The 121,896-nt window shown below is 39.7% G+C and overlaps 2 protein-coding genes across 3 annotated transcripts; both read left to right on the forward strand.

Annotated features, from left to right (window-relative positions):
- Window positions 1-60,811: 60,811 nt before the first annotated feature.
- On the forward strand, window positions 60,812-90,339 carry LOC133663894 (calcium-binding protein 39). 2 transcript variants are annotated; one of them, XM_062068617.1, is made up of 9 exons: window positions 60,812-60,890; window positions 72,366-72,520; window positions 72,600-72,764; window positions 79,825-79,943; window positions 80,526-80,694; window positions 82,348-82,407; window positions 83,363-83,428; window positions 83,612-83,755; window positions 88,623-90,339. In XM_062068617.1, the coding sequence occupies exons 2-9, from the start codon at window positions 72,407-72,409 to the stop codon at window positions 88,809-88,811; spliced, it is 1,026 nt and encodes a 341-aa protein (XP_061924601.1). In that variant the 5' UTR covers window positions 60,812-60,890; window positions 72,366-72,406; the 3' UTR covers window positions 88,812-90,339. The 2 variants fall into 2 exon arrangements, with proteins under 2 accessions (XP_061924601.1, XP_061924600.1); XM_062068616.1 differs by lacking the exon at window positions 60,812-60,890 and adding an exon at window positions 63,133-63,360 and having other exon boundaries at window positions 88,623-90,338.
- An 8,532-nt stretch (window positions 90,340-98,871) lies between these two features.
- Window positions 98,872-120,684, forward strand: LOC133663895 (integral membrane protein 2C-like). Its single transcript, XM_062068618.1, has 6 exons — window positions 98,872-99,109; window positions 112,694-112,837; window positions 112,944-113,132; window positions 117,112-117,222; window positions 119,592-119,742; window positions 119,840-120,684. The coding sequence occupies exons 1-6, from the start codon at window positions 99,017-99,019 to the stop codon at window positions 119,929-119,931; spliced, it is 780 nt and encodes a 259-aa protein (XP_061924602.1). The 5' UTR covers window positions 98,872-99,016; the 3' UTR covers window positions 119,932-120,684.
- The last annotated feature ends 1,212 nt before the right edge of the window (window positions 120,685-121,896 follow it).

Below are 121,896 nucleotides of genomic sequence, written 5' to 3' on the forward strand. Positions count from 1 at the left end.
CCTATCGTTCACAATCATTATGAATGACATGACGACGGATGTAATTTTTTATGCATTCTAACTAGGAAATAAACGTAAATAAAAGTCTGCTTACAATGGAGCCAATGGGAAGCCCACTATTCCGCCCATAAAACCCAATAAAAAAAACATCCAAATAGCACCAACAATACTCCATTTCCATTTCGTGACTTGAATATTAACCAAGTATTGGTGATATTGTTACTATAAGCGCTGACGCAGTCAAACTATTTATAGCGGCGGCGTGATCATGAGCTTGTGTCATTGTTGACATGATCGACTGATGAGCTGCTTTCTCATTTCCATAAATCATGCCTCTCACCTGCATAGTAGAAGGATGAGGATGTAATCTGACAAGTTGGTACAATTTAGACCAGGAAAAGACAAGAACGACACAAAAAGACGCTTGGTTCCACTCCTTTTCTTTGTGAGGATTATGACTCATTCTTCATTTAAATGGGAATATATGAACATCCTAACAGTCGGCATCCTAATGACAGCAGACATTATACAGTAAGTGATGTTTTATTATGTTTGTTGTCTCTCATAAAGTCTACAGTGAGTAATAATCAGTTATGTTGTTGAAAAAAAAGTGAACGTTGTGATGCGTTTTTTAATTAATGCGCGGCGTATGCTTAAATGGGTTGGTAAATGGGTTATACTTGTATAGCGCTTTTCTACCTTCAAGGTACTCAAAGTGCTTTGACACTATTTCCATATTCACCCATTAACACACACATATACACTATGCCATGCAAGGCGCTAACCACGACCCATCAGGAGCAAGGGTGAAGTGTCTTGCTCAAGGACACGATGGACATGACTAGGTTGGTAGAAGCTCGGGATCGAACCAGGAACCCTCAGGTTGCTGGCACAGCCACTCTTCCAACTGCGCCACGCCGTCCCCACTTAAAATTATCGAAATACGTAAATATTAAATGTTATTATAAAGTGCCTGTTACTACATTACATATATACTTACAGCATGTATATAAAACCTTAATGGAGGTGTTTGGATGTTTATTTAAGGGCTTCACAGGCAGAATGGAGCAGCTCCCCTTAAATGCATAAAAAAAATACATCCATCGTCATTTCTTTATTAATGATTGCGAACGATAGGCAAAATTCCCCCAAAAAGTGCAGTTTCCCTTTCACCTGCACGAAAACTTACCAAATGTTCCAAGTGCGTCAGGTCTGGCAAAATATTTTATATTTTGGTCTTCACAAACATGCAATTTCTAAATGGACTCTTTGGCGCACCCTTGAAAATGTTAAAAAAAAATGAGCCCTTGTCACCAGATTCACATACTGTCACAAAAATCGCTGGAGACCTCTTTCATGACGGGACATCCATTAAAGTCCCAAGAACCCATCTTTAAAAAGTCTTGGTTTCTGTCAGCCATTTTTAGGCCAAATACTGGGGTCGTACTCTAGCGAACGTACTCCTCGGGACTTTGAACAAATGAGCCATGGTTAAAATGACAGATACTAGAAAGATGGGCGAGGCTAAATGGCGAAGGAATTTTGCCTACGCCTTAGGATGGACGTGGAGCATGGCGCCAAACTTTGATCTAATAGTTTCTCACACAACTTTCAACATTTATAACTCGGCTCCACAAAAAAAGATCTTGATCACAATTGGTACAAATGATGAAGATGACACCCTGAAGTGCCAGATGGATCAGGACTTGCGTCTCGACATCACCAATTAAACCGTCGTTACTTCACTTTAAATGATCAGATCTCTTTCCGAACTCTTATAAGGCTTTACAGTTTTGGTCTGATCATGACGAGACGTCGATATCATTTGTGCCCCCTTGTGGTGGAAAATTATGACAGTCTTTAACTTCCTTCCACGTGTGATAGATAATCTTACTAAAATTGTTGATGGTGGATCTCAGCGTTGGGAATTTGCATGGGGGTGCGAGGGCCTGGTTGCTTTGTAACTAGAGACGTCCGATAATGGCTTTTTTGCTGGTATCCGGTATTCCGATATTGTCCAACTCTTAATTACCGATTCCGATATCAACCGATACCGATATATACAGTCGTGGAATTAACACATTGTTATGCCTAATTTTGTTGTGATGCCCCGCTGGATGCATTAAACAATGTAACAAGGTTTTCCAAAATAAATCAACTCAAGTTATGGAAAAAAATGCCAACATGGCACTGCCATATTTATTATTGAAGTCACAAAGTGCATTATTTTTTTTAACATGCCTCAAAACAGCAGCTTGTAATTTGGGACATGCTCTCCTTGAGAGAGCATGAGGAGGTTGAGGTGGGCGGGGTTGGGGGTGGGGGGTTGAGGTGAGGGGTGTATATTGTAGCGTCCCGGAAGAGTTAGTGCTGCAAGGGGTTCTGGGTATTTGTTCTGTTGTGTTGATGTTGTGTTACGGTGCGGATGTTCTCCCAAAATGTGTTTGTCATTCTTGTTTGGCGTGGGTTCACAGTGTGGCGCATGTTTGTAACAGTGTTAAAGTTGTTTATACGGGCACCGTCAGTGTGACCTGTATGGCTGTTGACCAAGTATGCATTGCATTCACTTGTGTGTGTGAAAAGCCGTAGATATTATGTGATTGGGCCGCCACGCAAAGGCAGTACCTTTAAGGTTTATTGGCGCTCTGTACTTCTCCCTACGTCCGTGTACCACTCCGCACAGCGGCGTTTTAAAAAGCCATAAATTTTGCTTTTTGATACCGATCATTTCCGATATTACATTTTAAAGCATTTATCGGCCGATAATATCTGCAGTCCGATATTATCGGACATCTCTATTTGTAACCCATGTTGTTTTCTGATTTTTTTTTTTTTTTATCATACATTTTTTAAGATATTGAACAACCTATATACAAACCCTATTAAAGGGGTTTGCAACCTTCCGCAGCTGCCGAGAGGGTGCCAACTTAACACACGCACACACATTATGTCATGTTTTTATCAGCTGACGATAGCGAATGGTGAATGTACAGTGGGACCTCAACTTACGAGTCTGTGATGGAGCTCTTAACTCAAAGCACTTGTATCTGAAATCAACGTCTTCCAATGAAATTGATCATTTGTTTTTGCCCTCCAAAAGAAGCACAATTTTAACATGTAACATGTGTTTTAATTGTATGAAAACAATTGAATGTGCCACTATCATTTGTTTTTGCCCTCCAAAGAAAGCACAATTTTAACATGTAACATGCGTTTTAATTGTATGAAAACAATTGAATGTGCCACTAACAACTACGGTAGTTTTATGAAGTAATGCCATACAGCATTTACTTCGAACAGTGACTTCTAAGATATCTCCGTCCAGCTGCTGTGCCGTCAAACACACCATCAGCAGCTTTTGTATATATTCATGGATAAATGTCCATTGTTTAGATATTATTATATTATTATTAGACTCATTCTGCTTCAGTATAGTGCAGACTAGCAGAAAGACGCTCAATTTGCTTTGGTGCTATACGCTCGGCCATGTTTATGATGATTAATTTTTTTTAATTCAATGAATATCATTTTCTTCTCTCCTTCACACTCACTTTCGTTCTTTCTATGGTTGGAAAACAAAGTTATGTCGATAGCTACAAGTTAGTGCTAGCGAGTAAGACCAGATGTTTTGGTCGGATCTTACTGAGTTCACTGTGACGTTTGCTACGCCAACTAATGACGGGGATGCTTGTAACTAAAATTTTTGCTTGCAACTTAGAGCATAACAATTAGCCCAGAGACACCTCTTACCTCAAAACACTCTTAAGTGTAGGTACCACTGTATATTTTGTCATAGCAACCACATGACTGCAAATTGTTAATTTTCTGGGACTGCTTTTGTTTATGTGCGTGTGCTCCCTGTGTGTACCTGTGGACGAGACAGCGGTGAGTGATAAGCCTGAAAACCAATTTTATTCCATATGATTAAACATTAAAAAATAATTAATTGAGTATTTATTTAGTAATTAAACAAATAAAAACATTAAAAATAAATAAATAAATATATACAGTATATCTATATATATATATATATATATATATATATATATATATATATATATATATATATATATATATATATATATATATATATATATATATATATATATATATATATATATATATATATATATATATATATATATATACATACACACACTATATTGCCAAAAGTATTTGCCCACCTGCCTTTACTCACATATGAACTTGGATACCAAACTTTTTGGTATCCTGGAACATTCAAAGTTCCTTTCACTGGAACTAAGGGGCCAAGCCCAACTCCTGAAAAAACAACCCCACACCATAATTCCTCCTCCACCAAATTTTACACTCGGCACAATGCAGTCCGAAATGTACCGTTCTCCTGGCAACCTCCAAACCCAGACTCGTCCGTCAGATTGCCAGATAGAAAAGCGTGATTCATCACTCCAGAGAAGGCGTCTCCACTGCTCTAGAGTCCAGTGGCAACGTGCTTTACACCAATGCATCCCAGGCTTTGCATTGGACTTGGTGATGTATGGGTTAGATGCAGCTGCTCGGCCATGCAAACCCATTCCATAAAGCTCTCTGCGTACTGTACGTGGGCTAATCGGAAGGTCACATTAAGTTTGAAGCTCTGTAGCAACTGACTTTGCAGAAAGTCTTTGCACTATGCGCTTCAGCATCCGCTGACCCCTCTCTGTCAGTTTACGTGGCCTACCACTTGGTGGCTGACTTGCTGTTGTTCCCAAACTCTCCACTTTTCTTATAATAAAGTTGACTTTGGAATATTTAGGAGCAAGGAAATTTCACGACTGTATTTGTTGCACAAGTGGCATCCAATGACAGTTCCACGCCGGAAATCACTGAGCGCGGCCCATTCTTTCACAAATGTTTGTAGAAACAGTCTCCATGCCTAAGTGCTTGATTTTATACACCAGGCCAAGTGATTAGGACTAATATCAGCCTGCCAATATTATCGGCCGATAAATGCTTTAAAATGTAATATCGGAAATTATCGGTATCGTTTTTTTAATTATCGGTATCGTTTGTTTTTTGTTTTTTTTAATTAAATCAACATAAAAAACACAAGCCATACTTACAATTAGTACACCAACCCAAAAAACCTCCCTCCCTCATTTACACTCATTCACACTCATTCACACAAAAGGGTTGTTTCTTTATTTTATTAATATTCTGGTTCCTACATTATATATCAATATATATCAATAGTCTGCAAGGGATACAGTCCGTAAGCACACATGATTGTGCGTGCTGCTGGTCCACTAATAGTACTAACCTTTAACAGTTAATTTTACTCATTTTCATTAATTACTAGTTTCTATGTAACTGTTTTTATATTGTTTTACTTTCTTTTTTATTCAAGAAAATGTTTTTAATTTATTTATCTCATTTTATTGTTTTTTTTTTTTTAAAAAAGGACCTTATCTTCACCATACCTGGTTGTCCAAATTAGGCATAATAATGTGTTAATTCCACGACTGTATATATCGGTATCGGTTGATATCGGTATCGGTTGATATCCGTATCGGTAATTAAGAGTTGGACAATTTTGGAATATTGGCAAAAAGCCATTATCGGACATCCCTAATTAGGACACCTGATTCTCATCATTTTAATGAGTGGCCAAATACTTTTAGCAAATTAGTGTATATAGTAACTGCATTTTTGCTTATTTTTTCTAATTTATTTCTTTAAATAATGAACAAGCTATCTACAAACCCTATTAAAAGTCAACTATAACTTTGACTATTCAACAAGACAAACAATAAACTTTATTGATTTAACTATTACATTTTTTATTCCTACTGTACTTGTAAAAAACATTGTAAACTTGTTTAGGCCTCCATGTGAAATACGTGTCGTGAACACATGATCATAATTGCGGAGACAATGAGATGAAGGGGTAGTACTGAATAAGCTATGCTTCTTCCTACTCCTTTTCAGGCAGTTTAAATTGTGCAATAGCTGAGGTGTCTAATTTTTTGGAGCTAAATTATGTGACTTAAATGACAAAACCTTACACCATTGTAAACTACAAGTACGTGATTGTGCATACAAATTGAGAGTTTTGACGCTTTTTATGTGAGCATCTTTCCATTTCCATGCACTTTTTCCACCCGACCGTTCTTCCCCCTTGCTGGCTTTTGTGTCCGTGCCTCAGCAGATTGAGGCGCCTGTTGGGCGGATGTAAGGCGATGCCTTCAGTTGGCAGCTGCTGCTGGCCCCTCGACCCAAACACAATTAGCCGGGGGAATTAAGGGCCCTTATCCAAAGAAAGCGACAGGTGTTGGCCTGGGCCTGCTGCACGATGAGTTTCTTCTCCCTCTTATTTGTTGACTTGCGCCCAACAATATTCCCACCTTGTCTGCTGCTGCTGCTGCAATGCAAGTCGACAACATTTGCTTGTTTTGCCTTTTACTTTCTAAGTCAGTGGGGACCAAAGTCTGGCCCGGGGGCAGGTTGGGGCTGCAGCTAATTTTTTGTTAGCCCACAAAAAAAAAAAAAATGTGTCCTGCATTGAACCATTATAAAGGCTGATGAAAAACCCTAAATAAAAAGTCAGTAGAAACATAGCTGTAAAAAATGTATATAGATTTAATAATAATTGCAATAAAATTGTAAGTTAAAAAAAAACAAAAAACAGTAGTCAACTATCTTTGATTATAATGACGTTTAATTCAGAAATGAGGCCAGTTTTTAAATGTAATTAAATATATTCATTACATTATTACATTTTAGATCACAAGAACTTGGAAATAAAAATATATTTAATATATTAAAATTTGGCCCAAAAAAAAAAAAATGGCTGGTAGCAGTGCTGTGATAAAAAAAATATTTTATAATTTGTGGTAATTTCATCAATTTGTAGATTCGGGAAAAAAAAGTAATTTCTTGTCCAGATTTTATTTCACTTCATCCCCCAAAAAGTGTTGTTATTAATGTTGTGCAATACATTGTTATGCAAATTGTCATCAGTTGTGCATGTGTGAGGAAACAAGCGCATCAAATTCACTACTGTACCCTTTTACGCGCGTCATCCCACAAGACGTCCTTTTTTTTTTTTTACTGCTACAAATGAAGGATGCGTCTCAGACCTTTGAAGTGAAATAGCTTTGGCACCTCACCCCCCTCCAGATCTCAGCTCCATGTCTTTAATGGTGCGGACTGGGAGCAGCTGTCCCGACCAGCCTTTGTTGGAGGGCTGGATGAGGGACCAGGCATCCCCCTCTGTCTGTCTCCTGCCGCCTGGCTGCATGACGGGGGCCACTCATAACGACCACAATGGAGGAGAATGGGCCATATGTACATCTTTGGAACACATTGAGAACACAGTCATGTTAGTATGGGGACCCCATAGTCACACTAACACAGTGACTGCAGTTTGAACAAAACATCTTAAATATATACCTAAACATACCCAAAGGGAAAAATCAATGGCGTTATTGTGAAATAATGTGTTGCTGTTCCTTTTATTACCGTTATAACTATTCCTAAAAGAGCCGTCAGGCTGTTCAACATGCCTGTAAACAAAACCCAGACTTTCAGTGTGGTGTTTGTTTACAAATATAATAATATATTTGTAACTGTTGATAAGTATTGTTGTATTTTGTTATGTTACAGCCTTATTCCAAAATGGAAAAAAAATGTTTTGTCCTCAAAATTCTACACACAATTCCCCATAATTACAATGTGAACCTGTTTGAAGCTCAAAAGTGAGCTCAGAGGCATCCTGTTTCAACTGAACATCCTTGAAATGTTCCTACAGCTTAATTAGAGTCCACCTGTGGTAAATTCAGTTGGTTGGACATGGTTTGGAAAGGTACACAACTGTCTATATACACGTCCTAGGCACACAGCCAATATATCAGAGGAAAGGCTTTGGACAATTCCGTAAATGTCCTTGAGAGGCCCAGCCAGAACCCAGACTTGAATCTGATTGAGGTAGATCTGAAAATGGCTGTGCACAGATGCTTCCCATCCAACCTGACGGAGCTTGAGAGGTGCCTCAAAGAAAACTATCCAAAGATAGGTGGGCCTAGCTTGTGGCGTTGCATTCAAAAAGACTTGAGGCTGTAATTACCGCAAAAAGTGCAACAAAAAAGTATTGAGCAAAGGCTTTAAATACTAATGTACATGCAATCTCCTCTTTTTTCATTTTTTTTTTTTTATAAATTGGAAAACATTTAGAAAAAAAAACATTCGCATTGTCATTATGGGGTATTGTGTGTAGAATTTTGAGGACAAAAATGAATTTATTCAGCTTTGGAACAAGGCTGTAACATAACAAAATGTGGAAAAAGTGAAGCGCTGTGAATACTTTCCGAATGCAGTGTATCTTAAACACACGGTGTAAATAAAGTATCAGTAATGATGGAGAAAGGGTAGCATTAAACAAGATCAGCTTCTTCTTACTCCTTTTTCAGACATGTTGAATTGTCCAATGTGATGTTCTTTATTGTAACTTTGTTAATCATGCCAGACGTGTCTCTGTCATTCCTCAATTTATTTTCTATGTACTGCTTATAGTGCAGGGTCACAGTGACCTGGAGCCTATCCCAGCTGGCTCCACGTGACAGGTGGACTAAACACTCAACGGTGTTTCTGTGGGGACACAAACCCACGACTGCTGACTGTGAGGCGGACATGTTAACCACAACACCATATTGAGCCGAAAGAGTCAACATTTGCAAAAATTCATAAGTAAACGGATGTTCTAATGATTCACAGGTGTCAAACTGAAGGCCTGGTGGCCAGATCTGGCCCGCCACATCATTTTATGTGGCCCGCCTCGTCACTTTATGGGTTCCGCCACGTTATTTTATGGGATCTGCAGGATCATTTTATTTGATTTGCCACTTTATTTTAAGTGCCGTGCAACATATTTTTTTAGTGGTCTGCCACATTATTATATGTGGTCCATATGTAGTCTACCACATTATTATATGTGGTCTGCCACTTTATTTTATGTGGTCTGCCACAATATTATATTCGGTCTGCCACATTATTATATGTAGTCTGCCAGAGTATTATATATGGTCTGCCACAATATTATATGTGGTCTTCCACATTATTATATGTGGTCTGCCACATTATTATATGTAGTCTGCCACATTATTATATATGGTCTGCCACAATATTATATGTGGTCTGCCACAATATTACATGTGGTCTGCCACTTTATTATATGTGGTCTGCCACTTTATTATATGTGGTCTGCCACGTTATTATATGTGGTTGGCCACATTATGTGGTCTGCCACATTATTATGTGGTCTGCCACATTTTTATATGTGGTCTGCCACATTATTATATGTGGTCTGCTACTTTATTATATGTGGTCTGCCACATTATTATATGTGGTCTGCCACATGATTATATGTGTCTACCATGTTATTATATGTGGTCTGCCACCTTATTATATGTGTCTACCATGTTATTATATGTGGTCTGCCACCTTATTATATGTGGTCCGCCACTTTATTGTATGTGGTCTGCCACAATATTATGTGTGGTCTGCCACATTATCATATGTGGTCTGCCACCTTATTATATGTGTCTGCGACGTTACTATATGTGGTCTGCCACTTTATTATATGTGGTCTGCCACGTTATTATATGTGGTCTGCCACATTATTATATGTGGTCCGCCTCTTTATTAAATGTGGTCCGCCACATTATTATATGTGGTCTGCCACATTATTATATGTGGTCTAACACATTATTATATGTGGTCTGCTACTTTATTATATGTGGTCTGCCACATTATTATATGTGGTCTGCCACTTTATTTTATGTGGTCTGCCACAATATTATATTCGGTCTGCCACATTATTATATGTAGTCTGCCAGAGTATTATATATGGTCTGCCACAATATTATATGTGGTCTTCCACATTATTATATGTGGTCTGCCACATTATTATATGTAGTCTGCCACATTATTATATATGGTCTGCCACAATATTATATGTGGTCTGCCACAATATTATATGTGGTCTGCCACTTTATTATATGTGGTCTGCCACTTTATTATATGTGGTCTGCCACGTTATTATATGTGGTTGGCCACATTATGTGGTCTGCCACATTATTATGTGGTCTGCCACATTTTTATATGTGGTCTGCCACATTATTATATGTGGTCTGCTACTTTATTATATGTGGTCTGCCACATTATTATATGTGGTCTGCCACATGATTATATGTGTCTACCATGTTATTATATGTGGTCTGCCACCTTATTATATGTGTCTACCATGTTATTATATGTGGTCTGCCACCTTATTATATGTGGTCCGCCACTTTATTGTATGTGGTCTGCCACAATATTATGTGTGGTCTGCCACATTATCATATGTGGTCTGCCACCTTATTATATGTGTCTGCGACGTTACTATATGTGGTCTGCCACTTTATTATATGTGGTCTGCCACGTTATTATATGTGGTCTGCCACATTATTATATGTGGTCCGCCTCTTTATTAAATGTGGTCCGCCACATTATTATATGTGGTCTGCCACATTATTATATGTGGTCTGCCACATTATTATATGTGGTCTGCTACTTTATTATATGTGGTCTGCCACATTATTATATGTGGTCTGCCACGTTATTATATGTGGTTTGCCACATGATTATATGTGTCTACCATGTTATTATATATGGTCTGCCACCTTATTATATGTGGTCCGCCACTTTATTGTATGTGGTCTGCCACAATATTATATGTGGTCTGCCACATTATCATATGTGGTCTGCCACCTTATTATATGTGTCTGCGACGTTACTATATGTGGTCTGCCACTTTATTATATGTGGTCTGCCACATTATTATATGTGGTCTGCCACATTATTATATGTGGTCCGCCTCTTTATTAAATGTGGTCCGCCACATTATTATATGTGGTCTGCCACATTATTATATGTGGTCTGCCACATTATTATATGTGGTCTGCTACTTTATTATATGTGGTCTACCACATTATTATATGTGGTCTGCTACTTTATTATATGTGGTCTGCCACATTATTATATGTGGTCTGCCACGTTATTATATGTGGTCTGCCACATGATTATATGTGTCTACCATGTTATTATATGTGGTCTGCCACCTTATTATGTGTGTCTACCATGTTATTATATGTGGTCTGCCACCTTATTATATGTGGTCCGCCACTTTATTGTATGTGGTCTGCCACAATATTATATGTGGTCTGCCACGTGATCATATGTGGTCTGCCACCTTATTATATGTGTCTGCGACGTTACTATATGTGGTCTGCCACTTTATTATATGTGGTCTGCCACGTTATTATATGTGGTCTGCCACATTATTATATGTGGTCCGCCTCTTTATTAAATGTGGTCCGCCACATTATTATATGTGGTCTGCCACATTATTATATGTGGTCTGCCACATTATTATATGTGGTCTGCTACTTTATTATATGTGGTCTGCCACATTATTATATGTGGTCTGCCACGTTATTATATGTGGTTTGCCACATGATTATATGTGTCTACCATGTTATTATATGTGGTCTGCCACCTTATTATATGTGGTCCGCCACTTTATTGTATGTGGTCTGCCACAATATTATATGTGGTCTGCCACATTATCATATGTGGTCTGCCACCTTATTATATGTGTCTGCGACGTTACTATATGTGGTCTGCCACTTTATTATATGTGGTCTGCCACATTATTATATGTGGTCTGCCACATTATTATATGTGGTCCGCCTCTTTATTAAATGTGGTCCGCCACATTATTATATGTGGTCTGCCACATTATTATATGTGGTCTGCCACATTATTATATGTGGTCTGCTACTTTATTATATGTGGTCTACCACATTATTATATGTGGTCTGCTACTTTATTATATGTGGTCTGCCACATTATTATATGTGTCTGCCACATTATTATATGTGGTCTGCCACGTTATTATATGTGGTCTGCCACATGATTATATGTGTCTACCATGTTATTATATGTGGTCTGCCACCTTATTATGTGTGTCTACCATGTTATTATATGTGGTCTGCCACCTTATTATATGTGGTCCGCCACTTTATTGTATGTGGTCTGCCACAATATTATATGTGGTCTGCCACGTTATCATATGTGGTCTGCCACCTTATTATATGTGTCTGCGACGTTACTATATGTGGTCTGCCACTTTATTATATGTGGTCTGCCACGTTATTATATGTGGTCTGCCACATTATTATATGTGGTCCGCCTCTTTATTAAATGTGGTCCGCCACATTATTATATGTGGTCTGCCACATTATTATATGTGGTCTGCCACATTATTATATGTGGTCTGCTACTTTATTATATGTGGTCTGCCACATTATTATATGTGGTCTGCCACGTTATTATATGTGGTTTGCCACATGATTATATGTGTCTACCATGTTATTATATGTGGTCTGCCACCTTATTATATGTGGTCCGCCACTTTATTGTATGTGGTCTGCCACAATATTATATGTGGTCTGCCACATTATCATATGTGGTCTGCCACCTTATTATATGTGTCTGCGACGTTACTATATGTGGTCTGCCACTTTATTATATGTGGTCTGCCACATTATTATATGTGGTCTGCCACATTATTATATGTGGTCCGCCTCTTTATTAAATGTGGTCCGCCACATTATTATATGTGGTCTGCCACATTATTATATGTGGTCTGCCACATTATTATATGTGGTCTGCTACTTTATTATATGTGGTCTACCACATTATTATATGTGGTCTGCTACTTTATTATATGTGGTCTGCCACATTATTATATGTGGTCTGCCACGTTATTATATGTGGTCTGCCACATGATTATATGTGTCTACCATGTTATTATATGTGGTCTGCCACCTTATTATGTGTGTCTACCATGTTATTATATGTGGTCTGCCACCTTATTATATGTGGTCCGCCACTTTATTGTATGTGGTCTGCCACAATATTATATGTGGTCTGCCACGTTATCATATGTGGTCTGCCACCTTATTATATGTGTCTGCGACGTTACTAAATGTGGTCTGCCACTTTATTATATGTGGTCTGCCACATTATTATATGTGTCTGCCACGTTATTATATGTGGTCTGCCACATTATTATATGTGGTCTGCCACATTATTATATGTGGTCCGCCTCTTTATTAAATGTGGTCCGCCACAATATTATATGTGGTCTGCCACATTATCATATGTGGTCTGCCACCTTATTATATGTGTCTGCGACGTTACTATATGTGGTCTGCCACTTTATTATATGTGGTCTGCCACATTATTATATGTGGTCTGCCACATTATTATATGTGGTCCGCCTCTTTATTAAATGTGGTCCGCCACATTATTATATGTGGTCTGCCACATTATTATATGTGGTCTGCCACATTATTATATGTGGTCTGCCACGTTATTATATGTGGTCTGCCACATTATTATATGTGGTCTGCTACTTTATTATATGTGGTCTACCACATTATTATATGTGGTCTGCTACTTTATTATATGTGGTCTGCCACATTATTATATGTGGTCTGCCACGTTATTATATGTGGTCTGCCACATGATTATATGTGTCTACCATGTTATTATATGTGGTCTGCCACCTTATTATGTGTGTCTACCATGTTATTATATGTGGTCTGCCACCTTATTATATGTGGTCCGCCACTTTATTGTATGTGGTCTGCCACAATATTATATGTGGTCTGCCACGTTATCATATGTGGTCTGCCACCTTATTATATGTGTCTGCGACGTTACTAAATGTGGTCTGCCACTTTATTATATGTGGTCTGCCACATTATTATATGTGTCTGCCACGTTATTATATGTGGTCTGCCACATTATTATATGTGGTCTGCCACATTATTATATGTGGTCTGCCTCTTTATTAAATGTGGTCCGCCACAATATTATATGTTGTCTGCCACATTATTATATGTGGTCTGCCACGTTATTATATGTGGTCTACCACATTATTATATGTGGTCCGCCACATTATTATATGTGGTCCGCCACATTATTATATGTGGTCTGCCACGTTATTATATGTGGTCTGCTACTTTATTATATGTGGTCTGCCACGTTATTATATGTGGTCTACCACATTATTATATGTGGTCCGCCACATTATTATATGTGGTCTGCTACTTTATTATATGTGGTCTGCCACATTATTATATGTGGTCTGCCACATTATTATATGTGGTCTACCACATGATTATATGTGTCTACCATATTATATGTGGTCCGCCACTTTATTGTATGTGGTCTGCCACATTATCAAATGTGGTCTGCCACTTTATTATATGTGGTCCGCCACGTTATTATATGTGGTCTGCCACATTATTATATGTGGTCTGCCACATAATTATATGTGGTCCGCCATGTTACCATATGTGGTCCGCCACTTTATTATATGTGGTCTGCCACATTATTATATGTGGTCTGCCACATGATTATATGTGGTTGGCCACATTATTATGTGGTTGGCCACATTATTATGTGGTCTGCCACAATGTTATATGTGGTCTGCCACATTATTATATGTGGTCTGCCACATAATTATATGTGGTCTGCCACATTATTATATGTGGTCTGCCACATGATTATATGTGGTTGGCCACATTATTATGTGGTTGGCCACATTATTATGTGGTCTGCCACAATGTTATATGTGGTCTGCCACATTATTATATGTGGTCCGCCACATTATTATATGTGGTCTGCTACTTTATTATATGTGGTCTGCCACATTATTATATGTGGTCTGCCACATTATTATATGTGGTCTACCACATGATTATATGTGTCTACCATATTATATGTGGTCCGCCACTTTATTGTATGTGGTCTGCCACATTATCAAATGTGGTCTGCCACTTTATTATATGTGGTCCGCCACGTTATTATATGTGGTCTGCCACATTATTATATGTGGTCTGCCACATAATTATATGTGGTCCGCCATGTTACTATATGTGGTCCGCCACTTTATTATATGTGGTCTGCCACATTATTATATGTGGTCTGCCACATGATTATATGTGGTTGGCCACATTATTATGTGGTTGGCCACATTATTATGTGGTCTGCCACAATGTTATATGTGGTCTGCCACATTATTATATGTGGTCTGCCACATAATTATATGTGGTCTGCCACATTATTATATGTGGTCTGCCACATGATTATATGTGGTTGGCCACATTATTATGTGGTTGGCCACATTATTATGTGGTCTGCCACAATGTTATATGTGGTCTGCCACATTATTATATGTCTTCTGCCACATTATTATATGTGGTCTGCTACTTTATTATATGTGGTCTACCACATTATTATATGTGGTCTGCTACTTTATTATATGTGGTCTGCCACATTATTATATGTGGTCTGCCACGTTATTATATGTGGTCTGCCACATGATTATATGTGTCTACCATGTTATTATATGTGGTCTGCCACCTTATTATGTGTGTCTACCATGTTATTATATGTGGTCTGCCACCTTATTATATGTGGTCCGCCACTTTATTGTATGTGGTCTGCCACAATATTATATGTGGTCTGCCACGTTATCATATGTGGTCTGCCACCTTATATGTGTCTGCGACGTTACTAAATGTGGTCTGCCACTTTATTATATGTGGTCTGCCACATTATTATATGTGTCTGCCACGTTATTATATGTGGTCTGCCACATTATTATATGTGGTCTGCCACATTATTATATGTGGTCCGCCTCTTTATTAAATGTGGTCCGCCACAATATTATATGTTGTCTGCCACATTATTATATGTGGTCTGCCACATTATTATATGTGGTCTGCTACTTTATTATATGTGGTCTGCCACATTATTATATGTGGTCTGCCACGTTATTATATGTGGTTTGCCACATGATTATATGTGTCTACCATGTTATTATATGTGGTCTGCCACCTTATTATATGTGGTCCGCCACTTTATTGTATGTGGTCTGCCACAATATTATATGTGGTCTGCCACATTATCATATGTGGTCCGCCACCTTATTATATGTGTCTGCGACGTTACTATATGTGGTCTGCCACTTTATTATATGTGGTCTGCCACATTATTATATGTGGTCTGCCACATTATTATATGTGGTCCGCCTCTTTATTAAATGTGGTCCGCCACATTATTATATGTGGTCTGCCACATTATTATATGTGGTCTGCCACATTATTATATGTGGTCTGCTACTTTATTATATGTGGTCTACCACATTATTATATGTGGTCTGCTACTTCATTATATGTGGTCTGCCACATTATTATATGTGGTCTGCCACGTTATTATATGTGGTCTGCCACATGATTATATGTGTCTACCATGTTATTATATGTGGTCTGCCACCTTATTATGTGTGTCTACCATGTTATTATATGTGGTCCGCCACATTATTACATGTGGTCTGCTACTTTATTATATGTGGTCTGCCACATTATTATATGTGGTCTGCCACATTATTATATGTGGTCTGCCACATGATTATATGTGTCTACCATATTATATGTGGTCCGCCACTTTATTGTATGTGGTCTGCCACAATATTATATGTGGTCTGCCACGTTATCAAATGTGGTCTGCCACTTTATTATATGTGGTCCGCCACGTTATTATATGTGGTCTGCCACGTTATTATATGTGGTCTGCCACATAATTATATGTGGTCCGCCATGTTACTATATGTGGTCCGCCACTTTATTATATGTGGTCTGCCACATTATTATATGTGGTCTGCCACATGATTATATGTGGTTGGCCACATTATTATGTGGTTGGCCACATTATTATGTGGTCTGCCACAATGTTATATGTGGTCTGCCACATTATTATATGTGGTCTGCCACATAATTATATGTGGTCCGCCACATTATTATATGTGGTCCACCACATTATTATATGTGGTCCGCCACTTTATTAAATGTGGTCCGCCACTTTATTAAATGTGGTCCGCCACTTTATTATATGTGGTCCGCCACTTTATTGTATGTGGTCTGCCACGTTATTATATGTGGTCTGCCACATTATTATATGTGGTCGGCCACATGATTATATGTGTCTACCATGTTATTATATGTGGTCTGCCACCTTATTATATGTGGTCCGCCACTTTATTGTATGTGGTCTGCCACGTTATTATATGTGTCTGCCACATGATTATATGTGGTCGGCCACATGATTATATGTGTCTACCATGTTATTATATGTGTCTACCATGTTATTATATGTGGTCTGCCACCTTATTATATGTGGTCCGCCACTTTATTGTATGTGGTCTGCCACAATATTATATGTGGTCTGCCACCTTATTATATGTGTCTGCGACGTTACTATATGTGGTCTGCCACGTTATTATATGTGGTCTGCCACGTTATTATATGTGGTCTGCCACGTTATTATATGTGGTCTGCCACGTTATTATATGTGGTCTGCCACGTTATTATATGTGGTCTGCCACAATATTATATGTGGTCTGCCACAATATTATATGTGGTCTGCCACAATATTATATGTGGTCTGCCACAATATTATATGTGGTCTGCCACAATATTATATGTGGTCTGCCACCTTATTATATGTGTCTGCCACCTTATTATATGTGTCTGCGACGTTACTATATGTGGTCTGCCACTTTATTATATGTGGTCTGCCACGTTATTATATGTGTCTGTGTTATGTCGTACTGGGGAAGGAGACGGCACGACAACAAGATATCAAGCTCAATAGGTTTTATTGTGTGCTTGATGAGTGAATGGAGTGTGTATGCTACTATATGTGTTTGCATGACCAAACTATGTGAGTGAATTTCACCATATAAATACCGTAAGGGGTGTTGAGGTGCGTGTGGAATGAAAAGCATCCAAGTCCAAAGGGAATGATCCAAAAGGGTGTCCAAGGTCCAAGCGGGGTCGTTGCAGGAGGGCGAAATCCAGAAGTCCAAAACAGGGTCAAGGATCGGGGAGAGCAAGCAGAGTCCAGGAGGGAAATATGGCAGCGGAGGGATACAGCGAGGCTGGGACACGTGTACTGTGGGGAGGAACGAAAGACAACACTGGGATCAGGAAATGAGGCACAAGGAAAAAGGCAAAAGAGCGACAGCTGGAGGGAAGTCAGATACGTGAGGCTTACTGCGAGCAGAGCGACGTTCCGACGACGAGGAGTCAGCGTCGGGGCTCTTTATACTGTCGTCTCTCATCAAAGCCAGGTGCGTTGTTTGTAGAGTGTCTCCAGCTGTGGCGGAGTGTGGGCGCGGTCTGCGTGATGAGCGCAGGGGCGTGTCTGATGCTCACAGCGGAGCCTCTGAGCGCTCCAGTAGCAGAGGGAAGCAAGGAGCGCGGGTGTGCCGTAACAGTGCCCCCCCCCTTATGCGAGGCCCCCGACGAGCGCCGAAGGGCTCCAGGGTTGGCCTGATAGAATTCCTTAAGAAGACCGGGGTCAGCAAGGTAGGAAGCAGGGACCCAAGACCTATCCTCAGGTCCATAACCCTCCCAATCTACCAAATAAACTAACCCCCTCCCCTGCCTACGGACCCCGAGGATTTCCTTAACTGTCCAAACAGGATCACCATTGTCCAAAATTCTAGGAGGGGGAGGGATGGGGTCAGGGGAGGAGAGTGGAGAACTAGAAACAGGCTCTATCTGGGAAACATGGACTACTGGGTGACGTTTAACTGAAGGTGGCAAAGATAATCTGACTGCAACAGGGTTGATGATAGCCTCCATAGTGAAGGGTCCTTCAAAGCGGGGTGCGAGTTTACGTGATGGTACCTGTAGATGAAGGTCCTTGGTATGTAGTAGTACTTGTTGGCCTGGAGAGTAAACGGGGGCTGGAATGCATCTCTGGTTGGCACTGTTGCACATTCTTTCGGAAGATCTAAGCAGAGAAGCACGGGCTGCTTTCCAGACCTGGTGACACTTCTTGATATGTTTGCGAGAGGAAGACAGACGCTTCAATCTCCTGTTGGGGAAACATAGGGGGCTGGTAACCAAGGGAACACTCAAATGGCGATAACCCATTAGCTGAACTCTTCATGGAGTTATATGCAAATTCGACTCATGGCAGGAACTTGCTCCATGAGGATGGTTGGCGAGTGGAAATGCAGCGCAACATGGTCTCCACACTCTGGTTAGCCCTCTCTGCCTGACCATTACTCTGCGGATGATAACCAGAAGTGAGGCTGACCGTGGCCCCAATTCCCTTGCAGAAGGCCTGCCACACCCTGGATGTGAACTGGGGGCCACGGTCCGAGACAATATCCACCGGGATACCATGTTGTTTAACAATGTGGGTGGTAAAAAGGTCAGCAGTTTCAGATGAAGATGGAAGTTTGGGAAGGGGAACAAAATGTGCAGCTTTGGAAAATCGGTCAATAAAGGTGAGTATGGCGGTATTACCTTGGGACGGAGGAAAACCAGTGATGAAATCCATAGAAATGTGAGACCATGGGCGACTGGGGACGGGGAGAGGACACAGCAGTCCTGCCGGCGGTCTGTGGGATGGTTTATTTCTAGCACAAGTACTGCATGCGGCGATAAACTCACGGGTATCCTTAGCCATGGATGGCCACCAGAACCGCCGGCGGATGAAGGAAAGAGTGCGTTGGAATCCCGGATGACAGGAAAAGACACTGGAATGCCCCCACTCCAAAACTTGAGGACGTAGTTCGCGATGGACGAATAGTCTGTTGGGAGGTCCGCCTCCTGGTCCCTCACTCAATGAGTCTTGGACAAGACCCTCCACTTTCCAAGTGACCATGCCGATAATCCTGGAGGGAGGAAGAATGGTTTCTTCTGGAGTACTATCAGTGGTTTCTTCCGAGAACTGGCGAGAGAGTGCATCAGCTTTGGTGTTACAGGATCCTGGTCTGAAAGAGAACATAATTGAAGCGACCAAAAAATTGAGACCAACGGGCCTGCCGATCATTTAGTCTTTTGGCTGATCGGACATGAAGAAGGTTTCGGTGATCAGTGAGAACTTGAAATTGATGTTCAGCCCCTTCCAACCAATGTCTCCACTCCTTTAATGCCTCGTAGACAGCAAGTAACTCCCGGTTACCAGCATCATAATTACGCTCAGCAGAGGATAAAAGTCTAGAAAAAAATGCACAAGGATGGATCTTGCTGTCCAGTTTGGAGCGTTGCGAAAGAACTGCCCCAACTCCGGAATCAGATGCATCAACCTCAACAATGAAGGGGCAGTCTTGATCCGGATACACAAGGATGGGTGCAGAGACGAAGCTCCTCTTCAGGCACCAGAATGCCATACCTGCTTCACGGTTCCACTGAAAAGGTCTGTTGGTTGATGTAAGTGCATGAAGGGGTGCGGCCAACTTACTGAAATCCTTGATAAATCTTCTGTAAAATCCAGCAAATCCCAGAAAACGACGTAATTCGGTACGAGAAGAGGGTTGAGGCCATTCCACCACCGCCGTCACTTTCTTTGGATCAGCCTTGATGTGTCCCTTTTCAATGACAAAGCCGAGAAAATCAACTGACGAGGAATGAAACTCACATTTTTCAGCCTTGACAAATAGGCGGTTCTCCAGTAATCGTTGAAGGACGAGACGGACGTGGTGCTGGTGTTCCTGAGGGTCTTTGGAAAAAATTAGTATGTCATCCAGGTAGACTACAACAAATCGATCAATCATATCCCTAAGAATGTCATTAACAAGGGCCTAAAAAACAGCAGGAGCATTGGTCAGTCCAAAAGGCATAACCCTATATTCAAAATGACCCAGGTGAGTATTAAATGCTGTCTTCCACTCATCTCCCTCCCTGATGCGGACCAGATGATACGCATTGCGAAGATCTAACTTGGAGAAGATGGTGGCAGGGGTGAGAGGTTCAAATGATGAATTAAGCAGAGGTAGAGGATACTTGTTCTTGATGGTGATACCGTTAAGTTGACGGTAGTCGAGGTGCGTGTGGAATGAAAAGCATCCAAGTCCAAAGGGAATGATCCAAAAGGGTGTCCAAGGTCCAAGCGGGGTCGTTGCAGGAGGGCGAAATCCAGAAGTCCAAAACAAGGTCAAGGATCGGGGAGAGCAAGCAGAGTCCAGGAGGGAAATATGGCAGCGGAGGGATACAGCGAGGCTGGGACACGTGTACTGTGGGGAGGAACGAAAGACAACACTGGGATCAGGAAATGAGGCACAAGGAAAAAGGCAAAAGAGCGAGAGCTGGAGGGAAGTCAGATACGTGAGGCTTACTGCGAGCAGAGCGACGTTCCGACGACGAGGAGTCAGCGTCGGGGCTCTTTATACTGTCGTCCCTCATCAAAGCCAGGTGCGTTGTTAGTAGAGTGTCTCCAGCTGTGGCGGAGTGTGGGCGCGGTCTGCGTGATGAGCGCGGGGGCGTGTCTGATGCTCACAGCGGAGCCTCTGAGCGCTCCAGTAGCAGAGGGAAGCAAGGAGCGCGCGTGTGCCGTAACAGTCTGCCACGTTACTATATGTGGTCTGCCACGTTATTATATGTGGTCTGCCACAGTATTATATGTGGTCTGCCACATTATTATATGTGGTCCGCCTCTTTATTCAATGTGGTCCGCCACATTATTATATGTGGTCTGCCACATTATTATATGTGGTCTGCCACATTATTATATGTGGTCTGCCACATTATTATATGTGGTCTGCCACATTATTATATGTGGTCTGCCACAGTATTATATGTGGTCCGCCTCTTTATTAAATGTGGTCCGCCACATTATTATATGTGGTCTGCCACATTATTATATGTGGTCTGCCACAGTATTATATGTGGTCCGCCTCTTTATTAAATGTGGTCCGCCACATTATTATATGTGGTCTGCCACATTATTATATGTGGTCTGCTACTTTATTATATGTGGTCTGCCACGTTATTATATGTGGTCTGCCACATGATTATATGTGGTCTGCCACATTATTATATGTGGTCTGCTACTTTATTATATGTGGTCTGCCACGTTATTATATGTGGTCTGCCACATTATTATATGTGGTCCGCCACAATATTATATGTGGTCCGCCACATTATTATATGTGGTCTGCCATGTTATTATATGTGGTCTGCTACTTTATTATATGTGGTCTGCCACATTATTATATGTGGTCTGCCACGTTATTATATGTGGTCCGCCACTTTATTGTATGTGGTCTGCCACAATATTATATGTGGTCTGCCACGTTATCATATGTGGTCTGCCACCTTATTATATGTGTCTGCCACGTTACTATATGTGGTCTGCCACCTTATTATATGTGGTCCGCCACTTTATTATATGTGGTCTGCCACATTATTATATGTGTCTGCCACGTTATTATATGTGGTCTGCCACATTATTATATGTGGTCCGCCACTTTATTAAATGTGGTCCGCCACATTATTATATGTGGTCTGCCACGTTATTATATGTGGTCTGCCACATTATTATATGTGGTCTGCCACGTTATTATATGTGGTCTGCCACATTATTATATGTGGTCCGCCACTTTATTAAATGTGGTCCGCCACATTATTATATGTGGTCTGCCACATTATTATATGTGGTCTGCCACATTATTATATGTGGTCTGCTACTATATTATATGTGGTCTGCCACATTATTATATGTGGTCCGCCACATTATTATATGTGGTCCGCCACATTATTATATGTGGTCTGCCACGTTATTATGTGGTCTGCCACATTATTATATGTGGTCTGCTACTTTATTATATGTGGTCTGGTTTTCCCATAATCTTATTTTTGTCGCCACTTTATTCTAAATGGGCCGCATTATCATTTTAAGTGGTCCACCACATTATTTTAAGCTATCCACCACTTCATTTACAGTACGTGGTCTGCCCTAATATTTTAATTGGCCTGCCACATAATTTTAGTTTAGGTGGTCCGCAACGTCATTTTATATGGTTATACATCCTTCAGGTGGTCAGCCACATCATTTTATAAGGTTTGCCATATCGTTTACATGGCCCACCGCATCTCTTTACTGGGTCCAACATATCAATTAATGTAACCCGCCACGTCATTTTTGTGGTCTGCCACAATATTTTATGCGGTCTGCCAGATCATTTGATTTTATTTGCCACTTTATTTTAAGTGCCTCGCAGCATGGTCTGTCACATCATTTTGTGTGGTCCCCTACATTATTTTAAGCCACCCGCCACTTCATTTACAGTATGTGGTCTGCCACATCATTTTAGTGGTCCGCCACATACATTTTTGTGGTCTGCCACATCATTTTATTTGCTTTGCCATATTATAATATGTGGTCAGCCACATCATTTGATTTGATTCGCCACCTTATTTCAAGTGGAACGCTATATCATTGTGTGGTTCGCCACTTTATTTGAAGTGGCCTGCCATGTCATTTTATATAGTCAGCCACATCATTTTATGTGGTACACCACATTATTTTAACCTATCCACCATGTCATTTATGTGGTCTGCTCGGTAGTTGTATGTGGTCCACCACATCATTTGGGTCATTGGTGTCCAAAGTACGGCCCTGGGGGCCATTTGCGGCCTGCAGCGAATATTTTAACGGCCCACCGCACATTCTCGAAATACCGTTAAAAAAAAGAACAAATAACTAATACAAATACAAGTAACGGGAAAAAGTTTAAATGTTGATGCTAAAAACTAGGGATGCACAATGTATTTTTCTTTTAAAGTCAATACCGATAACTTCCTGCTTCTCAGGAATGATACCTATAGCCTATTACCTTATTTATATGTATTTTTTAATGCAGTTGGTATATTAATAAGTACCGTATTTTTCGGACTACAAGGCGCACTTAAAATCCTTTCATTGTCTCAAAAAAACGACAGTGCGCCTTATAACCCGGTGCGTCTAATGTTCGGCATAATTCTGGTTGTGCTTACTGACCTTGAAGCAATTTTATTTGGTACATGGTGTAATGATAAGTGAGACCAATAGATGGCAGTCATACATAAGAGTTATGTGTAGACTGCAATATGATGGCAGTAAACAACATCAAAACTTTAAATGTTCCATTGAAAATATAGAATATTACACACAGCGCTCAAAAATCTGTCAAAATGTTTTTAGTACGACTTTGGTAAGCTATGAAGCCGCACCGCTTGATGGATTGTCGGCGCATTAAACATACGGCGCATCCTGAAGAGACGCTCAGAAAGCTACTAGTTAAAAAGTTAAAGTACCAATGATTGTCACACACACACAATAGGTGTGGCAAAATTATTCTCTGCATTTGACCCATCACCCTTGATCACTCCCTGGAAAATGGTCTGTAGAAACATAATCTATGCAACACTTACACCAAAGAACCACAATTACATGTTATGTGGACCACAAGATAGTGTTTAAAAATTAAAAATAAATCATAATATGACCATACTTGCCAACCCTCCCGATTTTCCCGGGAGACTCCCGAATTTCAGTGCCCTTCCCGAAAATCTCCCGGGGCAACCATTCTCCCGAATTTCTCCCGATTTCCACCCGGACAACAATATTGGGGGCGTGCCTTAAAGGCACTGCCTTTAGCATCCGCTTTTCCTCCATACAAACAGCGTGTCGGCCCAGTCACATACTATATGCGGCTATTACACACACATAAGTGAATGCAAGGCATACTTGATCAACAGCCATACAGGTCACACTGAGGGTAGCCGTATAAACAACTTTAACACTGTTACAAATATGCGCCACACTGTGAACCCACACCAAACAAGAATGACAAACATCCGCACCGTAACACAACATAAACACAACAGAACAAATACCCAGAACCCCTTGCAGCACTAACTCTTCCGGGATGCTACAATATACACCCCCCACTACCACCAAACCCCCCCCACCTCAATCCCTCAATATGACCCCTTTATTGCGTCTTATAATCCGGTGCGCATTTTCTATGAAAAAATACCTGAATAGACCCGCTCATCGGCAGTGCGCCTTTTAATCCGGTGCGCCCTATGGTCCGAAAAATACGGTATTAAAAAAAGGGCATAAAGGCATGACCTAAGGATAAAAAGTGCAAAAGTCACTGCTAATCACACAAATCTGACCGATTGAAACATAACAAAATGGAGGCAAGCATCCCTCAGTGTTAAACAGGACACGTTTATTATCACTGGTGTTAATGCAGGATCAGACATGAAAACCTATGCAATGCAAAGAGAGAAGAACAAGAAAAGAAACAGAGCATACATTATAATACCCAATAAATATCATGTTAATAATAAATACATGAAAGATTAATAGGCGCCTTCTACAAGCAGGCTACAACAAGTCAACTTCGGAGGGAAGTACTGAGCAGAGGTCTGTGTAGAATCAGTGGAGCATGTCTACTGTACAACAATGATGACCGGAACAAAATGTTTGTCTTCTGAGCAGCATATCTATAAGATACATAGCAGACCATGGCCTAACGTGGAATTGAGAGCTTCACCAGGGCCTCCACATCTCCAGCATCCCTAAGTGGGAGCTGTGGAGCACTGCCCTCTCTTGACGGAGCTGCCTCAGGTCTCCCTTGACGGGGCTGCTGGGGGGTTGGGTGCCGTGACCCGCCAGAATTGGGACATCGGGTCTCGGGGTGGGCTGGAGAGGGCTCTCTTCAGTGGACCTGGGCAGGGACATGAGTAGGTGGTTGAGCAGGCGGGAGCCAAGAGTCTTGTCCATCCACTCGCATGTGAGGAGCATGTTGTGCACCTCATGCATGCACCGGATGTACCCTGTGCTGTATTTCTGCTGGGCCTCCAGGGGATCTGCAGGGGAGGGACAGCAAGGTCATGTGTGTAATAGGGACCTCTGGTGGTGAAAAAATAAACCTACACACAGTTTAAAAAGGACCCTCCGACAATTGTTTTTCCAACTAACAGCTTACAAATGTAATCTACAGAAGCTCTTATTGGGAGATTGCCTTATTTTGCTGAATATTAGTATATGGACAGTAGCAAACTTAAATGCAATGGAACCCATTATGTCGACACCATACATAAGCAGTTACATAACCGAAACCAGCCATTGTTTGCATGCTTTTGACTTTTGCCAGAGACAGCCAGAAATAGAATAAAAGTGAGGCCCCCACGACCGCTTGACTGACGCCATCGACATAAGCGGTTGTCAACATAACCGTTACCAAAACCAAACGTTGTTTGCCTATTGACTTGTGAGTTACAATGTTAAGGTCCCTTCAAGTGGCTGACTGACATCAACAGAAGCGGTTGTCGACATAACTGAAACCCATCATTGTGTTCGCATTTACCGTTGACTTTCGCCAGAGACACCCATAAATGGAGTTACAATGGAGCTTGCTTATGGTGAGGCCTTCGACTGGCTGACTGACGTTGTCGACCTAAGTGGTTGTCAACATAACCGTTATCCAAACCAAACGTCGTTCGCCTATTGACTTGTGAGTTTTGTCAGAGATAGAGAGAAATAGAATTACAATGTTAAGGTCCCTTCAAGTGGCTGACTGACATAGACAGAAGCGGTTGTCGACCAAACCGAAATCCATCATTGTGTTCGCATTTACTGTTGACTTTCGCTAGAGACACCCATAAATAGAATTACAATGGAGCTTGCTTATGGTGAGGCCTTCGACTGACTGACGGACGTTGTCGACCTAAACGGTTGTCAACATAACCGTTACCAAAACCAAACATTGTTTGCCTATTGACTTGTGAGTTTTGTCAATGATAGAGAGAAATAGAATTACAATGTTAAGGTCCCTTCAAGTGGCTGACTGACATCGACAGAAGCGGTTGTCGACCAAACCGAAACCCATCATTGTGTTCGCATTTACTGTTGACTTTCGCTAGAGACACCCATAAATAGAATTACAATGGAACTTGCTTATGGTGAGGCCTTCGACTGGCTGACTGATGTTGTCGACCTAAGCGGTTGTCAACATAACCGTTATCAAAACCAAACGTTGTTTGCTTATTGACTTGTGAGTTTTGTCAGACATAGAGAGAAATAGAATTACAATGTTAAGGTCCCTTCAAGTGGCTGACTGACATCGACAGAAGCGGTTGTCGACATAACCGAAACCCATCATTGTGTTCGCATTTACTGTTGACTTTCGCTAGAGACATCCATAAATAAAATTACAATGGAACTTGCTTATGGTGAGGCCTTCGACTGGCTGACTGACGTTGTCGACCTAAGCGGTTGTCAACATAACTGTTACCAAAACCAAACGTTGTTTGCCTATTGACTTGTGAGTTTTGTCAGAGATAGAGAGAAATAGAATTATGATGTTAAGGTCCCTTCAAGTGGCTGACTGACATCGACAGAAGCGGTTGTCGACATAACCGAAACCAATCATTGTGTTCGCATTTAATGTTGACTTCAGCTAGAAACACCCATAAATGGAGTTACAATGGAGCTTGCTTATGGTGAGGCCTTCGACTGGCTGACTGACGTTGTCGACCTAAGTGGTTGTCAACATAACCGTTACCACAACCAAACGTTGTTTGCCTATTGACTTGTGAGTTTTGTCACAGATAGAGAGAAATAGAATTACAATGTTAAGGTCCCTTCAAGTGGCTGACTGACATCGACAGAAGCGGTTGTCGACATAACCGAAACCCATCATTGTGTTCGCATCTACTGTTGACTTTCGCTAAAGACACCCATAAATAGAATTGCAATGGAACTTGCTTATGGTGAGGCCTTCGACTGGCTGACTGACGTTGTCGACCTAAGCGGTTGTCAACATAACCGTTACCAAAACCAAACGTTGTTTGCCTATTGACTTGTGAGTTTTGTCAGAGATAGAGAGAAATAGAATTACAATGTTAAGGTCCCTTCAAGTGGCTGACTGTGGAGTTGAAACTCAGTGTGAATGAAGTGTCCCTGCCCTGGAAGTAAGGAGCTGTCTCCTCCTTAATCTTACTCCTTGGTGAAGTACCAGAAAGAACTACATTTCCCAGAACACCAAGGTCAAGATGGCCACCAATTGGCTGATTCAAGGCAGCTGTTAAGGAATGGTGGTGCTGTCTCATTTCATGCAAGCAAGCAGAGCGGCAAGACGCAAAAATCTACAAGATCCATCTTTAAAAGACTTCCAACACACCAATGGTCGGTGAATATACCCACTTTGCAATATGCTGAAATGCTTATTTGTTAAAACTCACCTTGACATGTTGGTTTACTTACCTGTCTTAAATTGTTTTTAGTTTGAACCACAGCAAATTTACTCCAACCTTGAGCATTGATTGCATCTGGGTATTTTCTTACTGTTTGATAATTAAAAAGCTTGAGTTAATTGAATTGTTAAATAAGCTCAATTTAAAGGGATAAAAAGTCAAAGATTATGGTTCAAAGTTAAAAGTAATAAAGATAAAAGCAAAGTTGAAGGATAAAAATGTTAAAACTTTTGCTTAAAGTTAAGCTAATTATACTTACCTTTATACTTACCTTACTAATTAAGCTACCTTATTAATTAAGCTAATTATACTTACCTTTTACTTACCTTTACTCCGTTTGGTGGATTTACTCAGTTCCATCATGGTAATGAATTTACATGATTGATTACTTAATTGCATGATTAGTTAAATGATTAATTGAGTGAACGATTAAGTAATTAAACGATTGATTGATTAAATTAAATGATCAATTAATTTTGACTTCTTTAAAGTGACTAAAACTACTTTTCTGATTTACTTGTTTCATTTTACTGAAACTGGTTAATTTGATAGTGCATTCACATGCATTTAATCTAAGTGTCTAGAGTCCTTTTGAAAAGTAATGTTAGATAATTTAAAAGTTTAAACAATGGTATTTAAAAGTTTGCAAATTTAACTTTAAAAATAATACCTGTTTGAGTCAGTTGAATTTGAACCTTTTTGTAAATACCTGTACATATATTGTTTTTCCATTGTTAACACTTGTGTTCGAAGGTTAACAACCTGATTGAATGAAGATCAACAGAAAAGAAACCAACAAAGCCAAAAAGTTGGATAAATAAAGTTGATCAATTGGAAATCCGAGTTGTCCTGGTGTCCTTTACGGAGTCAATAAGTGGAACTTGACAGTTGTTAACCACGGACCAGCCCTGGACAGTGAAGATCAAAGGCCTCAAGACCCAGGGGAGCTGTGGACGCCGGAGAAAACGGGATAAAGATGGCCGAAGAGGTATTGGGGAAGACTGCCGTGATCCTCAAGCAGGAGAGGACGACAGCCAAGAGGAACCTGACCAGAGTGGCCAACCTGATCTCCAGAGGAGCAGGCACCATGCTGCAATCCGAACTAAAAGAGGAGTTTGCCAAGTTTGCCGACCGTTTCACATCACTGCTGGATGCCAACGAGGACTTCAAGATTGGCCTGGAGGCTGACGTCAAGAAGGATGACCCAGATGGGGAGCTCGAGAAACAGCAGGAGGATGACATCCGAGCAACTATAAAAGATGCCGAAGATAAGATGGCAGAAATCAAGGACATTGTCCAGACCAACCTGTGGGGAAGATACGGGAAGACTGAGCTGAAGGCAGCGATTTCCGAGGCAGAGGACGCCATTCAAAGGGCTGAAAATGTAGCAGTTGAAAGCAACAACGTGGAAGGCTATGACGTTTACCTCACCCTGCTGAATAAGACGGTGAGTGTTACCATCCATACCATGGCCCATTGGGAGAAATGGATCCCTCAGCACTTAAAGGACGAGATGGATGACAAACTAACACGAGTGAAAGCAGCTCACTACAGGCTCAAGTTGAGGAAAGCTGAATTCGCCACATCCAGGAGGCTGGCTGATCAAGGTGCAGGAGGACGACCTGGCCAACCAACACATCCCATTGTGAGGATAAAGCCTACATCCCTACCAGTCTTCCATGGGAGCAAAATAGACTTTCACAGGTGGAAGAAGGATTGGGAGAGCCTCCAGAAACAAGGGGAGCCGACTGGATCACCAGAGGTAAAGAAGATCCAGCTGTTGGAGAGCGTCAGTGATTCCATTGCCAAGGAACTAAGACTGTCCACCTACACCACAGCAACAGATATCTTCAGGGTCCTCGAAAACAGGTACGGCAACAAATCAACGATCACAGTCGAAATCTTGGAAGCGCTGGACAAGATGGCACAAGTCAAGGGGAACCAGCCCAGGAAGGTCATTGACCTAATACAAGCTGTGGAGAAGGCCCTGGCTGACCTGACGGAGCTAGGAAACTCTGGAGCCATCAGAAACCCCCTCGTCATCAGGTCGATTGAAAGCAAGTTACCAGATTTCATAAAAAGAGACTGGCTGATGTATATGGTTGAGCCCACCAACCGTGTAACCCCAGACAACCATTTTGATATGCTCCTAAAGTTCCTAAAGAGCCAGGAGGAAATACTGGAACGACTCGAGCAACTAAAGCTGGTGGACAAAGCGGAAGAAGCAGACAGGAAGAAGCCAGAAAGAAAGTTTGCATCTACCAGGGCTACGAGTAAAGATGGTGACGAGGTCTGTGGCATTTGTGGTGGTGGTGGGCACACCAACAAGATCTACTTTTGCAAGAAGTTTAAAGGCTTGAAGCTACATGAGAAGAAAATGGCCCAGAAGAAGCTGGGAGCGTGCAGGAAGTGTCTTGGGTATCACGACGCAGGTGGCTACTGCAGAGACACCTTCCTATGCGGAAACCAAGACTGCAAAAGGGCAAGCGGCACACCTGACCACCACTACTTCCTATGCCCAACAGCAGAGGCCAGAAGAGAAGGAAGCAAAGGTGCAAAAGGAGGAAAAGAAGGAAAAGGTAAATTCACTGAGGAACAGGAGGCCTTCTTGTCACAACTTGCCCCAGAACTGGCAGAGAAGGGCAGAAAGGCATTCTCGAACCGAGCCTCAATGACTCTCAAATCAGCGGGCCAGTCTGAACTGCTGAAGGAAACTGGGCTGGCTGAGTTACCAGTGATGATGATGTTGATGATGGTCACAGCTAACGCAGGTCAGAAGATTGGCACACTTATAGACCTGGCATCCGACACAAATTACATCACTCACAAAGCTGCCGAAAGACTTGGCCTGAGAAGTGAAGACATAGCGCTGGTCGTACATGGAGTTGGAGGCATGACAATGAAAGTCAGGACGAAAAGGTACCTCCTGAAGGTCCGAGTCAAGACTCCCAAGGGGACTGAGCGAGCACATCAACTGGTCTGCTATGGCCTGGAGCAAATTGCAAAGGTCCATCAAGCAACTGAACCCGAAAAGTTGAAAAGCTTCTTCCCAGATGTCCAGCTTGAGGAGTTAGAAAGACCAGAGGAAGTCGAGCTCCTCATAAGCCATCGCGAGGGACGACTCGCACCCCAAAGACTAAAAGTCATCGGTGACCTTGTCCTATGGGAGAGCCCCCTGGGCAAAACAGTCGGTGGAGCACACCCTGACTTGCTCGAAGAAGTGGAGGTGGCAGCATATGAGTCAAGAACCCACTTTGCCCGCTCCATGAGAACCGCTGCTGTCCGATACCAAGAGATCACAGTCCCAGCGTCTGAGCCAGGCCGGCTACAGCAGGACGATGTGGCCCACGCAACTACATCTGCCAGTAACCGTGAATTTCTTGATTGGTGGCACTGGGACAGCATCGGAGCTGCATGTGAGCCGAAATGTGGAAGCTGCCGGTGTGGAAACTGTCCTCCAGGAGGAAAGGACATGACCCTGGCGGAGGAGAGGGAGTTTGAGATCATTAAAGGAGGACTCACCTACAAGATGGAGGACTCTCACTCCTCAACTCCACACTGGGATGCCAAATATCCCTGGACTGAAAATCCAGCCTCTCTCCCCAACAACAAAAGAGCAGTCCAAGCTTGCTTCTTGAGAATGGAAAAGCAACTGAGCAAAGACCCAGACTGGAAAGTTGCATATTCCACCCAGATCCATGAAATGGTCCAAAGAGGCGCAGCCATAAAACTCACCAATGAAGTCATGGAGAAGTGGAAAGGACCAGTTTGGTATGTCAGCCACTTGGTGGCGCCAAATCCCCATTCAGTGACTACACCAGTTCGTATTGTCTGGAACAGCAGCCAAAAATACAACGGAGTGAGCATGAATGATCTTCTCCTAAAAGGACCAGATGTTCTCAACCCCATCAGAGCTGTCCTGCTCCGATTCAGAGAAGGAGTGAACGCAGCTCTGGGCGACATCAGAAAGATGTATAACTCTGTCTGGTTGGAAGAGCGAGAGATGCATCTGCACAGGTTCCTGTGGAGAGACAGCCCAGAAGAGGAAATCAGTGAGTATGCCGTCACCAGAGTCAATATGGGCGACAAACCTGCTGGCTGCATTGCTCAATTGGCCATGAGGGAAACTGCAAGTCTGCCCAACTTCACTCACCTGCAGGATGAACGCAGAGTCATTGAAGAAGACAGCTACGTGGATGACCTGTTGACCTCCCACAATGACCTGAACAGACTTGACCAAATCACAGCTGGAGTTGAAGAGGTCCTAAAGGCTGGAGGCTTCTTCCTCAAACCATGGGTCAGGTCAGGGCAAAGTGGGAGGAAAGAAACTGAAGCGGATGTCCTAAAGCCAGAGCAAGGAAACACCTTGATTCTTCCAAACCAAATAAGAGAAGGAGAGAACAAAGCCCTGGGCATCGGCTACCAGGTGGACAAAGACAAACTGTACATGCTGACGGCGGTTAACTTTTCCAATAGGAAGAAAAAAATGAGAGTTGGCAAAGATCTTCTTGAAGAGGAGGTGAGAGCTGAAACGCCTAACCCACTGACGAGGAGAGCTCTCCTAAGCCAAGTTGCTGCACTGTACGACCCAATCGGCCTAGTTGCACCGGTCAAGCAGAAGGGAGCAATTCTCGTCCGTAAAGCATTCCAAGAAGGAGGGGGTGGCAAGCTGACCCAAGAAACCTGGGATCAACCTCTTTCAGAAAGACTCAGGGAAGAAGCCATACAGCTCTTCGAGGAATATGCCCAGCTTGGACAGGTGAAATTCCACAGGAGCCTCACACCGCCCGACTGGAAAGGGAAACCCTACGGCATCACATTTTCTGACGGAAGTGACAAAACCTATGGTGCTGTGATGTACGTCAGATGGGAGACAAGTCACGGAACTGAAGTTCGATTCGTGGAAGCAAAGGCCAAACTGACACCCCTGGACCAAAAGGGAGATGCTGTAAAAGCAGAAATCTGTGGCGCAGTCTTTGCTGCCAGAATTCGGAAGTACGTGGAGAAACATGCCCGTATGAAGATTGAGAAATGGTTCCACCTACTGGACAGTCAAACAGTCCTCGGGGCCATCCAACGAGAATCATACGGATACCAAACCTTCTTCGCCAACAGAGTGGGCGAAATCCAGATGTCCGGGCCAGTGCAAGACTGGTGGTGGACCAGAGGAGATCTGAACATTGCTGACTTAATAACAAGAGGAGGCAATCCCAAAGACTTAAATGAGGAATCCACATGGCAAAACGGACCAGAGTTCCTGAAGTGGCCAGTGGAGGAGTGGCCTATTCAGTCAGCTGGAGAAGTTGCAGCCCAGGCCAGGGAGAGTGTAAACAAGCTTCAAAGAAAGGCATTCTCTGCTGCACTGACCAGAGCTCAAGCTAAGATGAGTCGGCAAAGAGAAGACCCACTGGCCACTCCGGAAAAGGAAAGTCCCTGTGAAGAATCGAAACCTATTATGCCAAGAAGAAAACCCACTAGCTGGGTGAAACATCTTGTGGTTGTAAAAAGGTTCAGTAGCCTGACAAAACTGATCAGAGTTGTTGCCTGGACACGACGAGCTGCCGAGCAGTGGCTGAAGAGGAGGTCGAACCCAGGACAACCAAAGTGGGAGGCAACACCCAAGCAGGCTGGATTGGCTGGCACTGAACTAGAAGGTGCACGTGAAGACGTCTTCCTCGCAGCTCAAGAAGGTGTAACATTCCCAGTCACTACTCTGAGCAGATTGGCAGTATTCAAAGATGTGAAAACTGGACTCCTCGTTTGTGCAGGGAGGATCCAGATATTTAACGAAGATGAGACAGCCGTGCCAGTCTTGCCATTTGAAGCATGGGTGTCAACATTGCTGGCACAAGAATCCCATGACGCTAACCACGAGGGGGTAGCAGGAACCCTTCTACGGATGAGGAAGACAGCGTGGATAATAAAGGGCCGGAGAATTGCCAAGAAAGTAGTTGACAGCTGCATAGTTTGCAGAAAGAACAGAGCAAAGAAGTGTCAACAAATCATGGCAGACTTACCTCCAGAGCGAACCACCCCAGCTGCTCCTTTTGAATTCACAACCATGGACCTATTTGGCCCTTATGAAGTGAAGGATGAAGTCAAGAAAAGAACCAGACTGAAAGTGTGGGGAATCGTCTTCAGTTGCATGGCCTCCCGTGCCATACACACTGAACTAGTGAGTGACCAGTCATCCCAAGGCTTCCTCCTCGCCTATCAGAGGTTCACGTCACTCAGAGGACATCCCAGGAAGCTCTGGTCAGACCCCGGCACAAATTTTGTGGGCGCCAAACCTGCTCTGGAACAGCTGTACACATTCCTTGACCGACTGGACAAGTCTCAAGTCGAAGACATGGCTGCCAACCATGGAACAGAATGGTCCTGGAAGATCCACCCTGCGGATTCTCCCCACAGAAATGGTGCTGCAGAAGCGGCTGTCAGAGTGGTCAAACGGGCCCTGACCAATGTCGGCGGAGATGGTGTCTTCACCTGGGGTGAATTTCAAACCTTCCTCTACATGGCTGCCAACCTTGCAAATGAGCGACCAATCGATGCAAGAATTCAAAGCAGGGAAGACTGTGTGGAATACATCACCCCGAACTCTCTGCTCCTAGGGCGTGCCAACCCTAAGGGAGATCCTGGAGACTTCCAGTTTGATCGCTATCCTTATAAAAGACTGCAAGTAATTCAAGCTGAAGTCACCAAATTCTGGAAGAAATGGAGCCAACTAGCTGGACCCAACCTCTTCATAAGAAACAAATGGCACACCAAAGAGCGAAATGTTTCTGTCGGAGATGTGGTCTGGTTGGCTGACCAAAATGCCCTGAGAGGACAGTACAAGCTGGCCAGAGTAGTCAGAGCCAATACGGACAGCAAAGGCATCGTAAGAAACGTGCTTGTGAGGACCTTTCCCAGCTATCCTGTCCCCATCAAGAAGACAAGCGACAAAGAAAAACCGACCACGAAAACCAAGAGGCTCAGACATCAAATCCCAGCAACAATCCTGCATAGGGATGTCAGACGCCTCATCATTCTAATTCCCATTGAAGAACAAAGGAAAGAAGGACCTGTGTGACCCCATTGGGTTTTGAAAACCATGAGGGCCAAGTGGGAGGTGTGGAGTTGAAACTCAGTGTGAATGAAGTGTCCCTGCCCTGGAAGTAAGGAGCTGTCTCCTCCTTAATCTTACTCCTTGGTGAAGTACCAGAAAGAACTACATTTCCCAGAACACCAAGGTCAAGATGGCCACCAATTGGCTGATTCAAGGCAGCTGTTAAGGAATGGTGGTGCTGTCTCATTTCATGCAAGCAAGCAGAGCGGCAAGACGCAAAAATCTACAAGATCCATCTTTAAAAGACTTCCAACACACCAATGGTCGGTGAATATACCCACTTTGCAATATGCTGAAATGCTTATTTGTTAAAACTCACCTTGACATGTTGGTTTACTTACCTGTCTTAAATTGTTTTTAGTTTGAACCACAGCAAATTTACTCCAACCTTGAGCATTGATTGCATCTGGGTATTTTCTTACTGTTTGATAATTAAAAAGCTTGAGTTAATTGAATTGTTAAATAAGCTCAATTTAAAGGGATAAAAAGTCAAAGATTATGGTTCAAAGTTAAAAGTAATAAAGATAAAAGCAAAGTTGAAGGATAAAAATGTTAAAACTTTTGCTTAAAGTTAAGCTAATTATACTTACCTTTATACTTACCTTACTAATTAAGCTACCTTATTAATTAAGCTAATTATACTTACCTTTTACTTACCTTTACTCCGTTTGGTGGATTTACTCAGTTCCATCATGGTAATGAATTTACATGATTGATTACTTAATTGCATGATTAGTTAAATGATTAATTGAGTGAACGATTAAGTAATTAAACGATTGATTGATTAAATTAAATGATCAATTAATTTTGACTTCTTTAAAGTGACTAAAACTACTTTTCTGATTTACTTGTTTCATTTTACTGAAACTGGTTAATTTGATAGTGCATTCACATGCATTTAATCTAAGTGTCTAGAGTCCTTTTGAAAAGTAATGTTAGATAATTTAAAAGTTTAAACAATGGTATTTAAAAGTTTGCAAATTTAACTTTAAAAATAATACCTGTTTGAGTCAGTTGAATTTGAACCTTTTTGTAAATACCTGTACATATATTGTTTTTCCATTGTTAACACTTGTGTTCGAAGGTTAACAACCTGATTGAATGAAGATCAACAGAAAAGAAACCAACAAAGCCAAAAAGTTGGATAAATAAAGTTGATCAATTGGAAATCCGAGTTGTCCTGGTGTCCTTTACGGAGTCAATAAGTGGAACTTGACACTGACTGACATCGACAGAAGCGGTTGTCGCCATAACCGAAACCCATCATTGTGTTCGCATTTACTGTAGACTTTCGCTAGAGACACCCATAAATGGAATTACAATGGAACTTGCTTATGGTGAGGCCTTCGACTGGCTGACTGACGTTGTCGACCTAAACAGTTGTCAACATAACCGTTATCCAAACCAAACATTGTTTGCCTATTGACTTGTGAGTTTTGTCAGAGATAGAGAGAAATATAATAAGTTATGGTGCCTCCGAATGGCTTACTGACATCGACATAAGCAGTTGTCGAAGTAATCGTAACCAATCATCGTTTTCGCATTTACTTTTGACTTTCGCCAGAGACAACCATAAATAGAATTACAATGGAGCGTGCCCATGTTTAAGCCCCTTCAACAGGCTGACTAATGTCGACGACATAAGCAACTGTCAACATAACCGTAACCAAAACCAAAGATTGTTTGCACATTTACTTGTGACTTTCACCAGAAACACCCAGAAATAGAATTACAATGGAACCTGTTTATGGTGAGGCGCCTCCCACTGGCTAACTGACGTCGTCGACCTAAGCGGTTGTCAACATAACCGAAACCAAACATTGTTTGCACATATACTTCTGACTTTTGCCAGAGACAGTCAGAAATAGAAAGCAATGGAACCCGTTTGTGTTATGGTGCCTCCGAATGGCTTACTGACATCAACATAAGCGGTTGTCGAAGTAACAATAACCAATCATCGTTTCCGCATTTACTTTTGACTATCGCCAGAGACAGCCAGAAATAGAATTACAATGGAACTTCCCATGTTTAAGTCCCTTCAACAGGCTGACTGATGTCGACGACATAAGCGACTGTCAACATAACCGTAACCAAAACCAAACATTGGTTGCACATTTACTTGTGACTTTCACAGGAGACACCCAGAAATAGAATTACAATGGAACCTGTTTATGGTGAGGCGCCTCCGACTGTCTGACTGACGTCGTCAACATAAGCGATTGTCAACATAACCGTGACCAAAACCAAACATTGTTTGCACATATACTTGTGACTTTCGCTAGATTCAGCCATAAATAGAATTAAAACAGAACCAGCTTATCTTAAGGTCCCTCCAGGTGGCTGACTGACATCGACATAAGCAATTGTCGACATAACCAAAACCAAACATTGTTTGCATTTGTGCTTGTGACTTTTACCAAAGACACCCAGAAATAGAATTACAATTGAACCCACTTATGTTGATGCCCGTCCGACTGGCTGACTGATGTTGTCGACATAAGCGGTGGTCAACATAGTGTAACTGAAACCGAAACCAACCATTGTTTGCACATTTATTCGTGACTTCTGCCAGAGATGTAAGATTTTAGGGACTTTTTTCAACTTTCGGCATGCTTTTCCGCCATTTTGTGCATGTTTTTATTTTTGTTCTATAATTTTTCATACTCTAACAAAGCTTGTAATTTAGTTGTATGTCTTGACTACAACAATAATGCTTTCTTACATACACAAATATTTATTTCACTCGCAAACAATCTAACAACAAAATATACAGTCGTGGTAAAAAGTTTACATACACTTGTAAAGAACATAATGTCATGGCTGTCTTGAGTTTCCAATAACTTCTACAACTCTTATTTTTTTGTGATAGAGTGATTGGAGCACATACTTGTTGGTCACAAACAGCCAAACAGCTCAGTTTTTGTTTCATCTGACATCACATGGACAAAGATAAAACCTTCTGGAGAAAAGTTCTGTGGTCAGATGAAACAAAAATTGAGCTGCTTGGCCACAATACCCAGCAATATGTTTGGAGGAGAAAAAGTGAGGCCTTTAATTCCAGGACCACCATCCCTACCGTCAAGCATGGTGGTGGTAGTATTATGCTCTGGGCCTGGAACTGGTGCTTAAATGGGACAATGAAAAAGGAGGATTACCTCCAAATTCTTCAGGACAACCTAAAATCATCAGCCCATAGGTTGGGTCTTGGGCACAGTTGGGTGTTCCAACAGGACAATGACCCCAAACAGACGTCAAAAGTGGTAAAGGAATGGCTAAATCAGGCTAGAATTAAGGTTTTAGAATGGCCTTCCCAAATTCCTGACTTAAATGTGTGGACAATGCTGAAGAAACAAGTCCATGTCAGAAAACCAACACATTTAGCTGAACTGCACCAATTTTGTCAACAGAAGTGGTCAAAAATTCAACCAGAAGCTTGCCAGAAGCTTGTAGATGGCTACCAAAAGCGCCTTATTGCAGTGAAACTTGCCAAGGGACATGTAACCAAATATTAACATTGCTCTATGTATACTTTTGACCCAGCAGATTTGGTCACATTTTCAGTAGACCCATAATAAATTCATAAAAGAACCAAACTTCATGAATGGTTTTTGGTACTAACAAGTATGTGCTCCAATAACTCTATCACAAAAAATAAGAGTTGTAGAAATTATTGGAAAGTCAAGACAGTCATGACATTATGTTATTTACAAGTGTATGTAAACTTTTGACCACGGCTATATATATACATATATATATATATATATATATATATATATATATATATATATATATATATATATATATATATATATATATATATATATATATATATATATATATATATATATATACACATTCTGTACATTTGTACACAACAGCACTATATAATACACACACACATATATATATATATATATATATATATATATATATATATATATATATATATATATATATATATATATATATATATATATATATATATATATATATACCCTACCGTTCAAAAGTTTGGGGTCACATTAAAATGTCCTTATTTTTGAAGGAAAAGTACTGTACTTTTCAATGAAGATAACTTTAAACTAGTCTTAACTTTAAAGAAATACACTCTATACATTGCTAATGTGGTAAATGACTATTCTAGCTGCAAATGTCTGGTTTTTGGTGCAATATCTACATAGGTGTATAGAGGCCCATTTCCAGAAACTATCACTCCAGTGTTCTAATGGTACAATGTGTTTGCTCATTGGCTCAGAAGGCTAATTGATTATTAGAAAACCCTTGTGCAATCATGTTCACACATCTGAAAACAGTTTAGCTCGTTACAGAAGCTACAAAACTGACCTTCCTTTGAGCAGATTGAGTTTCTGGAGCATCACATTTGTGGGGTCAATTAAACGCTCGAAATGGCCAGAAAAAGAGAACTTTCATCTGAAACTCGACAGTCTATTCTTGTTCTTAGAAATGAAGGCTATTCCACAAAATTGTTTGGGTGACCCCAAACTTTTGAACGGTAGTGTATGTATATATATATATGTATGTGTATTGTTGCAGCAGAATACATACAGCCATGCTTTTATTTTGAAGCTTAATTTGCACTGAACGGGAAATCACTGCACATTTTAATGCTGTGTAACTCCACAGTAGTGTTGTTTCACGCTGCCTACCAATAATGATGACACAAACGGATCGATTTTTCATAAAATTGTGACCTTCGGGTGGACAAAAGCCTAATGGTTGACTTGAGCGGGCACTTTTTGATAACCACAAGAACACATGGAATGGCACTTGATGAGTTGGTCGACATAAGCAAGGTGATCCTCACAAATTTCTTACCATTGACTTGAATAGATTGGAGGTTTTGCAGATGTTTCACTGTCATCTCCAGAATGTCTGCTTTCTCAAGTTTGGATTGCTGTTTCGGAGACGAGAGGGACAATTAGTCGACATGCTTGAGGGGACAAGTGAGACACGAGGAGGAGCACTCACGTCGAGTCTGAAGGCGTGGATGACGGTCTCTTTCAGCTGATCCAAACAATTGTTTATCCTCTCACGCCGTTTTCGCTCGATCGCCGGCTTCCTCAGCTGGGTGAGGAAAAAAAACAAACGTTAATAACATTGGAACGGAATCGTCCAAGTGTGACTCAAAGCATGAAAATCCAGTCATGCGAGTAGATACCTTCCTCTCCTCTTTTGCACGGTGATTTCCTGCGCCGTGGGCCATTGACGAAGCGGTCATGACGGCGGTTGCCTCCTCTCTGAATCTCAGCGCGCCTCTAGGGCCCTCGGCGCGCTGCACACCTCTTATTTATACCAACTCCATTAGCATGTGAATGCAGCAACTCTCTGGCTGTGGGATTTTCCCACACACTGGGTCCTATCAGTCAAGACTGTCAGGTCACTGCCTCCATTCAGGCAGGCTCACCCTGAGAGGAGGGGAGGGCGGATGAGGGGGTGGGGGGGAGCACATGCAACAGATGTCAAACCTGAAACCATGCACTCCCCTGCAGGCCCCCGCCCCTGAAAAGTGCAGCTTCCTGCCCTTCCAAAGAGGAACAAGGGTGTGCAGTTACCGTGTATTTGCCCTGGGGAGCCCCTCAGCCATTTTCTGCAAACCGCCGTGTTACGTTACACCTGCAGAGAAGCCACGCCTCCAATCCAAAGACACAAAAGGTTAACAAATGGCCTGGGAATAAGGCGGACTGTGTGTATGGGTTCATGGCTTTTAGAGGTTGTTGTTTTTTACTGTTACGCAAAACCAACTTTTCTTACCTATTGGTACCTGTTATGTGTTTGGGATCTGCATAAGTCCCAAATATTTGAAATCAAACCATGGAGGCATTGCGGAGATTTTATAAAACAATCTTGCCTTCCTTCATACTTCCTCCAAGCGAGCCGTTTGGAATTTGCCCCATTGGCGAAGTTTTTCCCAAGTGTGACATCAGCGGATCCATATATGGTAGAACTCTACCCAAAGTGCTCTGCGCAAGTCTGCCATTTTAGTCTGCACTGAAGTCAATAGGCTCCTTCTTTTTCTCTATCTTCTTGCTGTGGGGGTAGACTGGCTTGTACATGCACATGCGTTTCTAATACAAAGTACACTGTAAAAAAAATCCTATTTTTATGGTTAATTTACTCTAAATTTCTACTGTAATTTTTCTATTTTTTTTAAATAGTTTATAAAACTGTAGAATTGAAGACATTATCTGTAAATAAACAATCCGCCTGTTATTTTAAGAAATATGCCAGTAATGACAAACTATGTATACTTCTATTTTTTTTACAGAAAAATACCAAATTAATTATACATAGCATTTTCTGTTTTCTTAAATTACTTTCAAATTCATGTAAAATTACAGTAATTATCTTTCATTAAATATGTAGCTTGTTATACAAAAGTCTATGTCCATACTAACAATCTAACTGTAGAATAAAGGTATTTTTCTGCAGAACTACTTGCATCGTCACTTTATTAAAGGTGGTTGATCTTAACAATTCAGAAAAAATCTGTAAAATAATGGTATTTTTCTGTAGAACTGCCAGCATTGTCACTTCATTAAAGGTGTTTGATCGTAATAATTTGGAAAAACTCTGTAGAATAAAGGTATTTTTTTTGCAGAACTGTTTGCATCATCACTTTGGTGGTTGATCTTAATAATTTAGTAAAAATCTGTAAAATGACGATATTTTTCCGCAAAACGTTTCATGAAAATTTCTGTAAATATAATGTTTTTGATCATTATTTGGTTTACAATGTTTTACTTTAATTTTATGGTTTTCGTTTGGCAGCCGTAGCTGCCAGTAGATGACCGTTTTTTTACCTAATTTTTTTTTACAGTGTAGTCCCGATACCAATATTTTGGTACCGGTATCAGCCTAAGTTGCGTCTTTTTAGTAAAAACAAGAACACAGTGGACTGGGAGTTGGTCGACGTAAAAGGGTTGTCGACCTTAGGCCTAATTTACTAAAGGTTTGCGCGTACTAAAACAAGTGCAAACTTGATAGCACACGCAAAACTGATCTACTAAACGTGTGCAAAGTGGATTATCTCTGTTAAGTGAGCAGAATAAGGCGTGCAATCCATTTTGCGTCTCTGTCTTCATTAATATGCAAAATATATGCTGATCATCAAAATACTCACAATACCGCGAGGAGAGGAGGCCAATCGTCATGGCCCGGGAGCATGCCAATGTGCACTCATCTGTGAGCTCTAATGAGCGCACCTCCAAGAACGCACTTCCAGGAGCGCACCAGGCGCATGTTAGTCCTGCTACAGCAAGCGGCTACAATCAATCACCAGAAATCAGCACACCTGAAGCTGATCATCTGGCCTGCCTTCATAAGCCTGCACAATCTGCTATCCCGTGCCAGAACGTAGTGATCTGTTCCCGTACAGTAAGCCTACACCTCAAGCTCTATGCGCACTCTTTGCTCTCTGTGTTTTCTCCCCGTCGTGTTTATCGTCTCGTGTCCTTCCTTGTCGTCCTCCCTGCAGCCTGCCTTCGTTCCACGTTACGAGCTGTGTGTCTCGTCTTCCCGCGTTCGCTTTGCTTCCCTGGCTGCCTCTTGGATCTCGACCTCCCGCTTGGACACAGACCTTCGACGCCTCTCTATCCCCCCGACTTTATGCCTGCTCACGGACCTCCGAGCTTGTCTCCCCCCCCCCCCCCCCCGACCCCCCGCCCCACCCTGGACTTCCTCACCTCTCACTCAACACTCCTGGTAACACTCATTAATTCCTACACATAGTCGCACACCACAACATATTTGGATTAGTTCACACTCCATTCCCCCTTGTTGATTTATATTATTGTGTTTTATTTATATATAGTATATATACACTCATATATAAATAAAACATAGAGCTAAACTACATCCCTGCTGTCTGTGCCGTCTCCTCCTCCTGTACATACTGTACGTAACACCAATATTTTATACAGCACATGCAATGTGATTTATCAACACTCGTTACCGTTTTGCGAGCACTATTTAGCATTTTATTTAGCACGTTTGAAAAGTGCAAACTGACAGTTCCACACACAGCTGCAGGATCCGTGCTCCCACTGCAAAGACAATGGACAGAGAATCGTCTGTCCTACGTGTGTGTGTCAACATATATGAACTGTTAAAAAAAAAATATATCGGACAGATTTTCTATAAAGTAACATCCTTTTATAATTTTAGAGTTGCTGGATGACTTAAGGGGCTGATTATTCGATTGATGTGTTTTGATATCCTTCAGAATTTTAATGGTGGTCGTTTTTTCACATGTAAGATATATTATTAACACATCTCCTATATGATAAAACTTTTTGAAGTATGCATTTTTTTGCGTCTTGAGCACATTAAGTGTAGCCTCTCTACTATTAGCGCACCGCCATCGCTGAAAAAAAAATAAGAGAGGTTCCGTTGTAGATACTCTTTGGACTAAAAAGCCCCCAAAAAAGTGGTAGATGTCTGCTGCATGTTTGAAATCATTGTAAACAGCAGGCGCATGATAACATGAATGTGCAGTCAATGGTCAAGTGTCTCTGTGTCGATGCCCCGTATAGTACACGTAAAATCCTTATTTAAAGGGGAACTGCACTTGGGGTCGGTTTCAATTCATTTCGAACATGCCTACAATACAAATACAATGTAATGCACTTTTTTGGGGAATTTTGCCTATCGTTCACAATCATTATGCGAGACAAGAACACACGTCTTTTTTACTTTTTAGGTTGTTTGCAAGATGCGGCTAATGGGAGTAGACTATGTTGCCTTCAAAGCCCACTAAAACAACTTCAAACCCCTCCATCAATGTTTATATACACACTTCAAGTATGTATATAATGTATTAACAGACATGTTCATAACAATATGTAATATGTACAATATTTACCTTATTTGGTCATTTGGCAACTTATTTCCTCAGCGCATTGTTTCCGTTCCCATAGCAACACACTTCCGGCAAACAAATGTATCTGTTTTGTAATCATGACAAACTTGGTAATAGACAAAAAAGACAACTGTTTTTGGACAAATGAGGATTCACAATGTTATATTTTTGAAGCTGAATATACGGAGGATGAACTGCTGCTTAAAGAAGCGAGCACGGAGAGAAACGTTGGAGCAGACCGAAGCTGAGAGAGTGAGGTCGGTGTGACTTGACGCTGTGAATATGAAGCTATGCTGACAGAAATGGAGTGTTTACCCCAAATCAACTGGAAAAAACATCCCCGGCCAGCTGCACCAAACAGCTGACTATCGAGTGAGTCACTATAATATTGATCATGATTCATGCAGCACACCATGCTTGTTATTATAACTACATACTCTGTTGAGCTCGCTGTGTACAAACAAAACATGAATTGTGGGCTAATACTTTACAGATACTATAATATGATTGTTCATGTTTTTCAGCCAGTACGGACTGGTGTCCTATCGCAGTGTGTTGTGCATTACAAACTCAAAAGCCATTTAGGTGCTGATGCAAAAGCTAGCTTACGGCTAACGCCGTAGCATGCCGTCACAAGGCGATGCTAGATAAACAGTATGTTCGTTTTCGTTCTTACAATAACAATGTCGCTACAGCTTGGTTATTATACAGGTTACAGAACGTAAATGAAGTATTGTTTTGGATTTTCAAAGTGATTTAGAGGGAGAATGGATTGCTCCCATTAGATGTGTTGCCTATTATTACAAATTAGAACGCAAAAAAATCCAAAACCTTTTGTCTTCTTGTCTCTTAAGGATTGTGAACGATAGGCAAAATTCCAAAAAATGTGCAGTTCCCTTTTAAATAAGGCGGTCTGCACCTCTCGGATCTTAGCAAAGCAACCCATTCCTCTAAAGGCCTTAGTGGCCACATGCGTGGACAGCACCTTTTAGCTCTTATTTCCAAAATTGTGTACACTACTGAATTTGGGTCTTATGGCCGCTTATGTGGACACTTATACTGCAAGCTGGTGATGTCAGAAGAGTATAACATACAATGGAATTTGGAAAGAAAAGTGTAAAAATAAGAATTAGCATGTCACTAAACATGAAGTACTTGTTTGTTACTTATGGACTAAATACATCATATCAAAAGATGATTCTTAGTTTTTATTCTAATTAGGGTCCAATAAGCTCAAATAGCAAAGAGAAATTAAAAAAAGCATGTAAACAAACAGCTTGGGCCTTAAGAGGATTAAAGGAGCCTGATGTAGTAATGTGGCCAGAAATGGTACTGCAACCACGGTCAAAATTCTGTAGTAGCTTGAAATCTTCTACAAACGAAGAAAAATAGTGTGAAAATGTTGATGTGTAGATTGAACCAGGCAAAAAACAAACACAACATTCACTCTGGCACTTGAGTTTGAATTTGAGTTTGAGTTTGAGTTTATTTCAAACATGCATGCATACAACATGATACATCACAATTTCCAGTTCCTCTATTCAACATGTTCGAAAAGGAGTAGGAAGAAGCTGAGTTTATTTAATCCTACCCTTTTTCCTTTACATAGCAGTTGCTAAAACTTTTGTTCACTTCCTCTTCTCAATTTATTCACAATATACTCCATAAGTAATGACAATAAAAATAAATAAATAATAATTATTGAAGTAAGTTACATTCCATATGGTGAGATGAGTAAGATTATCTTGAAAATGACTGGATGGATGAGATAAATTCAGAATGTTTGTCATGGTTCTTCTTATAAATGATAAATGGGTTGTACTTGTATAGCGCTTTTCTACCCTCAAGGTACTCAAAGCGCTTTGACAGTATTTCCACATTCACCCATTCACACACACATTCACACAATGATGGCAGGAGCTGCCATGTAAGGCGCTAACCAGCAGCCATCAGGAGCAAAGGTGAAGTGTCTTGCCCAAGGACACAACGGACGTGACTAGGATGGTAGAAGGTGGGGATTGAACCCCAGTAACCAGCAACCTTCCGATTGCTGGCACGGCCACTCTACCAACTTCGCCACGCCGTTCTTCTTTGTACTTTGTAAACACTTGAAGTTTGAAGAGTTTCTTGAAGTGGATCATATTAGTACATCGTTTGGTTTCTTTGCTTAATCCATTCCATAATTTAATTCCACATACTGATATACTGAAGGTTTTAAGTGTTGTACGTGCATACAAATGTTTTAAATTACATTTTTCTCTAAGATTATATTTCTCTTCTTTTGTTGAGAATATTTTTTGTATATTCCCGGGTAGCAGATTATAATTTGCTTTGTGTATAATTTCTGTTGTTTGCAAATTCACTATGTCGTGGAATTTCAGTATTTTTGATTCAATAAATAAAGGGTTTGAATGTTCTCTATATCCAACATTATGTATTATTCTAACTGATCTTTTTTGTAACACCGTTAATGAATGATGTGTACTTTTGTAGTTATTTCCGGGGGGGGGGGGGGGGGGGGGGGGGTAAAGGAGACGGATTCCAGGCCAGGGGCCCATGATGGAGGGGGGCCCATAGAGGCCCCTAATGATGATGAAATTATAATACAGAAAAAATAATGACACCAAGTTATTAACTAACATATAATTACACATGTTTTATTTTCCATGTCCTGGTAACAATACCTTTATTTGTTTTGGAAGCATCAACACATGCAGGGCCCTCCCTTCCCCCCTCTATTTACGTAAAATGGTTCAGTCCGACTGGATCAGCTGCAGGTAGAGCACCGGCTATTTGTCACTAGGGATGGGCGATACCACACTTTTAGGATTCGATACGATACCGATACTTTTTCTTGCATTTTCATCGATACCGATACCGATACCATTAATTTCTTATTGGCAATTTTTGTCAGTCAAAAATATTATTACTATTGTTATTATTTAACACAAATCACAAGACAAATACAGACCATTTATACCACATTTATTATGGTCAATATATAATAAAAGTAAAATTAAAATAAATAACATAAATATGAAAAATAAATTAAATATAAACAAAAATATACACATTGTCACTCTTCTTATTTCTCAAAAAAAAGTCTTGGTAGAAAAAGCTTAAAAAAACAATTATTCATAACAATGTTATGTTTGAAACCTCTTTGTGGAAGTAAACTTATAACACTTCTCTGAAGCAAAGTCAATAATTTCCTTATCACAATAAACTAGGATTTCCTTGTCCTATAAACCTGCATACGAAAGACAGTTCCCTGAGAAAATTAACTTGGAAAAATTATCTACAAAAATGTCTGACACCATGACACCTTTAGTGTACTCGAGATATGTCGTCACACGTCACACTTTCCTGAAGTCTCAGATTGCTGTTCAGGAAAAGTAACAACGCTGTCGGCTGGCTGTGTGTGTGTTGCACGTTGACGATGCTCATTCGCTGTCTCCTGTGACGTGACTGGGCCAGCTCTATACTCTGCCAGGTACAGGGGTGTCCCAGCACATAGTAAGTTAAGTAAGTAATCAAAAACATCTGAAAGTGATGCTTGCACCCCCCACACGCCGTTTTTTGGTTTATATCGATACTTTTTTTTAGAAAAGTGATGCCAAATGAGTAGCGTGTGAGTATCGATATATCGATACCACAGGATCGATACGCACATCCCTATTTGTCACAGACAACGCCACAGCGGGCAAAGCGGAGGAGACAGCAGTATGCCTCAAAAATCAGGCAGCCAAAAAAGAAAGGAAAATAAAATAAGAGAGGAGAAGGAGTTGAAGGGTCGAAAATATGTCACCCAATATTTCCAAAAAAAGGTGGGTTTGTTAGTTGTGGTGGAAAGTTATGCATATTAACTTTGTCCCTGTCTGTGGTAATAAGCTAGCTCACTTTTCTCACCGTGTTAGCTCAAGAAAACTCTGGATTTTTACATTTTACTGCTATATTAGTTAAATAATCAATGCAGTCAAACATTTATCAAGCTGTTCTTATTCAATAATAGTTGATTTCCCCTCTGTCAAAATGATGCCTCATTCTGAACAGAGTCAAGTGCACCAGCAGCAGCAGCAGCTGTCTGTCAGCCCCCAAAACCCCCTGCCCCTGAATCAGCCCCCACATGAGGAAGGAGGTGAGCAGCTTTGTGTGTTGAAATAATAATAATATAATACAAAATATAATACATTTTACTACAGTCTCAAGAATCAATGGTGCAGCAAATAAATGACTCAAAATGAATTCCATTGTATTCAGAGTGCTCAGTTCTTCCCCTACTGTACATGTCAACTGTCATGCTGTTCTTCTTTCAAAAATATGGTAATGATAGTCAAAAATACCATTAAAATGCATAATTGTATGTAAAATAGCATCAAAAAATGTTGCCGCTGTGTTGGGGGCCCTGTAAAGATTCTTTTCATGGGGCCCAAAATCCCTAGCGGTGCCCCTGATTGCACGCAGCCATCCACCTACACACACTCACTGTCGCCGCTCCCTCACCTCTCTCGCCCACTCACTCACTGACATCACTCACCTCTCATTCTGTCATATCTTAAAGGGCCACACACACACACACACACACACACACACACATATGCTACTCTCATAACAACTAACAAGACATCATGGCGAAGCCAGAAGTCGAGTTTTTTAACATGGAGACATTCTCAATACTTTTCTTTTGTCGAGCACAAAGAAAATAACATTTTAGTTAAATGTAAGTTGTGTCTTGGATCAAAGATCCTATCTACTTAGAGTTAAAGTTAAAGTGCCATTATGTTGCAGCTATTTAAAATAGTTTTGTCAATTTGTTCTGGCCCGAAATAAATTGGCCCTTTGAAACATATCTTTGTCTTTGTGTGTTGTATGTAGACCACATTGTTTGTGTGTTGTATGTAGACCACATTGTTTGTGTGTTGTATGTAGACCATATTGCTTAGCAGAGTTCAGTGATGCAAATGCATGTCAAGTTGATCAACAGATTGTATTATTCTCCAGTGCAATAACAGTACTGAAATGAAGGCTAAAAGGGCATTAATGGGAGCCTTAAAAAAAGGGGGGGGGGAAGAAGTAACTAAATAGTTACTTTTCACAGTAACGCATTACTTTTTGGTGTAAGTAACTGAGTTAGTAACTGAGTTACTTTTGAAATAAAGTAACTAGTAATTGTAACTAGTTATTGGTTTTCAGTAACTAACCCAACACTGGTTATTTCCCCATATTTCTACACAATAACTCAGATATGGTAACACTAGCGAGCAGTAGAGAATACGGAGTGATTTTTGGTCTCGAACATGTTTTGCTTTATTCATTATTAACGTGTTCCTTGCTACTTTATGTTGTACATGTTTTTTACATGAGATTTCCAGCATGAGCTTTGAGCATTTAATGAACTGGAAATGGTAAAAGCAGAGCATGTGAAATGTTGTCAGTTTATATTCATACTGTGACCCTTCAGAGAGGGAACACTAAAATACCTGCAGTGTTTACCAGTTGACTTACTGACCACGCAGGGTTTTCCAGTCTCCAGCATCTGCTGCGAACCGTTGTCGTGAGCAGATGTCAGCTTGACCAGATGCCCCACCATCCTTGGCTCCCGTGTTTTGAAGCCACGCGACTGCCAGGCGAATGCCGGGCCGTGGGAACAGAAGTAGAACAATGGCTTGTATTCATGCAAACCTAATCAGCATGAAGAGAGTAATGACCCCCGGAGAGGGTGGACAGTCCGGCTAGGCAGGAGGAGGAGGAGCTTCTGTGGCCGTGAAAAGTGCTAAGCACTAGGATGCTTCCTAGAAGCCACTAACCGACGAAATTCTTATTCTTAAAAGTGATTCCTGCCAAGTAAACAGGCAACAGGCCAACTTCTCAAAATATATTTTATTTCTTGCTACCTAAAAAGTCATTTTCTCCCTTACAGTGACAACAAACATGATAAAAATGTTTTTATAGGGCAAAGAAGTATATCTGGTAGCTTTTAATAAGGTTAAAATTAAGGGTGTCCAACCCATGTAGATATGCCAAGAACTTGTATTCAGTAGTACGTCAATTTCCGAGCTTTGTTAGCTCTGTGACGGAGCTCTTAACTCAAAACACACATCTCAAACCAACGTCTTACATTAAAATGAATTTAAATCTATTTAATTGATGCTTGCCCTCTGACAAAACAGCACAATTGTAACATGTAACACATCTTTTAAAAAGAAAAACACACTATTAGATAAGAAATATTCTATAAAACAATACAATAGAATGTACCGTATTGTCCATAAGCCGCTACGTTTTCCCAACGGTTTGAACCCTGCGGCTTATAAAATGGTGCGGTTAATTCATGGGTTTTTCTTCGCTAACGACCATAATCTTTTATATTACACAAATACTTTACATATTACACCAGGGGTGTCAAACGTATGGCCCGCGGGATTTAACAGGTTTTAACCGGCCCGCAGGATGAGTTTGTTAAGTATAAAAATGAGTCAACATTTTTGAATGAATGAAACAGCTGTTCTAAATGTGTCTACTAGATGTCGCAATAGCAATTATTTGTATCTTTGTAGATGATGCTACATATGTTAAAAAACACAAAAAACTACATGATGTTAGTGCATCAGTTGAAGAAAATGAGCAAACTACATAAATAACTTCCTGTAATTTTATTTTGATATTATTTTTTTATCTTGATGGATTGAAAATTAACACCAATGAGTTGACTGATGAACATTAACACATAATTTATTCAGAAAGTATAAATAACGGCAAATGAATATAGAATACTATTAACCGCAACATGTAAGTGTGAAAAAAAAAAACCTAACAACATTATGATTTGTTTTTCAGAATGTGATTGTTCTATTTTTAAACAAAGAAAACAAACTTAAGTTGTCTTTATTTTTAAGTTATCATGCCGTGATTTTACCAGTCGGGCCCACTTGGGAGTAGATTTTTCTCCATGTGGCCCCCGATCTAAAATGAGTTTGACTCCCCTGTATTACACCGACAGAGACATGGAAAAGGTGTGTTATTGTTTGTGCAATGCCGCCATCTTGTGGACGAGTTTGTTCACTGCAGGTACTGCTGATGGAAAATGTATGTTTTGTTTCATGCCTTGAACCTGAAGTAAAACTGTCCATAGCGTTTCCAGCTTGAAAGGATTTCCATTACAATGTATCTAGCACTATTTATACTTACCAAACCGTCCCATGTCTGATGTCTGTAGTAGTGTTTTCATGCATATTTGTATGCAGGGGCGCCGCTAGGGATTTTGGGCCCCATGAAAAGAATCTTTACAGGGCCCCCTTTATTATAATTTCATCATCATTAGAGGCCTCTCTGGGCCCCCCTCCATCATGGGCCCCTAGAATCCGTCTCCTTTACCCCCCCTTTTCGGCGCCCCTGTTTGTATGTACTATTGTAATGTAATCAAGCTAGCATCATTAGCATTAGCAAATGTGCTAATACGTTTACAAGTGTCTGCGTTCATATTATTAACTTACAACGGCATTCTTTTTGTATTGTTTCAGTTTCGTAATTTCACCGAAACCTCCCAGTGGAGTTATTGAGTCTGTTTAGCTGATTGGAGAGCAAGCTTCCACAGCTAGTGGGTCCATGACGATGACTTCTATTTTGTTTGATCATCCGTTTTACTGCTGTGTTACAGACACTCTTAAACAATTAAGGTATGTAAATAAACATTAAAAAAATATTTTGTACCAGTATATACGGTACTGCCTTTGCGGCTTATAGTCTGCTGCGGCTAATATATGTAAAAAAAAATTTAATTGTAAAATTTGGTGGGTGCAACCTAAATACTGGTGCACTCTATAGCCCGGAAAATACGGTACTACTAACAACTACAGTAGTTGAAATAATGTAATACTAAATTACCGCATTTACCTTGGAGAGTCGACTTCTATGGTATCTCCTACCAGCTGCTTCTTCGTCAAACGCACATTCAGCAGCTTTACCATATTTTCATGAATAAATGTCTGCTTGGATATCATTTTAACATTCTTGACTGACGTTAAACTCCTTCTGCTTCAGTATGATGCGGACGAGCAGTGATACGCCAAGTTAACTTAGTTGGTCATGTTTTCGATGATTTATTTTTTCAGTTTGATGAATATCATCCACGTCTTCTTCTCAGCACTGACCTTCATTGATCAAGGGTGATATATATATATATATATATATATATACTCCAAAGACATGCACCTGGGGATACGTTGATTGGTAACACTAAATTGGCCCTAGTGTGTGAGTGTGAATGTTGTCTGTCTATCTGTGTTAATCAGAATCAGAATCAGAATAGTTTTATTGCCATTGTTTGTGAACGGGTTCACAAACTAGGAATTTTTCTTGGTGCAAACGTGCGACATAAAACACATATAACACATATTTGGTAATAAAAAGAGCTGTGACTGAGCTATCAGATAGACATAGAAGGGATTCAAGGAATTCAAGGAGCTGCTGTTAGGAGTTATTGTTCATTTGCCTGATGGCTGAGGGGAAAAAACTGTTCAGGTGGCGGGAGGTGTGGGTCTGGATGGAGCGTAGTCTCCTGCCTGAGGGGAGAGGGGAGAATAGTGTGTGTCCAGGGTGAGAAGAGTCAGCTGTGATCCGACCCACACGCCTCCTGGTCCTGGAGGAGAACAAGTCCTGGAGGGATGGGAGCTTGCAGCCAATCACCTTCTCAGCAGCACGTACGATGCGCTGCAGTCTATTCTTATCCTGGACTGTGGCGCCGGGGAACCACACTGTGATGGAGGAGGTCAGGGTGGACTCTATGATGGCTGAGTAAAACTGCACCAGCATCTCGATCGGCACCTTAAGTTTCCTCAGCTGCCGCAGGAAGTACATCCTCTGCTGGGCCTTCTTGATGAGTGAGCTGATGGTCAGCTCCCACTTGAGGTCCTGGGTGATGGTGGTGCCCAAGAAACGTAAGGAGTCCACAATGGGGACGGGGGTGGGAGAGTCAATCATGGTGAGGGAAGATGGTGGGGCTGTGACATATATATATATATATATATATATATATATATATATATATATATATATATAATATATATATATATATATATATATATATATATGTCAAAAGTATGACTAAAGTGGTGAAGCTGTATTTTATTTGCACTTCAGTTTATTAAGGATATATATACAGTATATCCTTAATAAACTGAAGTGCAAATAAAATACAGCTTCACCACATTAGTCATACTTTTTGTACTTAAGAAGCTTCTCTATGATTTTAGCTCCAGACTTATTTTGTTTGTCATTATTGCCACAACTGGTGGAAAAGTGTACCCCTGCTGCCCATACAACCACAGCTGAGAAACAGATATAGTTTGCCGGCCCTCTAAGGGGCGCTCGCGGCCCAACAATGGGCCCAAGGCCCTATGTTTAAGAAACACTGTTTTTAAGTTGACATAGCGAAGGTCCTGGGTTTCGCTCCCACCTCCAAAGACATGCACCTGGGGATAGGTTGATTGGCAACACTAAATTGGCCCTAGTGTGTGAATGTGAGTGTGAATGTTGTCTGTCTATCTGTGTTGGCCCTGCGATGAGGTGGCGACTTGTCCAGGGTGTACCCCGCCTTCCGCCCGAGTGCAGCTGGGATAGGCTCCAGCACCCCCCGCGACCCCGAAAAAGGGACAAGCGGTAGAAAATCGATGGATAGCGTATTTTTATGATAAACTTTTTCACCTTACAATAAAAGTTCTATTATGACACAGGTGTCAAAATCAAGGCCTGGGGGCAGATGTGGCCCGCAACATGATTTTATGTGGCCCTAGAAAGCCTGGAAAAATGTGCATTAATAAAGTATCTTTTTTAATAAATGTATCCCTTCTTTCCATTTTGACAGAAAAATGTATGGTCTGCATGAAAGTGCTTTTTTTTTTTTTACTTTAATACTATCTGATCGTCCAACAAATAATATATGATGTACTGTATTACAGTGCAAAAAAACCAAAAATATCTGCTTGTCACCTTGATTTATGATTTCATAGTTGTTCATCAATTTGTATGTAAAAAAAAAAATCAAATAATTACATGCAATTGTATTATAATCTCCTGCAACTTTAAATGCAATTGTACTTTGAAATTAATCTATAATTGACTGTTACGAGCGACCCGCTGAAGTCATAACTGCCGTTTGGCCCTCAATGCATTGCAAACGAGTTTGACACTTCTGTGACAATAGTTTCACATTAATCTCTTACAGTATACTTTTTTTCACTGATCAAAAATTGTTACTTTATTTTTTGTTTTTGTTCGCTTCTTATACAGTAATGTTATGACTTTAAAAAAATAATCTAAGATGACATGTTTCCCCTCATGTTATTACTTTATCCTTTGAAGATTACAGCATTTTCCTTTCAATATTGTGACTCTATTTTCATAGCAATATTGCTTTTTCCCCCATTTTTTTTTTTTTTTTTTCTAAAATAAAATTCTACTTAATGGTATTATTTGAATAGGCCGAATGTAAATTAAAAAACAGCCACAGGCCTCACTTTGTTTACATTAAATATTTATGTAGGCCAATCTATGCTAATCTGTGTGTTGTAGCTGACAAAGAAAATAATTGTAATATCTATTAATAAATCTCATTAATGATGAATTACACAGGGAATTGGAAGAAGCAGAAAATATGATACAGTATCGCAATTACAGCACCAGGAACTGAACATGGACAGCAACGCGTGTCGACTGTGATAATATTATGTGATTTTCTCGTACGACTTTCTGCAAGATGTTGTCAATTCTTCCATTAGAACCTATGTGTCAAAGTCAAGGCCTACGGGCCAGATACGGCCCGCAAATTAATTATCTATGGCCCCCGGGATGATATTTGATTAGTATTAGAACCGGCCCGCAGGCCACAGCCGCCTGTTGCTGTTTTGCACGCACCAATACTCCATTCCCCACAATGCAACGGTAGCCCGCTGTGGAAGTCGCTTCCTAGCGGTACCACTGACATATACTTCACAGGAGCCAGGCGTGCCAAGTTGAACAAAGTTTTAATGCACATAGGTCTTTATCAAAGTCTTTCTTCCGCAAAAGGTGACCTTTCAGTCACGTCCGTATCCTCTCTCTCCTCCTGCTCCTGGCCGCTTACTGTTAAAGACAACAGATGATTAGATTACCACATACCACCTGTGAAATCTAATCACCTGCCAGCTGTGTCTCGCCGTCAGCACTGCCACGCCCCCGTCTGATGGTGCTCTGTCCTCAGCACCATGGACAGAAGCGGTGACCTTTGCTCCTGCAGGCAGCGCTGGCAACATCTCCCTCCACACCCGCGAACTCACCGCAGCACCGCAAGTGGGCCTCGGCTTCATTATTCATCAGCATTCAGGGCGCATGTCAACTTTCAGCAACCCCCCCTCCCTAATAATGGCTAAACGGAAGGTGGACGGTGAGAACAGGGGGTTTCAGGCCCGCGAACAGGTTTAATCCGGCCAGCAAGACGAGTTTGCTAAGTATAAAAATGAGCCGCAATTTTTGAATGAAAGAAACTGCTGTTTTAAATGTGTCCACTGGATGTCGCAATAGGAATTCAAGTGTAACTCACGTCACACATGACAGTGTTTAAAGATGACGTGTCAGCTGACTTTAAGCGCCCTCTGAATTAGCTGCCTGCCGCTACTCCAATCAGTGCAGGTGCAAGCAATCAGCTGCTCCTGTTGTGGCTGGCAGCAGACTAAGGCTGTAGCGACGCACAATACCTTCTTTAGGGCGGTATAGCTCTGTTGGTAGAGTGGCCGTGCCAGCAACTTGAGGGTTCCAGGTTCGATCCCCGCTTCTGCCAAACTAGTCACTGCCGTTGTGTCCTTGGGTAAGACACTTTACCCACCTGCTCCCAGTGCCACCCACACTGGATTAAAAATGTAACTTAGATATTGGGTTTCACAATGTAAAGCGCTTTGAGTCACTAGAGAAAAGTGCTATATAAATATAATTCCCTTCACTTCACTTTAATTGTAAATGATCCACTCAAAGAATAATATAACGAAACGGTAAGATGCAAAGACTTAAGTCAACTTGACCATCACCTCTGTAGTTAAGACTCCCATTGGAAAAATGTGTGTTTCTACATTTGTTGTTTGTTCTATTTTATTATATGCTTAAATCTACCATGTTGACATTGGTAAATATTGTAGTTATGTTACCTTCAATTCGGCTATTATGGTGTCATTTGTTTTGACAATGGTTTTGATTATATTATAATTGTAATATTTCAATGATGATAAATGAATGTGTTGTGGCAGTTGTGGATGTTACCAGTGCTGTGGTTCGAGGAAACACTCGATTGCTTTTACAAACCCGTCTTTGATAGTGACACTGAGACAAAGTACAAGTTCTTTGTGTTCTTCATGGTGTTTTAGAAACTGCACCAATTTTTTTCTTCAGAATTTTCAAATAACTTGAAGTGTTTTGCCAAGAGGATTAGTTGTAGTACGTACATTTTAAGACTGTGCTTGTTTTATTTTCAGCCTAAGTAAGACAAAACAAAAAAACTATTTTGAAGTTGTCTTCATTTTTAAATTATTATGCCACACTTTCATTAGTAGCCCGCGTGGGAATGACACCCCTGCATTACAACATGTTTGAGGTTGTAGGTCACAAATTTTGAAAAAGGGCTTTATGGCTCAAATGGGCCAATAAAAAAATATAATAGCAAAAGAAACCAAAATAAACGAACAGCTAAGTGAAACCAGCAGGAAAATGAAAGTGTGTCCCAAGACTTTTGTCCCAACTGCCTGGTTCATCCCAGCTATATAACACACCTCACTAGGCTTGGTGCGCCCTCTAGCGGACATTCATCTACAGTGCTAGCACGGCACCCATGGGTAGGCGATACTGAAAATGTCTGTAATCGATCTGATACCACGAAAATTACACGGCCAGTTTTACCGATAATCATAGTCATACTTTTTACTTGAAATATCTAAAGTTTACACACATGGAAAAAGACAGGGAACAATCTTTTAGGCAAAAAGACTAATTTGTGAACAATTGGACACATTATTTATAGTATATAATATCAGGCAATGTAATATTAAATCCCAGCCAGTGCAAAAATAATAAAACAAATAAAAACTTAAATTGGCTCCTTAAAAAAATCATTTGTTATTTTGACCCTCAAATCCTCTTTTGTCCAAAAATGCATTGCCTGACATGTCAACCCTCTCATTTCCCCGGAAAAAAAAAACTCTCCCGTATCTTGCCCTTTTTTCCAGGCAACCTCCCTCCCGTATTTTAATTTTTTTAATGGAAAAAAAAACCTCTCGTCCAAAAGTGAGATTCAGAAATTGTGGTTACAGATTATTGATTCAGGGACGATATACTTTTTAAACGATACAATCAAAAACGATTCAGTGAGTTGATATCGATTCAGTAACTTTGTAGCATTGCACAGTGTGTAATGAATACTGGACACTGCAGGCGAAGTTTCCTATATTCCTGTTATTTCTTGTCAGGGAATTACAAATAAATGAATTATGGATACAAACAAACAAGTAAACAACAATTAATGGCCGATGCATTCACATCCGTTTTGAATAAAGTGCAACCAACACTTTAGGTTGAATTGACACGAGGAACCAATTTCTGCTCTCATTTTCAGTATTCAAGAAATGTTCAATAAAAGTACAGTAACCAACATTTTAACAATATTTTTTCTTGCTCCTTCTGTTTTTGTTTTTCAACATAAAATAATACAATATTAACATCTCTTCAGGTTGAATTTGCAGTAAATGTACCTGCTACTTTTACTGTTGTTTTTTGACATAGAAGTAATACAATTACAAAATAAATTAATATAAAAAGTCAAGTGCAACCAAATCTCTTCAGGTTAAATGAGAAGTGGTTTGACCTGTTACTACTCTCATCTGAATAAACAGCTAAAAGCCACAACAAATACAAACGCCACAACACAACAACTATGAGCCTAAACAGGACAACATAAAGACAGAACGGAAGAGACGGCGGACAAGTTTCGGCGACTTAGCGGCTTCCTGAGGTGGAAAGTTGAAAACGGTGTAATAAACGAAGTTGGAAAAGTAAGAAAAGTGTAACCACCTTTTCAGTCATATATAATACTAATATACTGTGTTCCTTACACTCTTTGCTACCTTTTGTCACACCGCGGTGAGGGAAGTCATGTTTTGGGGTTGTCTGGCGAACTTCCTGTTTTGTGTTGAAAGTCTAATCCTCCTCTCGTTTCAGGCCACTTGCCCTTCCTTCTGTGTCACTGGTCTGATGTCTTTCCTGATTGCGTGATTGTGCCCACCTCTGTCACCCTCCCTCATGTGTATATAGTCCTCATCTTCCCCTGTCTTGTTGTTAAAGTTAAAGTACCAATGATTGTCACACACACTAGGTGTGGTGAAATTTGTCCTCTGCATTTGACCCATCCCCTTGTTCACCCCTTGGGAGGTGAGGGGAGCAGTGAGCAGCAGCGGTGCCGCGCCCAGGAATCTGCCAGAGTATATTGTCTCACCTTGTACCACCAGCAGTCTTCAACAGTCGTGTCCAAGTCGCTAAGTATTGCCTTTCTCAGTGCTCTCGGTTCTTTGGGTGAAAACATCCGGTCCTCTGTGAGAAATGTCGGAGTGATCTTCAATAGTGCCTTTAAATTCACCAAACAGGTCAGCTCAGGGGTTAGTACCAGCTTTTACCATCTCAGAACCCTAGCAAAGACCAAGGCCTATCTCTCCCAGAGCGACCTGGAGACTGCTATCCACGCCTCTATCACACACCGGCTAGACAACAACAACTCACTGTACGCTGGCATTGATCAGGCATCACTCCGCCGTTTGCAGCTTGTGCAAAACACGGCTGCCCGTCTCCTCACCAGCACCAAAAAATGCGAGCACATCACCCCAGTCCTGGCCTCACTCCACTGACTCCTTGTCCGTCACCGCATTGATTTTAAATTACTTTTAATTGTTTTTAAATCCCTAAATGGCCTGGCCCCACAATACTTGACCAAGCTTCTGCACCATCATACCTCGTCTAGAGCCCTAAGGTCAGCTGACCAACTACTGCTGGGGTCCCCAGATCCAGGCTAAAGACCAGAGGGGACAGAGCCTTCTCCGTTGCCGCCCCTAAGCTCTGGAACAGCCTCCACATTAGGTCAGCCCAGAGCCTGGGGGTCTTCAAAACCCTTCTTAAGACCTACCTCTTCTCGCTGGCCTTTAACCTGAGCTGAGTCCGCCCACTAGGCCAGTGGTCCCCAACCACCGGGCCGCGGCCCGGTACCGGTCCGTGGATCGATTGGTACCGGGCCGCACAAGAAATTAAAAAAATAAAAATAAAAGTGCACCAACCCAAAAAACCTCCCTCCCCCATTTACACTCATTCACACTCATTCGCACAAAAGGGTTGTTTCTTTCTGTTATTAATATTTCCTACATTATATGTCAATATAGATCAATACAGTCTGCAGGGATACAGTCCGTAAGCACACATGATTGTATTTTTTTATGACAAAAAAAATATATGTACTACACCCCCCCAATTTTACTTTTTATTCTAACCCTTTGACCGTATTGCTTTTGCACTATCCTGTTTAGCTCATTCATTGTTTATGTTCTTTGTTTGTTTTTGTTTTGTTTTTGCTCTATGCTTTTTAACTTGTAAAGCACTTAGGTCCAATTTAAAAATTGTTGTAAACGTGCTATATAAATTAAGTTGCCTTGCCTTGCTTTATTCTTTGATTTCTTTGTACCCTCTGAAGAAGAGTGATTTTGATTTGCTAAAGTTTTTTAATCAGCTTTTTTTGAGCTAGTTTCATAGTGCTCTGCCTTCTTTTTCCCTCCTCTTGGAGCGCTTTAATTTGTAGTTTTCTTAGCCCTTTATAGTATAGTTTCTGTTTATAGATTTTTGTCTCTTCCTCTTCGTGAGCGATTTTCTTTTGGTGTAGATTGTTGTTTTTTGTTATTAGATCCGTGTAGATTTTGCTGTCGCCTTTTTTCCTCCCTCAGGAGTGATTTTCTGTTTGTTTTGCGCCCTGCGCTACGTTTCCTTTTTACTCTAGTGTGTCAAGTATAGAGTTAAGAGCCATTTGTTTAGTCACTCTGTCTAAAGAGAGTTCTCAGAAACTGCTGAATAAAAGTTCCCCGTCTGCAACTGAGTCCTTATTCGTGCCAAGACCTAACACCTTCAATCAATCAATCAATCAATCAATCAACGTTTACTTATATAGCCCTAAATCACAAGTGTCTCAAAGGGCTGCACAAGCCACAACGACATCCTTTCGCCTCAGAAAGTCAGTTCATGGCCGTAACTTGCATCGCTGTCACTTCCATCGAATCCTTTGTGGCTTAAAGTTGCGTTGTGGCTTTATGTTGTTGTGGCTTTTGCAATAGTGCTGTCGTTGAAAATTGTTGTGGCAGCAAGGGGAACTGCACCTTTTTTTTGTGAATTTTGCCTATCGTTCACAATCATTGAGAGACAAGTGTCATGTCTGTGTGATCATGTTTTGTTTTGGTTATGTTCAGGTTTGGTTTTTGGACACTTTGTGCACTCTTGTTTGTTTGGTCACCATGCGACCATTAGTTTCACCTGTTTCACGTTTTGCACTCGCGCACCTGTTGTCAATCATGTCTGTATTATTTAAGCCCATAGTTGCCAGGAAGTCAGCCTGGCGACATTAACTCTGTTATCCCTGTTACTCCATTGATTACGTGTTCCATGCCATAGATTCCTGCTCTGCCAAGTAAGTTTGTGTTATTAATGCCACAGTTAGTGACTTTAGTCTCATGTTCATAGTTTCTGCCTTTGTGCTAAATTTGTTTTCATTAGTCAAGTTTGTTCTCCGCCCTTGTGCACGCCTTTGGTGTTGTACCCCTTTTGTAGTTTAGAGTTAAAAATAAATGATGTCCTTACCTTCACGCTAGTGATGGGTTGATGAGGCGTCATGAAGCGTTTCGACACATTGCAAAGCTGTATTGATACTGCGTCGATACTGTGTCACTAAATACTGACATCTGCTGGACATTAAAAATCCCTATAGGCAACCTATGGACCAACTCAACTGACACTGATTTTATGACCTAGTATGTACAATAATATAAACCAAGTCATTGTATTTCATTTAGGATTATTTCATATCTTCATTTAAATAAAAATATATTTTTATCTTTTTCAGATACAGTCAATAAATAATGTGAACATGTATCATAACATGGAAATCTAAGAGAGCGTGTTGTGAATAAGGATGCTTGTGGACTGGGAATTTAAAAAAAATTTTTTTTACACATTTGTACTAAAAAAAACAGTTTTTCCAACGTATTAAATTTTAGACGATTTCTCTTCTTAGTTATTATTTCTCCGGCTGTAGAAAAGACCCGCTCACAGGGCACAGAGGAGGCGTCAGTGCGACACAGTTTGCGTATCGGTCACGTGACCGAAACAGCTCATGATCGGTCACGTGACTTTCTAAAAGCAGTACGCGCACCGACACAGGGTTTTGCTCTACGAGCTCGACGCATGCGCCGATGCATCGGTGTCACTACTGTTCGCGGGCATGATCCAGCCTGCGGGCCTTACGTTTGACACCCCTGATATAGTCAATATTTCATAATCAATCAATCAATCAATCAATGTTTATTTATATAGCCCTAAATCACAAGTGTCTCAAAGGGCTGTACAAGCCACAACGACATCCTCGGTACAGAGCCCACATACGGGCAAGGAAAACTCACCCCAGTGGGACGTCAATGTGAATGACTATGAGAAACCTTGGAGAGGACCGCATATGTGGGTAACCCCCCCCCCCTCTCTAGGGGAGACCGAAAGCAATGGATGTCGAGTGGGTCTGACATAATATTGTGAAAGTCCAGTCCACAGTGGATCCAACACATCAGCGAAAGTCCAGTCCATAGTGGGGCCAGCAGGAACCATCCCGAGCGGAGACGGGTCAGCAGCGTAGAGATGTCCCCAACCGATGCACAGGCTAGCGGTCCACCCCGGGTCCCGACTCTGGACAAACAGCACTTCATCCGTGGCCCCCGGACCTGTGCAACTCCCCCTCCATAAGGGAGAGGGAAGCAGAGGAGAAAAGAAAAGAAAAGAAACGGCAGATCAACTGGTCTAAAAAGGGAGTCTATTTAAAGGCTAGAGTATACAAATGAGTTTTAAGATGGGACTTAAATGCTTCTACTGAGGTAGCATCTCTAACTTTTACCGGGAGGGCATTCCATAGTATTGGAGCCCGAATAGAAAACGCTCTATAGCCCGCAGACTTTTTTTGGGCTCTGGGAATCACTAATAAGCCGGAGTTCTTTGAACGCAGATTTCTTGTCGGGACATATGGTACAATACAATCGGCAAGATAGGCAGGAGCTTGACCGTGTAGTATTTTATACGTAAGTAGTAAAACCTTAAAGTCGCATCTTAAGTGCACAGGAAGCCAGTGCAAGTGAGCAAGTATAGGCGTAATATGATCAAACTTTCTTGTTTTTGTCAAAAGTCTAGCAGCCGCATTTTGTACCAACTGTAATCTTTTAATGCTAGACATAGGGAGGCCCGAAAATAATACGTTACAGTAATCGAGACGAGATGTAACGAACGCATGGATAAATATCACTGATAATTTAAATTTGTGGACATTTGAATTATTTTGATCCACATCTTATCTTATAACTTATACTCGTGATTATTTGATATAAAAACAACAGTTAAAAAAAGAAATACAATAACGAGCCGGTCTTTTGAACGGCTCTTTGTAGGGAATGGCTCCTCAAGATCCGGCTCCCTTTAAAGAGGGGTTAACTTAATGTATTAACGCCTTCAGGATAGTAGTTCCACAAATAGTGACATGTTAACTGGTTTCATTTTTTAATGTAGCAAGCGGAGGTGCGTTCGTGAACGAGTTAACGCAGACGAGTACCCGTGAGTCAGTAAAACAAACAACTCGTTCATAGCTTGCACATCTCGACGGCAGCCAGACGGCCAGAGGAGGCGCTAAGCAGCAGTATTGACGGTGACAGTCGGAGTCCCTGCGCCGCTAATGTTACCAGTCGGACACAAGGAGAGACAGGCAGCTACACAAATATCCACAGTACGAACCACAGGAGTCGACCGAACAGTGAAACAAAGCCGTTTTGTTCCGAGAGGAAGGCCTGCGTTGCCTTTTACCGTCGTGACGAATTGGGGGAAACGAGTGGAAACGCCGTTCACGAGAGGTATTGTGTTGCATTTGATGAGATTTAAAAAAATAAATAAAAATGTTTTAGTGTTTACGACGTCCTCGCCTAACAACTGTAAGCCCTGCAGGTAGCTTTTAAACGTTCTCCTTTACGCGTGTTTTAGTACGTGTTTATTAACATGCTGTTGCATTGGCTTGATGGTGCAAACGCAGCCTTTGCCGGGGCCTGGGCATGCTAAGCTAGCTAACTGCTGCCACTTTGATGAAAAGCAAGCCGCATTAATGCATATTATGACACCTTTATTCTCACGATGAGCGAGTAAAGATGCCTGCCGGGTTTGCAGCAGGCATATAACTGGAGGCCCGCTTTACACAAGCGACATTCGGTGAGCAGTGATTGAAGCCCCCAATAGGCCGCATTGGCGTACAAATGGCGAGATGTTGGACATGAACATGTGTATTTGGTGCTCACATTGCAATGCTGAGTCTCTCCTGGCCGCACAATGAACAAGTATGCATTGTGCCAGCTCGGCGCAAAGTTGGCAGGCTTTGCACCATCACAAAGCAGGCATGGTTGAACACAGATGGGCGGTGATGAGCGTCACGTTACCACCCTAATGGGCAGGTCGCTGTTATTATTATTTTTTTTTTTTAAATTGTCGGTTAACTTAACTCGTGTTGTCAAACACCTTGTTAATCATCGCCATAAATTGTAGTATCATCTGATGCAGTCTTTGGTCACAGCAGTAGCTAAGGAATTGAATGCATTTGTACATAGAATGCCTCAAGCTATGTTTACATGGGCAAATGGGTCATACTTGTATAGCGCTTTTCTACCTTCAAGGTACTCAAAGCGCTTTGACACTATTTCCACATTCACCCATTCACTCACACATTCACACACTGATGGCGGGAGCTGCCATGCAAGGCCCTAACCACAACCCATCAGGAGCAAGGGTGAAGTGTCTTGCTCAAGGACATAACGGATGTGACGAAGTTGGTTGAAGGTGGAGATTGAACCAGGAACCCTCATGTTGCTGGCACGGCCACTCTCCAAACTGCGCCAAGCCGTCCCCAACACTTCTCCAATCCGATTTCGGAATTTTTTAAGCCACTGTTTACATGGACGCTAAAAAAACGATCTGATCATGATGTGTAAACATGTGCCAAGCTCTCAATCAGAATAAGCCATCTAGTTTACGCCTATGTTGTAAACAAACGCCTCGTTGTCTGCAATTACTCAGCTCATTCGCTCTCAGTGCCAAAAACGTTTAATTGTCCTCCTTTCTGTGTATATATATATATACAGTATGTATGTATATGCATATATATTTATGTGTATATATATATATACACATATATATATATATACATATATATATATATATATATGTATATATATATATACATGTATATATATATATATATATATATATGTATATATATATATGTGTGTGTGTGTGTGTGTATATATATATATGGATATATATATTTACTGTATATGTGTGTGTAAATGGTAAATGGTAAATGGTTGTACTTGTATAGCGCTTTTCTACCCCTTTTTAAGGAGCCCAAAGCGCTTTGACAGTATTTCCACATTCACCCATTCACACACACATTCACACACTGATGGCGGGAGCTGCCATGCAAGGCGCTAACCAGGACCCATCAGGAGCAAGGGTGAAGTGTCTTGCCCAAGGACACAACGGACGTGACTAGGATGGTAGAAGGTGGGGATTGAACCAGTAACCCTCAGATTGCTGGCACGGCCACTCTCCCAACTTCGCCACGCCGTGTATATATATATATATATATATATATATATATATATATATGTATGTGTGTGTGTATATATATATATATGTATATGTATGTGTGTGTGTATATATATAGATCTATATATATATATATAGATAGATGTATATATATATACCTATATATATATATATATATATATATATATATATATATATATATATATATATATATATATATATATATATATATATACACACACACACATATATATATATATATATATATATATATATATATATATATATATATATATATATATATATATATATATATATATATATATATATATATATATATATATATATATATCGTTACATTCCGTTATTCCATTAACAAGTAAAAAGTTAAGGGGGGGGGAAGGTTCACAGCATGTTCTTGTCGTAGATGCTGGTCACAAGAGCGTTCGTGGCAGTTGCCGTGGTTAAATTTGAGCCCTGTATGTACGTGTGTATGTTTTTGTGTGTGTGTGTGTGTAAGTGTGAGTGTGTAAGTGTGAGTGTGTACATATATATTAGTGATGTAATACTAAACAAAGCCACCGCATGTGCACCAGCGCCGTTTGGCTCGAAAAAACATGGCACAAAGCAACTACACCGGACTTTGATCCAGGAGATTTTCCCTCTTAGTAAATGGAGCCAAACGGTTCGTTTCACTTTATTTCCCTTGCTTCACTTATGTAGTGTAGAGTCTCGGTGTGCGTTTATGAGTGCTTGGTGGTTTTTCGGCTTTTCTTCAGTTGACGGCGGGAACTAAATTAAAATGTAATAAAAAGACACAAAAATGCAAGTCCGAAAATGGCACGCTTGCTCACTCCAAAGTACATTCATGCACGTTTTAAAGACAAGTCAGAAGAAAATGATAATTAATATGACCACTATTCCTGCAAGTTGATGAATAATAGCCAGCGTGCGTGCCTTTGCTGGCTAGGGCTAGTTTGTCCCACTGCCCTGGAAGAATTAGTTCTTGACTAAAATAGCAGTCAGTGTTCGATGTAAAAAAAAAAAAGTCTATTTAGAAATTAAGATTGCCATTTTTTTCCAGATTATTTTTGTGCAGCCCCTAATTTGAGTGCTAATTCTTGATCACCTCAACATGACAAGCAGTAGTCATTGCAGCAGCAGCTGATAGAAGCGGCTATATGTGATGCGTTCCTATTTGCGTCACTGATACCGAAGCAGGTCAAGAGCAGAAAGGCTGCCTGCTGGACATGTTAAAAAGCATTAGCTGTGGTGGCAGACTGTTTTGGCCACCTGGCAAACTTGAGATGTGTGTAGATTATTAACAGTTAAACAATAAGAAATAAGCAAACTTTAGCAAAGCAGCGGTTGGCAATTGATGACCAGTTTGTGCATTCTATGAATGATTTACCATAGTTTCATCCTAATGCTTGGTACAGCTGAGGTTGTGGTATTAATCTGAAATCTAAATTTGAGCTCTGACAAGATATTAGGTAACGAGAGGGACTGTTTCCGGATTTGGGTTCAAAGACTTCTTTGTTTCCCATGGGGTTTTGGGGCTACATTTGATTTATTGTCGTCCGTCAGCTGCAGAAAGGTTTTCTGCAAAGGTCAGTTTTATTTTGATCATGTTCAGATTTTGTGTGTTTGTAACACTTAAGAGCTTAATGAAAAAATGGTATGTGTTGATTGTGTGCAATTCTTTTGTTGTATTACGTAAGACTGTGAAACCCGTTAAAGCCGACACCGTTGATGTCAACAACTTTTCTAAGTCAACCAACTCATCAAGTCCTGTGTTTTATTGGTTGTCTAAATTGCATAATTGGTCACTGACGCATAATAACGGACCCAAAATAAAGGGAATTATACTGTATTTATCTGTGGCAATCCCCCACAGATAAGTAAACTCTAGTATTGTTAAATTCAACCACTAAGCTAGAGCTTTTCAATGTAAACAAAGGTGGTCAGGTTTTTAGTCCCCAAACAGGCTCATTTTAACTCACAACACACAATCTGGGTTGACATCTTGCTAATAATGGCAGTCGTACTGAGACAAAAGTTATCTGTTTGGAAAACGTTTGCCATTAGTGAGTGTAAAATAACTGGGCAGGCCAGTGTAGATAAGAGACCTTGTTTTGTAACTAGAGTTATCCAACACTTGCAGAATAGGATGCTGTTTGTTACACATGCATTTGGTCACATGGTTGTGTTTTCAATTTAGGTAAGAAAAATATTGTACAAGGTCAATAAAATAAAATATTATAAAGGTAATGTTTCTATATATATATATATATATATATATATATATATATATATATATATATATATATATATATATATATATATATATATATATATATATATATATATATATATATATATATATATAACATACAAAGGCTTGAGGGTTAGAGTTTGTTGTAAAAAGGCATGTTTCACAGTAAACATGATATTAATCATTTACTGACACTCACCAGAGGCCTGCTGAGCACTGTACTGTATATGCTGTATATCTACAGTATAATTAGATTCTATACTAGATGGTTTGTTATTGTTGTTTGTCATGGTGAACTACACTACATCCTAATAAATACAGTATTAACCATTAGAATACTTTTTTTAGGTTATGGATTTTCAGGGTTTTTGTTAATTGTCAACATAGCTCATAAAGTTATGGGTGGATGAGGATGAACTTTCAGGAAATGGTATAAGGAACAAGTGATAAGATTTTGGAGGTGATCTGGATCATTGTCTGGATTCAAGCTTTTTTAAAGGGATTCTTCACTATCGGGATATAATGCCTGGTGGAGTTCTGCGCTCTCTGAGTGCTTTTCTTGGTTATATATTTTTTTGGGTTAAAAGATTTTAGCGTCTGTGTATACCAGGGGTGGGCAATTAATTTTTACCGGGGGCCGCATGAGCAACCCGAGCACTGCTGGAGGGCCACACCGACAATATTTCAATTAAATTTTGCACAAATTATTTTTGATATACCGTAAGATAGATAATAATAATAATAATAATATTTTAATTTAACCTAACTTATCTTTATACAAAAGCAGATGTCTTTTGATGGTTTTATTTTTAACACTTTCTTACACAACACTTCCTGATGTATATTACAATACAAAAATTTCAATTTCTGTCACTTCATCCTGCATCCTCTTTGTTGTGAACGTAGCACGTCTGTAAGGTGATTGGCGAAGAAGGAGGAAGCGTTGCTGTTGCTGAAATGAGGAGTGAGGATTGGTTTTCCTTTTGGAAAGAACGAGATAAGTTGAGCTGTGTTAGTATAGCATGCTCAATAAAAGTTTAAAAAGAGCGTCAGACTTGGTGTGCACTTCTTCTGGACGCTACAATTGATGTCACAAGTGGGATGAAATGCCTCCCAGTTCGCCTTGCCATCAAACCTGGGAGTCTTCATTGAGGGCGGAATTCCCCCTGTGGCAAGCAGCGTGGCTGCACCTGTAAACGCTCTCTCTCTCTCTCTCTCTCTCTCTCTCTCTCTCTCTCTCTCTCTCTGTCTCTGTCTCTGTCTCTGTCTCTGTCTCTGTCTCTCTCTCTCTCTCTCTCTCTCTCTCTCGGCGAGCTCCTCACGTGGCACGTACCTCCCGATGACGTTGCACACAAGCAGCGGAGTATGCGCAAAGTTTTAATTCTGACACCAATTGTAGCGTCCAGAAGAAGTGCACAGCAAGTCTGACGCAATTTTTAAACTTTTATTGAGCAAGCTATACTAACACAGCTCAACATATCTCGTTCCTTCCACACACACGTTTCCTCACTTCTCATTTACACAACTCAAGAAGACAACATCTACTTCAGCAGGTCGTTACACTATATTCTTTAAACACAGCAACATGTGTACCACAAATAAGCACACGGCTTTACCTTTACTTGGCAGTCCATGTCTTTTTTAAAACACGCCATTCGTCATCAACTTTTCTCTTTTTAGCGTCTCGGGGATAACCGGGCATCACTTGTCGCTGTGTGCCTTCCCTCACAGGACATACGCACATATAACACATTTCAAAATAAAAGCAGCACAGTTGTATTGCACGCACGACAAAGATGTTTTTTAAAATGTATTTTGTATTTGTGATTTCCGCTGCGCGCACGAGCATACGTCCACACGGAAGTAATACAAATAACGCTTTTCAAAACAAAAGCAGCACCGTTGTATTGCACACTCGAAATAGATACTTTTTTAAATGTATTTTGTAATTTATAATTGGCCTCACGCGGGCCGGACAGGGACGTACAAAGGGCCGGATGCGGCCCGCGGGCCGCAGAATGCCCAGGTCTGGTGTATACAGTGCATCCGGGAAGTATTCACAGCGCTTCACTTTTCCCACATTTTTATATGTTACAGCTAGTGCTGTCAAGGTTAACCCATGTGATTAATATTTTTTTTATTGCGGTATCATAAATGAATGAAGATTATTTACAGTGTTTGTTTTGACCGGTGGAAGGCAGCGCAGCACGCATTGCATGCAGGGATAAGGTCACACGCCAGTGTGATGATCGTGCCCTTTAAAACAAACTCAAGGCCATGTCTGCACTAAGTCGTTTAACCCCTTAAATGAATAATTATTTAGCCTAAGCCCCGTTTCAGCCACACTAAAGCAGTGTTTAAGGTCCCACTCTTCGGATACATTTTTACACGGCTAAGTGCGCCGTGTATTTCTTGAATCGCCGGCACTTAGCTTTGTATGGACTCATTGGTCGTTTACAAAATGAGTTCGGAGAGGAAGTGACGCAAGAAAGACCGCGCCCACACAGGAAGTGATGTCAGGAAGAACGCGCCACAGCCAGCTTCATAATAAAGCGGTTTCGTACCTCGGAGCTAACCGCTAGAAATATGAAGGAGAGTCATCCAGACATGCCTGTGTTTCTCCTTCCTCTACATGTACAGACGCTTGTGGAAATCACACATGAATACCTTAAGAGAAAGCGATTGCAGCTATTTCGGATACAACACTTCTCAGACGGCAAGAGAACTTTCGAATGTCCGGCCGGGTCAGCTGTGATTCTACTTAGCGAAAAACTTTGTCCATTTGTAGAAGGAGAGACAACGAGAATGCAAGGTCCCGTGGATGTGATAAAAAAGGTAGCATGTGCTTTGTATTACCTGGCCGTCGAGGAAAACGGCGAATGCATTTAGACTGGCAAAGCAGACTCTATCAGTTTATGTCCGCCATGTATGTCGCGGATTCGTCGTCTTGGTCCAGAGTATATAAAGTTACCAAAAACAAATGGACAATGAAGGTGAAGGCAAAAGAGTGAGGAGTGTCCTGACCAGATATCTACATCCTTAGTTTGATTGATGTAAAATGTTCTTTATCACATTGTTTACGTGTCTAATAAAGATTTGATGAATTTACGATGGCTCAGGTGTGATTCACTACAATAGGGCCCCACAGCACACTGGATTCCAGTTAATTGAAATACCACAACACTGGATATTGTTCAGATAAGTTAAATTTAAGAACTTGCACAAAAAGCAACACTGGAGATGACTATGACGTGCGCATTTTCCGTGCATGCATACTAGGTCGTGTTGCGCCGGTAGACGGAGGGGAGCGGGGGTCTTAAACGGTGGCATTGTTGTGTGTGGACACGGATAAGGTTAGGTGTGATTTACCCTGGATAACCTTATCCGGCTTAGTGTAAACGGGGCCTCAGATGGAACTTTAGATAGAACTGAGGTAATTAGTTCGCACCGATAAACTTTATCATCGGTGTACATCAAGTTTAAAATAGAAACTTAAATCGAAACATGAACGTGAAGATGGTGTCGCTAGCATAAATGCTACATGGACAGCAAACAGAGGACAACAAACTATGCTGGCTGAGTTTATATGCCTTTACCACAGATAAATTAAACAACACCTTTTCGAGATGGACAGCCACCGCACGTAGGACATTAACGTCTGTGAAGACCAAGTGCTGCAAGATGTCGTTCCTGCCACTCTACAAACTAATTAGTTTGTACAAAAAAGAGATCAGTGCTGTCATCTGAAAAAGTAATTAAGCTTTTTTGTGTAACCGAGGATTTGTAATTAGATGAATCGTAGCAGAAAGGACAGACCATAACAAGGCAATCCAGAGGCACGTTCTTAATTGACAACCGTCACGTCTCTCGTCAACACACTGACTTCTCGTCAAGGCACCTTCTCTCTCTCTCTCACACACACACACACACACACTTCCGGCTTCGCAATAATAGCGTGACACGTCCCATCCGGTCCAACATCGCCAACAAAATGAAAAATGCCTTACACTTGTTTAAACAACTACAAACGTAGAATGTCCTCCAAGTACTTGATGGTGATAGTTGAGATACGAAGAAATGTAATGTGTGTGCTGTAATGGAGGTGATTATTATTAGCTTATCGGAGTGTCTCCACACTGTGTATGGAGGTTTGTGATCGGCATTGAATGGCATTCACATACTTTTTCATGAAAATCGTCCGATAGTGATCGGCACATCCCTACTTTTTAACCACATTCAACAGTGCCGTGATTATGATTAACTGGGATAATTTTGATCTCAATATCTGAAATTCTCACATTGTTACATCCCTATTTATCAATATTTGTTATCACAAAATATTCACTTAAAAATTGCCAGTACGGTTCATAAATGTTTTTCGATGCTACCAGACTACACCTTCAACATGTTTTAATTTTGATTGTTTCCTATGGGAAAAATGTTTTGATCTGTTTTAAAACAGATTTTATTTGACTTCAGAGGTTCGAAATAGTAATTATGTTTTTAAACATTTTTGTTCAAGTTACCTTTGTCCTCTTTTGATACCCAATGCTGCAGTTCTAAAATCACATTATCAGCACTGTTTCTATATTTGCCTGCCAAAGCAAATGTATATAATAAGTCAAAACATTAAAGGCATATTCATCAAAATGCAACTAGATGTACAAATGTGCAGATGTTCCATGGTGCATTTCCACTCTGCAACGCTATATAATGGTGTTTATCTACTGTTATCATTTCTGTCAGCCTCGCTACAAACATGTCACGTATGTTTGGAATCTCTGTGAGAGAGCCATTGGCTCTATCTGCCTATCATGCTTTTATTCAATTCACCTCTCTGTTTTGTAATGTTCGTTAACTTGTTCAGACTTGTTGCCATTGGGCGGAGTGCTCTGTTCATGCTGTCTGATTAGAGCAGTTACTGCTAAAGACACAACAAACACAAGTGCCTCCATTTTGACAGTCTTCTGATCTGTCTATTTTCCAACACAGGTGGACAGCGCACTGCTTAAGGACCGTGGTAACCCACCGCCATGCCGTTCCCTTTTGGCAAGTCCCACAAGTCGCCCACAGACATTGTCAAGAACCTCAAGGACAACATGACGGTGCTTGAAAAGCACGACATCTCTGATAAAAAGGCTGAGAAGGTAGGGAGAATCTCACCTATTTTGTAATATTCTAGCTTTCCAGCACCACAGAAGTATTTTTGTGTAACTTCCTATTCAGGCCACAGAAGAAGTATCAAAGAGCCTGGTGGCCATGAAGGAGATCCTTTATGGAACGAACGAGAAAGAGCCCCAGACTGAAGCAGTGGCCCAGCTAGCCCAGGAGCTCTACAACAGTGGCTTGCTTAGCACACTGATTGCAGACTTGCAGCTCATCGACTTTGAGGTAGGAGATAGAGTAGCAAATACCCATGTATTGAGAACAAATCAGTCTTTGATATAAAACAATGTATTCAAAATGTAAAGTAGAACCATACATCAAGTTCCTGGTTGTAGACGGGTACGAGTTATTTGCATTTCATTTGGATTTTTGATGGGTACCGGTCATTGTCTGTAATGAACAGTGCCCTATAGAGGTAAGACATAAATGATCAATTCTCCGATGGATCACAATTAGAACGTAGGCGATTAATGAATCGACAGACGAACGTCCAAACATCGATTATTTATGTATTTAAAAGTAATACAGAATGTTCTAAAATGGGGCATTATAGTTCTATAAACCTTAGTTCTCTGTTTGGTTCTAACTAAGCAAGGGAGAGCTGTTAGCTAGCATTCTTTTAACGTTATGTGTTTGCTGGGTTAGCACGGAGGAGGAGATGACAAGCTATTAGGTATGTCTGGAGAAAAAAAATAATACATTTACATAAATATAAAAAAAAGTTATTGCCCCTTAAATCCTGTAAAAATGCAATAATTCATGGTGAACTTCTTCAATACAAAGTCAATGGAGTTTAAGATTTTAGATGTGACCTTTTTGTTAAAAAAAGTCATGCGTTTCTTAAGATTTACTCCATTTTAAAAAGGTTGGTGTCATTAGTAAGCCTGCTAAACAAAGAAATAGAAAAAAGAGATTTATTTTAATTGATTAAATTCATGAAATTATCGTTGGAAGTGACAGAATATTTGCGTAGACATGGGTGGTCAGACTCAACTTGTTAGTCACAAAACAAGCAGCCAGGCACTCGGCCGGCCAAAAAAAAGTAGTGTGCAAATCGATCAATTTAAAAGATATTTGGCAGACACCCAGATAAATGTGGAACTTATAACAAGGAACATTTTAGTCACCGTTGATTTTTTGCAGGGGAGCTTTGCCGAGTCTAAACTAGCCAAATTTTGTCAAAGCTCTGTGGCACGAGTACTTGTCCAATCCAAAAATGTTGATATTCTGAATAAACCAGTGTATTTGTTCTATGTCATGAATATTGGTGTATATTGGCAGTAAAAACAGCGCAAACACAGCTGAATTATGAAAACAGCGGTCTTGTCGCAATTCACTATTGTGCGATCAAACTTGACCACTGCGGAGAACCAGCCAGCGGTGAATACACACATACCTAAAGCAATGCTGGCCGCAGCGCTAAACCAGCATAAGTGTGAAGTAGTGAAACAAGAAAAGAAAAAATGCTTTGTACTCTTCAACAAAAGGCTAACAGGAACCGCGTTACAGCAAAGAGTAACCAGCGGAAATAAGCAACTGGAATAATATGTCAGGGGAGACAATAACATCCACGCAGTAAGCCAACATGTCTGTCAGCCATAGATATGATGAAGCAGATAGATGACATACGTCTTTGAGCCGCATGTTTATGGCGACTGAGGCCAAACTCAACATTCTGTGGTTTTAGAGCGCACAAAATTAAATCAAGGAGGCCTGCTCGCCAAGTGGGGCCTTTTATTTATTTGTTCACTTATCAGGCTAAGTCATTTGTCACGTATCTAGTCTTCTAAATATACTGTGTGTGTATATATATATATATATATATATATATATATATATATATATATATATATATATATATATATATATATATATATATATATATATATATATATATATATATATATATATATACATTTAGCTTATTTAAAACCCAAAATCAGTGAAGTTGTCACGTTGTGTTATTCGTAAATAAAAACAGAACACAATGATTTGCAAATCCTTTTCAACTTATATTCGATTGAATAGACTGCAAAGACAAGATATTTAATGTTCGAACTGAGAAACAATTTTTTTTTTGTTTCAAATAATCATTAACTTAGAATTTAAAGGCAGCAACACATTGCATAAAAGTAGGCACAGGGGCATTTTTAACACTGTGATACATGACCTTTCCTTTTAACAACACTCAGTAATCGTTTGGGAACTGAGGAGACCAATTTTTTAAGCTTTTCAGGTGGAATTCTTTCCCATTCTTGCTTGATGTACAGCTAAGTTGTTCAACAGTCCGGGGTCTCCGTTGTAGTATTATAGGCTTCATATTGCGCCACACATTTTCAATGGGAGACAGGTCTGGACTACAGGCAGGCCAGTCTAGTACCCGCACTCTTTTACTTTGAAGCCCCGCTGTTGTAACACGTGGCTTGGCATTGTCTTGCTGATATAAGCAGGGGCGTCCATGATAACGTTGCTTGGATGGCAACATATGTTGCTCCAAAACCTGTATGTACCTTTCAGCATTAATGGTGCCTTCACATATGTGTAAGTTACCCATGCTTTGGGCACTAATACACCCCCATACCATCACAGATGCTGGCTTTTGAACTTTGCACCTATAACAATCCGGATGGTTCTTTTCCTCTTTGTTCCGGAGGACACAACGTCCACAGTTTCCAAAAACAATTTGAAATGTGGACTCGTCAAACCACAGAACACTTTTCCACTTTGCATCAGTCCATCTTAGATGAGCTTGGGCCCAGCAAAGCCTGCAGTGTTTCTGGGTGTTGTTGATAAATGGCTTTCGCTTTGCAAAGTAGAGTTTTAACATGCACTTACAGATGTAGCGATGAACTGTAGTTACTGACAGTGGTTTTCTGAAGTGTTCCTGAGCCCATGTGGTGATATCCTTTACACACTGATGTCGCTTCTTGATGCAGTATCGCCTGAGGGATCAAAGGTCACGGGCATTCAATGTTAGTTTTCAGCCTTGCTGCTTACGTGCAGTGATTTCTCCAGATTCTCTGAACCTTTTGATGATATTATGGACCGTAGATGGTGAAATCCCTAAATTCCTTGCAATAGCTGGTTGAGAAATGTTGTTCTTAAACTGTTCGACAATTTGCTCACACATTTGTTCACAAAGTGGTGACACTCGCCCTATCATTGTTTGTGAATGAATGGAAGCTGCTTTTATACCCAATCATGGCACCCACCTGTTACCAATTAGCCTGTTCTCCTGTGGGATGTTCCTAATAAGTGTTTGATGAGCATTCCTCTACTTTCTCAGTCTTTTTTGCCACTTGTGCCAACTTTTTTGAAACATGTTGCAGGCCTCAAATTCCAAATGAGCTAATATTTGCAAAAAAATATGTTTTCCGGTTCGAACATTAAGTATTAGGTTTTGTATATGTATATACATATATATATTAGGGCTGCAACTAACGATTAATTTGATAATCGATTAATCTGTCGATTATTACTTCGATTAATCGATTAATAATCGGATAAAAGAGACAAACTACATTTCTATCCTTTCCAGTATTTTATTGGAAAAAAACAGCATACTGGCACCATACTTATTTTGATTATTGTTTCTCAGCTGTTTGTACATGTTGCAGTTTATAAATAAAGGTTTATTAAAAAAATAAAAAATTGCCTCTGCGCATAGCATAGATCCAACGAATCGATGACTAATATAATCGCCAACTATTTTTATAATCGATTTTAATCGATTAGTTGTTGCAGCCCTAATATATATATATTTATATATATATATATATATATTAGGGCTTCAAAATAGTTGGCGATTAATTTAGTCATCGATTCGTTGGATCCATGCTACGCGCATGCGCTGAGGCTACGTTTTTTATTATTATTTTTTTAAACCTTTATTTATAAACTGCAACATTTACAAACAGCTGAGAAACAATAATCAAAATAATAGGGGTGTAACGGTACGTGTATTTGTATCGAACCGTTTCGGTACGGGGGTTTCGGTTCGGTGCGGAGGTGTACCGAACGAGTTTCCACACGGACATATTAAGTAGCGTACTGCACGTTGTGTAAACAATACTCAAAATGTCGGACATTTGAAACATTTAAGAAACTCCGCCCTGACATCTCCGCAAAAGAGGACATGTCCGGTGAAAAGAGGACGTATGGTCAGTCTATCGTAGCCCGTTAGCTGCTAGCATGCTAGCAAAAGAGGACCTGCCCATACGTCCTCTTTTCACCGGACATGTCCTCATTTGCGGGGCTGTCCGGGTGGTATTTCTTAAATGCCTCAAATGTCCGGCATTTTGAGTTAGGGTTGCGTGTATTTTCAATGTACGTTCAGGGTTAAGAAGGTTAAAAACAAAACATACTGTGCGCGCAGCAGCATTCGTGAGGGAGGGGGAGAGACAGAGAGAGCGAGAGAGTTGTGATAAACGCACATGCGTCGTCAGGCTCTGCTTTTTATCGATAGATTTATCAGATTTAATTTTTTATTATCTATAGCAGGGGTGTCAAAAGTGTGCATTTTTGTAACATTTTCCTTGTTTTATTTGGCAAGTTGAAAGAACATGGCGCCAGTATGCTGTTTTTTTCAATAAAATACTGGAAAGGATAGCAATGTAGTTTGTCTCTTTTATCTGATTATTAATCGATTAATTATAGTAATAATCGACAGATAAACCAATTATCAAATAAATCGTTAGTTAGCCCTAATATATATATATATATATATATATATATATATATATATATATATATATATATATATATATATATATACGACACAAATAAATGTTTTTTACCACAACAAATATATTTTCCGATAGTGTTGAACATTTACTTGCATCTCAAAGTTATTTTCAGGTCGGACAAAAAAGGCAACCGTAAGTGAGAATGATGGTCTGAGTACCAATTGTATTGACCAATATTTTGGAAAATTATGAATACCTGAAAAATTGGCAACTTTTTTGGTTTGAAAATCAAGTAGTTTTTAATGTCCCGATTAAGATTAATTAATATGTTTGTGGTGGAATGGTTGAAATCAATTGAAAGATGCAGGAGAAGAAGGCAAAATAATATAAGACTGAAAATACTGTAAAATGATAAAATACTGTAAAACCAGTAATTTTGGGGAATGTTTGTTGAAAGAACAAACATTTTGACACTTGAACGGGATCAATCGGATGAGTAGTTTTAGAGTTATAGGCGGACGAAAAACGTTACTGAAGAATAATATTAATAATGCAGAATAATTCACACAATGATACAATGTAATACGTATGTTTGTATAATGGAATCATAGCTCCTGAATCATAATGGACCCAAAGATTCCCACCTGTAGTGCCCTATGTTAGAAGAATTGCCAGAAGATGGCGAATGATGCCTCAAAAAAATGGTGTAATGGTATATGTTTTCAGCTTTTGTCAAGAACCGCCACTAGATGGCAGAAGATACCGTAAAATAGTAATCCAAATTTGTTTCACTTTGAACCTTTGATTTGATTTGTGTGTTGGTTTTTGTTTACTAATAATTATTACCAGGATATCATGCTCAGAATGCAGGCATTATATTTTAAAAGGGTTGTAAATTTATTTGTGTGTTTTGACTCATGCCGAGGCAACGAATGGCAACTAAAACGTTGACACTCCATCTGTGTTGATGGGTAAACATAGCCAAGTGTCAAACCGCCCGCTGTTGCTTCCCCTGACTCATGCATTTATGTCATGATTAGTCGCAATATTGTGATCTGTCGCTTCCTCTTCCACCTTCCCACACCCTTCCCCTTATGGTTGAGACATGCGTATCACACTTCACATATTGCAAAATTTGGCTGTGTATGTTGGTATTTTGTGAATTGATGATTTAGCTTATTGTATTATCAACTCAATACATTGTAGAATTGGGAATTATGGCTCTTTCAAAGGAGCCAGATCTTGATGAACCAATTTTAAAATACAAAACAATGACTGGTGCGGTTAGGGGTGCCCCAATGCAATATTGATGTAGGTCCGATAGTATTATGTTTTTTTTTTTTAATAATATAATATAGTATCGGATGATATCGGCTTGCATATCAAATCTCCAAAAAAAACATTTACTTGTGCTAAGCTGGAAAGCCAATAAACATCTAATATCAAGTACACACACACGTTTGGTCTTGGCTTGTATTTTAGTGAAGTCATTTACAAAAGGTAAACATGGTAGGCTGTAGGCTACTAAGAGCTAGGAGCTACACAACCGCTTAGCACACAAGCTAGACATATGTAATATTTGTCCTTAATTGAACGATATTGCAGTCTAAACCGCGACATTTGTCGATATAAACAAGTAGCATATAATTATAGCTGCATATTACTTGCAGTTACAAATACTCCAAGAACAAAGCATGTAAGAAAGTATCTAGTAACAAACATGTCCGCAACATTCAACTAACTGCGTAACGTAATTAATTATAGTGACCACTAGGTGTCGCCAAAAATAAGTTACCATTCCAATTTAAAGACGGAATAAGTCTGTCATATGGTTAGTATTTTCACCTGATCAAGACCATTTTTGAGACTCTAAACTGCAAAATAAAAGAATGTTTGATTAGTGCTCACATCGTCTTAATATTAGTATTGGCCAATACCCAAAGCTCCAATATCGGTATCATACCAGGAATTAATAAGTTGTTTCGGGACACCCCTATTAGCAGTTATAAGATAAGATTTGGATCATATAATAATGAATGTTTTTAAATAATATAAAAATTCGAACCAATATGTACTCTATTTGAGGGAATCATTCCGAAACGTTAATAATTTAATTTGGCTTATGTTTTCATTGTAAACATTCCATAAGGTGGTGCCATATCTCATCCTAAATCACTGTTTACAAATGTCCCTCGTGTAAAAAAGGACACAAAAATATATCAATACTAATAAAAAATGTATTTTTGTAAATTAGATTAAATTATAAATGAAAGTAGAATACTATTTAGGACTAAAGAAAAATATGATTGCAAAATTGTACTACTCTAACTCCTGAACTACTTTGCAAATCTACCTCTGAACAATTGACCAGAAAAATTAGTAGAAATTTTGCTACGATTCCAATTTGTAATAAAAATGACTCGCAACTGCGAATCAGTTCTTATCGTTCACTTAAAAGAGCCGTTCAAAAGACTTCACTTGACGTCCCATCTCTAATACATTGTTGGTTCTGGAGTGTATTTTGTCTGTATTATCAACTGGAGTGTACATCAACTTGACTTGTTTAACCAAACATTGATGTCTTTTTTGGGTTATCGTAGGGCAAGAAAGATGTAGCTCAGATCTTCAACAACATCCTGAGGCGTCAGATTGGCACTCGGACACCAACGGTGGAGTACCTCTGCACCCAGCAGAATATACTCTTCATGTTACTTAAAGGGTAGGAGACCTCTTCACACATAATATACTCTAGTATGACAAACACACACACACACACACAATTACATGTGTAATGTGCATTGAAAGGCATATTATGAAGAAACAAAATCAGTTAAATATTAAAAAATAGGGCCTTTATTGATTTGATTTAGTTTTTCTAGTGTGAAATGATTGTACAAAGTACGTCTTGGATGGTTTTCAATAAACAAGAATTGGGTTGAGCAGTGTGAATGGATTTTCTATTTTAATTAGATATACGCAAACATTAAGACTGTACAAAAATAAATGAGTCCACAAAATGATGAATTTCACTTAAAATGCTTAAGCATTAAACATTTCAGTATTCTTGATTAATAATGTGACTCATTGTCAACGTGCTGTCCTTCTGTTTTTTTATTGGTTCGTCAGAAGTTTAACAGAAACAAGGGGGTGCGTGAGCTCAAAAATGTTGGGGGTCTCTGCAGAAAAATTGTCGTTTGTGTAGTTTGCAACAGCGACAACCGTATCATTGGAAATAAAATAATTTTACAATCACGTGTTTTTATCTTAGCGTTAATCATTTGTCAATTGCTGCTCTGTGCAGGTACGAGTCTCCGGAGATCGCCCTCAACTGTGGGATAATGTTGAGGGAGTGCATCCGACATGAACCTTTGGCAAAAATTACACTGTCGTCAGAGCAGTTTTACGACTTCTTCAGATATGTGGAGATGTCTACGTTTGACATTGCCTCAGATGCATTCGCCACTTTCAAAGTAAGTGAGCTCTGTTTGGCCTATCTGTTTGCATACATCCACATATAGGAAAGTACCATTAACAAATATATACATGAAAAAAGCACCAGCATTGTAGCAGTACAATAGACAATCACTCTTATTTGCGGGAAATGTAAACCTATAGAAATGTGTAATGTTTCAGAGTCAGACTATCGACATCACAAAACCTTTCATTAACAGGGCCTCAGCTTAAAGTACCAGTAGAGTGGAAAAACATGTTGTCTCTACATTGAAGCTATGATCATACATATTTGATGTATGACAGAGAAGACTTCCAAAGTTTGAGAGTAAATAAATATATGACCAAAAGAGCATCAATCTCACAGAGATTCCAGAGCCATTTTGAGAGATAATGAGGAACCAGTCACCTGATCGCGTGACGTAGAGGTAGGAATCGCAGATCCCTTCCCCACCAACAACAATGCAAATCATGCAGACTTTGTGAGAGCCAACAACGATTACTTTGGGAAAAATTATGATCCACAAACTTATATTGTTGATACTGAATATAGGGAGGATGAGTTACAAGTTTTGGAAGCTCTGCAAAAGAGATTCAGCTTTAGTGAAACACTAAGCATCGTGCGGCAGTATTGCTAAGTGCTAAACAAGAAATACAAACTATAAACATAATAAAACGATAGCTTACTGTACAATGTCTTTTATTACTTCGATGACGACTGATAGGATGTCCCTATCTTCCCTTTTATGTGAAATATTAATGAAGATGCACCGTCTTCGGTTGTGTGTGTTTGTCTCCATCTCCAGGTATGAATTGAATGTCACATATGAACAGCTTCTAGATTCAAGGCTAAATCCTCCTATTATCCAGATGAGAAGCATGATTTATGATCTAAAATAATTTTGACGAGCTGAGACACGATGATGCGGGAGCAGCAGGACATGGCGGCCAGCTAACAGTACAGCAGCAGAGGTCTACTTAGCTGTGTGCTATCAATCCGCCCCTAAAAAATAGTTTGTCTGCGTTAGCCCTTATAATGACAACATCGCTAATATCTATTTAATATTCAGGTCACGATATGTATATAGGGTATTGTTGGCGGTTTTGGGTGGTTATTTTGAGGGGTTTGTGGGCGGAATAGAGAGCCCCCCATTGACGGACTATTTATTTATTTACGACTTAGAATGTATAAAAAACAAAAACATATGTGTTCATGTCTCATATAGGGATTGTGAATGATAGACTGCACATCTCTCTAAGATTTGTATATTTCCAGTTTGACTGATCTGATAATATGAGTGCAGAAGAGCTAATCCAGTGACGTCAAACTATTACCGAAGACGTTTGGAGCAGAATACTCAAAATGGCTGACTGAATTTGTGGCATTTTGTGATGTTTAGATGGTATTTTCACATACTTTGTGGATTGTAAATACAGTTGGATATGGTTTAATTGATACAATGAAACACAATTACGGTAAGCATATAAAGTCAACTTGTTTTTCCATTCTACTGGTACTTAAAAAAACTCCCACATTTTTGTACTTTCATCCACTTGTGTACTGAAATGCATCATAAAATATACTTTTAAGTAAATGTTTTCATGAGATTCTTGATGCCCGGCTTTCTTTCTAGTTATTAAAATGTGCTGTGCACCTCTCCCCCCAATTCTAGGACCTCCTCACAAGACACAAGCTACTGAGTGCAGAGTTTCTGGAGCAACATTACGAAAGAGTAAGTGCACTATGGAGCTTGTCTGTCCGGTATTCATGAATTTGACCCACAGGTTCTTTAAGCATGTTACTCTGCCTTCTCTGAATGTTGGTACTTTGTTTGCCAGATAGGTAAACAATCCTTTTATTTAGGAGAAAAAGAAACTTCCAAGCTGAGGTTGTTTATTGATTGCCTCCAAATGAAATTACTGTAAAAATTAGCACATATAAACAGTAACTGCAGGGTTTTAAAAAGTCTTAAATTTTACTTGTTGAAAACTGCAGAGACCCTGATAAAGGTACATTAACATACACTTGCAAAAGCATGGAAGAAACATGTTTAATCCACAATACAGCATGAAATGAACTGAAATAAAATATGATATGAAACCATATGGTAAAGAAGTTGGCACTTACGCCGGTAGTTTAATGCTAACATACAGTATAATTGACGATCCCATTGACAGGCTGACAAAAATTTGCATTGCAGTCTTTTTAAACTGTTAAAAACATTTGACCAATACGATTTTTAGGGCACAAAACTACTTACAGGCATATATTGTAATAATTCGAAGAATTTATTTTGACCAATATGTTTATACAAAATAATTAACAATACTCAAACAAAAAAAACAACATACATACAGTATTTGTGGAAGTGACGATATGACTGCTGACTTAATACTACACTAGTATATACTATACTGTTGCATCAAAACTCAAACTTTACTTCTCAAACTAATACCATAACCAATATGTGTAACAACTGCCAGGAAGAAAGCAGCATGTTAATTAGAGATGCTTAGTCAGTCATTTTTCTGAAATTGTTTTACTTTTCATGAGCTCAGTTTAACATGAAGTAGCTGATAGTCTTTGTGAGAAAAGGAGTATGTTTTGTCATTGTGGTAACACTTTAGATGCCTTTTTTTGGAGGAAACTCAACAACCGCTTCTGTTCTGTTTTTCTCCTCACTGTAGTTCTTTAGTGAATATGAGAAGTTGCTCCACTCTGAAAACTATGTGACAAAAAGGCAGTCTCTAAAGGTAAGATCTACGATATACAGGTTTGACAGAGCTCTTTACAGTTTGCAAGTGTTAGGTTTCTCTGAACCATCCAGTCATCCTGTTGTGATCAACCATGCCATCCTTTATGCTTATAATTGTCAGTCTATCTGACGTTAAAATTACTGAACTAATATTTATTGTTTTCTCCTTCTGTAATGGCAGTTACTGGGCGAGTTGCTCCTTGACCGGCACAACTTCACCATCATGACAAAGTACATCAGCAAGCCAGAAAATCTCAAGCTCATGATGAATTTGCTACGTGACAAGAGCCGCAACATCCAGTTTGAGGCATTTCATGTTTTTAAGGTAAAGTACATATGTAGAAGTAAATACAGTAGTCCATTATTCTTATCTATTTTTGTTGTTTAAGTCTCCTTTTTACAGTACAGTGGAACCCGTTTAAATTATGCTTAAGTCAACCAACTCAACAAGTCCTGGTCTTGCCGTGTTATATTATTTAAAGTACCAAAGTCAGTACTTTTTATAGGTACCAACCAAATCCCGTCAGTACGACCGGGTACTGATTCACTTAAAATAAAAAATCTAATTTAAATCCATACCTGACATAATTTCCGGTTGCAGACTTGGCACCGACTCAAGCAACTGGCGGATATATATAGGCAGTCAAGCATTCAGAGCGGACTAAGCTGGACTTCCTCTAAGTAGTGTTACAATTTTCCATACCAAGAAAGAAAGAGAAGGCGCTCAAAAGTACAGTAAGGCTTTACTTTTGAAAATGCACTAACTTGATGCTAATTTACATTAAATATGCTATAGACATGCTATGGATTACCATTAGCTATTTTACTTGACAATTTCAACAACTCTACATTTGGTAATCAAAACTATAACTTAGACGCACGTTACAATCAAACAGCTGGTATGTAATACATGCAATACCTAGTTCAAACACTTTGTTGGCCTTAACAAGTAAAAGACTGGCACATTCAACTTAATGGCAAAGACTACATCCTGGCTAAGGCAGCACACGGTAGACGAGTCTAGGAATTGCAACAGCATGCAAAGTCCACTATATAATACTTGCAAATGAGACTCAGAAGTGTAAGAAAGCATACCGCTGCCCAGCAACTTGAGGGTTTCTGGTTCGAATCCAGCTTCTGCCATCCTAGTCGCGGCCGTTGTGTTCTTGGGCAGTGCCGCTCACACTGGTGTATGAATCTGAATGAACATGGGTGGTGGTTGGAAAGGCCGTCAAATCAATGTGTGAATGTGGGGTGAATAAATGATGGTTTCTCAGTTCCCACTGTAAAGCGCTTTGAGTGTCTAGAAAAGCACTATATAAATCTAATACATTATTATTGTTATTATTATTATATCAACTTTATGGCAAAGACCACTTTCTGACTAAGCAGCACACCGTAGTCTATACATTACTGCCATCTAACGTCTTGGAAATGGAACTGCATGCAAAGTCTACTATTATAGTACTTGCAAATGAGACTCGGAGGTGTAAGAAAACAAGATTTTGCACAAACACAGAAGTATCAAAAATGTATATTGTTGAGTACCAGTATAGATTCCCAGGTCTAGGGAATTGGTTTTGTATCGATTTATTGTGAAAGGTATTCACTCCTACTAAAAACTGCCTGCTTAAGTTCATGTTGACATACATAGTCCACCGCTTTTCTCAACATAGTCAGAGACCTAGAGCAGTCATTTCGATGAAAATACTACATTGATGTCGACATATGTTGTGATATTGTTAAAGTCCTTATTATTGCTAAGCAGTGTGCCACAACATAATTGATTTGTTTTTTTACAACATGTACAAAAGCTTTGTATGACAGAAATACAAGGAAAGTACCGCAGCAGCGCTGTTCGATTAGTGTATAAAGTATGGTAGAATGACGATGAGGTAGGATGATGCACAAATCAGCCTTTTATTGGCGTATACCAAACAGCACTGTACATCTACAACAAGACACATTTTCATGTAGCAAATCCGGCTCGTCAACTGTTATTTTTTTTCTGTAGGATTGGCTCTAACTTGCAGGAAACGCGACTCCCCCCTGTAACCCAATCCCTGAGTCACAGCACAGAACTTCTCACACAACATCCTGTGGCTACAATATCATATGAAAACAGAAGTACCTTGTTAGCAAACTGCTGTGGGTTAATGAAATCCTTTATTCTCTTGTTCTCCTTATGTCTCCGGCCAAAGTCACAAGTACATGCGCAAACAATGGTTAGTTTCGGTTTCAATTTTGGTTATGTCGACATCAGTCAGCCCGTCCGAGGGGCATCGAAACAAGCGGGTTCCACTGTACAAGCTCAGATCCTGTGGTGGTTGCCACAAAGTTAACTGCATGTTTGCCTCAATTGTTTTAAAATGTGTTTAATAACAATCTAAGTCAACTAGGGCTGCACAATTGCTCAATTTTAATCGGATGAATTCATTATGACAAAAAAGTTTGTTAAATTGATGTTCCTGTCTAAAGCTAGGCTCCTCCTTCTAGAGCGTTCTCCACTCCAATCTACACAGACATCTGGTGCTCAAGACACACATGCACACACATCAGTGTTTCTCATCCACTTATTTATTTCAGGTTTCAAATAAATGAATAAATTCAGATTTGGCGCTTCCAGGTTGGTCCTGGCTCATACACAAATTACTATGAAATGTGGCGGGTGTATAAGAAATCCGCTGCACAACACACCTGCAATGCCAGAGAAGATGCAGCAGAAGGGTTCTGTGGTGCGAATTTTTGCGACTTTGACACTGTATTTAGCGTAGTGAGGTGTATTAAAAGTGAAAGGAGTTTTGCGTTGTGCATTTATTTGGTAATCGAATGCAAGCGGTCACAAATTGACTATATGCCGGTTGAGTGGAGATCCATCTCCATAGGTCCAGAGAGCGAGCAGAATGTTTGTTGCTTGTTTTGATAACACAGGAATGCTTTATTTACAACTCTGCTGGGTACTTATACTCACTCTTCGCTTGTACCTCCGCTAGTACTCTAGTCCAGGGGTTCTTAACTTATTTGACATCTGGGCCCAGATTTTCCACTACAGAGGGGCCATGGGGCCCACTCAAATATTAACACTGAATTAATAATCTTACTCCTGACTTTAGTTATATTAAATATTTATATCTATCCATTTTACAGTTAACAACCTTGTCAAATGAAATGAAACCATGTGTTAATCACAGAGATTATTTATTTAACACATAAACCTTGTGTTTGTGTCAGACTGATAAAGTACCAACCAAAATGTGTTTGACTAAACTGACAATAAAATTAAAGTTCAAATGAAAATACAGCTTCACCACTTCAGTCATATTTTTTGCGCTTAAGAAACTTCTGACTGACTTTTCCTCTCGACTTCTTTTATTTGTTTGAGATTGTCATTACTGCCACAAGTGGTGGAAAAGTGCATTTCAACCGAGTCCATACAGACCACAGCTGAGAAACAGATATTTTTTGGGTGCTCGTGGTCCAACAATGGGCCCTATGGTTAAGAAACTCTGCTCTAGTCTATTGCTGCGTTCCATTTACCTCGGAAGTTGTGAGTATTCCAGTTACGAGGCCGGAAATCAAGATGGCCACATCCACGAAAGCTATGTTTTCTATTTACATAAACAATTTATGGGACAATATGCACTCTTTCTGCAACTTTAAAACATGGTGGATGAAGAGGAAACAGGCGCTATTGCTAGCAATTTAGAACATATACCCCACATGAAATAAAGGTAGTTTACACTACAGTGACTTTACCATATAAAATGTCCATATGCATATGGCTGATTAACTGTGACAAAAACTAATCAGAAGTACTAATAACGGCTATTATAGATGCGGACATCATTGTTTACATCCAGCCATCTGTGAAACAAACTCGGGGTGGATGTCGGAAATTCCGACGATGAACTCGAAAATTCTGGCTTCCCAGTGCAAATGGAATGCACCATGTACTTCTGGTTCCACTCTACCGCGAAGACTTCTGGGTAGTGTAGTTACTTTACATAATGAATACGCTAAAATGTTAATACAAATAATGAATAAAAACACAAAGATGTGTCTTAAAAGAAATGTATAATGCCTTTTTATTAGCATGATGACAGCAGCAACCCTCACCTTTCTGTTGTCTTTGGTAGTTTTTACCAAAAAAGTCATACCGTATTTTTCGGACTATAAGTCGCTCCGAAGTATAAGTCGCACCGGCCGAAAATGCACAATAAAGAAGGAAAAAAACATATATACGTCGCACTGGAGTATAAGTCGCATTTTTGGGGGAAATGTATTTGATAAAACCCAACACCAAGAATAGACATTTGAAAGGCAATTTAAAATAAATAAAGAATAGTGAACAACAGGCTGCATAAGTGTACGTTATATGACGCATAAATAACCAACTGAGAACGTGCCTGGTATGTTAACGTAACGTATTATGGTAAGAGTCATTCAATTAACTATAACATATAGAACATGCTATACGTTTACCAAACAATCTGTCACTCCCGATCGCTAAATCCGATGAAATATTCCTCCCCGGTGTCGCCTCTGGTATGCGCCTTTTCCTTTTTCTGCTGCTCGATTGCCGTTCTCTGCTGCATATTTCACTACGTCCAGCTTGTAATCTGCAGTATATGATTTCTTTTTCGGTGCCATTTTAGTTCAGCCCTTCTCAGTTTTTCTAAGTTACCGCCATTGTTGATGTGATCCATTTTAATAGCTACGGCAGTGGCATATAGCAGGTAGCATCTCATGACCTACAATGCACTTCTGCCATGACATGTGAGTGACGATTGCTGACGTGTGTGTGACGATTGCTGCCATTTGCTTCGTCTCTTACGCGAATGAGATAAATAATATTATTTGATATTTTACGGTAATGTGTTAATAATTTCACACATAAGTCGCTCCTGAGTATATGTCGCACCCACGGCCAAACTATGAAAAAAACTGCGATTTATAATCCGAAAAAAACGGTAATCGAAAGTCGAGTTTTCCAATTTCGAAAGTTGGCAATTTATTTTTGCCGAAAATTGTGCAGCCCTAAAATTAACATTTGAATCACTTATTATGCCCGTTTTTAGAGGCCACCGCTATTTATAACTGTTACTAAAAGGAACTTAGCAGTCACATAGACACTAATGGGACGCACACATCACACACTTCAATGTCATTTTTTCTCCCGCTTCCTGTACCAGGTGTTTGTGGCCAACCCCAACAAGACGCAGCCCATCCTCGACATCCTACTGAAGAATCAGAGCAAACTAATCGAGTTCCTCAGCAAGTTCCAGAACGACAGAACAGAGGACGAACAGTTCAACGATGAAAAGACTTACCTGGTCAAACAGATTAGGGACCTCAAGAGGCCCGCCACCCAGGAGGCTTGACGGGTGGCGGCCGAGCGAGGAGGGCGCAGCCAACAATTTCTTGACAGCCTAATGGCCTAACGCCTGCTTAACAGACCCATCAGTTGCTGCTCTTCTGGTTTCTGAGCAAAGAATTCAGGAAAAAAACAAAACAAAGAAAATCCCTATACCATTTCAAGTTGTCGGGGGGATGCCAGAACATCTGTGATTTTCTTTCGTTTTAGTGCGTTTGTTGAAAAGAAAACAATAGATGCTGCTGCTTTCATGCACCTTCGACTATGTACGGTCCATTGATAACACACTAGTCCACCCTAAATAAATCCACTTATAAGGCAGGCTCACAGGAAGTAAACATATCAACGCACATAAGAACGTGCTCGCAACCCTTGGATGATTTCAGAACGGTACGAGCGGCGCGGGCGTGTTTTGCTGCATGCCTGGGAAAAAGGGCGACTGACTGGCGTCCGCACCTGATAGCGGCGCCGCCGCGTTCGGCGACCAGACTGTGAAATGCACGATGCATCAATGCCTTGATCCAAAACAGCAGCGGCGGCTCATTGTGCTGACGTGTGGAGTGGGTGGGGGGGACTCTCAGATGCCATGACACAGCACTTTTGAGCTGCTGTGCTCCGCTCATGACTCAGCACTGAAGATACACGAAGGGCGGGATGCAACTAATGAAAATCCCCAAGTCCTCCCTTTATTCTTTTCCAAGGCTGGGAGAGCATGTACATATGCCTTTTTTTGTTGCTGCTTTGTAGATTGTTTAACATAGGATTGTATTATATGTATTGACTTTAAACATCACATTTCTGGTTCATGGTAATCAAATTACTTTCTAAACCTTAAGAGATTAGAACATGTTTTTACATTTCATTTTATTGCTTGGTTTCTTGTACATAACTTTTAAAGGGGCAGCTCACAGTTATCTTTATGATATGAATACAAAGTGGTGTTATCAGAAAGGGATGTCTTTATGTGAGAAGAGGAAGGTTGGGATTGGCAGCAGGTTCATTCAAAGCCAACTCTGCCAATGGAAGAAACAGATTTGTGTTTTCCACCTTTCATTATTGCTTCATATTTGCTTGTTTCCCTGGGAAGGGTTGTCATGGTAAACGCAGGAGCAGTGCGCCTCATTTCATTCTTACGTTGGGAGTCTTGATGGTTTCAAAATTCCAGTACAATTACGAGTGTCAAGCAGACTACTTTGGGACGTGATGGTATATTCTTACATGAACGGAATTGCAGTGAGTTTGACAGTCCACGTAAGGGTAATTATTTATGTATTCAAACGGGTAATATAGACCAGTCTCACGTAGCCCACAGCTCCCCCGTGCATGTCCCTACACTGGCTGCTGTGCATGATGCTGTACTAACGACGTTGTACTGGAATTGTTCATTTTAACAACATCCAAACGTCGCCGTCGACTCTTTGCAGCTTGTACGCAGCTCTTGACACCAGTTTCGGCGTAAAACGTTTGGGTGCTTTTGGGAAGAAGTGTCAAAAGGCCTGAGCCCTATGAGTCAAATAAAAAAAAAAAAAGGTTTGAAAATAATTGAAGCTGGTCATTTTCTTCTTAAATCAAAACAAACAAAAAATACCACTACATCCGGGGTGACCAAACTTTTTGCCTGTAAGGGCCAAAGTGAAAACAAACTGTGATTTTTACCATCAACAGCACCACAAGTGAGGAATTTAGCCTCCTGCCACCATATATTCAGTATATATAAGTCATGTGCCTAATTCTGTAAGCATGCAACTCTGCATCTTTCATGTACATTATTTAAACCTCAAAACATACAAAAAGGTCATTTTCTGCAGATGTTTGCTGTTTCCAGGTGTTGTTCTAGAACCAGTTCCTCCTAAACATTTCATCTGATTGCTTTCAAACTTTACTGAGACAGATAAAACATATGGAGGATGCTCAATTTCGAAGAGTTTAGGTTTTCATTGTCGGATGTGAGTGAAGCATGACGACCAAGAGTAAGTACCCTCCTTCATAGAGCAGGGGTCCCCAAACTTTTTGACTCTGGGGCCTGGGACACCGAGAGTAACAAGCAGTAGAAAATGGATTAGAAAGGACAGATTTAAATAAAAAATGTATTTAACGTGGGCCGGATTTTGGATCCGCCCGCGGGCGGTAGTAGTTTGGGGACCTCTTGCATAGAGGGTGAAAAGGTCAACTTTATTGTAGAGCAGGGGTCTCAAATTAAAACGCATCCTGTTAGCCTATAAAAAAATCTAGATTTTACGACAAAAAAAACTAACTGCTTGGTCACCTGTAATTTTCTGTAAAAATGTTTACAGTTGTTTTTACACCAAATTACTGTTAATTGAAAAACTACCACTGTTTTTACATTAGCATTCTGGTGACTTGAGTTGCCAGTTTGTTTAGTTTTTTTTACTGTAAAATCTTTGGCCATTTTTTCACATCCATCCAACCATTTTCTACCGTAAAATCGATGTTCCCTGTTTTTTTTACAGTGCAATACTGTTTATGGAAAAATGGTACCACCAATGAGATTTTGGTAAATTTCTGGCGACTCAGCTGCCAGGTTTTTGCAGTAAAATCTGACTTCTTTTATTTTTTTACACTCTAGCCTTGCGGACATACAATTAGTGGTTGTACAGCTTGAAAGAGGTCAATAGGAATATGTATATAACATTTGGTAACTACCCTTTGGCGGGCCAAACACAATGACAGCACGGGAAAAATTTGGCCAGCAGACCCCACTATGGGCATCCCTGCACTAGATGTACATTGCAACTAAGGTACACCAACATGTGGCTATATAAGGCAACCGACATATTATGGAGCAATTCTACACATTAAATATTAGATGTGCTTTACATACACTATATTGCCAAAAGTATTTGGCCACCCATCCAAATGATGAGAATCCGGTGTCCTAATCACTTAGCCCGGCCACAGGTGTATACAATCAAGCACTTAGGCATGGAGACCGTTTCTACAATCTTTTGTGAAAGAATGGGCCGCTCTCAGGAGCTCAGTGATTTCCAGCGTGGAACTGTCGTAGGATGCCACATGTGCAACAAATCCAGTCGTGAAATTTCCTCGCTCCTAAATATTCCCAAGTCAACTGTCGGCTTTATGATAAGAAAATGGAAGAGTTTGGGAACAACAGCAACTCAGCCACGAAGTGGTAGGCCACGTAAACTGAGAGGGGTCAGTGGATGCTGAAGCGCATAGTGCAAAGAGGTCGCCGACTTTCTGCACAGTCATTTGCTACAGAGCTCCAAACTTCATGTGACCTTCCAATTAGCCCACGTACAGTACGCAGAGAGCTACATGGAAAAACATGTTTTTATTAATTTTATTTTAACTATTTTTTTAAGGGGGACATTTTTTCCAGTGCAGATGGGAAATTACAAATTATTGTATTAAAAGTGATAGAAATTATCGTACAGTACCCCATTTAATGTTGCCCCGGATTATCTGCAACAGTAAACTATAACACAGACCATGTATAGTACAGCCTATAATTCACTTTTTTAGGGAGTGTATGTTTTTATTCGTATTATTATTTTTGGGTATTGTTTTTTAAGTGTACTGCACTGTTAGATGCAGTGGTGTGCCGTCAGGGCCAGCAAGGCCTTCTCTGCTGGCCTAACATAACCAGAAATCATGATCATAATCAAAGATAAAATTATTTTTTCATTTACTTTCCCTAAATTTCTAAAATGATTCATATTCTCTTCATGTCATATTATGCTCCTTCCAGTGCTGTTGTTTTTAGGTTAGAGTTTTTATCCAATCAGAATTCAGCTAGCTTATGTCGCCATGCTGTACGAAATCTGCCCCGGTCCTTCAGAATCAACAATGCTGGCGTCCGTGCACTCCAAGTGAACGGGCACATACAGTTGATAGATAATTGCGATAGCCAATCAGATTACGAGTTGCTGATCTGCATAGCACCGCGGCTGATTTGATTTGAAGCTGGGCACAGGACATGATGGGATTCAAGAAGGGATACTACAAAAAATACTCCAGGAATTTAAAGAAGAAATGATAGAAAAATTGGAAGAATTGATGGATGGATGGAAAGAGGATATGAAAGAAATGAAAGAAGAAATTAAAGAAATGAAAAAAGAGAACAACTCCAGAAATACAGAAGCCACTGAAATGAGCAAACAAATGAAGATCCTTCAAGAAGACAACAACATGCTGAGGAACATCATAGATGAAATGGATCAGGATAAACAAATGAATGATATCATTGTGACAGGGCACCGAATTAAACCAAGATCCTATGCGAAAGCTGTGAATAATGAAGGTGAACCAGATGAAATGGATATGGTCTCAGCAGAACAGCAAGTGGTCAACTTCCTGCAATCAAAAGAAATTGAAATTGACATTAATACCATCGAAACATGCATCCCACTGAACGGAAGAAACAACAACGCCACTCCAGTCGTGCTCGAAAAACTCGTAAACAGAAAATCTAAAATGGCATTGCTGAGACAGGGAAAGAAGCTGAAGGGAACAAATGTGTACATGAATGAGCATCTCACAAAACGTAATGCTGGAATTGCCAAGAAAGCACGCGACTTGAGAAGGCAGGGAAAAATCCAGGGAACTTGGAGCGCCAACTGTAAAATCTACATCAAGCTGAATGGAAGTCCAGAAGCAAGAGTACTTGTTGTCCATGACATCAAGGACCTGGACAATTTTTAAAGTTTACACAGTTACCACAACAACGATGATAATGGACTCTGACAGAAAACAAGCACCTAAATTCAGCATCGGCACTACTATGTTCCAAGGGACGACTAAACAAGAGGACCTAGATTCAGGATTGCATCCACCTACACTTATAGAGATTATTGAAACAACATCAAAGTTTGTTGAACAAGAAAATATGGAACTAAAAAATTTCTGCAACAAAGATCACAAAAACCAGGATTTGGAAAATGATATAGATCCAGATACAATTTTTTTCTCCCACATCAGTAATAGTTGTTTTTACTATACAGATGATCAATATAATAGTAACATTGAATGTGATAACAAATTGTCAATTATTCATTTTAATAGTAGAAGCTTGTATGCAAATTACAACAACATTAAGAACTTTTTGGAACACATCAACAAACCCTTCAAAGTGATTGCTGTCACAGAAACATGGATTGATGATAAAAAAGGAATAGATTTTGATCTGGAGGGATATGAACTAAACTACATCAACAGAACCAACAAAAATGGAGGAGGAGTAGCTGTGTACGTGATGAAGAACCTGAACTACAAAGTGGTAAAAAACATGTCATTTGCCATAGATAATATCTTAGAATGTATAACCATTGAAATATGTCAGGAAAAAAGCAAAAACATATTCATCAGTTGTATATATAGATCACCTAAGTCAAGTATAGAAACATTTGAAGAATGGATCAAGGCAAATTACATGGACAATGGTCAAAGAATAATGTTCTTATGTGGTGACTTTAATATTGACTTATTGAACCCCAACAAGCAAAAGTCTATTGATGACTTAATTGATACAATGTACAGCATCAGTCTATATCCTAAAATCACAAAGCCAAGCAGAATCACAGGACAATGTGCCACGCTTATTGATAATATTTTTACCAATGATTTTGATAATAACACTACAAGTGGTCTACTTATAAGCGACGTTAGTGATCATCTGCCAGTTTTTACAATATATGATGGAAACTACAAGAAGAACATGGAAGACAAAAGGACATTTCGAAGACTATGCACAGAGAAGAGGATGACTGCCTTCAAAATTGAGCTACAAAAGCAAGATTGGGACAATGTGTATAATGAAAAAGAGGTTGATGAAGCATATGAACATTTCTTAAACAAGTTCATAATACTTTATGACAAATATTGTCCATGGATACAACTCAGTAACAAGCAGAGAAAGAATAATCAACCATGGATGACAAAAGGATTAAAAAATGCTTGTAAGAAGAAGAATACACTATATAGAAAATTTATAGCACAAAGAACTATAGAGGCAGAAATTAAGTACAAAAAGTATAAAAACAAGTTAACAGACATACTACGATCATGTAGAAAAGAATATTACAGTGAATTATTGGACAGGAACAAAAATAATATGAGAGCAACATGGGGCATCCTCAATAGCATTATTAAAAATGGAACTAAGAGGGACTACCCTCAATATTTCTTAGATGAAAATAAAAAAAATGACAACATAAAGGAAGTAGTTGAAAGCTTCAATAATTATTTTGTAAATATTGGACCAAAATTGGAAGAAAGGATTCCAGACCCAGTTCCAATTGAGGACTATAATAATACCATAGAGCGAAATCCCAACTCCATGTTCCTCAATAATGTGACACAGGAGGAAATAGTTACAATCGTGAAAAAATGTAAATCTAAGACTTCAACTGATTGTAACGGACTTGATATGGAAACGATAAAAAAGGTTATTGAAGAGATCTCAGGACCATTAATGTATATTAGTAACCTATCATTTCAAACAGGTACATTTCCAAACAAAATGAAAATAGCTAAAGTTGCACCAATTTATAAGACTGGAGATAAACATCAATTTACAAATTATAGACCTGTTTCTCTACTTCCACAATTTTCTAAAATCATTGAAAAACTGTTCAATAACAGATTAGAAAGTTTCATAAATAAAAATAGAATACTCGAAGACAACCAATATGGATACAGAGCTAATGTTTCAACTTCAATGGCTTTAATTGAAATTACAGAAGAAATTACCAATGCAATAGATAGTAAAAAATGTGCGGCAGCGGTTTTTATGGATCTAACTAAAGCATTTGACACAATTAATCACAATATTTTAATCAAAAAACTAGAACGATATGGCATCAGAGGGTTAGTCTTAAACTGGATAAGAAGTTATCTAACGAACAGGAAACAATACGTGAAGCTAGGCCAACACACGTCTACAACGCTAAATATATCCTGTGGTGTACCTCGGGGATCAATACTAGGACCTAAATTATTCAATCTCTATATAAATGACATTTGTAAAGTTACAAAAGATTTAAAGTTAGTATTATTTGCGGATGATACAACAGCGTTTTGTTCAGGAGAAAACACACAGGAGATAATACAAATAATAACAGAAGAAATTAACAAATTAAAAAGATGGTTTGACAAAAACAGACTATCGTTGAATCTTAGTAAAACTAAAATAATGTTATTTGGTAACAGTAGAAGAGAAAGTCAAACACAAATACAAATAGACGGAATAGAAATTGAAAGAGTAAACGAAACCAAATTTCTAGGTATAATGATTGATGATAAATTGAACTGGAAATCTCACGTAAAAAATATACAACATAAGGTTGCAAGAAACACGTCAATAATGAATAAAGCAAAACATGTTCTGGACCAAAAATCCCTTCATATTCTCTACTGCTCGCTAGTGTTACCATATCTGAGCTACTGTGTAGAAATATGGGGAAATAATTACAAAAGTACACTTCATTCATTAACGGTGTTACAAAAAAGATCAGTTAGAATAATACATAATGTTGGATATAGAGAACATACAAACCCTTTATTTATTGAATCAAAAATACTGAAATTCCACGACATAGTGAATTTGCAAACAGCTAAAATTATGCACAAAGCAAACTATAATCTGCTACCCAAGAATATACAACAATTCTTCTCAAAAAAAGAGGAGAAATATAATCTTAGAGGAAAATGTAATTTATAACATTTGTTTGCACGTACAACACTTAAGACCTTCAGTATATCAGTATGTGGAATTAAATTATGGAATGGATTAAGCAAAGCAATCAAACAATGTACTAATATGATACACTTCAAGAAACTCTTCAAACTTAAAGTGCTTACAAAGTACAAAGAAGAAGAACCATGACAAACATTCTCAATTTATTTCATCCATCCATTAATTCATTCTTAAAGTAATCTTACTTATCTCATCATATGAAATATGACTTACTTCACCAATTATTATTATTAAATTCTTACTATTATTTATTTATTTATTTGTATTGTGATTACTTATGGAGTTTATTGTGAAAAAATTGTGAACAGGAAGTGAACAAAAAGTTTTGCAACTGTTATGTAAAGAAAAGGGGTAGGATTAAATAAGCTCTGCTTCTTCCTACTCCTTTTCGAACATGTTGAAAAGAAACTGGAAATTGTGATGTATCATGTTGTATGCTTGCATGTTCGAAATAAACTCAAACTCAACTCAACTCAACTCAACATACAGTTGATACACAGTTGTGATAGCCAATCAGATCACAAGTTGTTGACAGTAGCCTATCTAGGTAGCTTGACGTTAACGACACTGTGATTAGATGCTCCCTTGTCACTCCAAAGTAAGTATCCAATCACAAGTTGCAATTTACTGAAGCAAGAACTGTTGCACCGTAGCCATACCGGGCTAGCAGAGAAATCACCAATACTCACTTTTTTAACCCGCAAAGAAGGAGAACAAAACGTTGATTAGGTGGCAGATATATATTTGCAAGGCCATTTTCAAAAAGAATATTAAAAGACAAACTACATCTTGTGAGACGATGTCGGCCAACCCCGGAAGCTAGCTCAGCTGTCTCGGCGATGAAATGGGGAAATGCTAGCCACTTCCACTCGAATCAACCGACTACGAGCGGTACCACTGGCATATACGGCGTTCAATGGGTGCTACAAATTGTGAGTTCAAAATATTTTATTTCTTTATTTTTCTCACGTTTAATGTTTGACAGTACCACATAATCTACATCAGTTGAAGCATTTTAAGTCCCATCTTAAAACTCATTTGTATACTCTAGCCTTTAAATAGACCCCCTTTTTAGACCAGTTGATCTGCCGTTTCTTTTCTTTTCTCCTCTGACCCCCTCTCCCTTGTGGAGGGGGGGGGGGGGGGCACAGGTCCAGTAGCCATGGATGAAGTGCTGGCTGTCCAGAGTCGGGACCCGGGGTGGACCACTCGCCTGTGCATCGGTTGGGGACATCTCTGCGCTGCTGACCCGTCTCTGCTCGGGATGGTCTCCTGCTGGTCCCACTATGGACTGGACTCACTATTATGTTAGATCCACTATGGACTGGTCTTTCACAATATTATGCTAGACCCACTCAACGTCCATTGCATCCGGTCTCCCCTAGAGGGGGGGGTCACCCACATCTGCGGTCCTCTCTAACGTTTCTCACAGTCATTCACATTGACATCCCACTGGGTTGTGAGTTTTTCCTTGCCCTTTTGTGGGCTCTGAACCGAGGATGTCGTCGTGGCTTGTGCAGCCCTTTGAGACACTTGTGATTTAGGGCTATATAAATAAACATTGATTGATTGATAAGATATCTTTTAATTACTGATGCGGGTTTATTGATTTTTAAATGCGCCAGAAAATAGCCCGTATTGTACACTGTTGATGTGTTTCAATACACAGTAGTGCATAAAAGTGTTTTTGTGTAGTATTTCTCCAGCAATGGTCATGTGGGGATATAAATGATGGTATTTTGAGAGGTAATCATTGAAGTCGGACATCACTGAAGGCCTAGGTGGGAAACGCACGGCCCGCCACTGTTATATTCAAAGATAGTTGACTACTGTTTTTTTTGTTTTGTTTTTTCACTTAAAAAGTTGAAACACTCACAATTTTATTGCAATTATTATTACATCGATATACATTTTTTTACAGCTTTTTTTCTATTGACTTTTCTAACTTAGATGGCACTTAATTCCGTTGTTGGATAATAAAGGGGTTGCGTTCTCTTCTAAAAGCTGCCACTGGCAGAACAGCGCTCTCACTTGGCTGTAAACAGGCACGTCAAGACAATGCACAACATCAGGCGGAGCGCAGAATGTTTGCCAAGAGCCTCGAATTATCAAACACTTTTAAATTATTATGGAAATTATGTGTTAAAAATAAAATTATTACAGCACAGAACAGAAAATGTAAATTCCCTTTAAGATTCAACAAGGAATAAGTGCCCCACTTCCGGTGCAGATACAAACAAGGTGGGCGATACTGCAAATTTCGCTGTCAATCCGATACCAAACATACGTGGACTGAAAAATATCGATCTCATCCCGCTATATCGATCCAATAACGTCGACACTCGGATCGATCAGCGAGCCCCGAAGACAACAGAAAGCAGACAAGCGGTGAAAGGTAGGCGGCCTGTCTGATAGGCGACGACTCCGCTTGCCTACTTCACATATTTCACACACTTGACTCTCCACACACTTGAGCCATGGTGAAAATCACTTTCCAGTCTGTGGCGGGACACAAAGAAGACAAAGAGAACGATGGCGATAAGAGCGAAATCCTCATTCCTCATTCGATGGTGAGTTCACGTTCCCGTGTTCTGTGTTTTATTCGTGCTTCTTAATGGTTTACTTGCTGTTTGATTACGCCAAGGTGTCCTTGTGTTGTGTGTCATTGTTACACCGTGTCGCCATTACGTTGACAACAAAAACCTGCCCGAGCTGTCATGGCTTCCTCATACTAAACGCCTCCATTCAATTTTTCGAAAGGAGAAACGTCAAACACACCAGTGGTGTCCAAAGTCTGACTCCGGTGCCATTTTTGTCCCGCAGTTATTTACATATTCTAAAAAACATACGTGACTTATTATCCATAAACGATATCATTAGATATGACACATATTTGCTTTGTCACTTATGACACAGTAGGTACAGTGTTGGTGCTAGGAATTCTCAAAATGGGGTCCCAAGGACCCCATCAAGTCATAAAAATGGGTCCCACAGTAAATTTTTGGGGTCCCACTTTTTTGTAACCGTTTTCAAAACCAATTATAAATGTACTAGGGCTGTGAATCTTTGGGTGTCCCACAATTCTATTCAATATTGATTCTTGGGGACACGATTCTCGATTCAAAAATGATTTTTTCCCGATTCAAAAGGATTCTCTATTCATTCAATACATAGGATTTCAGCAGGATCTACCCCAGTCTGCTGACATGCAAGCAGAGTAGTAGATTTTTGTAAAAAGCTTTTATAATTGTAAAGAACAATGTTTTATCAACTGATTGCAAAAATGTGAATTTGTTTTAACTATTAAATGAACCAAAAATATGACTTATTTTATCTTTGTGAAAATATTGGACACAGTGTGTTGTCAAGCTTATGAGATGCAATGTAAGTTTAAGCCACTGTGACACTATTGTTCATTTGTGTGTGTGTGCAGATCGCACAGGGCGATGTGATGCGTCTAGTGCAGTAGCCTTGGAGTAGTAGTACCTGTAGTTAGTGCATGCTGCATGCCGCTTTTGCTTGCTATGCTGCATGCTGCTTCTGCCTGATACTCATTGCTTTCAGCTAGTGCCGCCGGCTAGCCCTCTGTCTCAGAGGGCGAAAAGAGGAGCCGAGTGCATAAGCCTCCTCAGCCGGTACATAGCCTCTCCATTGTCAAGACTCGTACATGCCTCCTCGTGGCCACACACGGTAACTGGAACCTCGCGGTTCCAGGCTAAGTTGTACGGGATCTCGGAGCAGCAGGGGGCCCCAGAGACGGGGCATGCAGGCCCACCGGTGTGTGGACATGCCCTGGTGCCCAGTCAACCCCTGTCCCAGCTATGGGTAAATAACCCCAGCTATGGGCGAATAGTGAAAACCGCCTCAACGGTGGACCAGGCGGAAGATGGCGGCAGCGGAATGCACCACAACGGCTGGGAAGGCGGATGAAGGCTGCAGCAAAGACGGGTCCCCAGTCGTCTTGGTTTCCATGCCACTGGACCCTGGCCCGCTCAATGCCAAGGACTGTGTGGTGGCTGACCGTGCACCAGTCTCCCCACATTAAAAGATTCCACGCACAGGCGTCCTCCATATAGGAGGACAGTCATACTCGTTTCGAGTGACCGCCGATGATGATTGTTCATTTATTTTTATTTTTATAAATGTCTAATGATAATGTCAATGAGGGATTTTTAATCACTGCTATGTTGAAATTGTAACTAATATTGATACTGTTGTTGATAATATTAATTTTTGTTTCACTACTTTTGGTTTGTTCTGTGTCGTGTTTGTGTCTCCTCTCAATTGCTCTGTTTATTGCAGTTCTAAGTGTTGCTGGGTCGGGTTTGGTTTTGGAATTGGATTGCATTGTTATGGTATTGCTGTGTATTGTTTTGTTCGATTGATTAATTTAAAAAAATAGAATTAAAATTTAAAAATTATAATTAAAATAAAAAAATCGATTTTTTAAAAATGAGAATCGATTCTGAATCGCACAACGTGAGAATCGCGATTCGAATTCGAATCTATTTTTTTCCCACACTTCTAAAGTGTACCGTATTTTTCGGATTATAAATCGCTCCGGAGTATAAATCGCACCGGCCAAAAATGCATAATAAAGAAGGGGAAAAAACATACATAAGCCTCACTAGAGCAGGCCTGGGCAATTATTTTGACTCAGGGGGCCAAATTTAGAGAAAAAAATGGGTCTAGGGCCGGTATATCTATTTTTAGGAACACTAGTACAAAACCTCACAATAATGTCTGATTAAATGCTAAAAACGTCATGACAGACGGCCTGAAAAAATGGAAAGGAATTTAAAAAATTTTTTACTGAATGAGACAACCAGAGTGTACATGAAAATAAAGAATGTGGGATTTACAATATTAACTATGAACGATAAAACACTGAATATTGACAACATAAGAACGTCACACCCCCTCTCAACAAACACAGCGAAATATAATAATAATAATACCTGGGATTTATATAGCGCTTTTCTAAGTACCCAAAGTCGCTTTACATGTTAAAAACCCATCATTCATTCACACCTGGTGGTGGTAAACTACTTTCGTAGCCACAGCTGCCCTGGGGTAGACTGACGGAAGCGTGGCTGCCAATTTGCGCCTACGGCCCCTCCGACCACCACCTGTCATTCATTCAACATTCATTCACCGGTGTGAGTGGCACCGGGGGCAAGGGTGAAGTGTCCTGCCCAAGGACACAACGGCATGGTAAGAGGCGGGGAGCGAAATATGAACGCAAAGGGTAAAAAAAAACCCCACCTACAATCTGATATATCTGATATATCACTGAGCTTTAGAAATGTGTTGTAAAAATCCCCTTCCGCGTCTGTCCCTGACACCCGCATTTCAGGCTGGCCGCCCTGGAAACACACTGTGGAAACTCTCCCTACCCACACTGCTTGGTGCCTCATCTGTAGATTAGCATAGTAACTAGTATATCATGCAAAAGCGCAGATTCCAACCATTGAAATACTTTGTATAATACAAGACTTACGGTCATCTAAAACATCACTGAACATCATAATGGCAGCTACAGTTTCCATCTTAAAGATCTAAAAAAATGTCCAGCGGGCCAGACTGAAAAGCAAACGGGCTGCATGTGGCCCCCGGGCCTTAATTTGCCCAGGTCTGCACTAGAGTATAAGTTGCATTTTTTGGGGAAATTTATTTGATAAAATCCAACACCAAGAATAGACATTTAAAAGGCAATTTTCAAGGACCCTTTTGTGAATTTGTTCCTCAAGCTGTGGCCACCTAGCTTTTATCCCGCGATTAGCTTTTTTAGTTTTCTTCATTTCAGTAAGAGTAGCCTCCGCTTTTCGCCAGTCACTTACAAGTTTCTCGCTTACTCCAAACTTTCTTTCTGCTGCTCGATTGCCGTTTTCTGCTGCATATTTCACTACTTCCAGCTTGTAATCTGCAGTACAGTATATGATTTCCTTTTCGGTGACATTTTTGTTCAGCCCTTCTCAGTTTTTATAAGTTACCGCCAATGTTGAAATGATACATTTTCATAGGTACAGAAGTAGTAGCAGGTAGCATCTTTTTTTTCACAATGCACTTCTGCCATGACCCGCCCCCGCCACATTTTTATTGGTTGACGTGTGTGTGTGACGATTGCTGATATACGCCTAGTCTCTTACGTGAAAGAGATAAATAAAATTATTTGATATTTTACGGTAATGTGTTAATAATTTCACACATAAATCGCTCCAGAGGATAAATCGCACCCCCGGCCAAACTATGTAAAAAAACTGTGACTTATAATCAGAAAAATAAGGTATGCATTATCCTATTTTATCTCACATTCTATATTGTGTTTGGGAAAAAGGTTGTCATAAACGTTACTTAATTCGTTAAAAAAAGAATACAAAAGAACACACATTTTTATGCATATGTAAATGTATTCAGTTATAAACATTCATTCACTTTCTTCTTTCCTTCATGGATATAAACTTTACCGCTGCCGTTTTTTTTTCTTCTATATTTTTATTTAATAAGTTGCAGGTGTATTTATTTCAGTATAAAAGTGTAAAAAGTTTTTTGCTTCGAGTCATGAAATGATAATGGTGTGCCAGGGCATGTATCACAAATTTAATTGATTATTCTCACCTGTATGTAGATCATAAGTCGTTTAAAAACCGCCACATCTACACTTTCATGGCAAATAATGCCAACAAACTTAGAATTTTGCGAGTTACTTTCAATGTCATTTAATACAGTGGCACTCAATGCCTCTAGCATTTCATCTCTGGCTCTGTGATGGCATTAAGCTGTGTGTTCCCCTTTAAGAATGGCGGTATGTGGGTTAAGTGAGTGGGCTAGTTAGGAGAGGGAGTGCTATCATGTTCAGGAGTGTTAATAGCATGGTGGATGTCCGCTTGGCTTTGTGGAAAACATAAATAAAGAGTTGTAACAAATCGACGGCCTCGTCATTTCGACCAGAACTGTAGGGACCTAAATTGGAGGGTGTTTCTTGTCGCCTGGTGAGGCTGGATCTTTGAAAATCAGTGCACCTGGTCGTAAAGGTGTTCTTTTTCTTTGCCCGTTTACATGGCGTGCAAAACATCTTTCCATCTTCATAAGTGAGCCACTTGATAAAAAGTTGCTCCTGAAGCCACTTTTCATTGAAGCTTCGCTTCTTGGGTTTGTTGCTCGCCATGACGAAAACAATTACACGCGGGAGTCCTAATACCGGAAATGCAGTATTTGTGATCGATAAAACTTTCGGCTAATCAAAATTTAAGAAATTGTACCGGATAGTGCATTACTTTGAAGTCGACCAATAATTAATAGTTAATAATTTGACCGGGTAAAAATAAACAAAACAAAACACAGGCGGGAAGCCTTAATCGGTAAAAAACAAATAAAAAAATACATCTGCGTACAGGGACGCGCAGACTTCTGGAATTTTGGGACCTTTCTGATTTCAATGCGTAAAAAGACACAAAAAGTGCGTTAACGCCAACACTGAGGTAGCTGTGTAAAATTTTAAAAACGACTTAATTTAAATGAAACCAGCATCATCAGACAGGGCTTGTCATTTTCCTGTGATAGATATTCTTGTCATTTTCCTGTGATAGATATTAAGAACGTTATGAATTTGGTAACGTGGTAAAAATACACTAATTTATGGTCAACCTCTTCAATTCAAAGTCAATGTGGCTCAAGATTTTATGTGTGACCTTTTTGTTAAAAATGTCATAACTTTCTTAATTTTCACCCCATTTTAATAAAGGTTGGTTTTGTTCGAAAGCTTGCTAAACAAAGAAACAAACAAAAAAAAGGCTTCACAGTTAGGGTGTATTTTTAATGAATAAGATTCATGAAATTAGTGTAGGAAGTAGTGTTGTCCCGATACCAATATTTTGGTAACGGTACTAAAATTATTTCGATACTTTTCGGCACTTTTCTAAATAAAGGGGACCACAAAAGAATTGCATTATTGGCTTTGTTTTAACAAAAAATCTTACGATACATTAAACATATGGTTCTTATTGCAAGTTTGTCCTTAAATAAAATAGTGAACATACAAGACAACTTGTCTGTTATTAGTAAGTAAGCAAACAAAGGCTCCTAATTTAGCTGCTGGCGTATGCAGTAACATATTGTGTCATTTTCCATTCTATTATTTTGTCAAAATTATTAAGGACAAGTGGTGGAAAATGAGTTATTAATCTACAGTCGCGATCAAAAGTGTACATACACTTGTAAAGAACATAATGTCATGGCTGTCTTGAGTTTCCAATACTTTCGACAACTCTTGTTTTTTTGTGATAGAGTGATTGGAGCACATACTTGTTGGTCACAAAAAACATTCATGAAGTTTGGTTCTTTTATGAATTTATTAAGGGTCTACTGAAAATGGGACCAAATCTGCTGGGTCAAAAGTATACATACAGCAATGTTAATATTTGGTTACTTGTCCCTTGGCAAGTTTCCCTGCAATAAGGCGCTTTTGGTAGCCATCCACAAGCTTCTGGCAAGCTTCTGGTTGAATTTTTGACCACTCCTCTTGACAAAATTGGTGCAGTTCAGCTAAATTTGTTGGTTTTCTGACATGAACTTGTTTCTTCAGCATTGTCCATACGTTGAAGTCAGGAATTTGGAAAGGCCATTCTAAAACCTTAATTCTAGCCTGATTTAGCCATTCCTTTACCACTTTTGACGTCTGTTTGGGGTCATTGTCCTGTTGGAACACCCAACTGCGCCCAAGACCCAACCTCCGGGCTGATGATTTTAGGTTGTCCTGAAGAATTTGGAGGTAATCCTCCTTTTTCATTGTCCCATTTAAAGCACCAGTTCCATTGGCACAAAACAGGCGCAGAGCATAATACTACCACCACCATGCTTGACGGTAGGGTGTTTCTGGGATTAAAGGCTTCATCTTTTCTCCTCCAAACATATTGCTGGGTATTGTGGCCAAACAGCTCAATTTTTGTTACATCTGACCACAGCACTTTCCTCCAGAAGGTCTTATCTTTGTCCATGTGATGTCAGATGAAACAAAAATTGGTCAGACTGGACTTGTAACGCGAGTCACATCACAGCGACCAGGAAGTGGAAGTCGGCGAGTCCAAAAAATCAGTGTGCGACTCTATGATTTAAAAAGATATTTGGCAGACTCACACACACACACACACACTTATAACTTACAGTTTAAAAATAATTCCAATCAAGTTTTCACTCACTATAGATTTTTTGCATGGGAGCTTTGCCAAATTTTGTAGGAGCTTTGTGGTGCAAGTACCTGTCCATTCCGAAAATGTCGATGTTCTGGCTAAACTAGGATATGTGTTCTACGTCATGAGTATTGGTGTATAGTGGTGACGAAAACAAAGCAAACGCAGTTGAACTCTGAACTCAAAATGTAACCGATTTTTAAATGCATCGCAATTCGGACATGGACGATTATAAAATCGTTTTTTAAATTTCAATAATCGATGATCGATTTATTAATTGTAAACAAAGTAATGCAGACAGTTCCAAAATTTGTCTGACTTCAGCGAGCCACACCAACGAGCGATCCGACCAGCTCCTTTGTTATAGCGCAATTATGTTCCAGTTTAGCACACATTTCCATAGATGCGATGGCAATTTCTTATTACAAATGCACTGTTTTTAAAAGTTGTAAGTAATAAACGATTATATGGTGAAACAAAAAGAAATGTAAAACTGCATCAACATGCATGAATTAAAGATGCATCAATAATAGAATTTTAATCGAATTCGTAGCTCCTGAATCGTAATCGAATCATGAGGTGGCCAAAGATTTCCGCCTCTCGCGTTGCTACTCAGGATGGCGCATTCAAGTGTGAAACTCTCTGAGTGACTACTGCAGAGGCACACATACTTAGACAGAGGGCTTCTGATTTCTCTACATTTCCCACAATGCATTGCCGGTGGCCATATTGGCAGGCTTCGTTTGTAAACACACTCATTGCTGCGGATCATTCAACAAGTGATACTCATAATGCCGATGATGTGTGTGATTGTCAACTGTCCCAATCGAGGTTTGAGAGATATTACTAGCTTTTATTGAATTCCAAAGCATGTTTCTGGACAGACTGAAGCGACCGAAAAGAAGAGTGAACGGCGCAGGCGAGCATGGATTGCTGTAATCAACTGAGATGTGATGGGCTATGACAACTTTGTGTTTGTTCGGATCATTTGATGTCAGGTAATTGAGAAAATTCTGTAAGTAAAAATGAATCTAAAGTAAATGACAGCCCAACTTTGCATTAACTTGTTGTGTTTGGTCGAAGAACGTTGATAGTAGTTGTATTGATAGAAAATAGTACTCACTTCTCACATGCGGGCTGTAGCCGCCATATAAAACAAAACTGAAGCAACATGAGAACAGCATTCTCTGAATAATGCCTGATAGTCACAGTGTGCTGAGATGACCTTAGATTGGTTACCCGTGATTATTCAGGGTGTCAAACTTGGGTCGTATCATTTCTGAGAGTGCATGACTCGCCTTGACGACACAATGTCCACTGGTTTTTAATAGATAAACACAAATGTCATGAACCCATCCACAAATAAACTGGTAATAGCTTACTAGACTTGTATCATTTTGAAAGTACTTCAAGGTGAAAATGAGCTGGGTTGAAAAATTAAGTAGTTTACCAAGTCTGTGTATGAGACAACGTGGAAGATGTCGTCATCTCTACTCCACTCAAACTTGTCGATCTGGTAAGGATCTTCACATCCAATTGCGGCTTTTTTCTCCTTATAACAATGAAAGAAAGTATCTAATGATTCACAATTTTTCTCCATCGTATCACAGCCGGTGCAATGTTATTTTCCACAGAATAGTTCGGAAATATTGCGTGTAGCGCTATCGTTAACAAAGAATCTCCGCGAACAAAGCCTACCAGTATGGCTGCCATCAATGCATTGTGGGAAATGTTGACAAAAATTCAGAAGGCGGAAAGCGTTTCACTTCTTGTTCTACTCACATAAGTCTCACAACCTTCAAAATGAAAAAGTTACATTTTCACCCTAACTATTTAACTACTAACTTAAATCTTGTTTTTCAATATTAGCTTATAAATCACTATCACCAAAATATAAATAATACATTTTATACAGATTGGCACTTACACTGCTATAGACATGGTATAGTTTACATTATTTAGTGATATCAAATGATACTTTATCAAAATCGGATATTTCCAGTGATTCTCAAATAGTAGGGTGGGCCTCGCTGGGGGCCTGACAAGGGGGCCTGAGAGGCAAGGTACTTTGAATATTAGCATCTTTTTTTCTTTCTTGAACGATTCACAAGCCTCCAGCTAGGTGGCAGCACTGCTCAAACACGAAATACAGATATCCTTTAAAGTTTTATAATAATTACACCAGTATTTACAGTATATAGTGGGGTAGGCAAGTCTTCAGCCAGGTGGCATGTAGGTGCTGGTGGCAACTCATAGTGTTGTTTATGGATAAATAAATGAATGAAAAAAGTGATTGGGAAGCACTGGATTAATCACACTTTTGAATGTTTATTACTTGTGATTAATTGTGTAATTTGAAATTAAAATAAAAAAGACCCCAATTTTTGGACACAAATGCATTTTTGTTGTTTTATTTTATTGCACTTTATAGTTTTTTATGTTTTTTTCCCAATACATCTCACTTCACCAAGAGAGGCCCCATGCATTATATATGGACATGCCATGTGTACTATGGAGGCTTTTTGAACATTTGTATACTGTATCTGCACAAATGGGAAACTTTTTAGCCCTTGTTTTTCTTTTTAGCTACTGATGGTCCCCTTATCAGTTTGGTCACAACTGTGACATGACATCCTGTCACATGTCTAGGAACCTGTAAGAATAAATGCTGTAATGATTATGTTTTTGTAAAAGTATTATTTAGTATAATTTTATCAGGGTTTTTGTTAATTGGGTTAATAACACTTTTAAATCATGATAAATCGCAATCAATTGCAGTTAATTATTTGCTTGCACAATTCAAATTAACTTAAAAAAGATCCCAATACTTTGACACAATGCAATTTTATTATTAGAATATCATACATGAACATTTTTAAAATATTTTTCTTGAATGTATGCCATTTATCTGCAGCTATACATGATTAATGCTATATTTTTTGTGATTAATCACATGCGTTGATGCAATACATTTGACAGCCCTAATTATATTGTATTGTGCATAGATCTGCCTAGTGATCCACTGAATGCACTGTATGTGTCCTAGCTTCCAATGACACTTGGATTCAAAATGGCAGATGCATTTGCATGCAGATTTAAATGTGCAGGGACGCCTCAGGTCATGCTGTGGCAGCATCCCTGCACACTTACTCTGTATTCTGTACAAGATGATGATAATGATGATGGATTCATGATGTGGATATTGGCATTCCTTACATTAGAATGAGTGTGAGATGTGTTTTTTGGGTAAGGAAGCCAAGACCAATTTTTTTTGTGGCTTGTCGCGCTGTCAGCTGGTGTGAAAAGCCTCCATGTCTCTGTGGGACGACAAAACACAAAGAGTGTGTGTTCACACATGCACAGTTGTGTCCTTGTCCTCGCCTGCCTTGTGTATCCAAATGTTCCCATTATGTCTTAAAACTTGCATGCACATTGGCAATTCTTTGGACAACAGTCCAGCTTTTAATTTACAATCAAAAACATGTTATTTATCTCATTAGTTTTTAAAAAATAATTCAACCTCTCAGAATAGCAAACTTAAGGTTGAGCGATGCGGAAAATCTTGCTATCAATTTAATACCAAGTAAATACAGGGCCAGTGTAGGGATGGGCAATATGGCTTAAAATCTATATCATGATATATATTGCAGCCTTCTATATTATGTGTAACGAGTGTAACGATTCGTTTTAATTTGAGCACATGGCAATGACGTCACAGACAGGCAACAGACTCGCGTAACATTTAACGTCTTTATTTATTTAAATGTGCTAAAAACTACTTTATATAAAGTCTGCCATTCTTAAAGCCAATCACTAGTATCGATAAAATCGATTACCGTACTTTCCGGGCTATTGAGCGCACCAGTATTTAAGAAAATATTTTTACATGTATTAGCCGTACTGGACAATAAGCCGCAAATATATACCGTTACAACAGTTTTGTAAATGTTTGTTTACATACCTTTATTGTTTCCAAACGTGCATATCAAACAAAACGGAAGTCATCGTCATTGACTCACTAGCTGCAGAAGCTAGCTCTCCAATCAGCTAAACAGACTCGATATCTCCACGGTGACGTTTTTGGTGAATTTACAAAACTGTAACAATACAAAAAGAATTCCATTATAAGGTAATAATTCTAACACAGACACTTGTAAACGTGTTCGCATATTGGCTAATGCTAACAACGCTAGCTTGATTATATTACGATAGCGCGCACAAGTATGCATGAAAACTTTCCTACAGGCATCACACATGGGACTGTTTTGTAAGTATGAATTGTTTTAGTTATACTGTAAAACTTACAAACTTTGCTTGGAGTGATGAATGAAGAATCCTTTAGAGCAGATACGCTATGGACGGTTTTACTTCCGGTTCAAGGCATTAAAACAGGAAATAGATTTTCAACCCGCAACACCTGCCGTGAGTGAACACATCCAAAAGATGGTGCCAAAGCACAAATAATAACACACCCTTTTAGTGTCTGTTGAAAAGTAGTGGCTTATAGTACGAAAAATACATAAATAATATTTTTTTAACGATACTAGACCAATATATATCTTCTGAAAGGCCAACGAGCACAGCACAGACCGATATACAGTATATGAATCTTGGGAATATAAATCAATCTATTGTTAAATCGTTACACCCCTATTTATTTTGTGTACAAACGTTAATGGAATTTCAAAACTGGTTAATATGGCTCTTAATTTAGCTGCTGATTGATGTATGCGGTAACATATTGTGTCATTTACAGTTGTATTATTATATCAAAACTTTTACAAATCTTCTTGTTAATTTACTGTTAATATCGAGCTAATTTCTATTGTAACATGGTTCTATCTACACATCAGTTAAAATGTGGTAAGTTGTTTGGATACTTTACCATAGTTTTGGGCGATAATACAAATTTGGGTATCCATCCAATACCAAGTAGTTACAGGGGCATTTGTATTACATGATGTTTCACACAGGACTGCAATCTATTTGTGGCAGTGGGAGCAGATGATGTTATCAATAAATTAACATAATTGACAAGTTTCCAAAAAGTTAGTAAAAGCCATTAAGTTGGCAACACCGATCCCTCCTTCTAGGTCTTCTTTTTCTCTGTCAGACCAGATGTGTTCTAGTGTGTTTATAAGCCAGGGAGAACTGGTACAGAAGAGCCAAGTCTATTTGTGCTGGACTCAAGTATTTTTGAGATGGAAATAAATGAATGTACAGTATATGATTAAGATATTGATCTCATCAATATCCGATACTGATACTACACTTATTTATTTGGATCCGCCCACCCCTAGTTTCTGGTGCAGCACTGAGTCATGTCTGCTGGAAGTAATCCATTGTGGTGTTATGTGTGTAGGAGAGTGTAGCTACTATGTAGTGTGTGCATGCGGTACTGGCAGATGGGCTGCGAGACTGGAGGCGTCTATGACAGGCTTTCCCTATCTCTGTCAAGTCTTTCATAAGCGCTCAGTTAATATTTCCTCTTACTGAAAACGGTCCTCACAATGGTTTGTGGGAACTTCCACTAACAAGTCGCTGTAAAAGCTGTGTCTTTTTACCTCTGTTGGTTTGTTCCATTTGTTAATTAAATATACATATGTGCCATTTGAGTCCTAACATCTTAAGTTATCCTCTGTGAACCTAGACATCCTGCAAAGGAAACTCATGTCTGTGGCTTGTATTCACGACCTTGTCCTTTCGGTCATTACCCAAAACTTGTGACCATAGATGAGGGTAGGAACGAAGACTGACCGGTAAATAGAGAGCTTCACCTTCTGGCTCAGCTCCCTCTTCACCACAACAGACCGGTAGAGTGACTGCATCACTGCCGACGCTGCACCGATCTGTTTGTCAGTCCCATGTTCCATTCTTTCCTTACTCATAAACAGGTGATACTTGAACTCCTCCACTTGAGGCAGAACTCCACTCCCAACCCAGGGGGTGCAGTCCACCCTTTTCCGACTGAGAACCATGGTCTCAGATTTGGAAGTGCTAATTCTCATCCCAGTAGCTTCACATTTGCCTGAAAACTGCCCTAGTTAACGTTCAAGGTCCCAGCCTGATGAAGCCAACAGGACCACATCATATGCAAAAAGCAGAGATACAATCTTTTGGCCACCAAACTGGAAACCCTCTACACCATGACTGCGCCTAGGAATTCTGTCAATAAAGATAATGAACAGGATCGGTGACAAAGGGTAGCTGTGACCGAGTCCAATGTCCATGAGCATGTCTGACTTACTACAGGCAATGCGACTCCTGCTCCGATTGTTCAGGGACCGAATGGCCTGTAACAACGGACCCTGTACACCGTACTCCTGGAGGGACCACCACAGGATACTGCGTGGGACACGATCGAAGCCTTCTCCAAATCCACAAAACACATGTAGACTGGTTGAGCAAACTCCTTTGCCCCTTTCAGTACCCTAGCGATGGTGTAAAGCTTGGCCTGTGTTCCACAACCAGGATTTCTTTCAGACTTACCATTGTTCTCTGCTTGAGTAATTTAACTCGATCAAGCCTTATCTAACGTTTCACAGTACAAAATAAAAAAAAGTGTGTGTGATTCATACTGATATTGTATCAGATCAATATACGTATGACCAATACTCAAATTTAAATATCGGTAACTGAATCGGGACACCCTTAAACTGAATACACGCTAAATATAACAACAAAATCCCTAAGTAGGCAACACTGGTTACTCCGGCTAAATGTTCTTATTCTCTGGCATACCGGGTGCGTTAAAAGGCAGAATAGGATGCATACTGCCACCTACTGTACATATATGTCATGACTACATTCGTAGACAGTCCCATAATACTGTGTTTCTGATCAGGGGTAGCCCAACATCTATTTGTGGAGGTCCAAATCTATTTGTAGGAATTCACTACAAATAAATGAATGTATGGACTACACAAATATTATAATCACTTCAAATGTGTGTTGCGTGTTCCCCAGGAGGAAGAGGAGCTCGTCCTTCCATTGCGGCCCAATAAGTCACCTCTTAACGGGCTCTGCTGCCTGACGTTCGGCCTGGTTGTCTTCATGGCTGGTCTGGTCCTTGCCTCCATCTATATGTACCGCTTCTACTTCATACCTCATGTAAGTTTTGTCTTTGCCACAAAAATGGCTTTAGAAAAAAAAAAAGTTTTTATTCAGAATATTGAAGTTTTGAGAACATTTTAAGACAAATTGTGCTTGTCTACAGGCCCCCGAGGAGAACTTGTTCCATTGCAAGGTGGTTTATGAGGACTCCGTGTACGCACCGCTGCGTGGGCGTCAAGAACTGGCAGAGAACGTCGGCATCTACTTGGCAGACAACTATGAAAAGATCAGTGTGCCTGTGCCTCACTTTGGAGGCAGCGATCCTGCTGATATTATCCACGATTTCCACAGAGTGAGCAGAAACATTTGATTTGTACTTATATGAAAACATTCATATTAACACATAACACAGGTGACTTTGCACGATTCATTACATTCTTTTTTTATTGTGATGCTAGAGAGATTTGTGCGCCTTCTTCTTTGCTTCGCGCTGCTGCGTTTATGTTGACAACCTGTCGTAAGTCTCGGGCCTCAACTAGTCTGAAGGGCACTGACATACTGTAAGCAGGTTCCATTGTCTGAATTGTTACACAATTATGGTCTGCTGTCCACTGTTTGAGTTAAACTTAGCATGTTTGCTTTTCCTCTTTGTTTAGTGCTGGAATGATAAATACCACACAACTCAGGGTTACGAGATCAATTATGACTTACCGTATTTTTCAGACCATAAGGCGCACTGTCGATGAACGGGTCTATTCGTGTCTATTTTAATACAAAAGACGCACCATATTAAAGGGATCGTCATAGGATATTTTTTTTCTACATTTACAACACTTCCTTGTGGTCCACATAACATGTAATAGTGGTTATTTGGTAAAAATGTTGCATAGATTATGTTTGACCGTCTCTTTAGGATGCACCATTTTGTGGGTGGTCTTATTTACGTGGCTCCGTCTTCTCCCCATCATCTTTGTTGTACCGGTAGTTTTTAGATCTTCCATAGCAAGTCTACTGACAGATATCAGTTAGAACTGTATGCTACTGTATGTTAGAAACAGCAACAGCAGAAAATCAATGCCCCACAACAAGAGGATAGAGGGGAAAAAAGGAGCCTTTTGACTACAACATGGACTACAATGGCAGATGCACGCACATTTTTGGGACTTAAGCAGATCCCAAATACACAACAGCAGGAACCAATAGTTAAGAAAAGTTGGTTTTGCATAATGTCTCCTAATAGGTGCCATTTTGGGGTCCTTATACACACACATTAAAATATGTTGAAGTACAGTACGTATGACCACGGTAGCTGTAATGTTTCGACAATCCATCAAGCGATGCGGCTTCGTAACGTATCAAAGTTGGACTGAAACATTTTGACACATTTTTGAGCGCCGTGTGTAATGTTCTATATTCTCAATGAAATATCAAAGTTTTGGGCTTGCTTTCTTACCGGCACTTGCTAGCCTCATTTATTGAACAGGTGTCAACCTGCAGTCTGCATGTTTTATTTGTGACTGCCATCTACTGGTCACACTTATCGTTACACCATGTACCACAACCAGAGTAATACATTTATAAGGTGCATGGGGTTATAAGTCCCGCAACAACTTAGGGGCGTTAGAACGACCAGCTACCCAGATAACGAGACATGAATAGCGGCGAAGTGTTGCACGTGTCGGGTCTATTTTAGCACTATTTTTCTTAAAACTAGCCATGGGGGCAGGACGGACAGGTGTCCGACGGGTTCTAGACTCTCTGGTCGCCTTCGGCAGTCCCGGGACTGCACATTGCCGATTTTTGAGAAAATGAAAGGATCGTAAGTGCGCCTTTTGTAGTCTGAAAAATACTGTAATTATTACAACTATAGACATAATTAAACAATACGTACAACAATAAATGAAAATGAACTTGATATATTTGCCTGGCATTGATACGCTAGTTTTCCTCATCTGTCGCTTTTAAACAGGATACAAGAGGGTTTACTCTGTGCATACTCAGCACTGAGTGTGTTTATGTAATTGCAAAATTAAATGAACAAAGTGAACCCTCTTGTCAGCCACACATTAGAGGTGGGAATCTTTGGAAAACTCACGGTTCACTTTGATTCCGATTCTTGGGGTCTATTTAGGATCAATCCTCAATTCAACACAATTCTTCATTCAAACCGATTCTTGCAAAATATTATTTTGTATAAAAATAATCAAACCTTTCAAAATAAGTTACTGGTTACAAAACCTCCTCTTGGTTGCTGACAGTAAGCGCAGAGAGTAAGCGCTTTTTTAAATCCATTCTTGAAAGTTAGAAAAAACATTTCGGCTTCAAACCAAATGAGCAAGATGAGCCCACCAACACAAACAAACAAGTCAGTACGCCAAATTTGTTGGAAAGTGATGGCAAAAAAAAGGCAACTAAACCATCGACTTGGTTTTTCAAACTGGGAAAAAAACTACACCTTAAGATAGTCAATATTTTTTGAAGTGCACATTTTACCGACAGAGATAAAAAGGCCTACTGAAACCCACTACTACCGACCACGCAGTCTGATAGTTTATATATAAATGACGAAATCTTAACATTGCAACACATGCCAATACGGCCAGGTTAACTTATAAAGTGCAATTTTAAATTTCCCGCTAAACTTCCGGTTGGAAACGTCTATGTATGATGACGTATGCGCGTGACGTCACGACGGCAACGGAAGTATTCGTACCCAATGTATCACCATACAGACTGCTCTGTTTTCATCGAACAATTCCACAGTATTCTGGACATCTGTGTTGGTGAATATTTTGCAATTTGTTTAATGGACAATGGAGACTGCAAATAAGAAAGTTGTAGGTGCGATCGGTGTATTAGCAGCGGACTACAGGAACACAATCAGGAGGTTGTGTTGTGTTGTGTTTGAGCTGGATACAAGACGCACTACCGTGAGTACAGCTTTGGCTTCCAAACATTTGATCGCTTGCCCGTACGTGCGTGTCGCTATGTGCTTGTCACGTACGTAACTTTGGGGAAATATATGTTTCTTGCCAACTCTGATGGCGGCCGGGGTGTCGTCGAAAGCTACAACGCCCGCCGCCGCTCCGTAGTTAGCTTCAATTGTTAAACTTCGCCAAGCTGGAAATTATTAACCGTGTATTTACATGTTCATGGTTTAATAGTATTGTTGATCTTCTGTCTATCCTTCCAGTCAGGGTTTTTTTTAATTTTGTTTCTATCTGCATTTGAGCCTGAGGCTATCACGTTAGCTCCGTAGCTAAGTTAGTTAGCTTCAATTGTTAAGCTTCGCCAAGTTGGAAATTATTAACCGTGTATTTACATGTTCATGGTTTAATAGTATTTTTGATCTTCTGTCTATCCTTCCAGTCAGGGTTTTTTAAAATTTTGTTTCTATCGGCATTTGAGCCCGATACTATCACGTTAGCTCCGTAGCTAAAGTGCGTCAACGATGTATTGTCGTGGAGATAAAAGTCACTGTGAATGTCCATTTCGCGTTCTCGACTCTCATTTTCAAAGGATATAGTATCCGAGGTGGTTTAATATACAAATCTGTGATCCACAATAGAAAAAGGAGAGTGTGTGGAATCCAATGAGACCTTGTACCTAAGTTACGGTCAGAGCGAAAAAAGATACACCCTGTACTGCCTCTCTAGTCCTTCACTCTAACGTACCTCATCCACGAATCTTTCATCCTCGCTCAAATTAATGGGGTGATCGCCGCTTTCTCGGTCCGAATCTCTCTCGCTCCATTGTAAACAACGGGGAATTGTGAGGAATCCTTCCTCCTGTGACGTCACGCTACTTCCGGTATAGGCAAGGCTTTTTTTTATCAGCGACCAAAAGTTGCAAACGTTATCGTCGTCGTTCTATACTAAATCCTTTCAGCAAAAATATGGCAATATCGCGAAATGATCAAGTATGACACATAAAATGGATCTGCTATCCCTGTTTAAATAAAAAAATGTCATTTCAGTAGGCCTTTAAGGTTCCAGTTTACTTATTTGGGATAATTAAAAGTTCCTCACATTCCAAGTACAATGGTAAAAAATAATAATGAGAAATAGGTTTATGTGTTTGAAAGGGTTACGCACATTTGTATTATTATACTGTATTTTATAATTACATTAGTGCTTAATTTAGTCTCAAAATAATATTGTTTATCGACAGTAATTTGTGGGACAATATATCTTCCAGCAAAATGTGTTATCGGCTTCTAATTGCCAAAAAATCCCCTACTAGCATACTAAAATTTGAATGGACATTTTTATTAACAGTTTTCAGATGTTTTTCTTTTATCTTCATCTGCAATAAGCAGCTGTCTTTTGCAGGGATTGACTGCCTACCATGACATCGCTCTGGACAAGTGCTATGTCATTGAGCTCAACACCACCATCGTGATGCCCCCACGCAATCTTTGGGAGTTGCTCATTAATGTCAAGGTACCATGTTCTTTCCCACACAACCTACAGTACTGTATGTATTTTAGAGGTCTGGACCTGCCAGGACATGTCTCTTGTTGCACTGCGCACAGTTACCCTTTTGTTTATCTTTTTCCACTACAATGTACCTTCTTGGCTCAGCACGAATCTTACTCACTATTGACACATTTCCACTGACAAAATCAAATAGTATTTAAAAAAACAAAAGTATATATATATATATATATATATATATATATATATATATACATATATATATATATATATATATATATATATATATATATATATATATATATATATATATATATATATATATATATATATATATATATATATATATATATATATATATATATATATATATATATATGTGTGTGTGTGTGTATATATATATATATGTGTGTATATATGTGTATGTATGTGTGTGTATGTATGTATGTGTATATATATATATATATATATATGTATATATATATATATATATAGATGTGTATATATATATATATATGTATATATATATATATATATATATATGTGTATATATATATATATATATGTATATATATATATATATATATATATGTATGTATATATATATATATATATATATGTATTCGTTTTGTCAATATCCTCACTTTTTACAGCTAGGGCCACATACAGAACAGAAGAGTTTTGTGCTGCAGATTACAATAGGGATCATCCATGAGTTAGATCGGCAGATACCGATAACATGTATAAACTGTAAATTTGAATTACAATAAAAATAATAAGAAAAAAAACATCCTATCAACACAATATTTAAACAAGTTCTTTTTTCTTTGTATTACATATAAGTGTTTGAGCAAAACAAAGTCAATAGTACACAATAACTAAACAAAAGCAACAACTGCTATCTTTCTGAATCCAGGAACTTATTACCTGAATTTGTGAAATAATTTTGTCAATAATTTATTTAATCATTCTCGTATCGATCATATAATGACATGAGCCTTGGTGTAGACACAACCAATATATGGATAAACCTGTAAGAAATGCAGTTTATTTGCCACAATAGAAGTGATGATTATTAAGTTATGGCAGCAGCATTGGCTAATCATTTACATTTAAACGGAAATCGGCCGATACTGATCAGTGGCAAATCGATTGGCGCAAACTTTAGCTAAAACTAATCTAATGTATCTGAACAAATGCTAAGTTATTTTAACAAAGCATCCACAACCCACCTTTGCCTTGTCTTATACAGTAGGTGACAAATCAAATCAATGTAATATTTTGTATATTAGAATATGTCGAGGGCCAATAAAAAGAATGAACTGTTGGCCAAAAATGCCCGCACTTAGGAGAAACCTAATATAACAGAAAGCAAACTTTTTGTCAACAGCCTGTATTGTTTGTATGTTAGTAAAATTATGCCCACAAACACATCCATAAACACAATAATATTATTTTTCGAAAAAAAAACAGCCTGAGACTCAAGTCATTTTTGTCATTTTTAACCAATTCAATTTAACAATTTTTTTGAGAATAATTATTGTACAGTCTTGGGTAGAAGGTTATAATTTGCTTTGAACATCATTTCAGCTGTTTGCAATTGCACCAAATGTTTGAATTTCAATTTTTAATTCAATAGTAAAAGAGTTTGTACGGTCTCGATATTCAACATTATGTATTATTCTAACTGACCTGTTTTGTAACACGGTTAGTGAACGAAGCATACTTTTGTAGTTATTTCCACATATTTCTACACAATAGCTTAGATATTCTAACAGAGCGTGCAGTACCATATAATTTCTTCATTTCTAAAGACATTTAAAAACAACCACAGTAGAGAACATGGAGTGATTTCTGGTCCAAAACATATTTTAGCTTTGTTAATTATTCTAATATTCATTTATTATTTGTATTATTATTATTATTATTTGTATTATAACTATATCTTTTTTTTTCACTGCTACAAACATAACACATGTGACGGTTTAGAAAGTATGAGTTGCTTTAATTATGTTATAAAGATTGGAGTGATGAATGAAGAATCATTTTGAGCAGAAACGCTATAGACGAATAGTGAACGAAACGATATACTTCCTGTTCAAGGCGCAAAACAGGAAGTACATTTTCAATTCACAACACCTGCAGTGAGCAAACTCATCCAAAAGGTGGCGCTATAGCACCAAAAATATCATATCCTTTTCCGTGTCTGTCAGTGTTTTATGAAAAGTATTTGGTGAATACAAAATATTATGGCTGTAAATTATCCGCACCGTTTTATAAGCCGCAGAGTTCAAAGCATAAGAAAAAATTAGCTGCTTAAAGTCAGAAAAATATGTTATATTATAAATTAGTTTTCATATTTTTGTTTATTGCAGAAAGGAACATACTTGCCTCAGACCTACATCATCCATGAAGAGATGGTGGTGACTGGCAAAGTCCACAACATGCGTCAACTGGGACCCTTCATCTACCGTCTGTGCAATGGGAAGGACACCTACCGCCTCAACCGCCGTGTCTCCCACAGACGTAAGCACAGGAGTGTCTCTGGACTGACATGGCACAGTTTCACGTTATGACCTAAAGGTTGACTTCATCCCCTCTGTGTGCCTCACCACCTTCACAGGCATAAACAAGCGAGAGGCGAAGGACTGCCACCGCATTCGTCACTTTGAGAATACGTTCGTGGTGGAGACGGTCATCTGTGAGGAAGCGTGAGCAGGACAGGCACCCCAAGGCACATCCCAGTCACCTCCCCAGGTACCGTAGCCTGTGGATCTGATCATATCGCACTTTAATCGCTCACATCACGCCCCGTCTCACCTCGTGTGACACCCTCACCCCTTTTTTTGCCCCACCCGAAAATATTTATCCCGACTTGTGATGCAATAACGAGCTGCTGGAAATCTCACTTGATTTTCGATGTAGCAAAGTCCAACGCTGTGCTTAAAGACCTTTGGAGAGTTCAATGACGGTTACTGTCGTTAGGGGAGATGACTGTCTCCATGTGTCGTCAAGGTGACCTGTTGTTTTCTTTTCTTTTTTTACTTGTGTGCTGTTTAGTAACACAGCTAGCTGCACCAAGCATGACGTTATTTTCAAGGCAAACATCTTCTCGCTTCTTTAGCTGTGTCTTGTAAAAAACAAAAACATTTTTTAGGTAGTGCTCATCACATGGCATTAAACTGCCTCACAATTGAGGAGCTCAAGAGCCATAATTAGTGGTAATGCTCACGTGTCACAGATTACTTTGTAATATCAATGTGTGTTAATATATTTAGTATATCTCTTCTTCCCTTGCATGTGTTTTAGCTATTTGGTTAACGTTAAATAAAGCCTTAGTTCAGACTCTGGACTAATGTTATTACTGATGCAACAGGCGGGAGGATATTATTTCATGTTAGTTAAACAACTGTATCGATTATTGTCTGTTTATGGAATCTTGTCCGTGAAATAAAGTTGTCAAAATGTTGTAGGTGCTTTTATTCATGTCAAAAACAAGAGGATTGTTTTTACTTTAGAAAACTACCATTCTGTATACACTATGTACTGTAGCTTATGGTTATTAAAATGTTGTAATATGAGCTATTCTAGCCAAGCAGTGCCATTTGTGTTCACAAAATGCATAAATGCACGATTAAATTAACTGTAAAATATGTTTTTATTGAGCAAAGTGCACATTGATCTGATTGCATATTTAATAAATGCAGTTTAAAAGATTATATTCTACTTTTCTACTCTTCTCTTAATGTACCTTGAACTAACATTTGTTGACATCAATATGATCATTTAAATCACAGGTGTCAAACTCTAGACCCGGCCGGGGGCCACATTTTATTATTTGGTCTACCACACCATTTTATGTGGTCCGCCATGGAATTTTAAGTGGTCCACCATTTTATTTGTGATAGTCCGCCACATCATTTTATGTGGTCTGCCACATCATTTCGTGTGGTCCGCCACATCATATAAGTGGCCCGCCATGTCATTTAAATGGCATGCCACGTCATTTTGTGTGGTCCGCCACATCATATAAGTGGCCCGCCATGTCATTTAAATGGCATGCCACATCATTTTGTGTGGTCCGCCACATCATATAAGTGGCCCGCCATGTCATTTAAATGGCATGCCACGTCATTTTGTGTGGTCCGCCACATCATATAAGTGGCCCGCCATGTCATTTAAATGGCATGCCACATCATTTTGTGTGGTCCGCCACATCATATAAGTGGCCCGCCATGTCATTTAAATGGCATGCCACATCATTAAGTGGCCTTTTACGCCAGTGCATGTGGTGTGCCATGTTATTTTAGGTGGTCCACAATTTTATTTTTAATGGTCCACCACATCATTTTAAGTGGCCCGCCACATCATATAAATGGGCTGCCATATCATTTAAATGACATGACACATCATTCTATGCGGTCCGCCACGTCATTTAAGTGGTCCACCATGCCATTTTATGTGGTCTGCCACGTCATTTAAGTGATCCACCATGCTGTTTTATGTGATCTGCCACATCATATATGTGGTCCGCCACATCATTCTATGTGGTCCGCCATATCATTTTGTGTGGTCCGCCACGTTATTTTAAAGGCCTACTGAAATGAAATGTTTTTATTTAAACGGGGATAGCAGATCCATTCTATGTGTCATACTTGATAATTTCGCGATATTGCCATA

This window comes from Entelurus aequoreus, linkage group LG13, assembly GCF_033978785.1.
Source record: "Entelurus aequoreus isolate RoL-2023_Sb linkage group LG13, RoL_Eaeq_v1.1, whole genome shotgun sequence".
In the NCBI taxonomy this organism is placed as follows: Eukaryota; Metazoa; Chordata; class Actinopteri; order Syngnathiformes; family Syngnathidae; genus Entelurus; species Entelurus aequoreus.

What these genes read in the sequence shown, in the direction of transcription:
- LOC133663894 (XM_062068617.1), top strand. Translation starts at nt 72,407, where the DNA reads ATGCCGTTCCCTTTTGGCAAGTCCCACAAGTCGCCCACAGACATTGTC. An exon ending in CTCTTCATGTTACTTAAAGG is followed by an intron (nt 79,944 to 80,525) that starts GTAGGAGACCTC and finishes TGCTCTGTGCAG; the next exon opens with GTACGAGTCTCCGGAGATCG. An exon ending in AGGCATTTCATGTTTTTAAG is followed by an intron (nt 83,756 to 88,622) that starts GTAAAGTACATA and finishes TTCCTGTACCAG; the next exon opens with GTGTTTGTGGCCAACCCCAA.
- LOC133663895 (XM_062068618.1), top strand. Translation starts at nt 99,017, where the DNA reads ATGGTGAAAATCACTTTCCAGTCTGTGGCGGGACACAAAGAAGACAAA. An exon ending in GCTTCTACTTCATACCTCAT is followed by an intron (nt 112,838 to 112,943) that starts GTAAGTTTTGTC and finishes GCTTGTCTACAG; the next exon opens with GCCCCCGAGGAGAACTTGTT. An exon ending in CCGCCGTGTCTCCCACAGAC is followed by an intron (nt 119,743 to 119,839) that starts GTAAGCACAGGA and finishes CCACCTTCACAG; the next exon opens with GCATAAACAAGCGAGAGGCG.